The 144179-nt window shown below is 44.6% G+C and overlaps 1 protein-coding gene across 1 annotated transcript; it reads left to right on the top strand.

The window, feature by feature from the left end:
- Positions 1-62506: 62506 nt before the first annotated feature.
- On the top strand, positions 62507-63947 carry LOC126471303 (uncharacterized). The gene is made up of 2 exons (XM_050099424.1): positions 62507-62839; positions 62940-63947. Exons 1-2 carry the CDS (start codon positions 62507-62509, stop codon positions 63945-63947), a joined length of 1341 nt encoding a protein of 446 aa, XP_049955381.1.
- The last annotated feature ends 80232 nt before the right edge of the window (positions 63948-144179 follow it).

Below are 144179 nucleotides of genomic sequence, written 5' to 3' on the forward strand. Positions count from 1 at the left end.
TTCTTAGGTTTTTACTACATAAGATCACTTTTCACATTCTTTCATGTAACGTGGCTGCCACACCTCGTTTCATGCCACATCTTAGGGTCCTCGGTCAAGTCCAAGGCACCAAAGCCGACTAATAAGTCAATAAACGATTACTAAAACTTGAATCGTACTGCAACTTACTGGCCGTTTACGTCAAATTAGAAGCTTCTTCTGTGTTTTAGTGTGTTGCTTTTAGTGTCTCCGCATACCGCACCACGCGAGATACGTTTGAGGACGATAAATGTAAGCATTTCAGAGAGAAAAGCGGCCAATGCGAAGATCTGGAATTACGTCGATGCGATAGCAAATGGAGAAAACGGGCCGATTTTGTAGGTTTTTACTACATATGAACACTTTTCACATTCTCACGTATAATGTAGCTGCCACTCTTCGTCTCATGCCAAATCTTAAGGTCCTCGTTCATGTCCAAGGCACCAACGCGGGGTAACAATTCAATACTCGATAACTAAAACTTGAATAGAACTGCCTCTTACTGTCCGATTACATCAAGTTAGAAGCTTCTTCTGTGTTCTAGTTTGTTGTTTTTAGTGTCTCCGCAAAACGCGCAACGCGACATAAGTTTGCAAACGAGAAATGTGATCGTTTAAGGGAGAAAAGCTGCCAATCTGACAATCTGACACTACTTCGATGCGATAGCAAATGGAGAAAACGGGCCGGATTTTTAGGTTTTTACTACATATGAACACTTTTCGCATTCTCTCGTGTAACGTGGCTGGCACACCTCGTTTAGTGCCAAATGTTAAGGTCCTCGGTCATGTCCAAGTCACCATAGCCGGCTAATAAGTCAATAATCGATAACTAAAACATGATATGTACTGCTTCTTACTGGCCAGTTACATCAACTTAGAAGCTTCGTCTGTGTTCTAGTGTGTTGCTTTTAGTGTCTCCGCATACCACACCGCGCGACATAAGTTTGCAGACGATGAATGTAAGCGTTTCACAGAGAAAAGCGGCCAATGTGACGATCTGGCATTACGTCGATGCGATAGCAGATGGAGCAAACGAGCCGATTTCTCAGGTATTTACTACATACGAACACTTTTCACATTCTCTCGTGTAACGTGGCTTTCAGACCTCGTTTCATGCCAAATCTTAAGGTCCTCGGTCATGTCCAAGTCACCAAAGCCGGTTAATCAGTCAATAATCGATAACTAAAACTTGAATTGTACTGCCTCTTACTGGCCGACTACATCAAGTTAGAAGCTTCTTCTGTGTGCTAGTGTGTTGCTTTTAGTGTCTTCGCATACCGCACTACTTGACATAAGTTTGCAGACGATAAATGTAAGCGTTTGAGACAGAGAAGCGGCCAATGTGGCGATCTGGCATTACTTCGATGCGATAGCAAATGTGGAAAACGGGCCGATTTCTTAGGTTTATAAAACATATGAACTCTTTTCACATTCTCTGGTGTAACGTGACTGCCACACCTCGTTCATGCCAAATCTTAAGGTCCTCGGTCATTTCCAAGGCACCAAAGCCGGCTAATAAGTCAATAATCGATAACTAAAACTTGAATTGTACTGCTTCTTACTGGCCGATTACATCAACATAGAAGCTTCTTCTGTGTTCTAGTGTAATGCGTTTAGTGTCTCCGCAAACCACCACGCGACATAAGTTTGCAGACGAAGAATGTAAGCGTTTCACAGAGAAAAGCGGCCAATGTGACGATCTGGCATTACGTCGATGCCATAGCAAATGGAGCATACGGGCCGATTTCTTAGGTTCTTACTACATATGAACACTTTTCAAATTCTCTCGTGTAACGTGGCTGGCAGACCTCGTTTCATGCCAAATCTTAAGGTCCTCGGTCGTGTCTAAGGCACCAAAACCGGCTAATAAGTCAATATTCGAATACTTAAACTTGAATTGAACTGCCTCTTACTGGCCGATTACATCAAGTTGGAAGCATCCTCTGTGTTCTAGTTTGTTGCTTTCAGTGTCTCCCCAAAACGCACAACGCGACATAAGTTTGCAAACGATAAATGTAATCGTTTAAGGGAGAAAACCTTCCAATGTGACAATCTGACACTACTTCGATGCGATAGCAAATGGAGAAAACGGGCCGAATTTTTAGGTTTTTACTACATATGAACACTTTTCGCATTCTCTCGTGTAACGTGGCTGGCACACCTCGTTTAGTGCCAAATGTTGTGGCCCTCGGGTATGTCCAAGTCACCAAAGCCGGCTAATAAGTCAAAAATCGATAACTAAAACATGATATGTACTGCTTCTTACCGGCCGATTGCATCAACTTAGAAGCATCGTCTGTGTTCTAGTGTGTTGCTTCTAGTGTCTCCGCATACCGTAACACACGAGATAAGTTTGCAGACAAAGAATGTAAGCGTTTCACAGAGAAAAGCGGCCGTTGTGACGATCTGGCATTACTTCGATGCGATAGTAAATGGAGAAAACGGGCCGATTTATTAAGTTTTTAGAACATATGAACACTTTTCACATAATCTGGTGTAACGTGGCTGCGACACCTCGATTCATGCCATATCTTAAGGACCTCGGTCATGTCCAAGGCACCAAAGCCGGCTTAGAAATCACTAATCCATAACTAAAACTTGGATTGTACAGCCTCTTACTGGCCGATTACTTCAGCTTAGATGCGTCTTCGGTGTTCTAGTGTGTTGCTTTTAGTGTCTCCGCATACCGCACCACGCGACATAAGTTTGCAGACGATAAAAATAAGCGTTTCAGACAGAAAAGCGGCCAATGTGACGATATGGCATTTCTTCGATGCGATAGCAAATGGAGAAAAAGGCCCGATTTCTTAGGTTTTTACTACATATGAACACTTTTCGCCTTCTCTCGTGTAACGTGGCTGCCACCCCTCGTTTTATGCCAAATCTTAAGGTCCTCGGTCATGTCCAAGGCACCAAAGCCGGCTAACAAGTCAATAATAGATAACTAAAACTTGAATTGTACTGCTTATTACTGGCCGATTACATCAACTTAGAAGCTTCTTCCGTGTTCTAGTTCGTTGCTTTCAGTGTCTCTGCATACAGCACCACGTGACATAAGTTTGCCGAAGATGAATGTTGAAAGGGTCCTGTAGCCACCCTTGATTGCCAACTCTCGTAGCGGTCAAGTCTTCAAAGAGGTTTCCGCTACTTGTGAGAAATCCACCTGCGTTAGGTTGGTGGCGGAAATGGCAACCTGGTGTTTTCCGGTCCGCGCGGAGCGTGGAAGAGGCTGGAGAAGCGGGAGGCAGTCTGCCGCCGGTACGGGAAGCGTACACAGCTGTGCTCCAGTTGAAGAAGGGTGAGTTGGACTGACCGCGTGGCGCGTTGTCACATAGAGAGGGGAGCTTTTAGCTTTTGGTCTCGAATTTTTTCTTATAAAGATTTACTTGCTGGGTTGCAGCAGGGAATGCAAGGCTTTTGTAGACTTTCAGTTTGATTCCCAATGCAGTCTTGACTTTGATCCGTGAGAGGAACGCAGCACAAAGGAGTTGCATATGTTGAAGTGCCCTCGGTTCAGTATGAATGTTTATGTGCCTACAACTGTGTGTGTATGCTTCTAATCTTTTCCGGATCTTGGTAATTTTTGTGTATTTGTGAATTTTCTTTGTCTCATGTGATTAAAATTTGGCCACGGTCCATAGAAGTTGTCTCCGCGGACCGAGTGGGCACGCGAGTCTGTTATGAAACGTATAGTATTTCACAAGCAATTGTACATAGTTAGCATGCAACAGCAGTCTATAGATGCACTACATCAATGTTTTAAGGAATAAATAATTTTGCCTTCAATCTTATCTTGTGTACCGATGTTACGTCGCCGTTACCTTCGCCATTTACCTTGTAGTTTTCCTTGTTGGCCCACCTATAGCGTTTCCATGTGCACACGTGTAGTGATTAGTGTCCCTTTTTTTTATCTGAAACAAATGCTCTGGAATAGATCGTATTTTCACGAATCTTGCTGCAGGCTGCACTTACGCATGGTGTTCACGACCTATTTACTTTACTCAATATTTGATTCACGGGAAGAATGCCTGGATCATAGTAACAACTACATCCCACTCTTTATCAATGACTTTACAATGAATGTTCTTTTGTGAGTTTTTCTTATTAATAAGTAATTTTCCGACTCAGTGCTACTTCATCTTTGTCGTGTGGCTAGAGTTGGTGGCGACCCTATCTTTCATATTGATTTCAGTGTCAAGTAGCATTTTCTTATTCAAAGTGCGCGTGGCTCTTTTAGCTATCAGGATACATTCAAAGGGCGCTTCATGCTTCTTGCACATAGCGTCCTTTTATTCACGCTACTTACACATGGCTTACCCTGCTCACGGATTTTGGTAAACCAGAGATCTTCTGATGCGCAGTGAGGATTAGTTATTTTCAGTTGGATGCGCTAATTGGTATATTGTCTTTCTGTGATACAGAATTTATTTGAATTTAGGATATAGGTGTGCATTTTCTTCCATGTTTTATTTTGTTTATGTATTACTGTATAGACATTGTGATTCGGTATTCCATTGTGTTACAAGTGTGGGTCGATTCTTGTCCTGTGTCGTGTATCGGTGTAATATAGTAAATCTTGGCTGCCTTGTGGGGACTGTGAGTCCATTAGGAGACTTTGGTACTATTCTTGTATTTTGGAGCACGGAGTAACTATCCTTATGATGGAGACGCGTAGCTGTTCAGGGAGCCGCGATCGGAAAAACCAGTCAGACAACAACTCTGAACAAGGACGAGATCAGAACGTCGAGTCCGACCAGGAACGAAACGCAGAAAACGCAAGCACAAGTGTTGTTCATCCTGAGCCCGCTGTAGTGTTTTCGAATCAGTCGATAGATGCAAATTCATTACAGACTATGCTACGGCAATTACTAGACAGTAATAAAAGGGATATCGAGGAAGCAAATAAAAGATTGAGTAGTGAAATAGTACAGGGTGTTGGGGAGAAACTGGCGATCATTGACCAACGCATCTCCACCTTAGAAGAGGGGCAGCAAGTCATTAGCAAGCAGATGATGGAGCAAGAAGAAAGGTTCGCTGGAAATATACATATACTAGCAGAACAATGCCAGAGTGAACAAGCGGCTCTTGAGTCCCGAGTAGGACAAAAGTCCGCCAGGGATCTCCGCGCGTTAGCAGAACAATGCCAGAGTGACCACGCGGCTCTTGTGTCCCGAGTAGAGGACACCGCGGCTAAGTGCCCGGTCCACCTTAGCGCGCATGTAGAAACCCTCAGCCAGGCGATAATAGCTCTCGAACGAGAGCAAGGGCTCACGCAAACAAAACAAGACACGGCCCACCGAGAGATGCGAGAAGAAATAGCCAGAATCTCAGACGCAGTGGCGCGTAAGTCTGACAATAATAGGGAAACGATTACCTCGTCATCAGCGGATGCAGACGAAATACGGTCGGTAACGAAATGTCGGCGTGGACAGTGTGAAATAAAAATACAACAAAAAGGGGTTATCGAGGGAATATGTGAGCCCATGGCCCGTTTAGAACTTCACCTAAAAGGGTTAAAGGCCCATGAAGTTGAAATAAATGAACGAAAGGGCCATTATTCCGACGATGATTCCGGGAACGATGGCGAATTTGATCATCGTCATGATCACGGATCTCGTACCAGGTGGGAATGGCACGGATCCCCTCAGGAACGTTCGCCAAGGGAAACTCACGAATTTGACTTTAAACATTTTCTGACCGTGAGGAAGTTTGAAGTCTTCCGTAACTCGGCTACGGGGATTCACCCGCGGGCCTGGTTACAGCAGTTCGAGTTCTCCCTCCCTCCTACGTGGCCCAGTGCGCACAAAATACAGTATATGTGCGGCTACCTCGAAGGTGAGCCAGCGGCGCGGATGAGGTCAATTGCACGCAATTGCTACACTGTTGGGGAGTTTCCTCAACACTTCCTGTCGATATATTGGTCAGTGGCAGCGCAAAGTCGTGTAAAACACGGACTCATTATGCTACCAGAGTTAAACAGGTCAAAATTCTCCAGCCCTGTGCAGATGTTCGAGCACATGCTGCAGGCGAATGAACATCTTGACGATCCTTATGGACCTGCAGAAATTTTTCGTATTTGCCTGGGAAAGTTTCCAATGCAGTTGCGGCACGTTATCCTTGCAGGACGATGTAAGGATGACGTAGAGGGGTTTCGCAATTTCCTTTTAGAGCTTGAGTGCGATGCGAATGGCACCACGCAGAATTACGGTCAGAGCGCCTACGAGCAGCGGCCGCGCAAGCGAAGCCGTAGCCGTAGATACAGGTGGCAATCCAGACGTAACGGGTCGCCTCAGAGTTACAGGGCGCGCGAGCGTTGGCAGCGTCGCGACTCCTCACGGAACGCGGGCGGAACGAACGATGCCAATCGTCATCATTCGCCGAGAGTAAATCAAAGACACCCCAGGGAGTTTAGAAGATATGGTAATGAGCAGAGATATTGGAGTAATTATAGCGGACATAGGAACGGTAGTCGTAACCGACCACAAAATAATTATCGAACAAGCGACAACAGGGGTGCTCTAAACAGTACGGGTGGTCCGCCAGTGGGTGTTGAAATTCGTCCCGCAAACCCGCGGCACAATCAGCCAAATACCTCTAATCAAAGGAATCAATGACTATTGGCTGGCTCGGTTGGCGTCAAACTAAATGAGGACCGGTGCTATTGATGATACTGATGTGCATTTGATAAAGGAAGACGTTATTATGGAAGATTTGTTGAGTGAGGGCCACAGTATTGGTGTGCCTGCGGTAAACCCAGTCGTGTCTGTTTAGTAAAATTACAGTGCATATTTTCCAATGTTTTGATTCACATCATTGGTGTGATTAAAATTAAAGTGTATATTTTCTGTGTATTGTAAAGGGTCCCCCAATATATGTGTAGTTATTTCTTCTTGTCAGCAGAAAGGAGTAGTGTTGTGCAGTTTCAAAACATCTGAATGTGACTGATTATGAGGCTCATATGAAGCGTTTCCTATTACAGTAAGATGGCTTTCGTTCTTTGATGACTAAAAAGGTATCGGGTGTGTTGGCGTGGCGAGTCAATGGTCGTAAGGTAATTCTTGATGATAAATTACAGTTTTAGTGTTCTTATTCCCCTTAGGTGAGCATGATTCAGTGAGATTTTTCAAATGTACTGCGATGTTAATGAAGCAACTTGGTGACTTGTAGGTGAAGGACTTGTGTATGAAGGGAGATTAATAGTGTTTGATTTTCAGAGTTGCCGTCTTATAAGATATTTGGAAAGTGTAACTTGCCGTCACATACTACTAGGTACAGTTGAGGACACCAGGGTGTGAAACCCCAGAAGATGTATATGGAAACAGCTTATAACCTCAAGCAGCTTGATATTTAATAGAGAATCAATGCGACTACCTCCAAGCTAAAATAACATGACGGTAGGTGAGGACCCCTGGGGACATGTGGTGAGTAAGTGTGTAATCATTATGAGTATCTTATGATAGCAGTAAGTTGGGTACTCATGGCCCTGGACAATGGATTTCTTTTGACAGTATTTTTTTATGTACGTATAGGACGAAGTGTTTATGTGTTTGCTAATAGGATAGGATGATTTTTATTTTCATTTTTATGCCCACTGACCTTTTGCATTAGTCTGATGAAAAAATGTTGAAACATTTACCATTCCAGATGTGACTTGAATGAACCTTCTGTGTCTCATTACACATAACTTTTATTATGCAATGTCCATAGAAAAGAAGTCTCGGAAATTTTTCACAGATCAGCAAACATGTTCTGCAAACCTTGGAGGAGCAGTCAATGAACAACGATATGGGTGTTGGTGTTGAAAGGAATATTTTGTTTATATGTGGGAATTGTAGTCGGGCTATATGGTGATGGTGACTAGTACGAGCTGTGTAGATTGTGTGTGAGAGCGTAGTTAGGAGCAGGTAGAGTTTTGTGTCTGTAGTGAGCAGCGGCGCCAAATCCTATCCAAATCCTGACCAAACCTTGTACAAGATCTACCCTAAATGATTGACAGCAGATGTAGTGCTGGAACTATATTTTATAAAAAGGATTTTTTGTTTGTTTGAATATTGGTTATTTAATTTTCTTCATTGTTTTTTTAGTAGTAATGTTAAGAAGGCCCTTTTTGTCAAGTTATTTTTGGGCACTATTCCATGTATTGATCAGGAGTGAGAAACTCCGAAGATTTTGTGGTAATCTGTACACATGATATTTTGTAACGATCCCTGTGAGCGCAGTTCTTAAGTGGGTGCAAGGCCGCCTAGGGAGCCTCCGCATCAGAAAGCACAGGGCTTGGTCCACCGGCAGGCGTTGCCGAACCCTGGTATCAACGGCGAAGCAGTGATGCGGCGAGCGGTCACAGCTGTTTCCCCGTCAGAGGGGAGGTGATGCTGGTCTTCCCCCAGGCGCAGGCTCACACCGGAGCCCGCAGGCGTGTCACCACGGCAGCGCCAGCTGATGGCCGGCGTTCCACCCCATGCGCTAGTCATGTGACAAGCGAAAGGGAAAGTATGACGCACACCAGGCGAGGCCGCCGATCCCTGAGCGCCGCTAATCCAGACGGCTGCTGCGGTGAGGTAACGCCCACTGCCCGGAGGGACGCGGGTCCCACAACTGACGCATCAGCTGAGACGGTGCAAAGAGGTGATAAGTGGGTCTCAAGCCCGACACCCGCACGAGTTTACGTCGACCTCGATGCGACGCAGAAGAGCGCGTGTCTCCCCATTGACACGACAGGAGACGGGGGCGTGTGTCGGTAAAACACATTCCTCCACAACACACGGACGACGACCGCCAAGCCGCCTTCTCGATGATGAGGCAGGGCCCACAAGTGGCGATGTCCTGCAAATCTGCAACGCCGAACCATCCCACAGTATGGACGCAGAGGGTGGAAACGGGCACGAGGCAACGTCGCGGGGTGCTGTCTAGGATGAACAACCTGGGTTACAACGGACGTTACAATCAACGCCGCTGCGAACTCCCCAGTTCAGTGTTGTGGTCCCCTAGTAGCTTATACTCCAAGTCGCCTTTAGAAGAGACGCCCACCCCAGCACCTAAAGAGAATACCCAGTGAAACAACCATGTGGCGAAACTGAAAAATGACAGCGTGTCAACGAGTTGATTTCTGGATGTGTTTTTGTACTCATGTCTTATTTTCCATAGGTGATTATTTACCAGCTGTCATACCACTGGGTTCATTAATGATTTTGTATCACTGTATTTGTTGTGAATATTGTATTTTGCACTTTCACTTGCATGTTTTTATATATGTCAGCACCAGATGATACTGCTTCGGTTCGTGATAATGATTTTGCATCATTGTATTTGTTTATATATTTATATATATTATGTACCTGTTCACCTATGTCTCTATGCTAACTTTTGATAGTTTGAAAGGTCTCTGTTGGATTCCTTTCATGTTTAATTTCTTAAATCTGTTGTCATTTATGGAGTAAATTCCTCTTCTAAATTTACTGTGGCGTTTCTGACTATCTGGGAGGAGACTGAGTAGTGGAATGTGTTACTTTTACACGTAAACAAGAACGATCTGTCACACTACTACACTTTAAAACACAGTTTATATGTAATTCATGTCACACAGTCTCATACGGAACCTACATCCGCTTTCTTTTATATACTGTATATGATAAGATACTGTCATCCCCCTTCCCTTCTGTGTGAGAGTATGAATGAGCAAATGTATTTGTAGTTGCATGCTTGAGGGTAGCAGACAAGGCTGTCTGCTAGAGAACAGTAGGACCAACGTCGGAACAGGTAGCTACGCTTTCTTAAAGCAGAGAGGTTTCTATCCTTAGTATGGTTCTGTCCGTCCGTTGTCATGTTGGTATAGGAAGCTGCCCCTCTGGCCCCTTCCGTTTGTCTTTGTGAGCCACCCTCAGGAAACACGCTCGGCAGTAGGCAGTTGCAGTCTGGCAGTGGCGAGCGTCTGAAGTGGTAAGATCTCCGGCTAAGCGCGTGTCTGCTAAGTCCATAGGACAATGGATTTGTTAAGTTCAGCCTAACTGAAAATTTAATCATCTTTATCTCGGGTTTAGCTCTAAAATATCTAAGGTTATCTTAAATTGCAGCGTAGTGTAATTCTCGTGTGAAGTTCAGATTATTTTGGGGTAGTTGCTTTGTCATTACTTTGCGAGTAAAGTGGAACCACATGTTGATCAGTAACTCTAACTAAGTTCATCAGTCTTAAATGTGAATGCTTGTGTGATTATAACGTCTCGTCTTGACAATATTTTACAATATAGCAACTTTTCTTTATGCTTTTTTTTATGTTCAACCCACGTGGAGTGTACTTTGCGAGACCAGTACCACGTGCTTATATAACTGTTTGACCCATCAGGTCAATAGTAAGACGTTAGTAACCAGTTCAAGGTTTTTCTTTTGTCAATTGCTTTTCGATCGAATTTATGTTAATTATCAAAATTACTGTGGAGTTATACGCTTTCTGTAAACCAAGTTGACCACGTGGAGCATGTGGTGTAATCATCAAAGTAGCCCTCAGCTATTCTTTTTGCGAAGACTTCAGAAAGAGTTAATATGAATTTAGTATACCAGTGTGTGGTAATTACATGACGGACAGGATTGTGGTATGAACGTAATTTCTTTGGGTAAAAAAAAAACTGAATCTGTTCGTTGTGGTTAATTTCTTCTTGCTTATGTTTCAATGTTCTTCGTGAGTTGTTTTATGAATGCAGTGTCGTATGCAGTCTCCCAATCTTGGCTCCATATTTTATGTGTTCAGCAAGATTACAATCTCACATTTTTCAATCGTAAATAAGGCACCAGCTCAGTTATAACTCACGTATAATATGCTGAAATTTCAATGAACAATCATAAAATAAATTTCCAAATATAAACTGATTTCTTTCTTTTTATTTAAATTCTCTTTTTATATATATATATTACCGGTTTTGTATGACTATTAAAAGATTATCATTAATGTTAGTCTGCTTGGTAAACCTAGACTAAATATCTGATGAAACAGTTGCCCAGTAATCCACGGTTAACGTCCCCAGACAGATCACGGCTTTTAACCCGCTTTTATTCTACTATTAGCACCCGATTTCAGCATAGCAAAATTCTTGTAGCAATATTACACATGGCGACCCTGTTCTGTGATTCCGCTAGACTCTGGAATCTCTGAAACGTTAGATTGCGAGCGTGTTATAATCTTAATTTTTTTCCTACAGCGCTCAAACAACTTCTGTGTTGTTTCCGAGCAGACTTTCAAAAGATTCACGGCGTTGTTGATCGGCGTTGCGTTGTTTGTCTTGTTTTGTTTTTTATATTTGTGTGTGTTATATGTCTGTGTGTTTTTTATTCTCGCTTGTAAATTCCACTGTTTCGATCAAAGATAAAAATTTGTTTTGCTTGTGAAGAAGTGTGTACTAGGTTGGGTATCTTTCGTGTGACTGTCGTAATTTTTGGGGGACACATTTATTGTGATTAGTGTGTTGCGTACTGAGTATAAATTGCACTAATGCAAACACGTAACCAAGCTAAAAGTAAGTGGTCCAACAACTTAAGCAACATGGACCAAGGGGATAATTTGATTTCCAATATTAACGCGTCGGGCGGTTCCGAAAATGCAATGGGGAATACTTCAGACGAAATGCAAAACAGCACGAACGGGCTCACAGCAGAGCCAGAAATTAATTTGCCTCCAACTAACCAAATTGATTTAGCAGAACTCATGAAAGCCTTATTGCAACAAAATAAAGAAAACACAGAGAAATCGATCTGCGAGATAGGGGAACAAATGACGCAGAAATCAGAAAAATCGTTCGAACAAATGACGCAGAAATCAGAAAAATCGTTCCGAGAACAAAAAGAATCATCCGAAAAATCGATCCGAGAGCTAGCCGAACAAATAGACGAAAAACTAATCCAGCAGACAAATAAAGTCGACAAGTCGATGCAGAGAGTGTCCGATGATATCTCACAAAGAATAAACAATCTGGCAAGTGAGATAAAAAGTGATATTATGAAAGAATTAGGCCGTACATTTGAACAAATCGATGATCGTCTGCAAGCCTTAGAACAGAGCAAGCGGAGGGGCGATGCCGAATCTAAAGAAAGCGAAGAACGGCTACTTAGGAATTTCCAAGAGCTGAGGGAAGAATGCCAAAGGGAGCACCAGCAGGTACTCTCGAGGGTCCAAGAGGCAGAAACGCATTGTCCCACGTCCGTTAGCAACACAATAGCGGACAACAGTTTAGCGATCCACGCGCTGGAACAGCAAATAGAACAATTGAAGCAGACTGGGGCGGAGGGCAAGAGACAAATTGATGATAAGATTGCGGCATTAGCGGACATTGTAGGCACGATGAAGCTGACGGAAAGCAAGAACAATACTACACCGGTAGCGGCCGCAGAGACCGAAGAAGTGCGTTCGCTTCTGAGATTTCAGAAGGGACAGTTCGAAGTGAACAGGCAAAACAGAGCTGTAACAGGCGAATTAAAAGAACGCGTGGCGCATCTGGAAAACAGCATGGCGTGTGATTCCGAACTCGTCAATAGCATTAAAAATAGCCGTACGAACAGTGCAGAGAGGGACTCCGGCCACGAGGGAGATTTTGACGACAGGGAAGAATGTAATTTGAGGGGCAGACATGAGAATAATAGAAACATTCAAGGGCCTCGCCAGGAGGAAATGCGGGGATTTGATTTCAAACATTTCCTTACGGTGAGAAAGTTTGAGATATTCCGAAATTCGCAAAAAGGAATACATCCACGAGCATGGCTCGAGCAATATGAGTTCTGTCTTCCTCCCGACTGGGCAAGTTCACATAAGATAGAATATATGTGTGGCTATTTGGATGGCGAACCGGCGATTCGCATGAGGTCGGCAGCGCGTCACTGCAACTCCACTCGGGAGTTTCGACAAGCCTTTCTGTCCGCCTATTGGTCGGAAGCGGCACAAGATAGGGTCAAACATGGCATAATTATGCTGCCAAATTTGAACCAGTCTGGTTTCGGCAGCCCTGCACGCCTATTCGACCACATGCTGCAGGCAAATCAATTCCTATACGACCCATACGGGCCTGCGGAACTAATTAGGATATGCATCACCAAATTGCCGATGCACTTGCGGCACGTCATTCTTGCGGGACGATGCAAAGAGGACGTGGAAACGTTTAAGACGCTTCTCCAAGAGTTGGAATACAATACAGGAGAATGCCCGCCTAATCAGGCACAAAGTTATTACGGGACACAGCAGCGCGACCGCAGTCGTGGCCGTATTACTAATCAACGGCGTGACTGGTCGTCGCGACGCGAACGGAACAACAATCGGGACAGGCCGTATAGAAACTGGGGTAACAGTCGCGAACACAGGTGGAACAGCGGAAATGATCGAGGACGTGGACAAGATCGTGAACGCTACAGGTACGGCAACCAGAATCGATATCACGGTGAACACGGTGGGAATAGGACTGTAGGCGGAGCACCTCATGATGTGGAAATTCGGCCGGCTAACCCTAGACATAATCCAGCAAATAGAAATGAGCAAAACCGGCAATGACTAACGATCAGCGCAGAAGGCGCCCAATCGGAACAAATGAGCGACATGGCAAATGTGTAGAAAGGACAGTGGGGAGTAGAGAGGACGGTGGAGAGAATGAATTGATTAGTTTAAATTTGTGACATGCATTTTGAATAATATGTTGGTAAAAATTAATGATAAAGATGTTTTTATGTGATTGATTGAAGTGATGTTGTTAATTTGTTTTCTTTCCTTGTGCAATTAGGATTTAGTTTGATTCAAACGTAAAGATAAAAGATTTCCTTGTGAACGAGTGAAATGCTGTTTTTTTTGTGTGTGTGTAAATTGAAAAGAGCCGCTCCTGAGAGAAGCAAGATTTGTGTTGAATTAAAGCAAAACTCAGGGGAATATCCAATCTGTGGGTATTATGGGTCTGGCAAACCCAGGTCCCCAGCTGTTAGTAGCCTTGTTTCCGATTTTCTGATTTCAGTGCTACTATCTATCTATTACTATTCTATATCTGTCAGTATAAATGAGGATCTCTTACTATAGTATGCGTGCTGTATGAATATTTTAAGATAGGAGAACTCTGAGAAAGGAATGAGTAAGTTTGGAATCTTGAAAACAGGATGCGATAATACGATTGTTTAACCATTGGCTTCCCAATATGCGATGATATGTTAATATTGATGATATATGTATTTTTTGTTCTTTATAGCTGAGTACGTAAAGTGCTGTCTGTGGATTTCGTAAGTAGATTGATTCCCTTCAAGGTGAAAGAAGAATTGTGGTTTGTGTAATTTACGTCGCCCTGAAATATTATTGTGGCAGTCAAATACGAGCAGTTTTCCAGCAAATGGAGAATGGAACGGAAATGTGGATCCTTTTTGTAGTCTTCACTGATGTTGAGCCAGAGCCTAAAAAATTATTCTGCGTTAATACTTGTCCTAGAAAAGCGACGTTTATGTATTTTTGCTGATGCTGTGAGCATTACAGCTTACCGTTTTCGCTGGTGCGGGATGCACTGCAGCCTATATGATTTGTACTGAGGAAATTTCCCTCTTGAAGGTAGAGGATGATTAAATAATTTTGATTATGGGAACGAAGGAAAGCTTGGTTTAAGGTAATAAGGATGAAGCAAAACATTTGTCATTTAAACTGCAGGAGGATTCGGATCTTTTGTGTCTGTTGTAAGTTCAATATGTTAAGATGATACTATTTTACAGAATAGAGGTGACCACAATTTTGCCATTCATGAGAAATGAATCCAGAATAACCACCACAGGCGAAATGACTGATTTGGAAGCGAGAGGTAACTTAAAGAAGGAACGAAATCGCAGCAAAATGGGTAAGAAAATGTAGTATAACCGGTATAGTGCAGACATTTTTACCGTTCTCAGAGCCATCTGTGTGATTAATTCTTGTGATAACGTAATTTGAGATGAAATTTTCTTACTGTTTTATGTGTGAATTTATGAGTATGATAAATGTATAATTGCGAGTCTCTTTTCAGGTGTGCGAACTGGTATAAATGTTTTGGTGTGTAAATAACCATTGTTCTTTTTACTGTGTATGTTTAAGGAAAGTTTCTCCATATTTATCATGTGACAAGACGTATGCCGCGAGCGTCAAGAAGAGGACGAATTAGAACAATGTTGTAGTGGTATATACACGGTGTTGAAATAGCATTGAAGTAGCTTATTGGCTTAACTAGTAGTAGATAGAAGTAGAATATTGAGTAATGCATGTTTATGGGTAGTTAGTTTGTAGAATAGACAACAGGTGTGCATGTATGTGTGTGTAAATAACATGTGAACCCTATGCTGTCCTGACCTATACTTGCACAAGGCATAATCCTATTCTTTTTAGTGAATTACTAAGTAGCATTGGATTTATTAAAACGTAAGTGAACCACATTAGTGATGTGGATTTAAATATTATATTGTCAGTTCATTTAATTTTTCATTTTTTTTACATTGTAAAGTCATTTCACTTTTATTTTTTTTACATTGTCAAGTCATTTAAATTTTATTTTATATTGTCGATTCATCTAATTTAAAAAAAAAAAAATTAAGTCTCACGTTTGTTCTTAAAAATTGTGAGAGACAATACTAAGTGGTATTATGTATGACATTGTGTAATCACATAACTACGATAAAAAAAATTTCTGTGAATGCAGTTGAGAACGTGAAAGCGAACCGGCTAAACTCTTACGAGACAGCGGGAGCAGCCGGACTAGTTGTAAACTGGCGGGTTTCCCAGCGGGGGACGCTGTCAACCGGGCCACTTCGGGAGCGCGGTCGACAACAAAAGAAGGGCATGCGGCAAACACTTTCCCTTGCACCTGGAGCTAATGGGCGGCCGCCCCGTGCGACCCTTCCTCGAGGCGATGACCTGAGATGGGCGAGCGGTCCACCGCGCGGAAATCCATCTGCTGGCAACGCACCACACGCACGCGACCGTGACGAGACGGCCGCGGAGAAACAACACAAAGGGCGTAGAGCCTTTTGACACATACTGTCCAGAGAAACTGGCAGACTTCAACGACGCCTATCAACATCTCCTGACGGGTGCCCACTGTCAAGCGACAGTAAATCATGGTTCGATGTTCTCTGGTCGCTAAGGGTGGCACAAAAGAAGAGCCATTAAGTGTCATCCTTCCCCAGGAATATCAACGTGGCGTGTCAATCGAGGATACCGCACGAATTTGACAACACAAACATGGAACCAAATCGAGATGTACGTGACACAGACCACCAAGAGAAACTTCATGAGAGGGCAGAGACGGCGGGATTGCACGCAACAGATGGACAAAAATCCCTACTGACAGCTGCGGCGACGCACCCCTTTCCCCTCCCCTTATACTGTGCCTCGGAACAGTGGAACTAGTGAGTGTATCAGTGAACAGTGATTATACGGTTCTTAGTTCAATGCATATACGTGTGTTTCTGTCACAGAAACTTTGATTCGTGTGTTTTGCAGGGATTCGATTTATTGGTGTTTACTAGACTGGCTCTTGTATTTTGCAGGTGTTCTATTTATTAATTTTTTTTAGACTTTGACTCTCGTATTTTGCAGGTGTTCTATTTATTGTTTATTTTAGACTTTGACTCTTGTATTTTGCAGGTGTTTTATTTATTGGTGTTTTTTATTAGATATTGACTATTGTACTGTTTTATTGATCAATGTTTGTTCTTGTGTGATGTATTAGATTTGTGTTATTTTGTTTCGTAAATTCATTCATGTGGCATTGCTTCGTTTATCAGTCAGATTGCTATTCATTCTCATTGGACTGTGATCGATTAGCCTTTGCATGAGGCATATTTATAGTGAGGAACCCCTTAAGGGTAACAATCACATAATTAATTGTATTATCAGTATAATGACACAGTGCTCATTGTTTGCTAACTAACTGAAATATAGTAGAGTGATTAAATTAATGCCACATAGTTATGTTAATTCTACAAATTATTAGTTTTATAAGATATAGAATTTTTTTTGCGATAACGACTTTGTAAAACATGGTTTTTTTCTTATCAATTTTTGCTTTTGCGGATTGTGCATTGTAATGTTCTGCTTTATAATACTGATGTTATTTCATGTTCTTTTTTAATTGCTGTGGCACCTTTGCTATTTTCATAAATTTTGCTTGTTAATAAACAGTCATAAATTTGCCTGTGATCAGTTGGCTCTTGCAATGAGCAAATACTGGTGAACTCCATAAGGGTAACAACCAGAAATTGTTTTCATATTAATGACACAGGAACCATTGTTTTTTACTTGCTGACCGAATTAGGTCTACACTACCTTTTAAATAGGTGTCACAGATTGTGTTCTTTTTTTTCTGTTTGAAATTAGTAGATTTTAAAGATTTGTTGAAATTATTGTGTTTTAGCAAGTAGCTGGTGACCTTTTGCCTTTTCTTTACACTTTTGGTTTAAGTAGGGTGTGAGAAGCCTGCTTGGGAATGTCCTAGCATGGCCAGAAAATTCCCTGCACAGTCTTTTCCCGGAGCGTTGGGGTTATGAAAGGTCTCTGTTGGATTCCTTTCATGTTTAATTTCTTAAATCTGTTGTCATTTATGGAGTAAATTCCTCTTCTAAATTTACTGTGGCGTTTCTGACTATCTGGGAGGAGACTGAGTAGTGGAAGGTGTTACTTTTACACGTAAACAAGAACGATCTGTCACACTACTACACTTTAAAACACAGTTTATATGTAATTCATGTCACACAGTCTCATACGGAACCTACATCCGCTTTCTTTTATATACTGTATATGATAAGATACTGTCATCCGACTTCCCTTCTGTGTGAGAGTATGAATGAGCAAATGTATTTGTAGTTGCATGCTTGAGGGTAGCAGACAAGGCTGTCTGCTAGAGAACAGTAGGACCAACGTCGGAACAGGTAGCTACGCTTTCTTAAAGCAGAGAGGTTTCTATCCTTAGTATGGTTCTGTCCGTCCGTTGTCATGTTGGTATAGGAAGCTGCCCCTCTGGCCCCTTCCGTTTGTCTTTGTGAGCCACCCTCAGGAAACACGCTCGGCAGTAGGCAGTTGCAGTCTGGCGGTGGCGAGCGTCTGAAGTGGTAAGATCTCCGGCTAAGCGCGTGTCTGCTAAGTCCATAGGACAATGGATTTGTTAAGTTCAGCCTAACTGAAAATTTAATCATCTTTATCTCGGGTTTAGCTCTAAAATATCTAAGGTTATCTTAAATTGCAGCGTAGTGTAATTCTCGTGTGAAGTTCAGATTATTTTGGGGTAGTTGCTTTGTCATTACTTTGCGAGTAAAGTGGAACCACATGTTGATCAGTAACTCTAACTAAGTTAATCAGTCTTAAATGTGAATGCTTGTGTGATTATAACGTCTCGTCTTGACAATATTTTACAATATAGCAACTTTTCTTTATGCTTTTCTTTATGTTCAACCCACGTGGAGTGTACTTTGCGAGACCAGTACCACGTGCTTATATAACTGTTTGACCCATCAGGTCAATAGTAAGACGTTAGTAACCAGTTCAAGGTTTTTCTTTTGTCAATTGCTTTTCGATCGAATTTATGTTAATTATCAAAATTACTGTGGAGTTATACGCTTTCTGTAAACCAAGTTGACCACGTGGAGCATGTGGTGTAATCATCAAAGTAGCCCTCAGCTATTCTTTTTGCGAAGACTTCAGAAAGAGTTAATATGAATTTAGTATACCAGTGTGTGGTAATTACATGACGGACAGGATTGTGGTATGAACGTAATTTCTTTGGGTAAAAAAAAAACTGAATCTGTTGGTTGTGGTTAATTTCTTCTTGCTTATGTTTCAATGTTCTTCGTGAGTTATTTTATGAATGCAGTGTCGTGTGCAGTCTCCCAATCTTGGCTCCATATTTTATGTGTTCCGCAAGATTACAATCTCACATTTTTCAATCGTAAATAAGGCACCAGCTCAGTTATAACTCACGTATAATATGCTGAAATTTCAATGAACAATCATAAAACAAATTTCCAAATATAAACTGATTTCTTACTTTTTATTTAAATTCTCTTTTTATATATATATATTACCGGTTTTGTATGACTATTAAAAGATTATCATTAATGTTAGTCTGCTTGGTAAACCTAGACTAAATATCTGATGAAACAGTTGCCCAGTAATCCACGGTTAACGTCCCCAGACAGATCACGGCTTTTAACCCGCTTTTATTCTACTATTAGCACCCGATTTCAGCATAGCAAAATTCTTGTAGCAATATTACAAGTTGGTTAAAGCAATTTTAAAATAATATCTCATGGCTGTGGTCGTAGTAGGTCAGATGACATGATGTTAGCGTAGTATATCACGCTTAATTTAATTTGTTCTGTTTGCTTTGCGGACCGCATGAGGTCACAATTATTGACTAAGGTCAGATTAAGCTCACTTGGATATAAGAGATTAATCAACTCCTTTGTGCTGCTGTTTACTGTTGCAATTGTTACTCGTTAGGGTATGTTTGTTTCGAAGACTGTTGGCGAATCTCCTAGCATTGCGAGAAAATTCGCGGCACAGTCTTCTCCGGGACGTTTGGGGTGATGAAAGGGTCCAGTAGCCACCTTTCATTGCCAACTCTCGTAGCGGTCAAGTCGGCAAAGAGGTTTCCGCTACTTGTGAGAAATCCACCTGCGTTAGGTTGGTGGCGGAAATGGCAACCTGGTGTTTTCCGGTCCACGCGGAGCGTGGAAGAGGCTGGAGAAGCGGGAGGCAGTCTGCCGCCGGTACGGGAAGCGTACACAGCTGTGCTCCAGTTGAAGAAGGGTGAGTTGGACTGACCGCGTGGCGCGTTGTCACATAGAGAGGGGAGCTTTTAGCTTTTGGTCTCGAATTTCGTCTTATAAAGATTTACTTGCTGGGTTGCAGCAGGGAATGCAAGGCTTTTGTAGACTTTCAGTTTGATTCCCAATGCAGTCTTGACTTTGATCCGTGAGAGGAACGCAGCACAAAGGAGTTGCATATGTTGAAGTGCCCTCGGTTCAGTGTGAATGTTTATGTGCCTACAACTGTGTGTGTATGCTTCTAATCTTTTCCGGATCTTGGTAATTTTTGTGTATTTGTGAATTTTCTTTGTCTCATGTGATTAAAATTTGGCCACGGTCCATAGAAGTTGTCTCCGCGGACCGAGTGGGCACGCGAGTCTGTTATGAAACGTATAGTATTTCACAAGCAATTGTACATAGTTAGCATGCAACAGCAGTCTATAGATGCACTACATCAATGTTTTAAGGAATAAATAATTTTGCCTTCAATCTTATCTTGTGTACCGATGTTACGTCGCCGTTACCTTCGCCATTTACCTTGTAGTTTTCCTTGTTGGCCCACCTACAGCGTTTCCATGTGCACACGTGTAGTGATTAGTGTCCCTTTTTTTTATCTGAAACAAATGCTCTGGAATAGATCGTATTTTCACGAATCTTGCTGCAGGCTGCACTTACGCATGGTGTTCACGACCTATTTACTTTACTCAATATTTGATTCACGGGAAGAATGCCTGGATCATAGTAACAACTACATCCCACTCTTTATCAATGACTTTACAATGAATGTTCTTTCGTGAGTTTTTCTTATTAATAAGTAATTTTCCGACTCAGTGCTACTTCATCTTTGTCGTGTGGCTAGAGTTGGTGGCGACCCTATCTTTCATATTGATTTCAGTGTCAAGTAGCATTTTCTTATTCAAAGTGCGCGTGGCTCTTTTAGCTATCAGGATACATTCAAAGGGCGCTTCATGCTTCTTGCACATAGCGTCCTTTTATTCACGCTACTTACAATGTAATCGTTTCAGACAGAAAAGCGGCCAATGTGACGATCTGGCATTACATTGGTGCGATAGCAAATGGAGAAAACGGACCGATTTTTTAGGTTTTTACTACATATGAACACTTTTCGCATTCTCTCCTGTAACGTGGCTGGCACACCTCGTCTAGTGCCAAATGTTAAGGTCCTCGGTCATGTCCAAGGCACCAAAGCCGTCTAATAAGTCAATAATCGATAACTAAAACTTGAAATGTACTGCTTCTTACTGGCCGATTACATCAACTTATAAGCTTCCTCGGTGTTCTAGTGTGTTGCTTTTAGTGTCTGCGCATACCACACCACGTGACATATGTTTGCAGACGATCAATGTAAGCGTATCAGAGATAAAAGCGGCCAATGCGACGATCTGGTATTACTTCGATGCGATAGCAAATGGAGAAAACTGGCCGATTTCTTAGATTTTTACGACATATGAACACTTTTCACACACCCTCGTGTAGCGTGGCAGCCACAACTTGTATCATGCCAAATGTTAAGGTCCTCGGTCATGTCCAAGATACGAAAGCCTGCTAATAAGTCAATAATCGATAGCTAATACTTGAATTGTACTGATCCTTACTGGCCGATTACATCAACTTAGAAGCTTCTCCTGTGTTGTAGTGTGTTGCTTTTAGTGTCTCCGCTTACTGCACCACGCGACATAAGTTTGCAGACGATGAATGTAAGCGTTTCAGAGAAAAATGCTGCCAATGTGACGACCTGGCATTACTTCGATGCGATAGCAAATGGAGAAAATGGGCCGATTTCTTAAGATTTTAATACATATAAACGCCTTACACATTCTCTCGTGTAACGTGGCTGCCACACCTCGTTTCATGCCAAATCTTAAGGACCTCGGTCATGTCCAAGGCACCAAAGCCGGCTAACAAATCACTAATCCATAACAAAAACTTGGATTGTACAGCCTCTTACTGGCCGATTACATCAACTTAGAAGCGTCTTCGGTGTTCTAGTGTGTTGCTTTTAGTGTCTCCGCATACAGAACCACGCGACATAAGGTTGCAGACGATAAATGTAAGCGTTCGCGACAGAAAAGCGGCCAATGTGACGAATTGGCATTCCGTCGATGCGATAGCAAATGGAACAAACGGGGCGATTTCTTAGGCTAATACTGCATATGAACACTTTTCACATTCTGTCGAGTAACGTGGGTGTCAGACCCCATTTCATGCCAAATCTTGAGGTCCTCGGTCATGTCCAAGGCACCAAAGCCGGCTAATAAGCCGAAAATCGATAACTAAAACTTGAATTGTACTGCTTCTTAATGTCCGATTACATCACTTAGAAGCTTTTTCTGTGTTCTAGTGTGATGCTTTTAGTGCCTCCGCATACCGCAGCATGCGACATAAGTTTGGAAGTGATAAATGTAAGCGTTTCAGGCAGAAAAGCTGGCAATGTGACGATCTGGCATTACGTCGATGCGATAGCAAATGGAGGTAACAGGCCGATTTCTTAGATTTGTCTACGTATGAACACTTTTCACATTCTCTCGTTTAACGTGGCTGCCACACCTCGTTTCATGCCAAATCTTAAGGTCCTGTGTCATGTCCAACGCACCAAAGCCGGCTAATAAGTCAATAATCGATAACTAAAACTTGAATTGTACTGCTTCTTACTGGCCGATTACATCAACTTAAAAGCTTCCTCTGTGTTCTAGTGTGTTGCTTTTAGTGTCTCCGCATACTGCAACACGCGATATAAGTTTGCAGACGATAAATGTAAGCGTTTCACAGAGAAAAGCGGCCAATGTGACGATCTGACATTACGTCGATGTCATAGCAAATGGAGAAAACGGGCCGATTTCTTAGGATTTTACTATATATGATCAGTTTTCACATTCCCTCGTGTAACTTGGCTGCCACACCTCGTTTAATGCCAAATCTTAAGGTCCTCTGTCATGTCCAAGGCACCAAAGCCGTCTAATAAATCAATAATCGACTACTAAAACTCGAATTGTGCTGCTTCTTACTGGCCGTTTACATCAACTTAGAAGCTTCTTGTGTTTTCCACTGTGTTGCTTTTGCTGTCTACGCACACCGCACCACACGCCATACGTTTGCAGACGATAAATGTAATCGTTTCAGACAGAAAAGCGGCCAATGTGACGATCTGGCATTACGTCGATGAGATAGCAAACGGAGCAAACGAGCCGATTTTTTAGGTATTTACTACATATGAACAGTTTTCACATTCTCTCTTGTAACGTGGCTGCCAGACCTCGTTTCATGCCAAATCTTTAGGTCCTCGGTCATGTTGAAGGCACCAAAGCCGTCTAATAAGTCAATAATCGATAACTAACACTTGAGTTTTACTGCTTCTTACTGGCCGATTACATCGACTTAGAGGCTTCTTCTGTGTTCTAGTGTGTTGCCGTTAGTGTCTCCTCGAACTGCACCACGCGACATAAGTTTGCAGTCGATAAATGTAAGTGTTTCAGACAGAAAAGTGGCCAATGTGACGATCTGACCTTACGTCGATGCGATAGCAAATGGAGAAAACGGGCCGATTTCTCAGGTTTTAACTACAAATGACACTTTTGACATTCTCTCGTATAACGTGGACGCCACACCTCGTTTCATGCCAATTCTTGAGGTCCTCGGACATGTGCAAGGCACCAAAGCCGGCTAATAAGTCAATAATCGATAAGTATACCTTTTAATAGTACTGCTTCTTACTGTCCGATTACGTCAACTTAGAAGCTTCCTCTGTGTTCTAGTGTGTTCCTTTTAGTGTTTCCGTGTACCGCACCACACGGCATAAGTTTGCAGACGATGAATGTAAGGGTTTAAGAGAGAAAATCGATCTGGCATTATGTCGTTACGATAGCAAATGGATGTAACGGGCCGATTTCTTAGGTTTTGTCTACATATGAACACTTTTCACATTCTCTCGTGTAACGTAACTGCCGCTATTCGTTTCATGCCAAATCTTAAGGTCCTCGGTCACGTCCAAGGCACCAAAGCCGGCTAATAAGTCAATAATCGATCACTAAAACCTGAAATGTACTGCGTCTTACTGGACGATTACATCAACTTAGAAGCTTCTTCTGTGTTCTGGTGTGATGCTTTTAGTGTCTCCGCATACCGCAGCACGCGACATTAGTTTGCAGACGATAAATGTAAGCGTTTGAGACAGAAAAGCGGGCAATGTGACGATCTGGCAAAACGTCGATGCGATAGCAAATGGAGCACATGGGCTGATTTCTTAGGTTTTCAGTACATATGAACACAATTCACATTCTCTCGTGGAACATGGCTGCCACACCTCGTTTCATGCCAAATCCTAAGGTCCTCGGTCATGTCCAAGGTACCAGAGCTGACTAATTAGTCAATATTCGATAGCTAAAAGTTGAATTGTACTGCTTCTTACAGGCCGATTACATCAACTTAGAAATTTCTACTGTGTTCTAGTGTGTTGCTTTTACTGTCTCCGCATACCGCACCACGCGACATAAATTTGCAGACGATAAATGTAAGCGTTTCACAGAGAAAAGCGGCCAATGTGACGATCAGGCATTACGTCGATGCGATAGCAAATGGAGAAAACGGTCCGATTTCTTAGGTGTTTACGGCATATGAACACTTTTCACATTTTCTCGTGCATTCTCTCGTGTAACGTGGCTGCCACACCTCGTTTCATGCCTAATCTTAAGGTCCTGGGTCACGTCCAAGGCACCAAAGCCGGCTAATAAGTCAATAGTCGATAACAAAACTTGAATTGTACTGCTTCCTAGTGGACGAATTCATCAACTTAGTAGATCCTTCTGTGTTATAGTGTGTTGCTTTTAGTGTGTCCGCATACCGCACCACGCAACATAAGTTTGCAGACGATGAATGTAAGCGTTTCAAAGAGAAAAGCGTCCATTGTGACCATCTGGCATTACGTCGATGCGATAGCAAATGGAGAAAACGGGCCGACTTCTTAGGTTTTTACTACATATGAACACTTTTCACATTCTCTCGTGTAACGTGGCTGCCACGACTCGTTTCATGCCAAATCTTAAGGTCCTCGGTCATGTCCAAGGCACCAAAGCCGGCTAATAAGTCAACAATCGATAACTAAAACTTGAATTGTACTGCTTCTTAATGGCCGATTACATCAACTTAGAAGCTTCTTCAGTGTTCTTGTGTGTTGTTTTTAGTGTCTCCGCATACCGCAGCAGGTGACATAAGTTTGCAGACGATAAATATAAGCGTTTCACAGAGAAAAGCGGCCAATGTGACGATCTGGCTTTGCGTCGATGCTATAGCAAATAGAGAAACGGGCCGATTTCTTCGGATTTTGCTATATATGAACACTTTTCACATTCTCTCGTGTAACGTGGCTGGCAGAACTCGTATCATGTCAAATTTTAAGGTCCTCGGTCATGTCTGAGTCACCAAAGCCGGCTAATAAGTCAATAATCGATACATTAAACTTGAATTCTACTGCTCCTTACTGGCCGATAACATCACCTTAGAAGCTTCTTCTGTGTTCTAGTGTGTTGCTTTTAGTGTCTCCACATACCGCACCACGCGACATAAGTTTCCAGACGATAAATGTAAGCGTTTCACAGAGATAAGCGGCCAATGTCACAATCTGGCATTACGTCGATGCGATTGCAAATGGAGAAAGCGGGCCGATTTCTTAGCTTTCTACTACATATGAAAACTTTTCACATTCTCTGGTGTATCATGGCTGCCACATCTCGTTTCATGCCCAATCTTAAGGTCCTCGGTCATGTCCAAGGCACCGAAGCCGGCTAATAAGTCAATAATCGATAGCTAAAACTTGGATTGTACTGCTTTTTACTGTCCGATTACATCAACTTAGAAGCTTCTTCTGTGTTCTGGTGTGATGTTTTTAGTGTCTCCGCATACCGCACCACGCGACATAAGTTTGCAGACGATAAATGTAACCGGTGCAGACAGAAAAGCGGCCAATGTGACGATCTGGCATTACGTTGATGTGATAGCAAATGGAGTAAACGGGCCGATTTCTTAGGTTTTTACTACATATGAACACTCTTCACATTCTCTCGTGTAACGTGGCTGCCAGACCTCGTTTCATGGCTATACTTAAGTTCCTCGGTCATGTCCAAGGCACCAAAGCTATCTAACAAGTTACAGACAGAAAAGAAGCCAATGTGATGATCTGGCATTACGTCGATGCGATAGCAGATGGAGCAAACGGGCCGATTTCTTAGGTTTTTACTACATATGAAATTTTTCACATTCTCTCGTGTAACGTGGCACCCAGACCTCGTTTCATGCCAAAACTTATGGTCCTCGGTCATGTTCGAGGCACCAAAGCCAGCTAATAAGTCAATAATCGCTAGTAAAACTTGAATTGTCCTGCTTCTTACTGGCCGATTACATCAACTTAGAAGCCTCTTCTGTGTTCTAGTGTGATGCTTTTCGCGTCTCCGCATAACGCACCACGAGACATAAGTTTGCAGACGATAAATGTAAGCGTTTCAGACAGAAAAGCGGCCAATGTGACCTTGTAACATTCCGTCGATGCGATAGCATATGGAGCAAACGGACCGATATCTTAGGTTTTTATTACATATGAACACTTTTCACATTCTCTCGTGTAACGTGACTGCCGGACCTTGTTTCATGGCAAATCTTAAGGTCCACAATCATGTCCAAGCCACCAAAGCCGGCTAATAAGTCAATAATCGATAACAGAAACTTGAATTCTACTGCTTCTTACTGGCCTATTACATCAACTTAGAAGCTTCTTCTGTGTTCTAGTGTGATGCTTTTAGTGTCTCCGCACACCGCACCACGCGGCATAAGTTTGCAGACGATAAATGTAAGGGCTACAGACAGAAAAGTGGCCAATATGATGATCAGGCATTACGTCGATGCGATAGCAGATGGAGCAAACGGGCCGATTTCTTAGGTTTTTACTACATATGAAATTTTTCACATTCTCTCGTGTAACGTGGCTGCCAGACCTCGTTTCATGCCAAATCTTAACGTCCTCGGTCATGTCCAAGGCACCAAAGCCGGGTAATAAGTCAATGAACGATAAACAAAACTTGAATTGTACTGTATCTTATTGGCCGATTACAACTTAGAAGATTTCTCTGTGTTCTAGTGTGATGCTTTAAGTGTCTCCGCATACCGCACTACGCGACATAAGTTTGCAGACGATAAATGTAAGCGTTTCAGACAGAAAAGAAGCCAATGTGACGATCTGGCATTCCCTCGATGCGATAGCAAATGGAGCAAACGGACCGATATCTTAGGTTTTTATTACATATGAACACTTTTCACATTCTCTCGTGTAACGTGACTGCCAGACCTCGTTTCATGCCAAATCTTAAGGTCCACAATCATGTCCAAGCCACCAAAGCCGGCTAATAAGTCAATAATCGATAACAAAAACTTGAATTCTACTACTTCTTACTAGCCGATTACATCAACTTAGAACCCTGTTCTGTGTTCTAGTGTCATGCTTTTAGTATCTCCGCATACCGGACCACGCGACGTAAGTTTGCAGACGATAAATGGAAGCGTTACAGACAGAAAAGAGGCCAATGTGATGATCTGGCATTACGTCGATGCGATAGCAAATGGAAGAAACGGCCCGATTTCTTAGGTTTTTACTACATACGAACACTTTTCACATTCTCTTGTGTAACGTGGCTGCCAGACCTCGTTTCATGCCAAATCTTAATGTCCTCGGTCATGTCCTAGACACAAAAGCCGGCTAATAAGTCAATAATCGATAACCAGAACTTCTATTGTACTGCTTCTTATTGGCCGATTACATCAACTTAGAAGCTTCTTCTGTGTTCCAGTGTGATGCTTTTAGTGTCTCCGCATACCGCACCACGCGACATATGTTTGCAGACAATAAATGTAAGCGTTTCAGACAGAAAAGCGGCGAATGTGACGATCTGGCATTACGTCGATGCGATAGCAAATGGAGCAAACGGGCCGATTTCTTAGGTTTTTACTACATATGAACACTTTTCACATTCTCTCGTGTAACGTGGCTGCCAGACCTCGTTTCATGGCAATACTTAAGTTCCTCGGTCATGTCCAAGGCACCAAAGCTATCTAACAAGTCAATAATCGATAACTAATAATTCAATTGTACTCCTTGTTACTGGCCGATTACATCAACTTAGAAGCTTATTCTGTGTTCTAGTGTGATGCTTTTAGCATATCCGCATACCGCACCACGCGACATAAGATTGCAGCCGATAAATGTAAGCGTTACAGACAGAAAAGTGGCCAATATAATAATCTGGCCTTACGTCGATGCGATAGCAGATGGAGCAAACGGGCCGATTTCTTAGGTTTTTACTACATATGAAATTTTTCACATTCTCTCGTGTAACGTGGCTGCCAGACCTCGTTTCATGCCAAATCTTAACGTCCTCGGTCACGTCCAAGGCACCAAAGCCGGGTAATAAGTCAATGAACGATAAACAAAACTTGAATTGTACTGTATCTTATTGGCCGATTACAACTTAGAAGATTTCTCTGTGTTCTAGTGTGATGCTTTAAGTGTCTCCGCATACCGCACTACGCGACATAAGTTTGCAGACGATAAATGTAAGCGTTTCAGACAGAAAAGAAGCCAATGTGACGATCTGGCATTCCCTCGATGCGATAGCAAATGGAGCAAACGGACCGATATCTTAGGTTTTTATTACATATGAACACTTTTCACATTCTTTCGTGTAACGTGACTGCCAGACCTCGTTTCATGCCAAATCTTAAGGTCCACAATCATGTCCAAGCCACCAAAGCCGGCTAATAAGTCAATAATCGATAACAAAAACTTGAATTCTACTACTTCTTACTAGCCGATTACATCAACTTAGAACCCTGTTCTGTGTTCTAGTGTCATGCTTTTAGTATCTCCGCATACCGGACCACGCGACATAAGTTTGCAGACGATAAATGGAAGCGTTACAGACAGAAAAGAGGCCAATGTGATGATCTGGCATTACGTCGATGCGATAGCAAATGGAAGAAACGGCCCGATTTCTTAGGTTTTTACTACATACGAACACTTTTCACATTCTCTTGTGTAACGTGGCTGCCAGACCTCGTTTCATGCCAAATCTTAATGTCCTCGGTCATGTCCTAGACACAAAAGCCGGCTAATAAGTCAATAATCGATAACCAGAACTTCTATTGTACTGCTTCTTATTGGCCGATTACATCAACTTAGAAGCTTCTTCTGTGTTCCAGTGTGATGCTTTTAGTGTCTCCGCATACCGCACCACGCGACATATGTTTGCAGACAATAAATGTAAGCGTTTCAGACAGAAAAGCGGCGAATGTGACGATCTGGCATTACGTCGATGCGATAGCAAATGGAGCAAACGGGCCGATTTCTTAGGTTTTTACTACATATGAACACTCTTCACATTCTCTCGTGTAACGTGGCTGCCAGACCTCGTTTCATGGCAATACTTAAGTTCCTCGGTCATGTCCAAGGCACCAAAGCTATCTAACAAGTCAATAATCGATAACTAAAACTTCAATTGTACTGCTTGTAACTGGCCGATAACAACAACTTAGAAGCTTATTCTGTGTTCTAGTGTGATGCTTTTAGTGTCTCCGCATACCACACCACGCGACATATGTTTTCTGTCGATAAATGTAAGCGTTTCAGACACAAAAGCGGCCAATGTGACCTTCTGGCATTACGTCGATGCGATAGCAAATGGAGCAAGCGAACCGATATGTTAGGTTTTTATTACATATGAACACTTTTCACATTCTCTCGTGTAACGTGACTGCCAGACCTCGTTTCATGCCAAATCTTAAAGTCCACGGTCATGTCCAAGCCACCAAAGCCGGCTAATAAGTCAATAATCGATAACTAAAACTTGAATTGTACTGCTTCTTACTGGCCGATTACATCAACTTAGAAGCTTCTTCTGTGTTCTAGTGTGATGCTTTTCGCGTCTCCGCATAACGCACCACGCGACATAAGTTTGCAAACGATATATGTGAGCGTTTCATACAGATAAGCGGCCAATGTGACGATCTGACATTACGTCGATGTGATAGCAAATGGAGCAAACGGGCCGATTTCTTAGCTCTTTACTACATACGAACACTTTTCACATTCTCTCGTGTAACGTTGCTGCCAGACCTCGTTTCATGGCAATACTTAAGTTCCTCGGTCATGTCCAAGGCACCAAAGCTATCTAACAAGTCAATAATCGATAACTAATAATTCAATTGTACTCCTGGTTACTGGCCGATTACATCAACTTAGAAGCTTATTCTGTGTTCTAGTGTGATGCTTTTAGCATATCCGCATACCGCACCACGCGACATAAGATTGCAGACGATAAATGTAAGCGTTACAGACAGAAAAGTGGCCAATATAATAATCTGGCCTTACGTCGATGCGATAGCAGATGGAGCAAACGGGCCGATTTCTTAGGTTTTTACTACATATGAAATTTTTCACATTCTCTCGTGTAACGTGGCTGCCAGACCTCGTTTCATGCCAAATCTTAACGTCCTCGGTCACGTCCAAGGCACCAAAGCCGGGTAATAAGTCAATGAACGATAAACAAAACTTGAATTGTACTGTTTCATACTGGCCGATTACAACTTAGAAGATTCCTCTGTGTTCTAGTGTGATGCTGTAAGTGTCTCCGCATACCGCACTACGCGACATAAGTTTGCAGACGATAAATGTAAGCGTTTCAGACAGAAAAGCGGCCAATGTGACCTTCTGGCATTCCGTCGATGCGATAGCAAATGGAGCAAACGAACCGATATCTTAGGTTTTTATTACATATGAACACTTTTCACATTCTCTCGTGTAACGTGACTGCCAGACCTCGTTTCATGCCAAATCTTAAGGTCCACAATCATGTCCAAGCCACCAAAGCCGGCTAATAAGTCAATAATCGATAACAAAAACTTGAATTCTACTACTTCTTACTAGCCGATTACATCAACTTAGAAGCCTGTTCTGTGTTCTAGTGTGATGCTTTTAGTATCTCCGCATACCGGACCACGCGACATAAGTTTGCAGACGATAAATGTAAGCGTTACAGACAGAAAAGAGGCCAATGTGATGATCTGGCATTACGTCGATGCGATAGCAAATGGAAGAAACGGGCCGATTTCTTAGGTTTTTACTACATATGAACATTTTTCACATTCTCTCGTGTAACGTGGCTCCCAGACCTCATTTCATGCCAAATCTTAACGTCCTCGGTCACGTCCAAGGCATCAAAGCCGGGTAATAAGTCGATAATCGATAAACCAAACTTGAATTGTACTGCTTCTTACTGGCCGATTACAACTTAGAAGATTCCTCTGTGTTCTAGTATGATGCTTTTAGTGTCTCCGCATACCGCACAACGCGACATAAGTTTGCAGACGATAAATGTTGTCGTTTCACACAGAAGAAGCGGCCAATGTGACGATCTGGCATTACGTCGATGCGATAGCAAATGCAGCGAACGGGCTGATTTCTTAGGTTTTTACTACATATGAACACTTTTCACATTCTCTCATGTAACGTGGCTGCCAGACCTCATTTCATGCCAAATCATAAGGTCCTCGGTCATGACCAAGGCACCAAAGCTATCTAACAAGTCAATAATCGATAACTAAAACTTCGACTGTACTGCTTGTAACTGGCCGATTACATCAACTTAGAAGCTTATTATGTGTTCTAGTGTGATGCTTTTAGTGTCTCCGCATACCACACCACGCGACATATGTTTTCAGTAGATAAATGTAATCGTTTCAGACAGAAAAGCGCCCAATGTGACCTTCTGGCATTACGTCGATGCGATAGCAAATGGAGCAAACGGACCGATATCTTGGGTTTTTATTACATATGAACACTTTTCACATTCTCTCGTGTAACGTGACTGCCAGACCTCGTTTCATGCCAAATCTTATGGTCCACGGTCATGTCCAAGCCACCAACGCCGGTTAATAAGTCAATAATCGATAACTAAAACTTGAATTGTACTGCTTCTTACTGGCCGATTACATCAACTTAGAAGCTTCTTCTGTGTTCTAGTGTGATGCTTTTCGCGTCTCCGCATAACGCACCACGCGACATAAGTTTGCAAACGATATATGTGAGCGTTTCATACAGATAAGCGGCCAATGTGACGATCTGGCATTACGTCGATCTGATAGCAAATGGAGCAAACGGGCCGATTTCTTAGCTTTTTACTACATACGAACACTTTTCACATTCTCTCGTGTAACGTGGCTGCCAGACCTCGTTTCATGGCAATACTTAAGTTCCTCGGTCATGTCCAAGGCACCAAAGCTATCTAACAAGTCTATAATCGATAACTAAAAATTCAATTGTACTCCTTGTTACTGGCCGATTACATCAACTTAGAAGCTTATTCTGTGTTCTAGTGTGATGCTTTTAGCATATCCGCATACCGCACCACGCGACATAAGTTTGCAGACGATAAATGTAAGCGTTTCACAGAGAAAAGCGGCCAATATGACGATCTGGCATTACGTCGATGCGATAGCAAATGGAGCAAACGGGCCGATTTCTTAGGTTTTTACTACATATGAACACCTATCACGAACACCTATTACATTCTCTCGTGCAACGTGGCTACCGGACCTCGTTTCATGCCAAATCTTTAGATCCTCGGACATGTCCCAGGCAGCAAAGCCGGCTAATAAGTAAATAATCGATAAGTAAAACTTGAATAGTACTGCTATCTTACTGGCTGATTACATCAACTTACCAGCTTCTCCTGTGTTCTAGTTTGTTGCTTACAGTGTCTCGGCACACCGCACCACGCGACATAAGTTTGTAGACGATAAATGTAAGCGTTTCAGACAGAAAAGCGGCCAATGTGACGATCTGGCATTAAGTCGATGCGATAGCAAATGGAGCATACGGACCGATTTCTTAGTTTTTTACTACATATGAACACTTTTCGCATTATCTCGTGTAACGTGGCTGCCAGACCTCGTTTCATGCCAAATCTTAAGGACCTCGGTCATGTCCAAGGCACCAAAGATGACTAATAAGTCAATAATCGATAACTAAAACATGAATTGTACTGCTTCTTACTGGCCGATTACATCAATTAAGAAGGTTCTTCTGTGTTCTAGTGTGTTGCTTTTAGTGTCTCCGCATACCGCACTAATCGACCTAAGTTTTAAGACGATAAATGTAAGCGTTTCACAGAGAAAAGCGACAATGTGACGATCTGGCATTACGTCGACGCGATAATTAATTAAGCAAACGGGCCGATTTCTTAGGTTTTTACTACATAAGAACACTTTTCACATTCCCTCGTGTAACGTGGCCGGCAGACCTCGTTTCATGCCAAATCTTAAGGTCCTCGGTCATGTCCAAAGTACCAAAACCATCTTATAAGTCAATAATCGATAACCAGAACTTGAATTGTATTGCTTCATACTGGCTGATTACATTAACTTACAAGCTTCTTCGGTGTTCTAGTGTGATGCTTTTTGTGTCTTATAACAACTTGTAACAACTGAGTACAAGAAAGCCTCATGGTGGACAAGATTTTTGTGGGAGAATAGTCCACATAATGTCCTGTGGAGATACAATGCTCGGCTACTGCTAACTTGCCGGGCTGCCAAAGGCGATTGGTGGGGATCATGCTCATGTACCTTTAATGACTTGTATGGGCGTTCTGACCAGTCATCTTTTGCAGTGCCCAGAGGAGCAAATTTCTTTGTAAGTGTCCAGAACATTACTCTAACATAACGTTAGTCAGGATTCTGCGTGATTCAGATGAAACGTTGTCCACATGTGGGAGGAATGTGCTGAATTTGAACAACTCCTTCTGTCTGTTCTCTTGCGGATGGTCATGCTTAATCTGTCAGTGCTGTCCTAATTTGATGTGAAGAATATCCTTTGTCTGTAAACACGGACACTAGGTGCTTTGGCTCTGTCTCAGACGCAACATGTGCCCAATGCACCAGTGTGTGAAGGACGCCCATAGCTTGCGAAAGATTGTGACAAGTGTACGCCTGCAGATACAGGCCCGCACGTGTGGGCTTAACTAAACAGAATTCCTTAATGATCCAGTCACTTTACAACTGACTAAAACACCTAGAAATGGAAGACAACCACATTTCTTCACTTCCATCGTAAACTGGACAGTGTCATAGATAGAATGCAGATGTTGAAAAAGTCGGGACAGCTCTTTATTTCCAAGAGGCAACAATACGAAAGAATCTGCAAGATAGGTGGACAACGTCAGTCCCGTGGAGTATGTAAATTTTGTTATGTATGTTCTGTTTTAACAATTCGTGTGGTGTGTTTCTGGGGCGGATATAGGGATCCATCCTAGCAATTACGTGAACTTTTGTGGCAACTGCCGATCAGGTTGGTTGGAATATCAGACCAATAATCTCTCATCTGGCGCGCGGATCATTCCGCATCTGAATATCCTCACTGATTCGTAAGCTACTGCGCTACACGTTAATGACGATATCTGTAGAACCATCGTTCAGTTCTGCAAACGAAGATCTTGTGAAACGCATCTCTATCTTCGTCCATGAGAGCCACAGGCCCACCCAGGTCGATATCGCAGTCCTTTCCTTCCAGAAGGTATTCGATACGGTTACGTATTGTTGCTTGGCAAACAAAACACGTATTTACGGAATATAGGATCATCTTTGTCACTAGATTCGTACTCCTCAGCGAACAAACACCAACACCTCGTTCTTAACGGTGCATAATCGTTAGATAGAGGGTGACACTGACCAAAGTAGACTGCCTCCGCTTCGAATACAAATGCACTATTTCGACATCTGAAATAGAGTAAACAGTTAAGACAATGGAGAGTTTTATGCAATAATCGATTGTTAGCGTTCTGTTAGCATTTCAGTTTATTTCATCATTGTAGTTACACGTTTACCCTTGCAGTCTGCAAAATGACATTCTCGATAGAAGAAAGAATCAAAATTGTCGAAGCATATGTGGAAAGTTTCCATTAAGAAAACTCACCCTTTTTTCGGATTCTGGTATCGGAATAGAGGACTATAAGCAAAGAGAGCAATACAGTGTCTGTATAAAAATTGGCGCACATACAGATCTGTGCAAAATGTAAAAGGACAAGAGATTCCTTTAGTTCATACTCCAGAAGTTATTGCAGACATTTGCCGAAGAATTATTCGAAGCCCAAAGAAGTCAGCATGAAAGCTTGTGAGCGTGTGGGTGCTATTCTGTCATTGTGCGCAATGGATTAATCTGATATGTACCCTTTACCCTGTGGCTCCTGCAAGATGCAATTTCCACCCCCACACTACTACAGAAGTCAGACAGACGCTCCCAACGTTCTAAAGAGAAATGCCTGAAAAACTTTCAGCAATAAATATCGTCTGGAGTCGTCCGCTGTAAGGAAATGATACAAAAATTCACAAAGTTTCTTACGTAACTAGTGGGATACTTGGGTACTGGAGTAGTGCTAGTTAGTGTAAGAAAAACATGAAACTAACGAAAATTATTATTTATTTTGCAAAAATTCTGAGAAATTACAATTGCACTTTTAGTTATGAACTGAACACGATTTCCTGGTTCTTTTCGGAATGTGAAGTTACCTCTCAAGGATAGGATTCGCTAATGAAATTTCTATACAAAGTTTAAGATTGTTATTGACTTGGCAGAATGGCTGAGAGCCGCGCCTACTCAACTTGAATAATTATCCGTTAGAACGTTGCTAGGTACGGTCGAGGGTGTCGCGCATGAAATGCAGTGAAGTGTACTGTTGTGGAGGAAATATGGGGCTCGCAAGAGCTGTAGCGCACAGTACCGTAAGCTGCGATGACTGCTGTCTGTGCCGCTCGCTGCTGACAAATAAGATAACTCTCGTTCTATCTGGATTGACCTTCGCCAATCAAACTCTCCCTACGCCCTGATGAAGTCGACTCCTATTCGCCCCTAGTCTAACTATTGGCGTGGTACACCGGTCAGATAACCAGTCCACCGTGATGCCACTAAAAATTCGCTCGCAGGCGTTTAACTGTAACTCTGTCCGTTCACACCGCACAATAAGTGTGGCGCCAACACAGTGAACAACGCTTAATCGCAAGGACTCAATATAGAGTCGCACTTTGATTCGCTCTCGACAGAGGTGCTCTTCCAGTGAAGTACTGACGAGAGACTTGTTCCTCGCTCTTTGAATACACGTACGAGCTCGCACGCTCTCGTTGCGTGTTCTCGCTCCAAGAGCGACAACGAAACGGCCCCTCTCCACGCCAGACGTGAAGGCGTATATTTTTCGGTCTCTTTCATTACTCCTTCAGCTCAAGGCGTCAGCAATATCGTCTGCCAATTAGCATTGCTCTTCTAAAACGAGAGCATGACGTTTCGTTTAAGGCGACCAATCCGGAAATCTGTAGTATCGGCGTTTGGCGTTTGCTGTCTCCCTCTGAAAATCTCTGAAACTGCATGCTATGTGTAAAGAATGCGTAGGCTGGCCGCTCCCACACAATGTAGCGGAATTTGCTTTTAAGCCGAACACGGGGTTGTCTTTTCACTCGGGCAAACACTGTCTGCTCTACGGGCGGTCACCGGCCGACGTAGATAGGTTGGGACCGGCCTCATGGCATGCGGTTGCCTCTCTCGAACTAAAAGCATCTGTGACCGTCGTGTCTGGAATGTTTGTGTGTACGCCAGTCTCGAGTATTTCAACCACGGTGCGCGCTTGCGATTTATTAGTTATTCGTATATCGTTTACATGAATTCATACAACATTGACTTTACCTTACCGAGTTTGGGTTCGAATGAAGCGTCTTGATGTGCGGAATATGATTGTGAGGGCGGAATATGTAAGCAATGAAGGTCAGGAAACCACGACGTCTTACAAACTGACCAAAAAAGCGCATGTACGTGGGAAGAGTTCCTGGCGGACACTGAAAAGTGTTAATTTGAAGCCTTATCATGTGATGGTTGTGCAACAATTAGAGGAGGATGACGGTCTGAAACGTGTAGATTACTGCATGTGGTTTTTGAATAACGTTAACGATGGTTTGTTAGTCGCTTTCGATTACACTATGATTCATGAAGCATGGTTTCATCTTTCCGGTCAAATGGCTCTGAGCACTATGGGACTTAACATCTGAGGTCATCAGTCCCCTAGAACTTAGAACTACTTAAACCTAACTATCTTAAGGACATAACACACATCCATGCCCGAGGTAGGATTCGAACCTGCGACCATAGGGGTCTCGCGGTTCCAGAATGAAGCGCCTAGAACCGCTCGGCCACACAGGCTGGCCTTTTCGGTCATGTGAATTCACAGATCAAAACGTACTCGGCAACGAAGAACCCTAGCATTGTGTGCCAGCAACCACTCCATAATGAAAAAAGCAGTGTTTTGTGCAGTGTAACAGGAACACACATCGTTGGGTTGATATTTTTGACACTACTGTCAACACAGTTAAATAAATTGGAAATCTTTTATACATTATGTGCTTAACTCACTGAATTTGGAAGACAAATCTACTTCTTCTAGCAAGATGGGGCAACATGTCACACCTCTAAGGTATCCCTGGAACGAGTGCATGATATCTTAGATCAGGAACGAAGTGTCAGCAAACATTTATGGCCACCACGTTCAATGGATGTAACAACATGTGATTTTCTCCTGTGAATACATTTGAAGAGGACGGCCTATAAAGTAAATCCACACACAATACATAAACTGAAAGACATCATCCAGCCGTGAAGTTGCCGCCATCGGTATCGAAACTTAAGGCCATGTGTATCTGAATACACTTGGACGTGCACAGCAGTTTATTGTTGTGGCAGGGGGACACATACTACAATGTCATCTATAAATTTCGTTTTCACTGTATTTTCCATTGTAAGTAAAGTGTGAGTTCATTCCAGCTCCACGTTTCTGTAATTTAACTGCATTTCCTTTATACTTACAAGGGCACTTTTATCTGCGCCACCTTATCTAACGTAACTTCGGGGTTACCCCAAGAGAATGTTATAGACCCGTTCCTGTTCACGAAACATATAAATGATAAGGTGGTTAGCGTCGGGAGCTCCGAGAAACTATTTGCGAGTGAGACTATTGTGTTTAGGAAAGCTGTAACGTTATAAATCTTCAACTAAAAGCACAAATAACTGCAAAGTAGTGACCCCTCTTGAGGAGTGAAAGTTGATCTTCAGGTTAAATAGTTTTAATGTATTGCATATAAATAGAGGGGCAGGCCCGTTTACTGTTTGATTACATTACTGGAAACCATAACAACATTAAAATCCCTAATAGTGTGAGCTGTTATTGAACTAAAAGGGAATGACCACAAAGAACTAGATGTAAGAAAAGCGGACGTGAAGCTAAGACTCGTCGGATGGGTCCTAACGAAATGCACAGTCTCCGTCCTAACAGTTAAGAGACTAATTTTATTCTTATATTAAGAATGAAGAAATTCCTCTATCTGTACTTTAAGGTGTCGATTTCAATAAATGAAAAGCACCGATTTGCTTTTGTTCTACAATATTACTTTTATTGTTAACTGGTTTTCGGCTTACAAGGCCATCTTCAGACATTTACTGAGGATTATCACCAAAGTAGTTAAATGTTAGCAGACAACATTGGAAGAGAAGTAACACATCTAGACTGAAGTAGAAACATACAGTAACATCTTTGCAATGAAAAAGTAAAAACTGAACAGTACATAAATAACAATGGAGTAGACAGGAAAACATTTAGCACAAAATAGCAACAGCATGCCTACATAACAGTTTTCTATTAATAAACAAAACTAATAAAATTTCCTGGCAGATTAAAACTGTGTGCCCGACCGAGACTCGAACTCGGGACCTTTGCCTTTCGCGGGCAAGTGCTCTACCATCTGATCTACCGAAGCACGACTCACGCCTGGTCCTCAAAGCTTTACTTCTGCCAGTATCTCGTCTCCTACCTTCCAAACTTAAAGCTGTGTGGACCGGGCGTGAGTCGTGCTTCGGTAGCTCAGATGGCCAGGCGGCTCTCAGCCGTGGCAGCGTGCGGACGGCCCCGCGCGCCGGCCAGTGCTCCGCTGCAGGCGTTGTTTACTTCCGCGTCGTAGCTTTAAGGCTTGTGTCCGTCCAGCGTGAACAACATGTCGAGCGCTTACCGCCGTGCGACCCGTAAAGTTTCCTTCCCAGCTGAACATGCGCGACCTCGTGCACATGAAGTTGAAACGTTCATACGTGAAGAAGTTCGTTTAGATCCTAACCACGTTATCGGAATCCATTTTTCGATCACGAGTAGTGTCGTTTATATTAAAATGACAAACACCGAGGTGTGTGAAGATGTTATTCGTCGCCATGCCAATGGACTTAAGTTCAAATACTCTGATGGTCACGTCGGAGCTGTAACACTTGAACTCGCAGAGTACGGTCAACGCACGCGCACGATTATGGTGTTTGAACTACCTTTTGAAGTGCCGAAGGACGAAGTTGTCTCTGCGTTACAACCATACGGTAACGTCATCGGTTACGTAGAGGAAAAATGGCAAACCTTCACGACCTACCATGTCCTTAATGGGGTGCGTCAGGTCAAAATTGAACTGAAAAAAACATATACCATCATACCTGACAATTGGCGGGGTGCGAGCCATTGTCATGTACGACGGCCAACCCCGAACATGTGCGGGATGTGGACAAGAAGGCCACGTCAGATCCGCCTGCATGCGACGCCGCCTGACCCACACGCCGGTCGGCGAGGGAGCGTCCCCAGCGGTGATCACTCAGATCCCTGTCACATATGCCAAGGTTGCCCAGGAAGGTAGCACCTCTACACAGGGACTTCCTGCTCCGTTGACGTCGTCTGATCAGGTAGATGCAACCGCTCCTGAAATTCCTTCTGAGGTGCCACAGACACCAGATCCTGACCTGCCGAATCATCACAGCACTGTGACTGAAAATGCTACGGAGATGGACGTTGATCCGGGAGTGATACCTACTTCTGCTTTCCTTCAGACTGGTCCGGAGTCAGACGAAAGCCACCCGCAATCGGACACTGAACGAAAACAAGGGTCGACACGAAAGAGAAAGAAACGTAGCCGTACACCCCCTGATGAATCCATTCTACAGATGGATACCAGGGATGCAGACCCGAAGATGGACGACAAACCGCTCTTTGGTGACCAAAAGTCTGATGCGAAAGACCCGCCACAGGCGACCACTGGCAACGAACACCCCTCCTTACTGGCGCCGTCGCCCCAACGCCCCAACAGGTCTACGTTGAAGAGAGCCTATCCGATGAGACGAAAACTACGTCTCCTCTCCACGTGGATGATGTGCACAGCCGATGCCCTATCGCAGTATCAGTCTCCTGGGCAGGCGACGTGGAGATCGAAGGGACTGGGGTGGACGCTGCTGATGATGGGGCACCCCCATCGGTTGCGCCCGCGCCTGCGGCCGCAAACTCTCCACAATAGCAGCCTCTTCGGCGGACCGGCAAGATCGACGACCTCTCGCTCCTGAAGAAGGAGCCCCACCTGTGCCTGTGGGATTCCAACACCAGCATTATCGTGTCGCAATGATTAACCTCGCGACCATTCGTGCGCCCCACAAACTAGCGCTGCTCCGCGATATGATTTATGATGCGGACATAGATATTGCGCTTTTTCAGGAAGTGCATGTCGCCGATTTTTCACCGCCACATGGCTTCACGGCGCATCTTTCTCCCGCTTCGGACACCGGTAGTGGTGTTGCCATCATCTTACGCGAAGGTCTTCCTGCCGAAGATGTCCTATACCTCCCCAACGGCAGAGGTATGGCCCTTACTCTCTTTGGTGTACACATCGTCAACATTTATGCGCCGTCGGGCTCCGGCTACCGTCGTGAACGCAATGCCTTCTTCGCGAATGAAGTTACATCCATTTTTATGGGACCACAAGATGACTGGGTCATGGGTGGAGACTTCAACTGCACCCAGCGACCTCAGGATCAATTGCCGGGTCACTCACCATGCGCAGTTCTGGAAACAGTAGTCACGCGGCTACAATTTGTTGACACGTGGAGACATGTTCACGGTGATCTTTTGGGCTTAACGTACTACACTGCGCACTCCTCTAGCCGACTGGATCGCATCTACATCTCGCGATCCCTAATTCAACACACTCGACGGGCTGAAATCTGGCCTGTTGCTTTCTCAGATCATGAGGCTTACTTCTGTGATGTTGTTCTCACAAGACAGGCAGTATGGCACGGACGTGGTTTATGGAAACTGAACACAGCACTTCTGAATTCACCTGACTGTCGACTTCTAATAGAAGACACTTGGATCACTTGTAATAGACGCCGACCCACGTATCCGTCTACCATATCCTGGTGGATCCAGTGTGCAAAACCTGCTCTTCGAAAAACTTTAATCCGGTATGGCAAAGATGTTGTCGCCTGGAGGAAGAGCACTATGGACTTTTACTACAGGATCCTACGAGAATGCTCCACGATACCAGCCTCCCCTGAGCGCCATACAAGGATGAACCATGCTAAGGCCCAAATCTCCAATCTCATGCGAAGGCATTTGGAAGGAGCGATAGTACGATCTCGTACTGCTGATCGCATGCCTCATGAACATCCGTCGATGGATCATATCATCCAAGAACGCCAAAATCGACGCCGAAAATTGGTTCACGTCCTAACAGATCAAGAAGGGCGTCGCTACGTAACCCAATCTGCAATAGGGAATGTGCTTCACGCCCACTACCAGCAGCTATACGCCGCAATTCCACATTCCCCAGAGTTGATCGAGGAAGTCACACAGCTCAACTTCGGTGGTATCCCAGGAGATGCAGCGATTGACTTGATGTCAGAGGTGACTGATGAGGAAGTCTGTGATGCGATCCGGGCAGGAACCATCAATCGCTCCCCAGGACCCGACGGTCTTCCACTCGAATTTCATCGCACCTTCCGTGATTTGTTAGAGTCCACCTTCACCTCCATCTGTCGGAAACTGATGTCTCTGGAAGTACCTGTGCCGGACGCTTTCATGGAAGGAATTATTATTCCTGTACATAAACTGCATGATGGCAACAATATCAGTGATTATCGGCCCCTCACCCTCCTTAACAGTGATATGAAAATCTTCACTCGCCTTTTGGCAGCACGACTTAAAAACGTTGCCAGATATGTTGTGTCGCCAGACCAAGCATCTTTGGGAGGGGATAATAATATTCGCACGGCTTTATGCCGCTACAGGGATATGATCGCCGTTACCCAGGCACAACGCCTCTCTGGGGCACTTGCGTCTTTGGACTTTAGTCAAGCTTTTGATAGGGTCGACCATTCGTTCCTTACGGCCGTTCTCCACCATATGGGTTTCCCAGTCGCCGTTATCACGGTAGTGATACGCCTTCTGCGGGGTGCCTCATCCAGGATAATGTACAATGGCAGACTCACTCCATCGATCATAATAGGTCGATCCGTACGTCAAGGTTGCCCTCTGTCAGCAATTTTGTACTCCTTTTCCTTGGAATCCTTGCTATGTGGACTAAGACAACGTTTGGTAGGGTTGTCCATAGATCGCTACCGATTCTGTTGCACGGCCTATGCTGACAATGTAGTCATCTGTTTACGTAATGCCGACGGGGTTCGAGCTGTTTTGACGTGGGTAGCGACTTATGGTGAGGCGTTGGGTAGCTCTTTAAACGCACGTAACTCACAAGTTATGTTCATTGGCATGGGACTTCCCGTCGAGTGCGTTACACCTCACACCACCGTTGATACCATTCGTTGTTTGGGAATAGATTTTTCCATCTGATCTCCGGCGTTCAGCCACCATCAACTGCCGACGCCTCCTTTTAATGATCAGAGCAGGTCTTATGGACCATCGCCTTCGATCCCTAGATATTCTCCAACGAGCTCAATATGTCAATATATGTATCGCATCCCGAGTTCCCCATGTAGCACAAGTTCTAACTTTCCCACTTACTGTGGCACGTCGCATGTTGGCAGCGATGGCATCTTTCGTCAGCTCTGGGGTGTTGTTCAAAGTTAACAATGCAACCCTTACTCTTCCCCGTGAACGAGGTGGGATAGGTCTGTTTCACGTGCCGGATAGAGCTCGCGCCCTATTTGTCAGCTCCCAGATGACGGTATGGACACGTTGCCCAACGAGCCTCACTGGTCGCCTCCTGTCGGCATATTCGCCGGTCTCACTGTCAGCCCCAGTGATGATCTCGGATGTTCCGGCCCAGTTCCATTATATACGATACTTCTTTCTGGAACTCAGTTATCTACGCCTCACCTTACCAAGACACTTTTTACTCAAGACAAAGGCAGTATACAATGTCCTCCAATTAGGTCGTCCACCTAACCCGATTGAACAAAAGTTCCCCCAGGATTATTGGCGTCATGTATGGCGCGCGGTGTTCGCCTGTTACTTTGATACGAATGTTCTATCTGTCGCCTTCTCGTATCCACCTCGCCCAATCACCTCTATGTTCCACGTGTGGAGCGCCAGACAATGATGAACATAGGTTTGTTTGCGGACCGGCGGCGGAGGTTTGGCACTTGGTTCGACGTATTGTGGCTTTTCTAACGCGGGACATTCCGGATCGGATTACTCCCCTTTCATTATTATGTCCGGAACGCGACTATTTTCCTCTGACAAAGACCAATGCTGTGAATTGGATTCGTGGACATGCCATTTACTACTTATTTGGACAAACTGTAAACTCTGTACTCGATTTTTGGACTTACCTCAATGACCGTCATTATGTCGTTGTCCGTCACCCAAAATACAGACAATTTTTCTCGAACTTCCTTGGGAGTGCTTTCCACGAGCCGCCTCGCAGCTGGAATGTGTTAAGCCAAGAGAGAAGGTGGTTTCCTGTTTGAACCAATGATCATTTCTGAACAGTTGAACGGAACACATCAATTTCGAGAAGACGTGACTCAACATATTACCAGCGGGGCGCAGAAGGCCTCTGATCAATTACACAACAAAACTAAACAAGAAAAGTAAAAAATTAAATAAAATAAACATAAAAACAATAAAAATAAAATTCAGAAAAAGGAAGATTTTGTTTTGTTTGTAAGGATAGCCCTAACCTTGATTTCCCATATTTCCCCTGGTATATGGGCAGCTCTCTGGGGTAGGTTTAGTCAGGAGTCAACGCCTGAAGTGGACCAGATTTTTTTGTTGTAGGATGAAAAGTGGCGGTGGCACTTGTTATTTTTTTTTTTTTTTTGTATTTCCATTTTATTAAAGGATTTTCAAAAAGAAAAAAAAGAAAAGAAAAAAAGAAAAAAAAGATGGTAGAGCACTTGCCCACGAAAGGCAAAGGTCCCGAGTTCGAGTCTCGGTCGGGCACACAGTTTTAATCTGCCAGGAAGTTTCATATCAGCACACACTCCGCCGCAGAGTGAAAAATCTCATTCTAAAAACTAATAAAATAAAATAAAATTAGTACTAGACAAGGCTGCATCAGGAAGTATTGAAACATGGTGAGTGATACACAACCAATTAAAAGAAGAGACAGTTATCAATGTAAATACAGAATACATAAGGAACTTGAGCAATATCAATAAGATACACAGAAATAAATAAATGCAGGAAAATGGAGGTGTTTGAGGGAACCTACAGTTTGAGAGTGTGGTGGTACTGCATTTTAACATTAACATTATAATCAAAGCAGTGGCTGTGTAACAGTTTTCATTAAATAAATGAGCAAAATAAAATATGAACAGTATTTGATGAGACAACTACAAGGGGTGTTAAACATGGACAGTAATACAAGTACCAGTTAAAAGAAAGCCTTAACTATTGAAACTACAGTCTATGTGGAATACAAAGACAACTTCAACAAAACAAAACAACTTAATGAATACAGGAAAATGGGAATATGTAGGAAGAGAGAGTGTGGGAATTAATGAACAACAAAGATGATTATATGAAGTTTAGCAGAGGGGAAGTGTTGAGCTGTGTCTGGTCATTAAGGATGAGATCTGGACTGTGAGCAAGATATTTGTTAATTTCCATGGCTTCCAGCAGGTTGAATTTATGGCCTTTGTTTGCTAAGTGAAGTACATGGGACACTGGCTGGTAGTTGTGACCATCACTCAGTACATGCTCAGCAAATGCAGAGTCTGAATTCTGCAACCTCCAGCTGCGTTCATGTTCTGCCAGCCTAGTTGGTATGTCTCTGCCTGACTGACCAATGTAAAATTTGTCATAATCAGAACAGGTGATTTTGTATACCCCACTGTTGGCTAATAACTGGATCTTGTCTCTGCTATTAAAAACACACTGGACTGTCGTGTTCCTGACATAGTAGGAAAGCCTATATTTAGCAGGATTTCAGTGCTTTGACTACAGTCTGTGATACCTGACCTAGAAATGGTAGTGTACACGATTTCTTGCAGACAGTGGATGGGGAAGCAGGTGGGGCATAGAGGGTGGGTATAATTTTCCGTTTTTGTTTCCTGTGCAAGATGTGGTCAATAAGAACTCGATTGTAGCCATTGGCTGTGGCAATAAATTTTATTGTATCTAACTCTGCTTTAAAATCATCTCTGGACATGGGGATAGATATGAGACGGTGTACCATTGAGTGAAAAGCTGCATGTTTGTGAGCTATGGGATGTTGAGAGCAAGAAGGTATTACTGTGTCTGTAGTAGTTGTTTTTCTGTAAATTTTGAAACAGTGTGTGTGTGTGTGTGTGTATGTGTGTGTGTGTGTGTGTGTGTGTGTGTGTGTGTGTGTGTGTACTGATGTCAATGGTGAGATCTAAGAAGTTTATGGATTTATTGCCAATCTCCATAGTGAACTGGATATTTTTAAGTTGACTGTTTAGGTTTTTCAAGAATGTGTTGAGTTGTCTTTTAGTACCAGTCCACACACACAGGACATCATCTACATATCTAAACCAGTATTTGATGTTTGCACTCAAAGGCTCTATTTTTAGAAAATTTTGTTCAAAATGGTCCATAAATATTTTAGCCAACAGTGGACTAAGAGGGGTACCCATAGCTAAGCCATCTAATTGTTTATAATGAGTCCCTTGGAACTGGAAATAGTTCTGTGCAAGGCATGTCTGTGTGGCCAGTGTTACCTTCCATACGGAGCACGTCCGTATCTCACCACTGACTTCTAGTATCAGCCGCATGAAGTTGACGTCAACAAGTGTATGGGCCAGAAGATGACGTTGTTACAACGTTGAAACTAGTTGTCAAAATAAAATCGACACCTTAAAATACAGCTGGAGGAATTTCTTCATTTTTGATATAAATTTATACCAGCTGACGTCCCACGGTCCTCCATTTCATCTATGGATGTACGAATTTCATTCTTGGCTTACAGTGTGGCGACAGAAGTCATGGGATACCTCGCCCCAACGTGTCGGACATCCTTTCGCCCGGCGTAGTGCTGCAGCTCGACGTGGCATGGACTCAACAATTCGATGACACATGCTGCCTCTATGATCGTACGTAATTGCGAAAGTTTCGCCGGTGCATTATTTTGTGCGCGAACTTGCCTCTCGATTATGTTCCATAATATTCGATGGGATTTAGGTCTGTCGATCTGTGTCGCCAAACAGTTCGCTCGAATTATCCAGAATGCTCTTCAGACAAACTGTGAACAATTTGTGGACCGCTGACATCCATAAAAATTACATCGTTGTTTGGCTGCAAATGGTTACCAAATGGCCGAACTTAATCATTTCCACTCAATGATGGGTTCACTTGGACCACAGGACCCAGTCCATTCCACGTATAGACAACCCACACCATCATGGGGCCACCAACTGCTTGCACAATGCCTTGTTGACAACTTGGGTTCTTGATTTTGTGTCTCCGCCACACTTGAACTCTACGATTAGCTCTCTCATCTGAAAGCGGGAATCCTTCGACAAGGACACCGTTTTCCAGTCGTCAAGGTTCAAATCAAATGGCTCTAAGCACTATGGGACTTAAACATCTGAGGTCATCAGTCCCCGAGACTTAGAACTACTTAAACCTAACTATCCTAAGGACATCACACACATCTATGCCCGAGGCAGGATTCGAACCAGCGACCGTAGCAGCAGCGCGGTTCCTGACTAAAGCGCCTAGAACCGCTCGGCCACATCGGCCGGCAGTCGTCAAGGGTCGAACCGATACGGTCACGAGCCCAGGAGGGGTGCTACAGTCGATGATGTGCTGTTAGCAAAGGCACTCGCGTCGGTCTTCTGCTGCCATAGCCCGTTAACGCCATATTTCGGCACGCTGTCCTAATGGGTACGTTCGTCGTACGTCCCACATTGATTTCTGCGGTTATTTCAAAATGTGTTGCTTGTCTGTTAGCACTGACAACTCTACGCAAATCCTGCTGCTCTCGGCCTTTAAGTGATCGCCTTTGGCCACTGCGTTGTCCGTCTACATCTATATCATACTCCGCAAGCCACCTAATGGTGTGTGGTGGGGGATACTTTGGGTACCACTATCCGATCCCTCCAACCCTGTTCCACCCGTGAATAGTGCCTGGGATGAATGATTGTCGGTAAGCTTCTGTATTGGCTCTAATTTCTCGAGTTTTCTCATCGTGGTCAATACGCGAGATGTGTGTGTGGGGGGGAAGTAATACGTTGTCCGACTTTTCCTGAAAAGTGCTGTCCCGAAATTTCACTTGTAATCTCCCACGATGCACAACGTCTCTTGTAACGTCTGCCAGTGGAGTTTGTTTAGCATCTCCGTAACTCTGTCTCGCCATCTAAACGATCCCGCCGCTCTTCGTTGGATCTTCTTTGTCTCTCTATCAGTCCTACCCGATAGGGATCACAGATCGATGAACAATACTCAAGAATCGGCGAACAAGCGCCTTATAAGCCACTTCTTTCGTGGATGAGTTACATTTCATTAAGATTCTTCCGAAGAATATGAGTTTTCTGTCGGCTTTTCCGACTGTGTGTTCTATGTGGTCGATCTGGATAGTTACACCTAGATGTTCTACGGCAGATCCTGTCTCCAGCCATTTGTCTTCAATAGTGTAGCTGTACAGTAGTGGATTTCTTTTACTATGTATGTACAATATGTTACATTTGTTTACGTTCAGGGTCAACTTCCAGAGCCTGGACCATTCATCAATTCTCTGCCAGGTCGTTCAGCAGATTCTTACTATGTTTTGGCGTTGATACTTTGGTACAGACAACAGTATCTGCCATTAGTCTTAAAGAGCATCCGACGCTTTCCGACTCTCCCTCGTGAGAAATAATGCCTGAAATTTGATGTTCTCGACACACACTTGGCACTGCGGATCTCGGAATACTGAATTCCCTAACGATTTACGAAATCCGATATACCATGCATATGATCTGTAGTAGTACATGTGCTTATCGCTATCCCATGACTCCTGTCACCTCAGTGTGTAGGCGACGTTAGGGCTGTGACTATGGTGGGAGCTGGATGAACAACTGTAAACAAGAGATGTGTTTTCGACCAGTAAGTTGTGAGCTGGCGGTGCTGTGCAGTGGATGTACGGTCGTGCTGTGTCAGCGTTGTCTTGTCATAAATCGCAATGAAGCAACGCGCACTGAACATCTCTAAACGAAACTTTTTCCAGAATGAGCATAGTCTTTTCTGGAAAAAAGGCATCATGGGTGAAGTGACTTGATATTATCAACATGAACCTACTACAAAGTGCAGAAATTCACATGAAGGGTCAAAGCTTTGATGGCATAACCGACAGTCAAGCCAGTGTGACGAACTGAACAACATCCCAAGGAAGAACATTGACAGATCCACATGGTTGTATGAATGTTCCGTGAATCGTAGTGAGGGGAGATTATGTGGAACACTTGAAGTATTGAAACCACCATCTTAACTTTTCTCTATTTTTTAATAAAGTCAGTCTCTAGACTTTTTGATTGATGGGGGTACTCCATCCACAAAAGAAGTGGCTTACAAATCACTCGTTCAGACGATTTTCTAGAATCGCTCGTCAGTGTGGGACTCTTACTAGTTAGCATCAGTAGATGAGATAAAGAAGATTCAAAGCAGAGCGCTGGACTGCATTAAGTGTTGGTTAGTAAGTGTCGTAGCGATGCGGAGATGCTCAACAAACCCTAGTGGAAGACGTTAAGAGATACACGTTGTACACGTCGGTGAGATTTATGGTCAAAATTTCGTGGGTGTATATTCCGAGAAGGGTCGGGCAACGTACTTCTTCGAAACTTCCTGGCAGATTAAAACTGTGTGCCGTACCGAGACTCGAACTCGGAACCTTTCCCTTTCACGGGCAAGTGCTCTACAATCTGAGCTAACCAAGCACGACTCACTGCCCGTCCTCACAGCTTTACTTCTGCCAGTATCTCGTCTACACCTTCCAAACTTTACAGAAACTCCCCTTCGAGATGAGATACTGGGAGAAGTAAAGCTGTGAGGACGGGCAGTGAGTCGTGCTTGGTTAGCTCAGATTGTAGAGCACTTGCCCGCGAAAGGCAAAAGTCCCGAGTTCGAGTCTCGGTCTGGCACACAGTTTTAATCCGCCAGGAAGTTTCATATCAGCGCATACACCGCTGCAGAGTGAAAATCTCACTCTGGGAACGTACTTCTTCAACGCACATACGAGGCATGTCCAGAAAGTAAGTGTACTGTTACCATAACGGACTGTGGTTTTTAGAATTTTTAAGGTTTGCAAGACTGAGTGGTAGAGGGAATCCCCTGACAACAGCGAGCATCGCAGGAGCACGGTAGTATGTAAACTGCCGTTTTAGTGTCCACTTGCTTGACAGATGCCGATAAAAATCTCGCCAAGTGCGAGCCACTTCGTGTGACCCACTTCCTACTCGCGTGAGGAATAACACCGCTGAAATGTTTACGCCGAAGGGGTTATGAACAGAGCAAGTGTATTATCGTGGTGCACGGTGTTTAGGCCGCGCCGAGTAGCCGTGTGGTCTCGGGCGCCTCGTCACGGTTCGCGCTGCTCCCCCTCGTCGGAGGTTAGAGTCCTCCATCGGACATGGGTGTGTGTTTTGTCCTTAGCGTAAGTTCGTTTAAGTTACATAAAGTAGTGTGTAAGCTTAGGGACCGATGACGTCAGCAGTTTGGTCCCATAAGACCTTACCACAAATTTCCAAAAATTTTGCACGGAGTTTAGAGGAGGTGGAACACACGTTCATGAGAAACAGAGGAGTGGAAGACCTTCCATTTCGACTGATGAGATGGTGCATAAAATCGAAATAACTCTTCATGGAGACTGCCGAGTCACAAATGGAAAAACTGGTAGAAGCCGACCTCGGGGAAGATCAGTTTGGATTCCGTAGAAATGTTGGAACACGTGAGGCAATACTGACCCTACGACTTATCTTAGAAAAGAGATTATGGAAAGGCAAACCTACGTTTCTAGCATTTGTAGAATTAGAGAAAACTTTTGACAGTGTTGACTGGAATACTCTCTTTCAAATTCTGGAGGTGGCAGAGGCAAAATACAGGGAGCGAAAGGCTATTTACAATTTGTACAGAAACCAGATGGCAGTTATGAGAGTCGAGGGGCATGAAAGGGAAGCAGCGGTTGGGAAGGGAGTGAGACAAGGTTGTAGCCTCTCCGCGATGTTATTCAATCTGTATATTGAGCAAGCAGTAAAGGAAGCACAAGAAAAATTCGGAGTAGGTATTACAATCCATGGAGAAGAAATAAAAACTTTGAGGTTCACCGATGACACTGTAATTTTGTCAGAGACAGCAAAGGACTTGGAAGAGCAGTTGAACGGAATGGACAGTGTCTTGAAAGGAGGGTATAAGATGAACATCAACAAAAAGCAAAACGAGGATAATGGAATGTAGTCGAATTAAGGGAATTAGATTAGGAAATGAGACACTTAAAGTAGTAAAGGAGTTTTGCTATTTGGGGAGCAAAATAACTGATGATGGTCGAAGTAGAGAAGATATAAAATGTAGACTGGCAATGGCAAGGAAAGCGTTTCTGAAGAAGAGAAATTTGTTTATGTCGAGCATAGATTTAAGTGTCAGGAAGTAGTTTTTGAAAGTATTTGTATGGAAGTGGAACATGGACGATAACTAGTTTGGACGAGAAGAGGATAGAAGCTTTCGAAATGTGGTGCTACAGAAGAATGCTGAAGATTAGATGGGTAGATCACATAACTAATGAGGTATTGAACAGAATTGGGGAGAAGAGGAGTTCGTGGCACAACTTGACAAGAAGAAGGGACCGGTTGGTAGGGCATGTTCTGAGGCATCAAGGGGTCACGAATTTAGCATTTGAGGGCAGCGTGGAGGGTAAAAATCGTAGAGGGAATCGAAGAGATGAATACACTAAGCAGATTCAGAAGGATGTAGGTTGCAATAGGTACTGGGAGATCAAGAAGCTTGTACAGGATAGAGTAGCATGGAGAGCTGCATCAAAATAGTCTCAGGGCTGAAGACCACAACAACAACATCGGAAACTGTGCGCAAGATATCTTTCAGAGCAGCATCGGAAGAAGTGGGTCAGTAGCGCCATCAGGTTTCTTGAGCGATGTAAACTGAAACGATAGGAATTACTGAGCGCTATTGTGACTGGAAATGAAACGTGGGTGGCTCATTACACGCCTGAAACAGTCTCATAGTGGCGCCACACTAATTCCTCATTTTCCAAAATATTCAAAACAACAATTTCGGGAAAAAATTATGGCCTCAATGTTTGGGAACCGAAAAGGTACCATTTGGGTCGAATTTCTGCCTCAGGGGGAGACCGTCAATGCACAACGATTTTGTGAGACCCTAAGAAAACTCAAAGGAGTATCCAAAACAAAAGGAGGGCAGTGCTAACGGGAGGAGTGTGCCTGTTACACGACAACGCCTGTCCTCGCACAGTCTTAGCCACCAAAGTGCCCATGGACTCATCTGGTTGGGATGTTTGAGCCCTCTTCCAGAGCCCCTGATTTCGCGCCTTCAGGTTATCTTTTCATCTCCTTGAAGCCACACGGCCTGCCGAGGTGGCCGAGCTGTTATAGGCGCTACAGTCTGGAACCGCGCGACCGCTACGGTCGCAGGTTCGAATCCTGCCTCGGGCATGGATGTGTGTGATATCTGTAGGTTAGTTGCGTTTAAGTAGTTCTAAGTTCTAGGGGGCTGATGACCTCAGCAGTAAGTCCCATTGTGCTCAGAGCCATTTTGAAACCACACGTGAATGGCATTAAATTTTTTAACCGACAAGCAGGTGCAGAAAGAGGTTCTGAAGTGAGAGTTCTTCGAGGATGCCACAAAGACGCTTGTGCCACGGCTCACTACTTGCATTGAACAGGACGGCGACTATGTGAAAAAGTAGTCAAGAAATTTATTAACGATGTCCTGTATTTTTTCAGAAAAAAATAAACATTTAGTACAATTACTTTCCGAAAATGCCTTGCATATTTAGCAAAATCACCATGGCGGTAAAATGACATTAAAACTCGTACAGAAGTTTACCAACAGTCGATCTTCCTACACACCACTCATGAATGCAAACATGGCAGACAGGAAAGATCGCCGGCCTCGGTGGTCTCGCGGTTCTAGGCGCACAGTCCGGAACCGTGCGACTGCTGCGGTCGCAGGTTCGAATCCTGCCTCGGGCATGGATGTGTGTGATGTCCTTAGGTTAGTTAGGTTTAAGTAGTTTTAAGTTCTAGGGGACTGATGACCACAGCAGTTGAGTCCCATAGTGCTCAGAGCCATTTGAACCATTTGAACAGGAAAGATCCACTGTTCTTGCCTCAGACCGGCCACAATGCCATCCTCAGCCTATGGTGCCATTTGGATGCGGTATTAAGGTGTGTGGGGTTTCAGCACACCACTCTTCCGCCCATTGTAGACTTTGCTGAGCTGGGGGCCGCTACTCCTCATTCCAGTAGCTCTTTAATTCCAGCCCTCTCACAAAGGGAAAATCCCTTGCGGCACCGGGAACATAAAGGCAGGTCGCCCTCTCAGCTGTAGAGGCTCATAGCGGGTAACAAGGAATATCCTATCCGTGCTCCAAATACCTTCTTCCACACACTGTACAGACGTAGATCCGGATGTAAATCCAGATTCAGTGTCACAGGTGCTAACCATCACCGATTGCCTGACACCACACCTTTCATGTACATGTGTTATTATACACTACTGGCCATTAAAATTGCTACATCACGAAGATGACGTGCTACAGATGCGAAATATAACCGACATGAAGAAGATGCTGTGATATGCAAGTGATTAGCTTTTCAGAGCATTCACACTAGGTTGGCGCCGGTGGCGACACCTACAACGTGCTGACATGCGGAAAGTTTCCAACCGATTTCTCATACACAAACAGCAGTTGACCGCCGTCGCCTGGTGAAACGTTGTTGTGATGCCTCATGTAAGGAGGAGAAATGCGTACCATCACGTTTCCGACTTTGATAAAGGTCGGATTGTAGCCTATCACGATTGCGGTTTATCGTATCGCGACATTGCCGCTCGCGTTGGTCGAGGTCCAATACCTGTTAGCGGAATATTGAATCGGTGGGTTCAGGAGGGTAATACGGAACGCCGTGTTGGATCCCAACGGCCTCGTACCACTAGCAGTCGAGATGACAGGCATCGTATCAGCATGGCTGTAACGGATCGTGCAGCCACGTCTCGATCCCTGAGTCAACAGATGGGGACGTTTGCAAGACAAAAACCATCTGCACGAACAGTTCGACGACGTTTGCAGCAGCATAGACTATCAGCTCGGAGACCATGGCTGCGGTTACCCTTGATTCAGCATCACAGACAGGAGTGCCTGCGATGGTGTACTCAACGACGAACCTGGGTGCACGAATGACAAAACGTCATGTATTCGGATGAATCCAGGTTCTATTTACAGCCATACTGGCGTAGCATCCGGCGTGATGGTATGGGGTGCCACCGGTTACACGTCTCGGTCACCTCTTGTTCGCATTGACGGCGCTTTGAACAGTGGACGTTACATTTCAGATTTGTTACGACCCGTGGCTGTACCCTTCATTCGATACCTGCGAAACCATACATTTCAGCAGGATAATGCACGACCGCATGTTGCAGGTCCTGTATGGGCATTTCTGGGTACAGAAAATGTTCGATTACTGCCTGGCCAGCACATTATCCAGATCTCTCACCAATTGAAAACGTCTGGTCACCGGTGGCCGAGCAACTGGCTCTTCACAATACGCCAGTCACTACTCCTGATGAACTGTGGTATCGTGTTGAAGCTGCATGGGCAGCTGTACCTGTACACGCCATCCAAGCTCTGTTTGACTCAATGCCCAGGCATATCAAGGTCGTTATTACGGCCAGAGGTGGTTGTTCTGGGTACTGATTTCTCAGGATCTATGCACCCAAATTGCGTGAAAATGTAATCACATGTCAGTTCTAGCATAATATATTTGTCCAATGAATACCCGTTTATCATCTGCATTTCTTCTTGGTGTAGCAATTTTAACGGCCAGTAGTGTATAAAACACCACCCAGTACAGCTACTGAGTGTGTTTTATGTCTGAAGAAAAGAAGGGTGGTGTAACATGTCATTCTGTCCTTTTCTATTGCCTCCACCGCATCGTACAATTTTTATGTTGGCTGTATACGTATCTGAGGTGCGAAATTTCTTCGTTGGATACAGAGACGGAAGTGATATCAATGAATTTGTTGATATTTTTCTTTATATTGCACAATAACGTACATCAATTGTCAATCTGATTTGTGAAACTATTTCATACATATTAACTTTCTGAAGCTGCGTTGCTATATATATTTCGACCGAATAGATAAACTGAAAGTCTGCACCATCTCGAACCATTTTGAATAGTTTATCACCAACCGTAATACATCCAAAGGCGATGAGGAAATATACAGAGTGCACTGTTTTATTGTAAACAGTTAAGGAATGGACAGCTCAATTCGAATGTAGCCACTCTTCAGCGTGATTCACTTGTAGCACGTTTCAAAACTGCAACAACACGTGAAAACAGCCGCGCTACATGAAGTGTGAGATGGAGGAATATGGGGAGGGAGGTGTTCTGTGGGCATCCATCACACAGAGCACCGATGGCTGAGTGCACCATTCTCCCCTAAGCTAATTAGACATTTATGCCCAAACCTGCCTTATCATAAATTTTATTTTACAAGCAGACATGGACAACAGTTCAGTGTTACATGACTGACACTCATCCTCACACTTCAGACTCAACGTTTAACTGAAAATATTTTTATTTTAAAGTTGAATAACGGATTATTCTTTAGTCTTTTATGTGTGATAATAAATGAAGATTCTAAAACATGTCTTTCTGTGTAAATCATAAAACAAAATAAAGACCCCTGTTATATTTTTGAAGACTAAAGCTGGATTAGCTTGTCTTCCTAGCATGAACATCAGCTGGGAATGCTATGGAAGTGCGCACATCTCTGCAACCGATAGGTTAGGGCTATCTCTGGATTAAAACATTGAAAAAGTGCCATATATGACCTCTACGATCAGCAGTTACAGCTCTGTGAAATACCTAATGCCATCAACACGTCAGATGAGTGCAGTACATTTTATATAAATAATTAACTAGTAGAAAGCTTTGCGTAAAATGATCGTGAAAAATGTTACTTCTTACTGAAGTTAAAACCGAAGTTTATTTCTCAGTATTTTTGGGACATTATAAAGAGAATTAAATGTTTTTGTATTTCAGTTTGTTTCTGTGAATAAGACAAGGATGCATCACAAATGAAGAACGGAAGAATTGTGTTTAACATTCTCTCAACACTGCAGTCATGAAAGGAGGAGCACAAGCCTGATTTCGAAAGGATATGGAAGGAAGTAGGTTGTTCCTTTTTCAAAGTAACAGTTCTGACATTTACTTGGAGAAGTACCCCTGAATTACTTAAAACGTAAATCTGAATGGCCAGACAGGTATTTGAGCCGTCATCCTCCAGAATACGAGTACAGTGTGCTAATCACTGCACCACGTCACATGCTGTCAGAAATGTAGACCAATCAAAATACAAAGTCGAGGCTGATGATTTTGCAGTGAAAGGATGAAATCGGTTTCAACTGTCAAAAAAGCCTGAATTGTGAGTGTTTACAGGTATGGTACACAAAATGGATTCTTTATATTGATTAACCTGCAAAGAGTAAAACGATAGTGCTTAATAGCATTTGGTAGTGCGAGAGTGAGAGATGATAAACATATTAAGATGAGGCGTGAATTACAAAAGAAAATAAAAACTCATCTTTCTTCAAGATAATTCACATCTTCACAAAGTTTCAGTGGCAATTAAAGTACTGATTTGAATCAGCTGATTGACAAAAATTAAATGACGTGAAAAAGAAACGGAAAATAAGTTGGGGAGATATTTACATTGAATCTGAAACTTCGTAGAGGTGAAAAACAAAATCGTAATTTTTAGAAATAATTTAGAAGTACCTCTTCCACTATCTGTTTGAAACAGTAACAATAAAAGGTAAAACGAAGCACAGTTAGCGCACGTTTAAAAACATGTAAAACTTTATGCCGAAACACTGATATTAAAAAAAAAGCACTTTCCTAGCATTAAGAACCGGGAAGACGTGCCCTAAGTTAAGGAGTCTGTTGTGGGGGAAAGGTCGGCCGTGAGGAAGGTACGAATGTGACGGTATAAGCATGGAGGACTGGTGCGTAATAGCGAGGGGGTAGGATTGCCTGTTGTGACTGAAGAAGGGGTGAGGTTGAACTGGGTGACCAGATGCCCTATATTTTATGTGATTATCATTTAGCTTAAGCGTCCCATTGTTTCGACAAAGAGAGTAATGGTCGTACACTGTCCCGTTTTTTGTTAAATGTCCCGTATATTTTGAAACAGCACGTTTTTAAGTAACGTGCAGCATAAAAAATGGAGAATAAATGTGGTCATACTGAATAAATAAAGTTCTGTGTTTGGTACTATGCAACGCTTTCATATAGCAAGGAGTTTGTCACTCGCACTTTTTTGTGCATTGTCTATTGCTTCAGGTCACAATGTTTACAAGTTTAGTGTTAGACTGTAAGAATCGCACGTTACGTCACTACATGTAATACACTGCAAAATTTTCACACAAATTCTAAAAAGATTATTGTATTTACAGACGAAATTAAAACAAAGTTTCAATGTTTGAAATTAAAACGCAAAACTAGAAATCATTTTCCTCATTTGTTTGGATGTAGCAACCACAAAAAATAAAATATTTGCTCTATTACTAATAGAAGAGTTCTTATTTGAGTGAGTGTCAACAGAATGGTACTGTGAGCTGCGTAGTTGTAGTGTAAACAAAGTATTTTAACACAAATCTAGTACATAAAGGTAGTGTTAACTAAAGTTTCCACAAAACATAGATTCATTTCAGTTTCTGATTTCGTACATCTGGTCTCCCTGTGGTAGAAATGGGAATTGGTGACGCTAACTGTTGTTGGAAAAATGTTGTGTACACGATATTACCGCCATTTGTATATGTGCATATCATTATCCCATAACTACAATGACCGCACTGTAATGCAAAAAGAAACGATATTTGTTGAATTCAATACAGCGCCGCAAATGTGGCGAGCGAGGGGAGTCAAGGTTCTACATTCCTGTTTCAGCCAACTGCCAGACCTACTTCTGATTTTGAGACACTAGTGTTTCATCAGTGGTAGGATGTATAGTGCACGCAGAATATCGTGACCTTCCGATGCGCAGTCGGCAAGACCTGTGTGCTGAGAACGATAGTGGTGGAGGTTGCGGGCAGGTGCAGTAAGGTAAATGCCGAGGGGAGGGGAGGAAACTCATTTCTTTTATTGTCATGCTAAAATTTGCTTCTTTTGCCATAGCACATTTGAGATAATATTTTGGCGCACATGCTACTTGTTGTGTAGACTACTACAAAATTCTGAAACAGTGGTTTATTAATTTTAAGTGACGAATGGTGGAAAAGTAAGGTCAATAGCTTATGAGAAAGCACATCCTCTGTAAGGTCTTCAGTAATGTTGATCCAAAATCCACAGTATTTCTCGTTTCATCAGCTATCGATGGCCCTTATAAATAATTACGTAGTTCCATCGAAAAGGTCTGTAGTGAGTGGAATAACATGCTAAATCTGAAATTTTGTATTACCATATGAAAAAATAGTCTCCTCTCAGCGTGCTATCTTTTGCAAAAAGATCATTTTGATACCTCAAACAGCTTATGAATTATGAGGAATGTTCTGGATATTTCGTTCTGGCTTTATCGCTGGCTTGCGTGATCGCAAATGGGTGTGTTATATCAGATCAATTTTGTCGAGGTTGGTAATGATCAAGACCTCTACCCAAGTCTATAGAAAGATTTAGTACGTTAGTTAAATTTCCGACGCAATAAAATATAATGTAATATGCACCAAAGGCAAAATCATAGAAACCCCTGATTTTCGTTGCAAACTTTTTTTGAAATTTACGCAGTGTATTACGTAAGCGCAAATATCACGATAACTATGACCATTGACGAATTTCTGGACACGGCATAGTGGATCTGACATGTAAAGGTATAAGTAACGCAAAAAGATTTTTTTTTTTTTACTGAATAATTTCTATAAAATCGTTTAAGAAAGATTGCATGGCGTGCGCACACCGGCCGAAATTTCCTCACTGCACATCGGCCACAGTACTCTTTGCGGGCTGTCCGTGCTGCCATCTCGTTTAGCAGTTAAGAAACACCACCTAAGTGTGACTCGTGTTGGCGGCTATCAACTCAACTCTGCGCACGTACACGTTTGCTACACTATTGAAATTCCACATAACGCATCACATTGAACACGCAATACTCAGTGAAACATGAATTTAATTGATTAAACTAAGATATGTTTCGTCCATGGAAATAAAAAGCCAAGTGATTTCATTGCAGTAGTTACACGCTCGTTTTGTATCGCTATTTTTGTAGTGTATGAATAGCCGTCTGAAGCGCGTGGAGCGGTATGAAAGCACAGCAAATCTTTAATGAAACATGGTAGTATCTGTAGTATTGAATTGTGTTATGGAAGTTTGCATGAGTTTTCACACAGTAAATCCAGTTCACCAATAAATCTTGTTGCAGCCGCAACGTCCTCTCCGCCGTCCATAACGATCTCCTAAGAAACTCCTAATTTTTCCAAGTGATTAATTTAGTAAATACAGTTTATTGAACTAAACAAACAACAACAATTAATAATACCCTATAGAAAATAAATTACAGGTGTCATTAAACAGTGTTACATTTCGAAATTGAAATCGTAAAACAGAATTGGTTTTATTCAGCCAATTTGTTAACGTCTACTTTCCGTAATTTTATTTCAGTACTAACTTTCATGATATTTTTTTAGTCTGTTTTCCACAAGACACCGTTTTCAATTGTCATTATGCCCGCCGTCTTTGCACCATTGAAGATCGATGACGAATTTACAGGAGTTTTGGTTCTGAATAAATTCACTACCTTCTAGCGTTCGTAACTGAGGTATAAATAAATTTTTAACACTTTCACAACATTTGGGAACTCCGATTTTTAATACACGTCTTGATATGACCACGAAGCTGGAATTTTTTTCTCCACTTTTAACAATTTCCCAGATGAAATACTTAAAATGTACCACTTCATCTTCAAAATTCACTTCAAAGTCCGCAGAACAGATTTCAAGGAATCTATTTGTTGCTATGGGCACCTACCTTAAATTCGGCAACAGACTTCACTCAGAACTCAGCGAAAAACCCATACAGGAAAGAGCTTTCTTTTAAGCGTTTATACAATGAGGAAATTCTCAGCGTAACTTGACTATTGGTACGTAAATATCAGTCATGATCATCTCTCTTCCACGAACCACAGTTTCCTCCGTGTTACCATCATCGTGTATTTCGCTGTCATTTTTCGACTTTGTGATGTTACGAAGTTTTGTAACGATTTCAGAAATTCCACAGCCATTTGAAGCTCAACTGCTCTATTTTGTAAGACACTGTTAACGCCATTCATCTGGTCTGGTACTGCGTTTCGTAAAGATGTGGTCTCGTGAACTGTTGGAGGCTTGTGATTCCCACCTTCAGCAACGTTCTCCAAAGGCTTCAGAAACTGGGTAGGGTTTTGAGATAGCATATTTGCTGCGTCAGCTCTTCAACACCGTCTAGTCTTATATGGCGTTTTTAAAACAAATGCAGCTCCTTGCCAACAGATGTTCAAGCACAGAATAACTCAAACCTTCGGTTCAAATTGGAGCAGATTATAGTGGGACCACAACCGATTATTTTGATGTATCGGACAAATTTTCGAATTGTATTTTTTGTGTGTAAGGGACACACGCAGCGTACATCGCGTAACAACGACGTAGCTCATACTAACTGTTCAAAGTGAAGATCACCAACAAACACAAATGTTTCGTAATTAAGGAGTTCATGTATGAATGTAAAAGATTGCTTATATGACCAAAACATGAAAGAAATGTATTTATTTTCGTGAAGTTTACACAAACGAAAATGGCAAATGTCACTGAGGACTATGGGACTTAACATCTGAGGTCATCAGTCACCTAGAACTTAGCACTACTTAAACCTAACTAACCTAAGGACATCACACACATCCATGCCCGAGGCAGGATTCGAACCTGCGACCGTAGCGGTCTCGCGGTTCCAGACTGTAGCGCCTAGAGCCGCTCGGTCACATCGGCCGGTCACAAACCAAAACAAAATTGTAAATCTCAGGGCCGCGTCTGGGCGGCCGGCGCGAGCTACACCTCGTGTATCTCGCTCCGGCGACAGGGCGTGGGCGACCGCTGGGCCATCTGTTGGCGGCGCGGCGAACACCAGCAGCGGTGCGCCCGACCCGAGCGCCAGGCCGGCGCAAGCTACACCGACCCCCGCTGCTACCGCTGCGCCACCTGTCACCGGCGCGGCGACTGAAAGCAGCACTGCGAGACCCACGCCAGATGGCAGCACGGCACCACCACCGACGCATACGACGGGGCGGCGCGACGTGAACGGAGGGACTGAAGCTGCATCTCCGAGACATGGCAGCCAGAAGAGGAGATGCCGACGCCCTAACAACCGTCCCACTCCCAACCTTCCGCCGCAAAACTCCTGTCCTCCACCAAACTTGACCAACCCTCCTGTACCCTCCGTACAGGGCGCAACCGAGGCAGCTCCGCCCTCCCCTGCCACAGCCGACGCTCGGCTAACGGAGAGGCAGCGGTGCTGGCTGGCGGCCCTGGAGAGCGTCCACGACCAGCCGTGGGACGCATTCGTCGCGGTCGTCGAGGACTTCATCTCCGAGATCGCCGAGACGAAGCCACAACGCCAGGCAGCCGGAGATCGACAGGATGGGCCACCAGCAGCAGCGCACCGCGGCCAGGGCCGCGCCGACGCTGCTGCCAATCCCCATCCCCCTGCCGCTACACGCGGCCGCGGTGGGCAGCGCGGTGGACGTGGCGCACGGCGCGCGGCGTCCGCCGAGCGTCGGTACGACGCGAATGCAGCGTCTGAGATTCAGAAGCTGTACCGCGCGGACCGGCGCAAGGCGATGCAGCGCGTCCTTGGAGAGACGTCGCCGTACTGCCAAATCGATGGCAACGTGCTCACGGAGCACTTCAAGAAAGTATATGCTAAATCTGACTTTTCTGTTTCAGATGCACCAGCTGCTGTCCCGGACTTTGCCGCCACCACGCCTCCTGATGTCAGCGAGGAGGTCCTGCCGCCGATCACCCCCTCAGAGGTGCAATAGCGGCTCCAGAAGGCGAGCAATACTGCTCCTGGGTCAGACGGAGTCACCTACTCGGACTTGCGACGTGAGGATCCTGGCTGCTACGTGCTAGCTAAGATCTTCTCGCGCTACTGGAATGAGCGGAAGACTCCGGTGCAGTGGAAAATATCCACTACCGTCCTCATCCACAAGAAAGGGGACGTCTCGGACGTGACAAACTGGCGGCCTTTAGCATTGAGCTCTACCATCTCTAAGCTCTTTGCTGCAATCGTTGCGGACCGCACTTCTCTCTGGGCAGAGCGTTTGAACCTGCTCTCCCCAGAACAGAAGGGCTTCCGCACGTTTGAAGGCTGCTACGAGCACAACTTCATTGTGCAGACGGCAATTGATGATGCAAGGCGCAGGGGTGGCCAAGCATGCTTTGCTTGGCTTGATCTGGCGAATGCCTTCGGTTCAGTGCCTCACGCTCACCTCCTTGGAGTACTGAGCAGGATGGGACTGCCAGAGCAATTGCATCAGCTAATTGCCGATATGTACAATGGTTGCTCCACCCGCGTCCGTACATCTGACGGACTAACGGAGGAGATAGAGATCCAGGCGGGGGTCAAGCAGGGCTGTCCACTGTCGCCCATCGTCTTTAACCTCGCGCTCGAGCCGGTACTTCGCGCCGCAACCTCGCTCAGAAATGAGGGTGGTATTCCGCTTAGCGGCGTCAGTGTGAGTGCACTGGCGTATGCGGACGATATCGTGCTTCTGGCGCGGGATTCAGAGGCGATGCAGACGCTCCTCAATGTTGTGGGTGAGGCGGCGACGTAGGCCGGGCTTACCTTCAAGCCGTCGAAGTGTGCCACGCTTCACATCCGCCGTCGGCAGACACTAGGCTCGGTATTCGCCCTGCAAGGGGGAGAACCAGCCGTGCTCGGTGCGGGTGACGCCTACCTCCATCTTGGCGTTCCCACCGGGTACAAAGTCTCGCAGACGCCAACGGATGCGATCGCGGCAATTCGACGTGACTTGCAGCACCTGGACGCTTCCCTGCTGGCTCCCTGGCAGAAGATTGACGCTGTGCGTGTCTTCCTCCTCCCTAGGCTTGACTTTGTCATGCGGGGCGGAGCGGTACGCAAGGGGCCGCTATCTGCACTCGACAAGGCAGTGAAAGCGGCTGTCAAATCATGGCTCTTCCTTCCACAGCGTGCGTCCACTGAACAGCTGTACCTCGCGCTGGGAGAGGGAGGATGCGGCCTGACGCCGCTCACGGACGCTGCGGTCATCTCGACGATCGTCCACGGCTTCCGCATGCTGCACTGCGACGACGCCACCGTCCGCGACATCGCCTGGGCCACTCTATCTACGGCCGCGCGCCGCCGACTGGGGAGGGAGCCGAGTCGACCCGACTTGGCCACCTACCTGAGCGGCAGCACTGAGGGTGACCTCGCACGTGACGGAGGCGGCATCCAGCCACTGTGGACGCGCCTAGCGCCTAGCGCCGCGTGGCGTCACCTGGCGCTGGAGTGAACTGCTCTCTGAGTTGCAGGTGGAGGTCAACGGCCGACCCGCCATCGCTGACGACGCGGAACACGGCGGCATCGGAGGGGTGACGCAGCCGGCCACGGAGGGGGCGGCGCCTGGGACTACACGACACCTCGAAGATGGCGGCGATGGACCGCAGCACGATGATGGCAGCGTGGGACGCACCGCCAACACTGGCGTCGAGCATGTCCGGGTGGGAGGGGGCGCCAAACGTCTTCTCTCGCGGACGCTCCGCGAGTGTCTGAGGCAGCGCCTGCCCAACCTCCTACTCAGAAAACCTGACCAGGGGAAGGTATTCGAGTGCACCAGGGAGTCCACAGCGTCCAACCACTTCATGGCGGGAGGCAAATACACTCGCTTCGCAGACTGGCGCTTCATTCACCGCGCCAGGCTCGGAGTCGTGCCTCTGAACGGTTGTCGCCGCTTCGATGGGCGGGCAAACAACAACAAAGCCTGCCGACGCTGTGGCCACAACAATGAGACGCTCCCACACGTGATCAACGCGTCTATGGTGCACTCAGCAGCCCTGCAGTATCGCCACAACGCGGTCCTCAACCGCCTCGCGGCAGCAGTCGCTGGACGGCCAAGAAGAGGAAACACTGCTGTTCCTGACATCAGGATCAACCAAGCTGTCATAGGGGACAGCAGTGGGCTGCGTCCGGACCTCGTAATAACTGACGAGGCCGCGAAGACTGTGACCATCGTCGATGTGACGATCCCCTTCGAGAATAGGCGGATTGCGCTCGACAACGCTCGGCAACTGAAGAAGATAAAGTACGCCGACGTTGCGCGCGGATTAGCCACTCGCGGCTATTCCGTCACTGTCGACGCCCTGGTTGTCGGCAGTCTGGGGGCGTGGGACCGCCAGAACGATGCAGTGCTCCGGCACCTAGGCATCGCTAGCCGCTACTGCCAACTGATGCGGCGGCTGATGGTTTCTGACACCATCAAGTGGTCCCGCGACATTAATATGGAACACATTATTGGCTACCGCCAGTATGTGTCCCCCTAGGCTGTGGCATGCTCTGACGTCAGGCTGCGAGACCCTCGAGACTGCAGTCGTCGGAGAACTTCGAGGTCGGTGCCTTCGTGACGTCGGTGTCGAGATTCTCCTCCACGACGCGGGACCTGCGGCGCTACACCATCTTCGCGCCGCACTGCAGCAGTGCCGAGTCAGTAGCGGTGCGTGCGGTGCTGCCTGGTGCCCCTCCCTCCGTGGTGTCCGCCGAATATGGCCCCCACCTCGGTTGGCGCGGTGCTAGGCGGCGCCAAACGTGTGCCTACTGCCCGGCAGTCTCCAGCCAGCGTGGGAAGCAACGCCCTCCTGCCACGACACCCCAGTGACGTCTGCCGCAAGGCGGACAGAGGGGAGAAGTCCGGCTGAGTGTGACCCGCCTGCGTGCGTGGCGCACCAGCCGCTGGCAGCCGTGCATGTGCAGTGTGCTGTCAGGGCACGGAGAAGAATGGAAAAATAAAATAGCCCCTAAATTAGGTCCAACTTACCGTGGTCTGACATAAGTAAGGCCGCGCCTATCGCGGTAATACTCTTAAGGATGACATACGTAAGTACCCGCGCCTAACGCGGTCTCTCAATATTTAAGTAGTGGGCTTAACCCACGAACTAGAATAGTAATACAATACTTAAGTACGGTTAGAACCGTTTCTCTAAATTTTATCTAAACTTACTAAATCTGTAAAACTCGCATTGTATAGAGTCATGAATATTCTTTTCCTAAATTTATACTTCGTAAAAATGTAACTAAGAATTATCTCGATAAATAAAAATCTGTTCTTATCAGCTTAATGCTGGCAAGGTCGGATAAAACACATACTTATATGCGATGTATTTTCTTTAGTCACTGGTCTTCCAGCACCCGAATATGGCGAAGCTGCAGCAGCAGGCTCCGGAACGTGGCCGGCCTTGCTGTGAGGGTAGCAACTGCCGGTGTTACTGCCGGACCTGCCCTGCATTGAATACTTCCTCCCTCTTTATCTCCCGATTATGACTGAGGGTTGCGAGATGCTCAGGCCCCATCTGGCCCTTCCTCGATCGAGGTTCAGCGATCCGCAGGGAGGCAGATGCAGACCGGTCTCCTGTGTGTCCAGCCTTTGCTGTCGACACCGGCGGCAGAGTTGGTAGCGACGTATGAGCCTTCCACTCTGCTCGTCTTCCTTTTTTTCCCCCGGCCAGCTACGTCTGGGTCTCCACTGGGGCTAAACACAAGATTATGACTCTCTCCATCTTGGCCAGAACCCAAGATCTTATATTTCCGAGATAATTCTTAGTTACGTCGGCCCGAAGTGTGATGCTCCGGTGTCCGGCAGCCGCCGTAGAGCTACACCTTCGCGGCTATTTTCTCCTTATCGACTGTGAACCTCTCCTACGTTCCTTCCCAAGTATTACCTCAATGACTAAAAAATATGTTCTTATAAACTTAATATGGGCTAAAATGGACCGATTTCTGCACCGAGAAGCGGTCGCGTTTATTTTTCTGTTTCAGGTCCGCGACTTGAACGATGGAGCTGGTGGTGACGCTGCCGACGGAGGTCTTCCGCTGCCGGATCTGCTTCGTCACCAAGGCTGCCGGCAGGCCAACCTTTGGCGAGTATAAGGACCACTCGGCCCTTCTCCTCCAATACAGAAGGCTGCACGACCCGGAAAAGACTCCCGTTTTCGAGTGCGAGTTTTGCGGCCGACGCGACCCGCGGCTGAAGATGAAAGCGGCCATCTGCGGATCTGCAACGCAGCATCCGCTACCCCTGGCGATGCCGGTCGGGGGAGAGTGAGTATGGGACACGATGCTGTGTCCGGCACTCTGGGGCACCCAGAGAGGTCGGCCGGCGGGAGGTCACAGGCGAGGGCCCCCGAAGCTAGGAGGACAGGCCCTTCGTCCTTAGTTAGTGCTGGGCGAAAGCCCCAGGCGACAGCGGCCCGGGAAGTTAGTACCACAGGCCGCCTAGCCTTAGATAATAGAGAGGGGCTATGGCCACAGAACAGTCCGGTCCCCGAAGCTAGTAGGACAGACCAGCTGGACTTAGGATTAACCTACGCGGCGGTCCTGACCCGCAGCAGCGTGGTGGGCTCACAGGCTGCCTTGCCCTCGCCTTGTGTGAGTGGGCAGGTGTCTGCGACATCCAGGACGGCGGTGGTTGCTGCCCCCGCGTCGTGCGAGCCGTGTGTGCGCACGCCGCGGTAGTCTGGCATCCCCCTGTCGATACGCTCTGCGACGTCAGCCGCGTCGCCACGAGTGCCGAGCGCAGTTCGGGAGATGAAGGCAGCACGCTGCCGACGCCTGCCGCCGAACGCGTCGCTCCGGCCAGAGGTGCAGAGTCTGGTAAAAGCCGCGGCTCGCCGTTGCTTGCGCCGGCCTCTGTACCCAGTGGCGTGCGCTGGCCACGTCGTTCGGCTGCTGCAGGCTAGAGAGCCTGTATGGGGAGAGAGTGGCCATAGGTGAAGTTGCCCGTGATTGGTTGATTAGCTTTGGTGCCATTTTCTGCCAAACGTCTCTCGCGCTTCCTATGTTAGCTTTTGAGTTGAACTGAAGTTCAGAGGACTTTTGGAAACGATTAATAGGTATTTGAATTATTGAGAGACATGTTATGCGTTGCGCATGCACGTTCGATTTAGTTTATCGTTTTAGAACGTAATTAGCGTCTGCGATCTCAAATACGAGTTGAAATAATGAAGCTATTTGTGATGAAGTCGGTAGGCCTACATGTTTGAAGTAAACACGTTAGTAATTGTACAGTATTGTTTTTGACATCTGTAATTCATTCTGCAGACGTTCGTAAACGATGCCAGGAAGGAATGAGTAACTCTTGTAATAAAGTCCAGGTACAACTTTCTTAATGGTATATATTAACCGAAATATTCAGTTACGCCTATAAAAAGTTTGGTTCTTCACTTTGGCCAGAAAACTCTGATTGTAAGATGTCAGTTTTTTTAAATATTTTCAGTCACGCAAAACAGGTAGGCCTATTACAATTTACTGCATTTTTAAGCTGTTATTTCTTTAACAGTTCGTGCATACTGGTAGCATCATAAGCTTTTCTGAAGCCAATATCTGACAGTCCTTGCTGGAAACGGAAAGTTCCTGTAATAATTGTGCCATGCTCACTCGACTTTATAGCGTGAAACTTTATTTCGTCCAGAATCAGAACACTAGGCATTATTTTGGTTTCAGTATTATTGCCTGACTGTTGACGCAGGCAAGATGTTAGCACGTTTTCCGCACTTGTCGTGGTTAGTGAAACATTATTCGTAGTAAATAAATGTAGGTACTCTTGAAGACAGAGCGAGGTGGCGCAGTGGTTAGACACTGGACTCGCATTCGGGAGGACGACGGTTCAATCCCGCGTCCGGCCATCCTGATTTAGGTTTTCCGTGATTTCCCTAAATCGCTCCAGGCAAATGCCGGGATGGTTCCTTACAAAGGGCACGGCCGACTTCCTTCCCCGTCCTTCCCTAATCCGATGAGATCGATGACCTCGCTGTCTGGTCTCCTTCCCCGAAACAACGAACCAACCAACTCTTGAAGATAGTTTTTAATAGGCCTACTTACTGTGGGGTAGAAGGGATACGGTAGTTTTCTTGTTATATTTGGTCGTTATTACAGTAGCCTACATTTAACATTACCCGATTTTTGTAATCTTTTTCGTTTGTTATCTACGAGAGGTATTCAGTAAAGTCGTAAGCAGTTGTTTATTTGGGACACGCAAATAGTTTGAAGACGTGACAAGAAGTACTAATACGCTCACACTTTTTGCATGTCACAAGAAAGCAACTGCTTACGACTTTCATTCATCTGACGTCATACAGGTACGTTAAATCTTTAGCGTTATGCACTTCCGATACAAAACATATGCTATACACTATATTTTTTCTATTTACGTTACTTTCATTGCAGTATGTCTAGTAAACGAGCTTTAAAGGAGATAAATGCAAGTAACGAATAATTTTTACAGCCACTGTATCAAATTTTCCTGTGCTGTATGTAGTAGGCTACTATGAGTATATTATAGCTGTAAAGAAAGGCATTTAACGAATGATTTCGCCATATTGTCTTGTGCTTTTGATTCGCTGAGTGTGTACTCCACTACTGGCCATCAAAAGTCCCGTCCGCAGTTTGGCAGAAAAATGGCCGCCGTATCGTCCGGTTGGCCACTCTCTCCCTATACAGGCTCTCTACAGCAGACGTACGCGCGCATTCCCTCTGCGCTGCCGACGGTTACGTCGAGTGACCCCAGTCAGTCACTCCGTTTCCGCTCAGGCAGGGAGTGCTACTAACAGAAAAGCCTCTGTTAACGATTATGATTGGCACACAGTCACCCCACGGAGAGAGAAACGCCGTGCTGCAGACGCAGACCACCGCCTCCGGACCGACGCCGCATCATACCATCCAGCCCGCGTAACAACGGTCCGGCGCGAGCCAACCCGTCCGGGCGGAGTGGAGTGTCGGATGGGATATCTGTATCACTCGTTTGTGATTCGAAGGACCGGGACTGCTCGAGCCCATACCTTCTGTCGGAAAATAAGGGTTTCGAAATGATGGGTTTAGGAGAATCGTGAATGGTGTTTCTTTGGATGTTGGTAGGATTGTGTTGGAAGGATAATTCTGGTATGATTTAGGGTGTGGATTGAACTGAGATTGGGATAGGTTCGGATATCGACTTCTTCTTGGCTTCTCTGGCCCCAACGCGCCGACTGCGTTGTGGCTCGGCGAACGAACTCCCCCCCTCTAGGAGGATGGCGAGATCGTCCCCGGCGTCTCGTGGTACGGTCTGGACGACTGTTGGCTGTCGTGAAACAGCCTTCTTCTGTTCTCTGACGGAGACCGGGGCTGCGTTTTCCTTGGTGGCTGCCTCAACCTTTTCGGAGGCGGCCAATGCAAGCAACTCTTCCAGGTCCTTGGAGATCCGCATCGCCATCTTCTTCTTGGGAGGTGGCGGTGCTGGATCTGGGTCCGTTTCCATTTCGTCCATTTCTTCTGTGGGCTCCCGCCCCGGTGGGGTTGGAGCAGGTGGGGTGAGCCGCAGGGCTTTGGCGGCAGAAGCCACTTCAGCCCGCAGCCGCTGGATTTCCCGATGAGCCGCGGCCAACTCGTCTCGTAGGGCGGTCCTCTCTGCCGCGAATGCGGCTTTGAGGTCCGCTACTGCGGCTTCTGTGGCCGCACGAAGCTTGTTGTGCGGCACAGCGTCATCATGGTGGCGTCTTTCGGGGGGCGGAGGGGCCCCCTGCTGCTGCTGGTCTGTCCCTGCCGCAGGCGCTGGCCCGCGGTCGGAACGGTTTCTACGTCGCTTCCTCTTTCTCTTCTTGTTGCCTCCGCGACCCCAGTTAGCAATGTAACTGCAGCCACGAAATCTCGCGACGTGCTTTCCTCCGCAGTTTTTTTTTTAATCTTTATTTACCATCAACAATAATATTTATACATCTCAACTCACCTCCTTATCTGATTAGTGGGTCTTACTTGCTACTGTTAGTTACAATTAGCAGCTAATTACAATATAATGAGTTGTGAGCTACAGCTACAATCTACTTTCAATGGGCAGCTATATTTATTTATTTTAACGCCTAAGATGTTTTAAGCTAATCCTACATTCTACTTCCTGCAGCGTCACAGATGTGTCAGCAATGTACAAACCTACTTTATTGCCTTGCCCATCGAGCTAATCCCGATGGGCGTGCCCCTGACACTGGGCAGGCCAGGATGTTAATCGCTGCAGGTTCCTAAATCTAGATTTCTGGTCTAATTCCTACTAACTAGTTCTAACCTACGTCATCTCCAGTGTATTGTCAAATCCAGGTTATTTTTAGTCCCCATTCCCCCTAATCCCGTACGTGGCGGATTCCAGATTGAAGGGTCGGCCTATCCACGCACAGGCGGTATGGGAAAAGGGCACGTGTTTGTCGTAATCTGTGCTTCTTAGTTTTGTTCCCTCAAATGTTCTCTCAACACTTTCTGTGATACCTCGTTAGCAAGTCTGTTCAGTGTTTGGAAGGTGTCTTCTTGTCTTATCAGATGGTAAGTGTCATGGTCTGGTAGTTGGTCACGTAATGTAGAAGCAACATCATTGAAGAGGGGGCACTCGTAAATCACATGATCGGGAGTGCCCTCCGGTTCACCACATTCACACGCGGGTGTAGCCCTTTTCCCGAACCGACATAAGTATGCCGGGTAAGGTCCATGTCCAGTAAGAAAATGGATTAGTCCTCTGGTGGGTTCAAAGTACTTCATTCTCAGCCGTTCCCTGATGCTTTGTATCAACTCATGTGTCCTGCGCCCTGTGTCATCTGCGTCCCACAGCTCTTGATTTTGCTCCCTGATTTTGATGTCCAAGGGGCAAAGCCCCATTATGACTAGTAGTGCTCCCCCTGGTGTTGTTCTGTAAGCCCCTACCGATCTAAGAATCATATTCCTCTGAACCCTTCTTACTGTCATGGCGGGCACCACCCTCGTGAGCCTGTGTGACCAGACTCCCGAGCCGGAACCCACTATCGATGTTAATATGCTGCTGTGATAAAGTTTTATAAGATGAGGTGGAAGATGAAATCTTTGATGTCCTATGGATATGAGGTTGTTCAGTGTTTGGAGGGCTTTATGGGTTACAGTTTCTGTGTGTTTCCCAAAATTCCACTTCTCATCAATGATGATGCCCAAGTATTGCGCGTCACGTCTCCGTAGAACCGGCGAGCGGTCGATTCATACAGTCGGGTTACGGATTAGTTGTCCCTTCAATAGCAAGTAGGTGGACTTACTTGGTGACACCGTCATTTTGGTATTTTGGCACCATAGTTGTAACTTGTTTAGGGCACTCTCTATTTTAGGTTCAATGTCTTCGCGGCTACGGCCACCGACCAACAGGAGGAGGTCATCTGCATAGGCTATCACCTCTAGCACTTCTTCACTTTGCTGTAGGGTGTCTAGTAAAGGCTCCATGTGGATGTCCCAAAACAGGGGCTCTAGCACGGAACCCTGAGGACAACCCTTTGTTACAGATTTTCCAATCCTCTTGCTAGAAGATGATAGCCAGACCTCCCGTTCCTCACAATAGCTCCTCAGACAACCATATAGCGGCCCTGGGCACTCCTTCTCCCGCAAGCAGGAGAAGAGCGAAGGCCACCACAGGTTATCGAAGGCTCCACTGATGTCAACCATGATGCCCACCACGTACTTATGTGGGGTAGAGCCACAGACCTCAGCGGCCAGGGCGATTGCATCAGATGTCGACCGCCCGGGCCTGAAGCCGAACTGCCTGTCGCTCACCCCACGCAGCACTCTGTGTGCAGCCAGTCTGTCGGCTAGTAGCTTTTCTAATATTTTTCCTAGTATGTTAATCAAACAGATTGGTCTGTAGGATTTTACATTTGTTGGATCTTTGTCTAACCCTTTCCGAATGATGACTACATTCGCAGACTTCCACATCCTTGGAATTTTCTGTTGCATCAGACATTCGTTGTATAGGTGGGTGAGTGGTGCAGTTAGCTGGTGAGCTAGGAATTGCACCACCTCAGCTACAATGCCGTCTGGCCCGGGAGCTTTACCCCTTTTAAGTGATTTTATGTGGGCAGCCACCTCTTCCTCCGAGAAAGGGTAGACTGCCGTGTTGTTGGTGTATTCATTGAGGTTTTCTTGTCTTATTTGTTGTTGCTGATCGGATTCCCTATCCGCGCTATCATCAGGCAGCAGGGACCGGAGGAGGACCTCAGCAGTTTCCTGCCAGGATTCCATCATCCTGTCCCCGTGCCTGACTATTGATAATTCCAGTGGAGAGCGGATCTTTTCTCGTACTAATTTATACGGTGTACCCCAGGGGTCCAATGTCAATTGGCTCTGGACGAAATTTTCCCAACTTTGTATTCTAACAGCCTGGAGTTCTTTCTGAAAACGAATTTTAGCCTCCCGATACTGCATCAGGCATCTTTGCCGTTCCGGCCAGACGACACTGCGCTGGTAATATCTTCTCAACCTTCCAACAGACCGGCGCATATCCTCAAGTTCGGGCGACCATGGTGATGGAGAGGCTGCCATGGCCTTCCTCCTGATCGGTACGGCAGCTTTCACCGCGCTAGTTATTGCATTGGTCAGTTCTTCTTCTCGGTCGTTTACGTCTATGTCAAAGTCTACGCCACCTTCTGGCAAGGCAGGAATGACGCACTCCCTTGCTAGTCGTTCCCAATCGGCCCTTCTGTAATTAAATTGCATCTCCCACCCCTTGGCCCAGCGGAACCCTCCTCTACCCACAATGAACGTGATTAGGTTGTGGTCACTTGTAGTGGCGTTTTCTTCTACTTTCCACTCTTGTATTGTGTTAATTGCATTGGGGGTGGCCATAGTTATATCAATGTTCGTGCCTGGTCCTCCTCCCCCTACATAGGTTGGAGGATTACCAGGCTTGTTAGCTATCACTAGTTGTGATGCCATGATAAAATCCTCTACTTTCTCTCCGTTGGTATCCCTTGTGCTGCTGTGCCACAGGGGGGATTTTGCATTGATATCAGCAGTGATTATCATCCTTCGTCCTTGCAATGCCGTAGTTACTGTAGTTAGATGGTCAAGATGTGTTTCAATGTTATCTCCGTACTGAAAGTACATATTAATTAATATTATTGTTTCACTGGGAGATAGCAGCTCCACGACATTGCAGTGACTACTAGTGAACTGTGATAGTGTAGTTACTTTCAGGGCCTTGTTCGTGATTATTATTGCCGCTTTCGGATTATCTCCTTGGCTGATGACCTGCCACGTCGTGGCTGCAAATGCAATTTTTCCAGCCAGGGAGTGCGGCTCTTGTAGACAGAGCACATCCAGCCTCCTCTCCTCCACTTCCTTTCGCAGCTCCTGCATTACAAGTCGACTGTTATGCGTATTGAGTTGGCCAATGGTAATTTTTGTCATCTACGGAAAGTATGTATGTATGTGGTCTTCTGGCCATGTCTTGTTCCAGTCATACGTAATACGTCCATTAGCCAAAACTGACTGTTCGTAAATGTCATTTAGGTCAAATTTTTCTCCTCTTCTCTCGAACACTTTCTTTAGTAAGTCTCGCAGGGCTCCGAAGTCGGTGGGGAGATTCACTGACTTAAGCTGTATTCTGTCTACAGCCTCCATTACCGAGAAGGTCCTACGCGGACCACATGTCTTAAGGCAGTGGTCAAGGTAGCCGGCTGCTCCAATCTCGCCAGCTGCATTGTAAATTCTAAATTTGGGTATATCCGTACCGGATCTACTGGTGGTAGTCTTACCACTGGGGTGTCTAGAGAGCTTGTTATTGTGCTCTCTTGCACAGGCTTTTGTTCTTTATGGTTACTTTCATTTGCTGGGACCTCAGGCACAGGATGCATTTGCCGTTGCTGGTGTTTTGTCGGCTTCACTTCCCTGCTGAGAGAGGAGGGAGTAGCCATAGGGGTAGTTTCCGTCTGGATACATTTATCGATTTTCGGTGGATCTGTTTGGATACTTTTGTCAACTGTCTCAGGTATCGGATCTCTCGAAAGACACTTTATGAATTCTTTAAACCTATTTGCCCTAATGGCATCCCTCCTCCTTTTGCTAGGGGATTTTCGCTTTGGGTCCTGTTCTGTTTGATGTACTCAGCCATAGTCCGTTCTAGATATTAGTCTCTGCTCGAGCATGCGGTATGTAGGGCAGTTTCGTCCTGGGGCTCCGCAGCTTTTCTTCCCACGTCTTTTGCAAGGAATGCATACACTTGCGGCTTTACATTCTTTTCGTGAGTGACCATCTTCGCCGCACCTGGAGCAAGCCGACCCCCTGGTGTAGTGCCTTAGAATGTGGTCCAAGTATCCACAATTATGGCAACGAGGTACCACAAGGTAATCCCTAATATTAATGGCATGGAAGCCAACATACAGTCTGCCCATTGTTATAATCTGCTTCCACATAGGTGCTGTGACCTCGGCGACGTGATGTATAACATCACGGTCCCGAGGTCCCGTTTTAAATCTCAATTTAAAAGAATTCTTAATTCATTTTCATTCATTTGGTCAAAGTTTTGGTCCTTTATGCTCAGGTACAGTTCCTCGTTTGTCATTGTTGCTGGTACATCGTATAGGATGACCAGCGGGTTCCTTTTTCTCGGCGGTTCACACTTGACCACCGAGTTCAGCTTGGGATTCTTTAACAATTTTTCTTTGTCTTCTTCTGTAGCCACCTCCACAATCACTGAGTTTCTACTAGGTTTAACCTTATTTATTCTAATTTTATCTTTTGCTGGATCAATACTTTTGGTTAGCAGTTCTTGTATTTTTTTAACGCTCGTGTCTTGGCCTGGTAGGGTTCTGAGGAAGACCGCCGTATCTGACCGTTTGGTCACCTTGGCGATCGTTTCTTTCGTGGTTTGTGGCTTTGGCGGTGCTTGCGCGACCACTCCAGCCCAAGTCTTTGTTGGTTGCCTTCGTAATCTTTCATTCTCCTTTTCTAGCTCCTCTACGCGGCCTTCAAGCTTGGCGTGGGCGATGGCCCATGCAGCCAGCTCGTTCTTAATAATAGACAATGCCGCCTGACTTATCTTCCCATTCTTAATGTTTTGCTCCAAGAGCAGCGTGACACGTGCATGTCTCTGTGTGACGGTTTCGTCTTCTGCCAGTCCCGTCTCGTCCTGTGGAGAGGGATCAAGCACCGCAGATGCTCGCTTGAGCGCACTCGATTCACTCGTCTCAGTTGTAGCCATATTGATTGACGAGTGAAAAAAAATGGGGTGGGAGCCCGTCTCTTACCCCGGACCGGCTCCTCTGGAATGGGGGGGGGGGGGGGGACTTCTGCAGCTCACCCACCAACCTCGCCCCTAGGTCAAGGACACTTCCGAGCTGCTGGGTTCAGCGCACCGTCACCAGTGCACTGGTCCCCCCCGGTGTCTCCGTCATCGACGATTTCACGCGATGCTCCTCGGCAACTGCACCCCGCACTCCAGAGAGGCGGATGCACCTCTCGCCCTTCGCCGCCTACTTGCCCGAGTTTCCACCTCTCGGCCAAGGACCCACTCCTACACAGGTGGCGGGCCGGTCCCCCAGACGTTCAGCGGCCTGGACCCATCTAAAGTGGCCCAGGCGATGTCACCACCTCCTGGGTTTGGCAGAACACGCCCCGGTTACCCAGGGGCGCGGCGAAGCACCCTTGCCGACTCGCGCCGCGATCCCACGCCGACAAACGAGATCGCCGGCATGCAGAGCACCTGCTGGACTGTGCCCTGCGAACAGAAAGGGACTGGTGTTCGGTCCCTCGACACAGCTCCCCCAGTGCCACGCACCCTTCGCTTTCGCATCGGGTTGTGTCGCAGCTCTCCCTTTTGTCGCAAGGCAGAATGCCGAGCTTAACGTCTGGCACCACGGGAAGGCGGAAAGAGCCACTTGGGAAGGAGAGGCTATAAGAGACGCATCACTTCCCCTGTGAGGACTGCCGCTGCACACCCGGCTGCAAAGCGATGAGCTTCCGTGCCTTACGGCGCGCCGGCAACGGGCGGGCCCGCGCCGAAACGCCAGACTTTCCTCCGCCGTTTGCGCACTTCGGCGCTACGTCGCGCGGCTTTGTGCAGTCGCGGGTGTCGTGCGGCTCCGCGCACATCATGCACGCAACTTGGTTGCGCCGGCAGTATTTAGCCACGTGGCCAATCTGCTGGCAGCGGAAGCACTGCACATCTCGACGTGGTTCAGTCGAGTTCGCGATGCCGACGAGCGAGGGCGATGCCCGCGCGGCTGGGGCAGACGCCTCGGACGAGCCGGAGTCGGCCGCTGGTCGGTCGGTTGGGCCTGGCCCGCCGGACGTTCCAGCGGCCGCTCCACACTGGACGGATCCCAGGTTGACGACCCAGGCTACGGCACCGGTTCATGACAGGATAGAACGACGATCGACAGGCGCTATTCGACCGCAGAAGACTACACACCACACGACGAAACCGTATTCGGACGTCGGTCATACGTCACATCACGACGGACGCAGCAATGAAGACGACCGCCAGGACTACGCCAGAAGACTCGATATATGTCGGGAGGAGGACAAAGAAACGCTGAAGGACATACAACGCCTTATCCGCTATTCACGGGACACGCAAGAGCAGGATAACGACACCTGTTTGGAATCTCCATCTGTGGACTCAGATGTCGAATCACAGCACTCCCACCAAACGGTCGACGACGCGGAGATGGCAGCGGCCTTTCCAGCAGAAAACGACAACGACTCCCCACACGCAGAGGGGGACTTTACGCTCGTATACAACAAACGGCGCAGAAGCAACGCATTAGCCAAGGACTTAGCCCACCCGGCTAAGAGACGAACGGAGACCATCCCCACAACGAACCGATTCGCGCCACTGGCACCTCAAGCTGCGCCTCCATCAACCACCAACAAACCGCAGGCACAGACTTCTAATGCCGCAGAAGCCGTGGACAGAGACAAGAATGTGCTTCGCAAAGTGCCCCCAGTCACAATTTATTACACAAAGGATTACGTTCACCTCAATGAAACGCTCAACGGACTTCTAGAGGGCAACCTTAAAGCTATATATCAAAAGGACCGCATCAAATACCACTTTGAGTCCTTCGAAGACCAAAGGCGTGCAATAAAATTCTTCACGAACCACAGCTTCTCCTATTTTATGCATCAAGCACCAGACGACAGGGAACTGAAAGTAGTTGTCAAACGCCTTCCGGCGGAAGTTACCGAAGAACAACTTTCCTTTGCCCTCAAGGAAAAAGGCTTCAAAGTGCTACAAATCTACCAATTTAAGGAACGCGACGAGAAGACGAAACAATTGATACCGCAACCTGTGTACCGAGTCACCCTCCCATCCGGAAAAGACAGTGACAAGATCTATGATGTCAAATACCTGCTCTACACACGAGTGATAATAGAAACCTATAATAGTAAAGAAGGACCAGTCCAGTGCCGACATTGTCAACGTTTCGAGCATACAGCGAACTACTGCAGCATGCCAGCACGCTGCGTCCGCTGCGGTGGATCCCATAAATCATCGAATTGTACCCATCCTAGGACGGCGCCCCCAAAGTGCGCCAATTGTGACCAAGAACATCCAGCGACCTTCCGTGGCTGCCCCCAATTTCAAGAACTCCTACGGAAATATACTAGAAGGACACCAAAGAAGTCGACCCCACAACGGCCTATAATTGCTAAGAACTCGGCCATGGCAGCGATTCCGGCCACCCAACAACAAGCGGCACCTCTCCCTTTGGAAACAATCGCCTCTCGACCACAACCGGCACCCAGAGTGACTACGACAGACAAGACAACAGCGCTCGTACTCCGAAGCAATACATGCCCATCCACCGACGCCAACACCAGTGGAGACATCATCTGCCTGGTCGACCACCTTTACACCAGCGTTAACAGATATTCTTCAACTACTCACCGCCCTCCAGCAGAAGCTGACGTCTATCCTCTCGCTTATCGAAAGCGTACTGACAGCTTTTCAAACACCCTAAATGGATAGACGGCATCACACGAGGAATTTTAACTTCTGCATTTGGAATGCCAACGGCCTGAAACTGAAGAAAATAGAATTCAAGGACTTCTTACATCGCCACAAGATAGACGTAGCATTTGTCTCCGAAACACATCTCCGCGAGTCAACCGACCTCCGCTTGAGGAACATGCACATCTACCGGACGGACAGACGGGACCAACGGGGTGGTGGGACCGCAGTTCTGATCAAAAAATGCATTCGTCACAACCAAGAACGTTTACCCCAACTCCAGACTTTAGAGGCCACGGCAGTAATAATCCACACGACACTCGGAAACATTACCTGTATTGCGGCTTACCTTAGCCCAAAGAAGCCTCTCCACCCCGAAGATCTTTACGCCGTTACAGAGGGTTACGACAAGATCCTCCTTGGAGGGGATCTTAATAGTAAACATGTTGCCTGGAATTCCCGTAAGACTAACCCAAAAGGACATATGTTGTTTGCACTGGCTGAGAATTTACATGTTTCCGTCCATGGACCACGGGAACCGACGAGGATACCTTACGTCCAGACACAAGACCCTGATGTTCTAGACATCGCCATAATCAAGAACATCAACCCGAATCTCCAACTGCGGACGCTGGATGATCTTTCGTCGGACCACAGACCGGTGTTAGGACTCATAGAGAGGGCTACTTTGCAACTCCCACTGCCGACGACAAGAACTTACGACTGGCAGCAGTTCCAAGCGTACCTCAACAACAATGTGCGACCAACCCAGGTTGTTACTACCAGAGAAGCGATTGATGTGGTAGTCGCAGTACTCACGAAGAAGATTAACAATGCGAAACAACGAGCACTCATGGAGCACCTGCAACCAGAAGTCAATTACGACGAGTTTCCACCACCACTGCAGGAACTTAAGACAAGGCTCAATCGATTTCGGAAACGATGGGTCCGTTACCGCCATCCGGATGATAGACGGGAGACTCACAGACTAACCCGAGAACTCCGGCGGAAGGTTAAGGACTGGAAGCAACACACGTGGGAACTCAAAATGGACAACTTTCTATTACGCACCAAAGATGAATGGCGAATAGTTAAAAGTCTCGGACAGCAACAGCCCCCCAAGAGGGCAATTCGAGGACCCCATGGCCTCTTGTACGACTCACTGGCGCAGGCGGAGCTGTATGCGGATACATACCAACAACAGATGACTACGCCCCCCACGGACGATGGAGATGATGCACTCCACCGTGCAGAGGAGGACACAGCGGCGGAATGGGAAGCTATTCGGGACGCCCCGATCAACACTATGCCCCGGCTGACAACGCCGGAGGAAATTCGGAGGATTATCAAGTATAGCAAACACACCTCACCTGGAGCAGATAGAATCAGCAATACGGAATTGAAACACCTCCCGAGAAAGCCTGTTGTGCTTCTCACCCGGATAGTGAACAGCTGCCTCAGGACTGGATACTTCCCAGAGGCATGGAAGATTGCCAGAATAGTGCCAATACCAAAACCGGGCAAGGATCTCTCACACCCTGACAGCTACAGACCCATAAGTTTACTGCCGACGCTGGGAAAGGTCCTGGAACGTGTCCTACTGGAACGCATGCTGGACATCCTTGTGGCACACAACATCATCCGACCGGAGCAGTTTGGCTTCCAGGCGAAGCTATCGGCTGAGTTACAACTACTGCACATCACGGAATCTATCCAAGACAATTTCAACAAGAAACGACATACTATTGCAGTATTTCTCGATATAGAGAAGGCTTACGATAAAGTATGGCGACGCAACTTGATCGTCAAGCTCCGACGTACCACTCCTCTACCAGACTGCTACTTAAAACTTCTCGATAATTTTCTTCAGGATCGCAGATTATATGTTCGCATTGACGACAAGAATTCAACAACACGGCCTGTCCTTGAAGGACTTCCACAAGGATCGGTCATATCTCCACTGCTGTTTAATTTATATATTAGCGACCTCCCGACGGTGCCACATGTTACTGCCAGTTTCTATGCCGACGACACAGCGCTCCTGACTGCAGGCACCAGAATGGACCACCTCGTCACACGGATGCAGCGCCAACTAGATTTAGTGGACCACTGGACCCACATGAACAAAATAACCGTCAATGCAGAGAAAACCAAAGTTATTGTCTTCACACGTCGGAGACCCATCGTCAATGCACGCCTACGGATATCAGACCAGCCACTCCCCTGGGCAACAACTGTAAAATACCTGGGAGTGCATCTGGACGCCAAACTGTTGTATAGTCATCACATTATGGAGAAGAAGACGTCTGGCCTCAAAATGCTGGGAGCTCTCCTCCCATTTCTGAAGAGCTCATACCTCAGCCAACGCACGAAACTCCAGTTGTACCATGCCACAGTCGAACCATCTATTTTGTATGGATCGACCTCTTGGGATACTACGTGTGCCACTAAGTACAAGAAGCTACAGGTTGTTCAAAGCAGATGCCTACGATGGATCACAGGAGCCCAATGGTGGATCCGAAATCATGACATTCATCGAGCCTTAAGCGAATCTTACCTCTCAGACAAGGTCAAGGAGAAGGCACGAACCTTATTTCGGAAGTTGGACATGATACGTGACAGTACACTACAACTCACCACAGTAGGTGTGATAGAACCATTACGCAACCACAAATATAAAGTACCGAAGGCGATAGTATTTGAGCCTCCGTAAATGATATCCCTACGTAATTCTCCATAATTTAAGGACATATCGTTCTTTAGCACTTCTGCATACATGTTTTCAAACACACACCAAAAGCAGCGAGTTAAAGGACCCTTCTGTGTGCCCAAACTAAAGCTGAAAGAAGGATAAATAAATAAAGAGAAAATTTTTACCCCTTCCATTCCCTACAGAAGTAAAAATCAACGAAGTTGATCCGACTTCAGCACCACAAAAAAAAAAAAAAAAACAAAAAAAAAAAAAACGTCGCGCAAGCGCAAAGCGTTGTCTCCTGTACGGCTGCAGAGGTGCAGGTGCAAACACAGGTGCGCGCGAATATTTGAAAGCTGTACATTCGGAAAGTCGCAGCCGCGCTGTCAGTATCACGTCCTAGAGCAAGTTACTAAAGCAACATGAAGTGCCTTCTTCGGAGTCCAGTTGGCTTTGTTAAAGTTTTATTTTCATAAGGTGTTATTAGGATAATTTTATCTATGCTTAATTTTAGAGCAATATTGATTTTATTATTCTAAACAGTATGCTGTCACCAAGATCGTCTGTGAATGAAACGACAGTTCACAGAAATACGTGGTTAGTTAATGTGATAAATTTGTTTCTGAAATGAAAGCGAGAAAGCAGTGGAATACGATTTGCACTTCATTATTTTTAATAATATTTGAATAACAACATTATGAGAGAAATTCGCACATCTAGTATGGGATATCCATGTACGTATTTACACTCCTAAACGCAAAAGCAACGGGAGAAATGTAATACCCAGTCAGCCTGAGCTGCAATTCGAAAGCGCGATTCGGAGGACAGAGTTGATAGATGCATGCAGAGTTCCTTCATATTTGCAAACTGAGCTGCACTTCTGTCATTGTGAATATTTCACTCGCGACAACGACCAACGTTGTCTAGCTTACAGACACTTCAGTGTCAGAGTATAGCTTCACTTCTCCATTGGACATGTGCCTAGAAGTAAAAGTTTAGTCTGTTACAGTTATACTCAATTTATGTAGTTGCTTCACGACTGTTCATTGGAAGACAGATTATACTTTAAGATGTGACATAGAGTTAACGCTTCACATTCCTCTAACGTAAACCACAGAACTATAAGTATTGCTTTCAGTAAACTATCTAAAACTAGAAATAGTGTTAATAAACATTTATCCTGTCGAATACAGCTTCCTGTCACATTCTCTTACCACTTCAAAACAATGAAACAAACGTTTCGAAAACAGACGGCAAGAAAAGAGCAAAGAAGAAAATATTTTGCGGTTTTTTCCCATAATAGTAACAAGTGAGATATTACTCAGATTTATGATGGAAGCTTTTTCTAAATGTTATTTCACGCTGCAGTTTTCCTTTTAATTTTATTTTTAACGCGATATCTAGCGATAATACTGAATCTTGTTCGATCGTCTTTGGGCTTTTTTTTAGCGGTTTTATGGAATCAAGAAAGAAATGCATCAGTTTTTTTTTTAATTTTAATACAGCGCTATTCAGGAATTATAACAAGCGTAAGATCAGCTTAAGCGCTATCAATTCCAAATTGATGTAGGAGCGAACAAAGAAAACTTCATGAAAATCCGAAAAACTGACTGGAGCACCTCTTTCATTTGACGTTAAATGACGAAAATCCATACATACGAGGGAAATCCCAAAAGTAAGGTCTCCTATTTTTTTAAAAGTACATAGACCTGTTTATTTCTACAGTCGTTTAAATCAGTTTACAGCTTGAACATTTAGCTATTTTTCTACATAATCACCATTTCTGTCGATGCATTTTTGTAGGTGCTGCGGCTGTTTTTGTATGCCCATGTCATACTAGCTCGCTGTCATGCTGTTCAGAAAGTTATGAACCTGTTCTTTCACCTCGTCGTCGGAGCTGAATCGCTTTCCGGCCAAATGTTCTTTTAACCTAGGGAACAGGTGATAGTCACTGGGCGCCAAGTCAGGACTATAGGGTGGGTGATTATGTTCCACTGAAACTGTTGCGGAAGAGTAACGGTTTGCCGAACGATGTGTGGGCGAGCGTTGTCATGGAGAATGTGTACGCCCTTGCTCAGCATTCCTCTTCTCTGTTTTTGAATTGCCCGTTTGAGTTTTTTCAGAGTCTCACAGTACCTGTCAGCGTTAATTGTGGTCCCAGTGGGCATGAAGTCGACGAACAATACCCCTTCCCAATCCCAAAAACACGGTTGTCATGACTTTACCGGCAGACTGTGTTTGTTTGCTTTGGTGGAGAAGGATGCCACCACTGGCGTGATTGTTGCTTGGTCTTAGGTGTAAAGTGGTATGCCCAGGTTTCGTCACCCGTGACAATTGAGTCCAGAAAGTTGTCCTGCTCGGCTGCAAGGCGGCGAAGAAATGCGCGGGAAGCATCAACTCGTTGCCGCATATGGTCCTCAGTCAGCATGCGTGGCACCCATCGTACGTACACCTTCCGGTAGTTCAACGTTTCCGTTAAAATTCTGTGGGCGGTGCTTCGGTAAACGTCAGGAACCAACGTGCAGAGATCATCCAGAGTGATCCGCCGATCTTCACGCATGCTTTGCTCAACCTTCAACACAGTCTCCTCAGAAATTGACGGCCTCCCGCTCCTTTGTTCCTCGTGAATTTCGGTCCGACCAGCTGCAAAACCTCTACACCAGTTAAGAACATGTCTGACATCCATGCACGTCTCACCACACACTTCCATCAACTGGCGATGGATTTCAATCGGTGCAGTGCCCTTTGCGTTCAAAAACCGAATAACTGCGCGCAATTTGCACTCCGGTAACATGCAAAGGGAGCTCCATTCTCAACGTCTTCCAAGCCAAGACTGAGCGCCTCCGCGCGGCATGCGCATGTTTACACACAGCGCGTGAAGCACTCTTCAAAACAGTGTGACCAACTGCCACACAAACAGAGTTCTGTACTTATAAAAAAAATAGGAGACCTTACTTTTGTGATCACTCCCGTATTATAGAAGTGTACGTGTGTGTGTGTGTGTGTGTGTGTGTGTGTGTGTGTGTGTGTGTATTCAACATCTCCTAACCATTCCATAGATTTCAACCAAACCTGATACATCTTTTACTGTCTGGAAAGAATCACTGATGGGGTGACAGCCACTCGGCCCTCAAAGAGGTGGGGGGTGGGGGTGAAAAAGAGGCGTTGCTCATGACGCGCAAATAGCCAGACTAGATTCGTCCAGCATATGAGAATCAGAGCAGTTAGTGATTTACAGCCAATTTTACACATAATTTCAAACATGTAGGAGACACTTTCTCGCTGACACCTCCCACTAAACGATGAAAGGAAATAAGTTTATCGCTTACATCATTTTCACTGTTTATGCAGTAAAACTGCCGTATCAGGAATGATATTTTAATTTCTTTCTTATTTACTACCAACTCCATTTGCATCAAATTTCGCAGACAGTATTCATATATATCACTGAATATACATGCAAACATATCATTGTTCAACACACAGTTCAGGAGATGTGACGTCATAAACACTGAGATGCGTGAAAAACTTCGACATCATAGATGACATTTTAATTTATTACTTCTTAGCTACTGACTATTCGCAACAAATACACTGACGGAAAAATATCGCACACCAAGAACGAGTTGAGCAACATAAATGAAAGTAGCTAGGCGTGTTCTACATTTGAAAGATGGTTACTGAAATTTCGCGCCAGTCGCATAAGAATGGCGCCAGTAGAGCCACTATGAGGATGAAAATTAGGTTTGCTTTGAATACACGCTGTAACGGTCGTGAGTGTTATTTACCTTTAAGGCGATAAAGACGCCATTATCAGAATCTCATTGAGTTTGAACGAGGTAGTATAATAGGACTACGAAAAGCTGGACGTTTCTTCTGATATACTGCAGAAGGATTTGGCAGGAATATATCCACTGTACACGATTGCTTGCAGCGGTGGTCACGAGAACGCCCGGTCGCGAGATGACCGGGCTCCGGAGGTCCACGTCGCATGGGAGAGAGGGAAGACCACCGTGTACGCTGTATGGCTCTGGCACGCTGTACTGCACCAGCAGCAGCAATCTGGGCAGCAGTTGGCACCATTGTGACAAAACGAACTGTTACAAATTGGTTACTTCAAGGACAGCTCCGAACCACCTGTAGAGTACATTCGACAGACCCCAAACCACGGCCATTTGCGACTTCAGTGGCGTCGAGCGAGAGCTCAGCGAAGGGCAGGGTGCAGGTCTGTTGCGTTTTCTGATGAAAGCCGGTTTTGCCTCGTTGCCAGTGATGGCCGTGTATTCGTGACGAGGAGACCAGTTGAGGGCTCGCAAGCAACCTGTCTGCGTGCTGGACTCACTGGGATTACACCTGGAGTCATGGCCTGGGGCGTGATTTAGTATGACAGCAAGAGCACTGTCGTGGTTATCCCAACAACCTGACTGCAAATTTGTACGTCAGTCTGGTGATCCGACCTGTTGCGCTGGTATTTATGTACCAGGGGGGTGTTTTCCAAGAGGATAACTCTCGCCCACATACCCCTGATGTAACGTAACATCCTGTACAGAGCGTCTACATGTTGCCTTTTCCTGCTTGATCACCAGATCGGTCTCCAATCGAGAACATATGGGACATCATCGGACGTCCACTCCACTGTCATCCACAACCAGCATTAACTGTCACTGTATCGAGCGACCAAGTTTAATAGGCATGAGCTCCCTACCACAGACTGACATCAGGCACCTGTTCATCACAACGCATGCATGTTTGCATACTTGCATTCAACATTCCGCCGGCTACACCGGTTTTTAATATACCAGTATTTCACATTTGCAATGCTTATCTCGCGCTTACATTAACCAACGGTCTTGCAATGTTAATCACTTAAATCTATTATTTAGACTAATGTATTCTGGAAGTTTCATTGCTCTACATTAATATTTTTACATCTTGCGATTTTCTTTCGTCGTTATATTGTCAGAACAGCTCGTTGAAAGAAATTCCAGTGTGCAGTACATGTCTGAGGCAATGTGAATCCTTTGTTTTCTAAGAGCTGTGTTTTCTCTGAGGTCTTGCTAAAGTGAATGGCATGCTACGAGACTAAATGATAAATTTAACTGCTTTGATATTTTTGGAAAATATAACATCACTATATTAAGTTTTTGAACATAACTGTGCAAAATATAGTTGACGGACATTTATGTTTAACAAAATTTTGGTCACCTCCACGTTTACACACCATCACTGAGGCTCCGTCATACATTATTTGTCAGTAACTCGCCGAACACCAAGTGCAGTGAGTACAATTTCTAATAAATGCTGAGCAGTTTTGTCACTAGGAACAGTATATAAATCAATAATTCTTTCTATGGGACACTCTTGCATACAAAATCTGAGAATAATACTCATTTGTGACTCACAAGAAACATACAACCTTTCATCTTCTTGGACTGCAACAAACTCAGATGATTGTAACTCTTCTTTAATGCGATCATTAATTACATTGGTAACCGATTCAATTAATCCGTTTCGATCTTTGCTTGATGTTCCCTTGAACCCAGAAGTGCTGTGCAGGTGATCCCGAATACCTGTTAACTGTTCCTATATAGCCGAAAGCTCGAGTATATCAAGACACTGCTATTGCCTTTGTTGTCGGAACTTTCAACTTCAAAGTGTCCTCTGAACGCAAGCTCTTGCTTCCCCAAGAAACAAACATCACGTGTAAGTCTCTCGATTACGAAATATTTTCGTGCACAGTAGCAGTATGTTTTACAGCTAGAATGTGGGCCCTTAGAAACTGAATATTCAGTTCGTTCATGACCCCAAAACTGAAAACACTCTTCATTCTGAAGGTGCCTTCTTGAAACCTGGAGCTTGTCGGATTTTATGTGAAACTTCGTTGTTACACATGCTCCGATGGAAGCTGAAGTCAATTCTTTTTCAATCCCAGATCCACCAAACAAAATACATACGTAGCAATACAATATATTTGTTACAGAGCAACTTGTAAGCCAAGGATACTTGTCGTAGCAAGACATCTTAAATTATCTGATTTGTTCCCCATCAACTATTTTAATGTCTGAAGTGTGGTATGAACCGCCTATCTTTATATGCACACTTTGTTCCTTGCGTCCAGCTTGTAAATCGTTTTGTCCTCTAATTCACTGAATGCACAAGTGTTCTCACTGCACAAGCCATGATGTAAATAATTAATACCCTGCTCTCACGAATTATACTATTAAAAACATGGCTGAACAGCGCGCGTGATTGTTTTCCGTCCTGCCGGCTGCAGCGTAGAAACAAGAGGGTATTTCTAGGAAGCTCCAGTGAACTTTATAACTGAACAGTGAGTTCTCAACTCACGGATGGATCGAAAGAAAGTGTAGTAACATACAAAACAAACTCACTTTTTTCAAAGCATTGTTATATTTTAACTTTAATTGTACGGTTTCTTCTAATTTTGGGGTAGGCTAAGACTCAAATGCCTCTGAAGAACTTCGAAATTGATAACTTCGAGCTTAAGTATTAACTTATAATTTAACTCTAAACCTGAATCGTCTAATTCTTTCTCCAGCCAGCAATTTGACAAGTAAAAACGAGTATCTATATGCCTCTTATCTCATTCTTATGTTCGCTACAACCGACATAGATTGATGAAATTTATTAATGAAACATTTGTTAATGGCGAGAATACACGGAAAGCTGATTTCTAGCTGTCCAAAGCAATGAAATATGCCTTGCTGCTGCACCTCTGATTATACAGGGCGTTACACAAAAGTACGGATAAACTTTCAGGAAACATTCCTCACGCACAAAGAAAGAAAATATGTTACGTGGACATGTGTCCGGAAACGCTTACTTTCCATGTTAGAGCTCATTTTATTACTTCTCTTCAAATCACATTAATCATGGAATGGAAACACACAGCAACAGAACGTACCAGAGTGACTTAAAACACTTTGTTACAGGAAATGTTCAAAATGTTCTCCATTAGCGAGGATATATGCATCCATCCTCCGTCGCATGGAATCCCTGATGGGCTGATGCAGACCTGGAGAATGGCGTATTGTATCACAGCCCTCTACAATACGAGCACGAAGAGTCTCTACATTTGGTACCGGGGTTGCGTAGACAAGAGCTTTCAAATGCACCATAAATGAAAGTCAAGGTCAGGAGAGCGTGGAGGCCATGGAATTGGTCCGCCTCTACCAATCCATCGGTCACCGATTCTGTTGAGAAGCGTACGAACACTTCGACTGAAATGTGCAGGAGCTCCATCGTGCATGAACCACATGTTGTAAAGGCACATGTTCTAGCAGCACAGGTAGAGTATCCCGTATGAAATCGTGATAACGTGCGCCATTGAGCGTAGGTGGAAGAACATGGGGCCCAATCAAGACATCACCAACAATGCCTGCCCAAACATTCACAGGAAATCTGTGTTGATGACGTGATTGCACAATTGCGTGCGGATTCTCGTCAGCCCACACATGTTGATTGTGAAAATTTACAATTTGATCACGTTGGAATGAAGCCTCATCTGTAAAGAGAACATTTGCACTAAAATGAGGATTGACACATTGTTGGATTAGCCATTCGCAGAAGTGTACCCGTGGAGGCCAATCAGCTGCTGATAGTGCCGGCACATGCTGTAACATGGTACGGAAACAACTGGTTCTCCCGTAGCACTCTCCATACAGTGACGTGGTCAACGTTACCTTGTACAGCAGCAACTTCTCTGACGCTGAAATTAGGGTTATCGTCAACTGCACGAAGAATTGCCTTGTCCATTGCAGGTGTCCTCCTCGTCGTTCTAGGTCAGGGCTTAACAACTGGTCGGTTTTGAGCGCGAGTACTCGCGTCTGCTCAGGCACGTGCTCGCGAGCAGCTGCAAGGTCGCGGAGTAGGGAGGGAGGGGAGGGAGGGGAAATGCGCGCGCACGTTTGAATAGGGCCGCAGCGTGCCTATTGAATTCGCGCCGACTGTGTAACGTTTAAAGTACTACGATCAGCTCTTAACAGTCACTTTGCTGGTTAAGAATCATGTGAAGTCGTCGTTGTGTAACCCCAACCATGCTTTCGCAGTTCAACCCCCATTGGGGGGAATTGTATCTGTTTACAGAAAAAGATGGTGTTGCAAAATGTTTAGTATGTCACAAAACGCTGAATTCTTTTACGAAATTTAATTTGCAGCGACATTATATGTCCTACCACACGAAAGACTATGGACGTGGAAGATATGATTGACCAGATCGTGCACAGGAAGTTATTAAACTTAAAAGGAAGCTATCCGAAGATCTGGACGACGAAGAAAAATCAACTGAGGCAGCTCTCAGAGTGGGTTACAAAATTGCTTTGCTTTTAGCAAAATCCCTGCCCCCCTTACCTGATGGCGATTTAATAAATGAATGTTTGGTAGTTGCAGCGGAACATTTGTGTCCATCTCAAGTTGAACAGTTTCGGATTGTGCCATTATCTAACATGACCATTATGCGTCGCATACAGGTCATGGCAGACGACGTCCAGAGCCAGCTTGCAAATATCGGTAAAGATTTTATGGCGTATTCTCTAGCTCTGGATGAAAGTGTTGATATCACTGGAACAGCGCAGCTTGCCATATTTATTAGAGGTGTTAATAGAGATCTTCAGGTGAGGGAGGAGCTCCTCGATGTAGTAGCCGTGAAGAACACTACAACCGGAGGTGATATTTTAAGTAGTGTTGAAGAAAGTGTTGAAAATATAGGATTGTCGTGGAATTCTTTAGTTTCAGTGTCTACAGATGGCAGAGGCATACACTAAGCTAATAAAATTATGTGGCACATGTACATTCTCCTTTATTTGTTTCATTTGTCGCAGTAATAATTCGTGAGTCATATCCCTGCAGGTGGCCGCGGATTTACATCGACTGGCGGCAGCTGTTGTGTGCCCCACGTGACTCTCCCCACTCTCCGCTCTGGTCCGGTAGTGGGGGTAGCGTGCTCGCGCTGCTCCGTGCTCGCGCCTTGCTGCTCACAGCTTGCTCAGCGAGCACGTATGTTGTGAAGCCCTGTTCTAGGTCTTCCCCAGTCGCGAGTCATAGGCTGGAATGTTCCGTGCTCCCTAAGACGCCGGTCAATTGCTTCGAACGTCTTCCTGTCGGGACACCTTCGTTCTGGAAATATGTCTCGATACAAACGTACCGCGCCACGGCTATTGCCCCGAGCTAATCCATACATCAAATAGGCATCTGCCAACTCCGCATTTGTAAACATTGCACTGACTGCAAAACCACGTTCGTGATGAACACTAACCTGTTGGTGCTACGTACTGATGTGCTTGATGCTAGTACTGTAGAGCAATGAGTCGCATGTCAACACAAGCACCGAAGTCAACATTACATTCCTTCAATTGGGCCAAGTTCTAACAACAATTTCATCCTACAAGTTGGTAACACACAATGCACAACTACTTTAAGCGTGTGGAACAATTACGTCTTTTTAGTTTTTCGTGTAGCGTAACATTCTCGGCGATTCTATCAAGGTTCGATCATTTTGCGACTCCTAACCGGTGTGCACTGATATCGCAACTGGAGGAAAGCAAACCATCCCTCTAGCAGCGTCTACCACAGGTGTCGCACCGATTAAACGGTCGCATGCGTTATATTTTCTATTAATCAAAACTGATAAGGTTCCCATGTTGGCGAGCAATATTCAAATAAATCGAACAAGTGTTTTCTTCGTGGATAAATAAATTACACTCCCGTGATTTTGTCATCCTGTCTTAGGTCTGTCTGGATGGTTATTCCTAGGTATTACGGTATATGGTTGTTACTGTTTCAACCAATAGTGTAAACAAACAGTAATTGACGTGTCCTCGGATTTACGTGCAGTAGTTACATTTACCTGCGACCAGGTCCCTGTAGCAGTCAATCATCTGCAGTTCATTACAACCTTCTGGATTTGCTGCTGTCCTATAGGCAGCCAAATCATCCACAACCCTGCACAGTAAAACGATTCATAATGAAAACCTGAACTTTCACTGAGGTAACAAAAGCCATGGGGTAGGGGTATGCACACATACAGATGGCGGTAGTATGGCGTACACATGGTGTAAGAGGGCAGTGTACTGGCGAGGCTGTCATTTGTACACAGATCAGGGCATCTATAAGAAAGTAAGGTCACAAGAAATGCAGCCTATTCTTCGGCCAATATCAAGAAATTCGAAATTAGTCAGCGGTATTTTCTGTATGTAAAATAACGCTGTACCAGTACATAGTTCAGGAGCCACATTAAAGAAAGTAGAAAAGCCGAGAATAGAAAAATTGTCACATAACACTTCTTGCAAAAAATATCACGTATTCACTTGAATCATAAATGAAATGGTTCAATTGGCTCTGAGCACTATGGGACTTAACATCCGAGGTCATCAGTCCCCTAGACTTAGAACTATTTGAACCTAACTAACCTAAGGACATCACACACATCCATGCCCGAGGTACGATTCGAACCTGCGACCGTAGCAGCAGCGCGGTTCCGGACTGAAGCGCCTAGAACCGCTCGGCCACAACGGCCGGCGAATCGTAAATGAACTGTCGGAACACCGCAAGTCTAAGCTTGGAACTAATTCTGTTCGCACTCAAGGTAAGAAAGGTATAGGCCCGCATCTATTTACACCCAAAACTATGCAGTTTGTTACTTGCAAATGACCGCTATCAGTCCATGAATGAATCCGAATGTAAAGAAGGTGATCCCTCTCTCCCACCCTCTTTCTGCTTTTACTTTTCCGCGATGCCGCGCGCTCAGGTAGAAAACACTGACGAGGCTGTTGGGGAAGGCGACTGCCTCATGGGGCAATGTGGGAAGTGGAGGAGATTGGGGTGGGAAGGAATTCAGGATCAGGTACAGAGGACACACCCCACTATTTCACAGGTGGGTGGTGCGGCTCCTAGAAATCAATGAAAAAGAAAACTGACGATACGTCTTTTACCATCGCATGTCCCGCTTGTACACTTGGACCGATCAGGTTCTAAACAGCAGCGGATTGTGGTGTACTTTCCCCATACTGGGCCGCAGAAGAATGGTAGGAATACATTACAGACTCAGGGATGTCTGGCAAGTCCATTGATATAGTACGGCGCTCCGGAACATGTCTATCCTCGCGTGATTCCGACGAGGGGCTCTCGGTCTAGGGAGTCAGGTCAGAGGGATTGTGGGACGCTTTCGAATCTTGAACAGTAACCGACATATCATCCGGTCTAAACTCAGGGAGATGAGAGGCTTCCTCGCTGGAATCTTTTCAGTAGAGCGGAGCAGCTAATAGGAATCATCTGACTCCTTACCACCTTCCGTCCGTCTATGCTTGTTTTGAAGTGGAGGAGGTGGCGGCGCGGAAGCTACAGTGGCAAAGTGCCTACGCGATGCGCTAGGACCATCACGAAATTACTCGTTTTGCCCCTCAGAAACTCTGTTAGGCAGAATGGATATCACTTGGGAATCCACGTCCGTTAAAGTTAGCTTTTTACGTTGTTCGTAATTGGATTTTAAGACCGTGACACGACGCGAGCAATTTGTACGGAAGTATCCACTCTCCTTATATATAAGACAAATATCTTCTTGTCCTGTGTAAATTATATGTAACCGCAAATTATAGGGAATATTCAGTTTGACACCCATGTCCACGGATCGAACTCCGCTATAAAATTGCAGACGATGTTGAGCGGACCAGCGTTCGCTCCATATTTTCCGTATATCCCCAAACGGAAGCAGAACGGTCTTGAGGAAACCATCGTCAGTCATCCGTGTATTCTACCTCCGCGTTCGCCAGAATAACCAAACTATTAGAGCCATCGAGATGAATGAAAGGGACTTCCTGTCCGTGCTGCAAAAGGAGCCTGTTAATCTGAAGCGTGTCTAGAATCTTGACTAAAAACTCATACGATTCAGAATTTAAGTAAGACGTGTGAACCTGGTCTGAAGTGACCTTGATCGAATCTACAAGACAATCATGAATTTCTAACAAACTGGGAGGCACATGATGCGTGGACTTGTCAGAACTAAAACTGCGTGGAACGTTCCTGGGCAACACGACCCAAGACAAGGCCGCGTCAAAATGGAATAACAAACACGATGTGACGCGGACAACGACTGCTCACGCAGAACTGAGGGCGAACAAGGAAACTCTCGCAGCGTTACGATAGAGGCGGTAACAGGCAGAACCTTAGCACCTGATGCAAACTTGGCCACGCTTTCTGCTAAAATGATAAATCAAGGCTCTGTTGCTCTCTCAAGTAACGGCCTCCGTCCGGTAGGTGGCATTAGCTTCGTTTTCATAACTTCATTTCAATTCATTGTCATTCCGACAATTTATACAAATTGTTTAAAATTATATGCAAAAATCTTACTCGCGGGTAAGTGTTTAAAATGAGTAACGTATATTTTAATCATTAATTAAATAACATTAGAAATAGTAGCCACTCTGGAAACTAGTAAGACCTGTGTTGCGCCATTTACTATCACACCTGCTAGTCAAAACCATTCCTTGTCTCAACCTATAATCTAAAAATTTTCCCCTAATTTCACAAAAATAGTAAACTGATAACAGAAATAACATAGTGCCACACTACAATTAAACAAGCCATTAAATCAATAGTAAAAACTAAATATCGAGGGTACAGGGTGCAGTCATCTTTAAGCTGAGGCTCATGTCGACATCAGTGATGCCTGTAGCATGGTTCTGATGGCATCCCCCGTTCATGGGTGAAGCTCGCGGAAGTGATGAAGACTGCTGGCTTCGCTCACGGGGTTCAAACATTCATAATTTACCTAGAATTGATCGGGTCCTTTACTATGTAGCCGACTGGAGCGTCTGAACCAGAGGCGCTGTCGATTCTGTGAAAATCTTGGCTGAAGATTTATGGACTTGCGTTATGGGGTGGAGAGTTGTAGGACTCGCCATGACAAGACAGTGTTGTACTTCACTATATAGAGCAAGCAGCTAGTCGGCTCGGATAGCAGAGTACGTGCGAAGCGTACGTTTCTTTTTTTCTTTAAGGAGAAAGGCTATGCGATAGTTTGAGGTCTTCTGTTGAATGCTCTTTCGCCGACCGCGTGGGGCTAAATCAGACCGCGTACAAAATACTGACACTTCGACTATCGGAGCATTCGTAACAAACTACCTAAATTTAGCGCTCTACAGGAAAGTTGTTGCGTTCAAATTACACTCGGAACCGGAAGCTGGATGAAACCCAAAATAGAAAGCAGTGAAATATTTGGCGTATGGAACGTATATCGAAAAGACTGGTTAGACACCAGAGGTGAGGGGCTGTTCACGGCAGTGGACGAAATATTGTGCCTATAGAGGTCTGACTGCGAAATTCATCTGGATGTGTGTAACCAGAGTAGGTGAACTCAAGATAATCGTATGTTTTTACCGGCCACGCGATTCCGCCGTTACAGTAGAAGAATCATTCTAACGAAGTCTGCATTCAACAGCGCGGATATGCGACTTTAACTTACAGAATATAGCCTGGGACCTCTGTAGGTTCATTGGAGGTGGTATGAACAGGCAGTTTTGTGAAGTGGTTCTGAGTACATTTTCCGAAAATTGTCTTGAGCAGCTAGTTCGACAACCCACACCCCCGGCCGGGGTGGCCAAGCGGTTCTAGGCGTTACAGTCTGGAACCGCACGACCGCTACGGTCGCAGGTTCGAATCCAGCCTCGGGCATGGATGTATGTGATGTCCTTAGGTTACTTAGGTTTAAGCAGTTTTAAGTTCTAGTTGACTGATGACCTCAGAAGTTAGGTCCCATAGTGCTCAGAGCCATATGGACCAAAGCACACCCAATGGAAATATTCTGTACCTTCTAGCTACAAAGAAGTCAGACCTTATCGCCAGTGTCAGTAGAGAGACAGGTATCAGTGATTATGATATCATAGCGACGATGATTTTCAAAGTTAACAGATCTATCAAGAATATTGGGAGAATTTTTATGCTAGAAAGAGCAGATTAGCGGTTGTTAGCATCCTACTAAGGCAGTGAATGGGCATCATTTAGTTTTGATATGACGGACGCAGAGGAATTGTGGCCTGATTTAACCTGACTGTAAATCGTGCTCTGGCGACGTATGTGCCGAAATGTAAATGACCCGCTGCGATTTAACAACAAAATCAGTAAAATGCCGAGGAAGCAGATATTGTTACATTCTCGGTCCAAAAAACAAAGAAGTAGCAACAGGCAACAGTTAATAGAAAATCTGGCGTGTATAAAAAGACTGTTGCGTGAAGCATACAACGTCCCCCGTCATACCTTACCGAAAGATCTTGGCGAGAATCCGAGAAAATTCTGTTCGAAGTTAAATTAGTATGTTGGTCGAAGGATTCTATCCAGTCACTCGTCGAAAAAGAAATGGGATCATACAGTCATACCATCGTTTAACCGTCGCAAAAGATACAGAAATAATCCCTGGTGTTGAGAAGCAACTGATACAATTGAAAACAGGAGAATCGCCATGTTCGGATGGATTCCCAATTCCAATTTATACAAATTACTCTTCGTAATTGGACCCTTCCTTAGCTTGCATTTATCGTCAAATGCAGCGCTAAGTTCCAAGCGACAGAAAAAGACCACAGGTGACTTTGGGATATAAGAATGGTAAACGAACGGACCAGCAAAATTACAGACCAATATCCCTAACATCTGTCCACTGCAGAAATCTTAGGCATGTTCTAAGTTCGAACATAATAAAGTTTGACACAATAGCTTCCGTCCTCAAATCAGGAACGGTTTAGAAAGCATAGGTCGAGCGAAACTCAGCTTTATACACTCCTGGAAATTGAAATAAGAACACCGTGAATACATTGTCCCAGGAAGGGGAAACTTTATTGACACATTCCTGGGGTCAGATACATCACATGATCACACTGACAGAACCACAGGCATATAGACACAGGCAACAGAGCATGCACAATGTCGGCACTAGTACAGTGTATATCCACCTTTCGCAGCAATGCAGGCTGCTATTCTCCCATGGAGACGATCGTAGAGATGCTGGATGTAGTCCTGTGGAACGGCTTGCCATGCCATTTCCACCTAGCGCCTCAGTTGGACCAGCGTTCGTGCTGGACGTGCAGACCGCGTGAGACGACGTATCATCCAGTCCCAAACGTGCTCAATGGGGGACAGATCCGGAGATCTTGCTGGCCAGGGTAGTTGACGTACACCTTCTAGAGCACGTTGGGTGGCACGTGATACATGCGGACGTGCATTGTCCTGTTGGAACAGCAAGTTCCCTTGCCGGTCTAGGAATGGTAGAACGATGGGTTCGATGACGGTTTGGATGTACCGTGCACTATTCAGTGTCCCCTCGACGATCACCAGTGGTGTACGGCCAATGTAGGAGATCGCTCCCCACACCATGATGCCGGGTGTTGGCCCTGTGTGCCTCGGTCGTATGCAGTCCTGATTGTGGCGCTCACCTGCACGGCGCCAAACACGCATACGACCATCATTGGCACCAAGGCAGAAGCGACTCTCATCGCTGAAGACGACACGTCTCCATTCGTCCCTCCATTCACGCCTGTCGCGACACCACTGGAGGCGGGCTGCACGATGTTGGGGCGTGAGCGGAAGACGGCCTAACGGTGTGCGGGACCGTAGCCCAGCTTCATGGAGACGGTTGCGAATGGTCCTCGCCGATACCCCAGGAGCAACAGTGTCCCTAATTTGCTGGGAAGTGGCGGTGCGGTCCCCTACGGCACTGCGTAGGATCCTACGGTCTTGGCGTGCATCCGTGCGTCGCTGCGGTCCGGTCCCAGGTCGACGGGCACGTGCACCTTCCGCCGACCACTGGCGACAACATCGATGTACTGTGGAGACCTCACGCCCCACGTGTTGAGCAGTTCGGCGGTACATCCACCCGGCCTCCCGCATGCCCACTATACGCCCTCGCTCAAAGTCCGTCAACTGCACATACGGTTCACGTCCACGCTGTCGCGGCATGCTACCAGTGTTAAAGACTGCGATGGAGCTCCGTATGCCACGGCAAACTGGCTGACACTGACGGCGGCGGTGCACAAATGCTGCGCAGCTAGCGCCATTCGACGGCCTACACCGCGGTTCCTGGTGTGTCCGCTGTGCCGTGCGTGTGATCATTGCTTGTACAGCCCTCTCGCAGTGTCCGGAGCAAGTATGGTGGGTCTGACACACCGGTGTCAATGTGTTCTTTTTTCCATTTCCAGGAGTGTACATAAACGACCTGACGGATACGGTGAGCAGCAATCTGCGACTGTTTGCTGATGATTCTGCCGTATACTTGTACGGGAAAGTACAGAGGAAAACATAATGGCAGACAACATCTATTTGGTGTGCGCTCTGAATGTAGAAAACTGGAAGTTGATGTGGATCATGTGGGAAAACAATGCTCTAATTATCAAATACAGTATTAGTGACTTTCTGCTTGAGACAGTAACATCGATTATATACAGGCGCAACGTTGCAAAGCGTAAGGTCTGTAGTAGGGCGAGCGAATGGTCGTCTTCGGATTATTGAGAGAATGTTTGTGATCCCCGCCACGTCGGATCAAAGGAAGACCTCGAAACAGTTCAGTGGCGTGTTATAGATCTGTTACTGGTTGGTTCGACCAACACGCGACCATTGCGGAGATGTTTCGTTAACTCAAATGGGTATCCCTGGATGGAAGACGACATTCTATTCGCGAAACAATATTGAGAAAATATTAGAGTTGCGGCATTTGTGGATGACTACAGTACAATTCTACTGCCACCTACGTGCATTTCCCGTAAGGACCACGAAGACAAGATAAAAGTAATTAGGGCTCGTACAGAGGCGTATAGACAGTAAATTTTCCCTCTCTCTCCATTAGTGAGTGGTACAGGAGAGGGAATAACAGTACTAGAAGGTACCTTCCGCCATGTTTACCGTACAATGGCCTGCGGAGTAAGTATGTAGATGTAGATGTTGTTGGCAAATTCAAATTCAATGAAAGTAGAGTAGCCAGGCACCATCTCGCGACACTTAAGCTGCAAATAAAGCTAAACTTAAAATAGATATTCTCGGGTCTTCTTTTTCCGTTTTCCGGTTCAGCAGTCTGGCGGTGGTCTAGAACAATAAAAGTTCAACACTCACTGCCACCATCTTCAGGCTGCGATGAGGGCGGAACAAAGCCGGATGGCGATGCGTGGGCGCCGTGTGACGGAGCAGGATCCGATTCCGCGACCCTCCGCTACGAGGAACGGGCAGGCAGGCAGGCAGGCAGCTGTCCAGATGGTCAGATATGCTCGTCCACAAGGCGCGCGCACCTGATGCTTCTCTGTACGCAGTGTCGCTCCCGGCCAATGTGAGCGGATAGCAACCCGTTACTCCGCCAGGCGGTGCTCAGCGATACGGAAACCAGAAACTGTTTACAGCCTGCCAACACTGACACCGTCGCGCATGATGTAGTGAACTCGGAGGACATATGACAGCACATATCGCCAGGACTGTCCAGCCAGCTCTTGAAAAGCAAGATAAAACAGAGCTTTCCCTCTACATTCATATTACGCAAACTACTATGAACTGTACTATGAAGTTGCTTACACTGATAATAAATTTAAATGTTAGGAAGTCTTTTCAGTCGGAATTTATCTTAAATGCAGGCTTGTACGCGAGTGAAACGTGGCGATAAGCCGTTCAGACAATAAAAAACAGAAGCGTATTGAATAAAATCCGCCGCAGCTGTTCTAAATCCTTTATTAAAGCCACGGACGGTTTCTTATTTTAAATTACATCATTAGGTGCAAATCTGAGTAAAAAACAAGAAAGAAACTGTGGGCAGTGTTACGCAAAGACCATATCACGGTGATAAAAAGTGGCCGCAAGACTTACGGTAGTGAAGCCTATTTTACATACCGAGCCCAACCCTTTCTTTAAAATTCGGGAAGTTGCACATAAACCGATAGCCATGGATTAAAAATTCAGCGTGAAACTCGAACCTATTAACAAATGGGACCAGAGAGTACGTTATAAAAAGAACCGAAAAGAAGATGGAGGAGGGGCAAAGACGAAGTATAGAGTAAACGGTACATCAGCCGAATCCGCGCCGGAACGGAAGGCTGCGACTGCCATACATGAAATAGCAGGATATGAAAACATAGCCCCGAGAGACGCGGCGCATGCGCGGAAGCGTAAATATCATCCGATGACCTTTAAGGAAACAATTGGGAATCGATCGTACAAAAATAAACATATTAATAACTCACAGACATAGGGATAAAAGCCTAGAAGTTGTTGTGGGCCATTTGCAAACATAACATTTCGAATTTAAATTCTTTAAATTTCTTACAGTTTAAAAAAACTAAAAAACAAATTTGAACGATTCTTAAAAATTTTCAATAATCGAGAATCGTTCTAGCAAAGGCACCAAGGAAGAGGAGGTAAGGGGTCAGTGAAAATGAACCACACTATTCATTTAAGAAATCAAAGCTAGCCAAAATGACTTTACGAATAATTCATTTTGAAAATTAAGTGGTTGGTTTGAAGATTATCTTAATGCACGGTATATGTCCTACTGGTCGAAGATATCACCCTTGCGTCCCGTATGCAAGATTGTAAAACCACATGTAATACCAGAAGCTGATTGAGACGTTCCGGATAAATGTGAACGCAAGGCAAAACTGGAATCCGAACAAGAAATGTGTTACTTAAACCTATCTTTCAACGACCTTCCAGTTTGCCCCATATATTTCGTCTGAAAATTATCACTTGTGATGTTGTAAACACCTGACGACTTCTGGGGTTCACGTCTCATCCTTTCCCTGTGTTTAAACTTCAGCGTGTTATTCATAGGAATGAAATTTACGGGGACAATATCTTTTGTAGCCAACTGTATACCCGCTCTATTTGAAACCGTTCCATAGTACTGAATATTACGATAAGAAAAGACCGTAGGGCCATTATCCTCCACGTTAAGTAATGAAGATGAAATATCCTGTTGATCCTGGGCCAGAGAAGTCCTACGGCTCCTTCCTCTTTTTTTTCTTTTTTTTTTGGAAGGCTCTTGTCATCGGGACAAAATATACATGGTATCAATCAGAACGTGCAATGAACTGGATGGCCCTATATTCGCATTCATGTGCTAGTTAACGTAATGAGGCGTTACGCAATCTATAAAGAGCATTGACCGGAAAGCTGCCTTTATGTACTTTAGAGGGTGATAGGAAGAGCTGTGAAGAACCAAATTAGTGGTTACTGGTCGCTATAAATGCCGTTCTCTAAAGAATTCCCTAACGTAGTGTCCAGAAATGGAATGTTACCATTTTTGGACATGTCACTCACTATGTCGGGGAATCGTTTTGAGAAACCAGCAACCACGGATTTGGCTATTCACAACTTTTCCTCCAACCCTCTGGAGTATAAAAAGGCAGGTTTCCGGTCAGTGCTTCATGGATTACGTAACGCCCCATTACATAAAGTAGCTTATGAACGCTAATATCGGGCCATCCAGTTCGTACCAGGTTCTAATGTGTACCACGCTGATTTTGCCCCGATTATTAAGAAGAGCCTTTTAAAACAGGAAAAGGGAAAGAACCATAGAACTGCTCCGGCTCAGGATCAACAGGATGTTTCATTTTCATGACTCCCCGTGGAGGAGAATGGCCCCTGGATTTTTTCTGATCATAGTATTCTGTGCTATGGAACTGTTTCAAACAGAATGGGTGTACAGTTGGCTGCAAAAGGTACTGACCCAGCATATTTCATTCCTAGTAAATATGGACTGAAGTTTAAACACAGATCGAGGACAAAACGCGAGCTTCACGAGTTGTCGGGTGTTTACAACATCAACAGTGATTGTCAGTCGAAATATGTGGGTCAAACTGGAAGGACCTAGGAAGTTAGGCTTAAGAAACGTATTTCTGGTTCGGATTCCAGTTCTGACTTGAGTTCACGTTTATCCGGAACAGGTTACTCAGATTTTGGTATTAGATGTGGTTTTACAATTTTGCTTACGGAGCGCAAAGGAAAAGTTTTTAACATCTTCAAACAACGGGAGATCAACCGTGCGTTAAGAAAGTTAAGGCATATAGCCATATTGGCTAGCTTTGATTTCTTAAATGAATAGCCCAGTTCATTCGCTCTGTCCCCTTACCTCCTCTTCCTTCGCGCCTTTGCTAGAATGATTCTCGATTATGAAAATTTTTTTAGTTTTTTAAAAGCTGTAAAAAATTTTAAGATCTTAGATTCAAAATATTTTATTTATAAAAGGCCCACAACATGTTGGGGACGTCAAAATATATGTACTACAGGATTCGACTGTTTACTGCTTTATGCTCATTGTCAATACCATCACCGCTGCTGCTGTAGTTATTTTCACCACCAAGTACTGTTTCTATAATGGTTTTATACTTATTTTTGCTCTAGCTCTTTGCGATCTTATGTACATCAGTCAAATGCAGTATTTCACGGTACTTTCCCCTGTCAGTAACTAAGTATTTTTTTTTTGTGGGTATTAGGAGAGTAAGATTCAATAAGCCTGGTGTTCTCTCAAACTGCGTATCACCAATCTGTATTGTGTCATCAGTTACATTTATAGGCTACATACCCAGCATGTACGGTCTTCCCCTGTTGACGAAGAATGTTCTTTCTATTTGGCTTGAGGCATGACGGATGGCAACACCATCGTTATCGTGTGGTTTTGTTTTTGCTGAGAGTTATCCGAGAGACTCAGTAACTAGCTGTCGATCCATATGCCCTAACCGTAGCAACCGTAATTTCTCTCAAACAGCATTCCAAGCCTGAATTACTTCCTGCTTTGTTGACATCTCGGTGTATGCTAATCATACTTATCTGCAGTGTGAGGCTTTATATGTCCGCTCTTCTTCGTCTTATTATGTGCCTGCTTTCCCTTCTCAATAACAAGGGCTTCTGCATCTATTTTGCCGGCAGTAACCTACACCTTTTGAGTTAAATCGGTTACTTTCCTACCGATTTCAGTAACTAACTCGTTTAACGCGTTGATCATTCTCAGAAGCGTCTTGTAATACGCCTGTAGCTCCTTGCGCACACCTCCAACTTTATGCACGATAGTCTGAATTTTTGCATCCATGTACAAGCGAATGATCTGTCTATGCACACTCGTTCTCTCAGGTTGAGAGCCAGATACGAGCACGAATTTGTCCATGGTGAACGTATACTGCTGCACTCACCTCTCTTACCAGTCTATATATACAGAAACTCTTGGAAGTTTCGCCTATGCCTGTCATCATTCAGTTTTCTTGTTTTATCAATGACGGGAAACCCTTACTGTGAATGATTCCAGCAGTCGGCTATTATATGTTTACAGAATCATTTGATGAGATGTCAGTTCCTACATGCGCTTCGTGAATGTGTTTTAAATTCGCATTGTCTTGTTTGAAGACTATAACGAGGTTTGCATTATCCCTGACTAACAGTTTTGGGATTATGGAATATGTTTGGCTTAGATGAAATACATCAGCACCCTTATGAAGACCAAAACATAAATATTTTCGAATGTGGTCTTTGTTTTCCACAGCAATATCGTCAAATATGAACGCAGCATTTGGCTTTACTTTCTCAGGTGCGTAACGCATTTTACACTACGCAGTATCTCCTTAAATAGCCGAAAATTGGGCTGAAACGGTGTCTTCGAAAATACACAAACATGTTCAAATCGGTCTCCATCTATGCGTTCTAGCAGCGTCATGAGAACATTAGTCTTGTCAGAATTGCATGGACGTACAATAATTACTCGTATATTGTCAGGAATGAGTATTCCATTCTTCTTCTTCTTCTTCAGGTTTTCTTTTGCGTCTTCACAGGACAAGTTACCATCAACAAAGACCTTGTGAAGAACATATCTCACCAACCCTGCCATGATACGGACTATGTGAGGTACTGACAAGCCAAATATATCCCCATGAAATGTAACATAATCATTCAGTTTCATTACGACTGGTGAGTTAAGTGTCTTAGGAAATTTTCTGCTGCTACATGATTACAGGCGCAGCATTGAAAGTAATGATATTAACAAGTGTAATACTTTGACTATAATGAGAGTGATATGAAATTAAACACAAGCAAGTTATTTATTTAAATATCGTACTTCTGATGTTGTATTTCAAAAACACCATCAGACTTTTTCTTTATCTTCTTTGCAACTGTACAATATTTCTCAAATAAATGTTTTCTGATATGCAATAAATTCCGCTCGTACCTCTTTCAAACCAATGGGCACCTCACATTACTCTGTTTTTTCACATGCACATTTAACCTGTTCTCTTTAGGCATATCACTAAATCAGTTATAGTACGAGGGGGTGGAGATTCTTCCGAACAGAACGTTACAAGGCATCCCAGATATGCTCAATCATGTTCATGTCTGGGGTGTTTGGTAGCCAGCGAAAGTGTTTAAATTCAGAAGAGTGTTCCTGAAGCCACTCTGTAGCAATCTGGACGTGTGGGATGCCGCATTGTCCTGTTGGAATTGCCCAAGTCCGTCGGAATACACAATGGACATGAATGGATGTGGGTGATCAGAGTCGATGCTTACGTACGTGTTACCTGTCAGAGTCGTATATATACGTATCAGGGGTCCCATAGCCCTCCAACTGCACACGCCCCACACCATTACTGAGTCTCCACCAGCCTGAACAGTCCCCTGCTGATATGCAGGGTCCATGCATTCGTGAAGCTGTGTCCTTACCCGTACACGTCCATCCACTCGATACAATTTGAAACGAGATTCGTCCGACCAGGTAACATGTTTCCAGTCGACAGGACCAGGCGAGGCGTAAAGCTTTGTGTCGTGCAGTCATCAATAGCACACGAAAGCCCATATCGATGATGTTTCGTTGAATGGGTCGCACGCTGAGACTTGTTGATGGTCCAGCATTGAAATCTGCAGCAGTTTGCGTAAGTGTTGCACTTCTGTCACGTTGAACGATTCTCTTCAGTCGTCGTTGATCCCATTCATGCAGGATCTTTTTCCAGCCGCAACGATGTCGGAAATTCGATGTTTCATGGGATTCCTGATATTCACGGTGCACATCATCGCTGCCTCGGACAGGCTGTGTCCCATCGCTCGTGCGCCGACTACAACACCACGTTCAGGCTCACTTAAATCATGATAACCTTCCAATGTAGCAGCAGTAGCCGATCTAACAACTGCGCCAGACACTTGTTTTATATAAGCGTTGCCGCCCGCCAGCTCCATACTCTGCCTGTTTACATATCTCTGTATTTAAATAATCATGCCTACACAAGTTTCTTTGGCGCTTCAGTGTATTAGCGCAATGGGCCACTTCTTGAAATTAGTTACAGAATATACGAAAAACCGAAGGTCGAGAGATCATTGCAGCTACTCAAGTTTTAGGGGTGTACTGGGACACAGCAATCGACAGTTTATACATTAACACGGATGATGTCACAGAAAATTTATCTGATAGACCTACTACAAAAAGCAAACTATAACAGACTACAACTAAATTTTACGACTATGGTTATTCTGTCAAGTATGAATCATGGCAAAATTATTATTCCAAGAAACATGGTGTAGGGGAACTGATGGGAATAATTGCTGTCCAACAATCTGGCAACACGATGGAATACTTGGGTGTCCATTGCACCTCTGTATCTCTCCGTATCCCGCAATGGATACTAACTACTAAAGATCACGCTGTTCTGATTCAAGTATTTTGTGAAGCTTCGGAACGACAGTACGGGGCAGCTCTGCTCATCCACAGTGTTCTACACTACAACACAATGATTCACTTAGACTGTAGCAAAAACAGACCTGTACCTGCCAAAAGGATAATATTGTCACGCCTGAAACTTCTAGGTGAACTTGTGGGAGCACTATTACTAAGTTATTTCTGTACAGCTGCAAAGTACGACATGCTCAGGCAACTTTGTGGACATTGGGATGGATACGCAGTTACGGGAATCGATGGAAGACTTTCATCTGCAATAAAGTGACAAATACTCATAAACACACGTCGCCTCGTCAGTGGAGACATTGTTCTGGACGTGACAACGCAGCGGATCACCTAACGCGGGGCCTTATTGGTAATCAAATCCAATCTTCACATGTTTGGTGGAAGGGACCACCATGGCTTACACGCCCAGAATAAGTTGGCCATCTGGTACTCCTAACATGAGTCATGATCTCCCGCAAGAAAGGAACAATGTAAAAAATCTCTTGGCATCATAGACGTTTCCTAATTCAGTTCCTGCTGAAGATTAAATCGCACGACAGGTTGGATCTTTCGCTTCACACATAACATTCGTCACAAATTAAAACTTGCTGAAGAGTTCACAACAATAGAGCTTACAAGTGAAAGCGCTTACTTGATTGCCGGCCGGTGTGACCGATCGGTTCTAGGCGCTTCAGTATGGCAACCGCGCGACCGCTACGGTCGCAAGTTCGAATCCTGCCTCGGGCATGGATGTGTGTGATGTCCTTAGGTTAGTTAGGTTTAAGTAGTTCTAAGTTCTAGGGGACTGATGACCTCAGACGTTAAGTCCCATAGTGGTTAGAGCCATTTGAATCATTTGAGCTTACTGGATTAAACCAGTCTAACACCAATGTTTCACACGGGAATTTCATGCAATCCAGAACGGTGAACCGACCCCGCAAGAATCTAAAATTGGACGCTTTCATCTATTCATTGAAGATGGACTCATCCACCTGGGAACAACGACATCCAATATTCATAGAGTGGTTACATCACTTTACGAGACACCTCACATTTAACAAACACGTTGATCTTCATCATCTTGGTGTCAGAATAGTGTTATCCGAACTTCAGAAAGAATTTTGGATACTTAAAGGTCCTCATACCATTGAATGGGTTCTGTATACATGTTTACCATGCAATATCATGAAGAATACAACAGGACAAAAAATTGAAGCACCTCGACATGCAGATCGAATGATACCATCTAAGCTCTTTACTGTCACTGGTACAGACTTTTCAGGGCCTCTCTACGCCAAGATCTGCATGCCCTTGGAAACGGCCTGTACAACTCTCTTCGCTAACGCAGGAACATGTGCAATACCTTTAGAACTTTGCTCTAATATGAACAACGACACATTTTTTATGGTTTCACAGAGATCTGCTAGTAGACATCCACTGCCGCACACTATCTACACCGACAACACAAAGACCTTTTACTCTACCAACAAAGAATTGTTGGATCTATAAAACTCACTGACCGCCTGGGAGACCAATCGCTTCTTCGCGAAGAACGGGATCACTTGGAAATACATTGCGTCATAAGCATGTTGGTGAAGAAGATGGTGGGAGAGGTTGAAGGGCGTTGTCAAGCGAAGCTTACAGAGGGTGTTGGGACGATCAAGATTAACTGCAGAAAAACTCTGACCACTCTGGCCATCACTGAAGCCGCAGCAAACTCGAGGCCAATCTCTCTGGGTGATGATACAGAACCCCTGTCGCTAGCACAATTTCTGGTTGGTGATGGCTTGTTAAAAGTGCCCACGTGTCCAGAACCTATTGTCACCCTCAATCTGACCAAAGGATGTAAACTACGGAAAAAAACTGGCAGACGACTTCTGGCAAAGATGGACCAGGAGCTTAGGTGATTCCACGAAGTTAGAGGCACATTGCGAGATCTGTTGCATTCCGTCCGGGTGATTTGGCGTTGGTTCAAGAGGACGGAAGCCCGAGATATATGTGGAGGAAAGGGAAAATAGAAAGCTGTGTATAGCGGAAAGGACAGAAGACAGTACGTCTGGTTCAGCTGGTCATCCCACCCTGAAGGTTGACGAGGGTGGGTGGGACGCTGGAAATTGAGGTGCTCAACACATTCATAACTCTAATTTGCAACGCTCACTTTTGCAAACATGACTTGTTGTAAACTCTTTTGTTGTAAATGTTCTGTGACTTGTAACTAAAGAGTGTGTTAGAATGAAACTCGCTGCTGACAACTGTCTTTTCACGACAAAGGTGAAGGGTGGACACACCCCATATTGTCCACTAATAATACTTTCGTCCTAGCACCTTCACTGCCCATCCTTTAGGCATTATCCACGACTCTCTTATTCCTCCCTTGTAGATTCTTCAACAGGAATCCATTTGACATTTTGATTGGACACTTAATTCTGAACATGATTCTAGATCCCTCCTTCCGCCTCTCACCCAGCTTCACCTTCCCCGCCCCCGTGCTCCTTCCCTCTCCACCTCTTCACACACACACACACACACACACACACACACACACACACACACAAACACACACACACACACACACACACACACAATGGTATTTTGATGAAATAGTTGTGTATCTTCTCCTAGTATTCTCATTAGTTTAACAAAATGGAATCAGTTTACCACTCTTTTGACGAAGACGTCAACGAAACTGATTTGACACGTAATTTTCGAGAGATTGTGGGTTCCAGCTTCCCTTCCTTCCGCTGTCCATTTAATTTTCAAATAACGTAGGCTGTTGGATTCTTCCGTCATACTGGCCCTGGTCACCATGTCTTTTTTATGTTTCTCTCTTATTCCAAGGCCAATTATAACGCATGACCCTAAGTTCTCTGCTTCTTCTATAAAAGTATCTTCAAACAAATAGCTTACAGGGTTTGAGAATTTAGAAATTATTCTTCTTGCATCCTGTTTGTTTATTTCGAAGTTCATCTTACACCTTATCAACTGTAATCAGTTATGTTATGTAGCCTAAACTCAGTCTTGCTTTTAGTGAGAACCTATTAGTAATTAGGAAAATTTTTAGCGCATCCTGTTTCACACAGCCATGGAATATAAATTTAGCTAACAGCATGTGAACGATTATGAGCAACAATAATTGTGTCTTGTATTCGGTATTCAACACCAACTGCGATTTTTAATTTAAGACAATTTTTTCATTATCGTTGTATTCAGCAGTGAGTCCCATAAGTAACAAACAATATGTTTTACTCTAATAGAGAATATTCATTAGATGAAGTGTATGCTGTTTGCATTTCTTGACGGAATGTGATGACAGAAATATTTTTACTTAAAACAAGCCGCGCGGGATTAGCCGAGCGGTCTCAGACGCTGTAGCCATGGACTGTGCTGCTGGGCCCGGCGGAGGTTCAGGTCCTCCCTCGGGCGTGGAAGTGTGTCTACATCTACATCTACATCTACATTTATACTCCGCAAGCCACCCAACGGTGTGTGGCGGTTGGCACTTTACGTGCCACTGTCATTACCTCATTTTCTGTTCCAGTTGAGTATGGTTCGCGGGAAAAACGACTGTCTGAAAGCCTCCGTGCGCGCTCGAATCTCTCTAATTTTACATTCGTGATCTCCTCGGGAGGTATAAGTAGGGGATAGCAATATATTCGATACCTCAATCCAGAAACGCACCCTCTCGAAACCTGGCGAGCAAGCTACACCGCGATGCAGAGCGCCTCTCTTGCAGAGTCCGCCACTTGAGTTTGCTAAACATCTCCGTAACGCTACCACGGTTACCAAATAACCCTGTGACGAAACGCGCCGCTCTTCTTTGGATCTTCTCTGTCTCCTCCGTCAACCCGATCTGGTACGGATCCCACACTGATGAGCAATACTCAAGTATAGGTCGAACGAGTGTTTTGTAAGCCACCTCCTTTGTTGATGGACTACATTTTCTAAGGACTCTCCCAATGAATCTCAACCTGGTACCCGCCTTACCAACAATTAATTTTATATGATCATTCCACTTCAAATCGTTCCGCACGCATACTCCCAGGCATTTTACAGAAGTAACTGCTACCAGTGTTTGTTCCGCTATCATATAATCATACAATAAAGGATCCTTCTTTCTATGTATTCGTAATACATTACATTTGTCTATGTTAAGGGTCAGTTGCCACTCCCTGCACCAAGTGCCTAGCCGCTGCAGATCTTCCTGCATTTCACTACAATTTCCTAATGCTGCAACTTCTCTGTTTACTACAGCATCATCCGCGAAAAGCCGCATGGAACTTCCGACACATTCTACTAGGTCATTTATATATATTGTGAAAAGCAGTGGTCCCATAACACTCCCCTGTGGCACGCCAGAGGTTACTTTAACGTCTGTAGACGTCTCTCCATTGATAACAACATGCTGTGTTCTGTTTGCTAAAAACTCTTCAATCCAGCCACACAGCTGGTCTGATATTCCGTAGGCTCTTACTTTGTTTATCAGGCGACAGTGCGGAACTGTTACGAACGCCTTCCGGAAGTCAAGGAAAATAGCATCTACCTGGGAGCCTGTATCTAATATTTTTTGGGTTTCATGAACAAAGAGTTGGGTCTCACACGATCGCTGTTTCCGGAATCCATGTTGATTCCTACAGAGTAGATTCTGGGTTTCTAAAAACGACATGATACTCGAGCAAAAAACATGTTCTAAAATTCTACAACAGATCGACGTCAGAGATATAGGTCTATAGTTTTGCGCATCTGCTCGACGACCCTTCTTGAAGACTGGAACTACCTGTGCTCTTTTCCAATCATTTGTAACCTTCCGTTCCTCTAGAGACTTGCGGTACACGGCTGTTAGAAGGGGGGCAAGTTCTTTCGCGTACTCTGTGTAGAATCGAATTGGTACCCCGTCAGGTCCAGTGGACTTTCCTCTGTTGAGTGATTCCAGTTGCTTTTCTATTCCTTGGACACTTATTTCGATGTCAGCCATTTTTTCGTTTGTGCCAGGATTTAGAGAAAGAACTGCAGTGCGATCTTCCTCTGTGAAACAGCTTTGGAAAAAGGTGTTTAGTATTTCAGCTTTACGCGTGTCATCCTCTGCTTCAATGCCACCATCATCCCGGAGTGTCTGGATATGCTGCTTCGAGCCACTTTCTGATTTAACCTAAGACCAGAACTTCCTAGGATTTTCTGTCAAGTCGGTACATAGAATTTTACTTTCGAATTCAGTGAACGCTTCACGCATAGCCCTCCTTACGCTAACTTTGACATCGTTTAGCTTCTGTTTGTCTGAGAGGTTTTGGCTGCGTTTAAACTTGCAGTGAAGCTCTCTTTCCTTTCGCAGTAGTTTCCTAACTTTGTTGTTGAACCACGGTGGGTTTTTCCCGTCCCTCACAGTTTTACACGACACGTACCTGTCTAAAACGCATTTTATGATTGCCTTGAACTTTTTCCATAAACACTCAACATTCTCAGTGTCAGAACAGAAATTTTCGTTTTGATCTGTTAAGTAGTCTGAAATCTGCCTTCTATTACTCTTGCTAAACAGATAAACGTTTCTCCCTTTTTTTATATTCCTATTAACTTCCATATTCAGGGATGCTGCAACGGCCTTATGATCACTGATTCCCTGTTCTGCACTTACAGAGTCGAAAAGTTCGGGTCTGTTTGTTATCAGTAGGTCCGAGATGTTATCTCCACGAGTCGGTTCTCTGTTTAATTGCTCGAGGTAATTTTTGGATAGTGTACTCAGTATAATGTCACTCGATGCTCTGTCCCTACAACCCGTCCTAAACATCTGAGTGCCGGCCGAAGTGGCCGTGCGGTTAAAGGCGCTGCTGTCTGGTACCGCAGGACCGCTACGGTCGCAGGTTCGAATCCTGCCTCGGGCATGGATGTTTGTGATGTCCTTAGGTTAGTTAGGTTTAACTAGTTCTAAGTTCTAGGGGACTAATGACCTCAGCAGTTGAGTCCCATAGTGCTCAGAGCCAAACATCTGAGTGTCCCAGTCTACATCTGGTAAATTGAAATCTCCACCTAAGACTATAACATGCTGAGAAAATTTATGTTTGTTCTTAGGATAATTTAGGTTAAATAGTGTGTAAGCTTAGGGACTGATGACCTTAGCAGTTAAGTCCCTGCCGCGTGGGATTAGCCGAGCGGTCTAAGGCGCTGCAGTCATGGACTGTGCGGCTGGTCCCGGCAGAGATTCGAGTCCTCCCTCGGGCATGGGTGTGTGTGCTTGTCCTTAGGATAATTTAGGTTAAGTAGTGTTTAAGCTTAGGGACTGATGACCTTAGCAGTAAGTCCCCTAAGATTTTACACACATTTTTGAACTTAAAACAAGAATTTATTGTATGAAACGTTTCCTGTTTGTACTGCTTCAAGAAGAGAGTTATATTTAAAAGGAAAGACGTTATTTTTCTTTATACTGTACTAGTGTTGCTGCTGAGAGCCAACAAAACTCCACGAGCTGTGTATCTGATGCGCAGCACGTTACCATACCAATGAAAACGATTACTTTTGCAATTTTACAGCTCATTTTGCATGGATTACTTCACAGAACAAACAAGAGGAAGAAGGCGAACATAATTTAGATCTGAAAGTTTTCGCACTGATTTTTTTTTCCAAAACGACATACTTCGAAATATAAATTTCATCATCAGCAAGTAATTATGTACCTGTATGTTGTCTGTTCAGAAAATTACCATAACGAGTCAAATGCCCTTGGCTTATCTTTCTTGTGTGCACGTAGTCTCTTCTAAAATCACTTATCTTACACTGTGTTTTCGCTATTCGGCCATTCGGACAGTACATCTTTTGATAAACTCATCATAAATTTATTCAGTATCTTATAATCTTGATTATTTACTTGCAAATATTGAATGCTGTGGTTGTTGACAGCGGGGTAGGTCTTCTGATACAATCTCGCTGCTCGCCCCCCATTGCCATTTGCCTGTCCGCAAGTAAATACTATCTCGGCAAGTTCTCGATTCGAATACGGAACCATTGTATACTACGCTGTATCACATCCATTACAAGGTAAGTCAGCAAGAGAAGTAAATCGGACACAACATTATCAATTACCATACTAGGAAAGAGCGCTAGGGCATGGCGTACACTATGTGAAAATAAGTATCCGGACACCTAACATCCGTTTTTCATATTAGGTACGTTGTACTGCCATCTACTTGCAGGTACTCCGTATCAGAGACCTCAGTAGTCAGTAGACATCGTGGGAGACTAGATTGGGGTACTCCGCGGAACTCAGATTTCGAACGTGGACAGGTGATTGGGTGTCACTTGCGTCATATGTCTGTACGCGAGATTTTCCCACTCCTATACAGCCCTAGCTCCACTGTTTCCGATGTGATAGTGAAGTGGAAACGTGAAGGGTCACGTACAGCACAAAAGCGTACAGGCCGACCTCGTCTGTTGACTGACAGAGACCGTTGACAGCTGAAGAGGGCCGTAATGTGTAATATGCAGACATCTATCCAGACTTTCACAAAGGAATTCCAAACCACATCAGGATCCACTGCAAGCACTATAACAATTAGGCAGGAGGTGAGAAAATTTGGATATCATGGTCGAGCAGCTGCTCATAAGCCACACATCACGCCAGTAAATGCCAAACGACGCCTCGCTTGGTGTAAGAAGCGTAAACATTGGACGACTGAACGGTGGAAGAACGTTGTGTATGGTGACGAATCACGGTACATAATGTGGCGATCCGATGACAGTGTGTGGGTATGGCGAATTCCCGGTGAAAGTTATCTGCTAGTGTGTGTAGTGCCAACAGTAAAATTCGGAGTCGGTGGTGTTACGGTGTGGTAGTGTTTTTCATGGAGGAGGCATGAACCACTTGTTTTTTTGGGTGTCACTATCACAGCACAGGCTTACATAGATGTTTTAAGCACCTTCTTGCTTGCCACTGTTGAAGAGCAATTCGCGGATGGCGACTGCATCTTTCAACATGATCAAGCACCTGTTCATAATGTACGGCCTGTGGCGGAGTGGTTATACGACAGTAACATCTCTGTGATGGACAGGCCTGCATCGAGTCCTGATCTAAATCCTATAGAACACCTTTGGGATATTTTGGAACGCCGACTTCGTGGCAGGCCTCACCGACCGTCATAGATACCTCTCGTCAGTGCAGCACTCCGTGAAGAATGGGGTGCCATTCCGCACGAAACCTTCCAGCACCTGATTGAACGTATGCCTGCGAGAGTGGAAGCTGTCATCGAGGCTAAGAGTAAGTAGGCCATCACCATATTGAATTGCAGCATTACTGATGGAGAGCTCCACGAATTTGTAAGTCATTTTCAGTCAGGTGTCCGGATACTTTTGATTACATAGATTATGAGGAACAGTGCCACCCTCCAGGAGGGAACCATGCATAATGTAACAGTAACTGCATGGTACAGCGCGTATTAGACTTCAGTCCCTTTAACAATGTATGATGGAACAAAGGTCTTTAGCACGGAAACCATACATTTCCGGACATAAGTCATTAGACCTTTTTTGTTCCATATTCTCTCGTAGATCTATTCCTAGATTTTGTATACTGTGGAAAAAATCACCGTGTATATAGCACTTCAGAGCAGGGTAGGCGCATGGGCACGCAACCCTTTCTCTTATGCACTAAACCAGTGCCAGCCAGACATTTCTTCAATTCTACTGTGATGTCCTTCTTGGCTTCCGCCGTCCTTTAGTGGCTTCCGCCCGGTGGTGGTGCCGGGGATACCGCGGCCAGGCCTCAGATGTTGGCCCCCGACTCTTCTGCCTCCACGCCCCATCTGCCAAGCAGGCGGATACCTGCAAGTCTTGCCACGGTACCCCCTCCGCTCTTTCCTCTTCGTTAACGGCGTCACACCTCTTAGTTTACTTTCAGTTTTTTTCCTCGTTTGCGGATGCTCATATGTTTATTGCTGCAACGCCTTCTTAATAAAGACATCTACAGGCCTTTTTTGTATTTTTTTTGAAGAATGTTTAGAAAGATCTATGGATGTCTTTCTGAACCTAATGAATAGACTTTATTATTTTTATTCAGTTAATAGTTTTAAATGTCATTTTTAATTTCTGATACTTTGCTGCGTCATTTTCATCGTCGTATTGACTTTCTCAGTTAGTCTTATTTTTTTTCCTGTCATTCCTTTCTCGTTTAGAATCCCTTCTCTGCAGTACTCGACAGGCAAGGGGAGAAGAGGTGGTGGCGTGAAGTTCCCGATCACCAGTCCTCAATTAGACTCCAAAGCTCTTTCCAGCATCTCATGAAGTGAGGACATATGACATTGTTGATGGTGATCGTCCGCTGGAAGGGGACGTAAAGCTTTCTGGCCGCCTTGGGGGTTATTTGAGAGCAAAAGGCTATTTGCAAGGACGGGGTTCAGCCTCTGCTTCTCACATCATCACTCGTCTCCATCCTACAATTACACGTACAGCACAACGGTCACGTATCCTCAAGGAAAGGGGCCAATGCAGAAGGGGGAAGTGTTCTGGTGTAATCACAAGCGCCGGAACGAGGATGAGGAATGCAACAGCAGAGAAAGCAGTGAGGAAACGTCGGCCAACGGTGAGCGGAATTGAATCGCGCAGCGCCAAGAGCGACATCTGGAAGAAGATAATATAAACGCCGCTACTTCTAGCCTCGGCCGCTCAGATCGGCACCGGATCGCGGACGTTAGTTATCAGTGACGTGTGTCAACTTGCCTGAACAGTCCTCATATTAAGGACTCTAAACTATATTGCCTGTCGCCCATCGTTTGGGACTACTGCTTGTAAATCTCCAAAATTAAGTATTGTCAATTGCTTTATAGAATTAAAACTACTAATGTTATTTGTTTGAATTGTTGTATAGCATTCCGAGAACGCTGCATCCCATAGGCGCCCTATTAGCGACGAGTGGGCAAGACCCCACAAGAAGGACACCTTCTCCGCCAGGCAGCTAAACCCACCCCGTAGGATATCCAAGCCGACAATGTCACACGACATTATACTTTCGCATAAGGAAATACAGTGAGTTAAACACCTCCGGACCAGCTAAAGCTTTCATATAGACACTAGCTGCTGAGTAGTCCCACATCTGATTTGACGGTCGGCAACTAAGGAAATATTAATGTGAGTGCGTCAGCGCTGTTTCCTAGAGAAACATGTGAAGCATTTGGATTCTGTAGTTGACAAGATCTTAGTATCATGGACAAGATAACACAGATGTGAATGTAATTCGGGGACAAAATTCGCTTTCCTCACGTGTTATCTTGGAAAACAGTTGTCAGACAGAGCTAAGGCCACAAAGTATCAGAGCAAACGAGCAGAGGTAACTTAAACCTCAGTTAAGGTTCTAGGCGGTTTAAATGGTTAAATATCAATAGAAGTGAAAAATATTAATTACTGTTAGTCTAGATGAGTGTAGTTTCGAATGGTGTGTAGTTCGATACAGTGGTGATAGTCATGTGACAAATGTCTGCACATTATACCAGAAAAATTATCACGCTACAGATTAGCCAATCGAAGAACTGTGTACTACCTAATGGCACTTAATAACATATTGTTCTCATAATGTTCTAGTCTCACTTTTCTGTTTCTGAGTCTTAGTAAGATATAATATGTTTTGTGATCAACACGCTTGTGCCTAGTCAGATAGTATAGTGTAACAGCGCTTTCGTTGGAAACAAAAGATGAGTGACAGAACGCGATTGCCGGTTTAATTGTATTTGTCTACTCATTATTTTATGCTGTTTATGTGGGTGTTGATCTCGATTCTCTTTTCCAAGCTCACATAAGCAGTATGAAACATCCCAGGATCTAGAAAATTATATTGGGTTACAGGGGTTGTAGAGGGGACTTGTAAATAAAATTTTGTCAGGGAACCCATATCCGGGAATTTACCATTGGGATATACACTATCTGACAAAAAAGTGATCCCACCCAGAAGACGATGTCGGATGTCATTGTAACTATCTCAACGTATACACCGTTAGTAGGTATAGGAGGTCTCTTCAAAAAATTTCGGAACGTTCTTAATTTACTGGCAATGGTGAGTTGGAGCAAAATGCGGTTGGCATCCTTGCACACGCCTGTGTTTAATCTGTAACTGCTGGAAGTTTCATTGTTGTATGACTCTTTCTTATTGTTCAGTGTTGTATTAGGAAGACCGTTGTGTCGCACAGTTTGCGAATTTCGAGATGACGGACTTAGAGGAGCAACGCGTCTGCATTAAATTTTACGTGAAACTCAAGAAAACCTTTACAGAGACACACCTAATGATGCAGGATACCTACGGTGATGATTGCTTAAGCCGTACTCGTTGTTACGAATGGATCGCACGGTTTAAAAATGGCCGAAGGGAAGTTAAAGATGACCCTCATTCAGGATGTCCTTCGACGCTCATGTAAAGAATTTCAACGAAATTGTGCGTGCCAGTCGAAGAATGGCTGTCCGAGAGACTGCATAAGAATATAAAATTTCAGTTGGATCATGTCTTGAAATCCTGACACAGCATCTTGGAATGCATCGTGTCGCCGCCAAGTTCGACCCACGACTCACGAGTAAAGGCCGGAAAGACTTTCGCCTCGCAGCCTGTGAAGAGCTTTTCGATCGCACAAATGAGAGACCTGTCCCCTTCGGACAGTGTTTCATTTCCAAATTTGAAATACTCTATGAATTGACGAAGGTTTATAACGACGGACGAGATAAAAAAAAAAAAAAAACTGCAGAAGGGCTTCGCGCGAGCCAGCAAAAGGCGTACCAAGACTGCCTGCGGAAGTGGAACGGCGTTGGGAGCGGAGTATCAATTGTGGAGAAGAGTATTTCGAAGGATACCGTACACAATAAATTAAAGGTAAGCGTAGAAAAATTTTGTGGGCAACATTCCGCAATTTTTTGAACAGACCTAGTATAATTAAATGGAGTCGCTATTTCCTGTGACAGAACGGCCACCACAGTGCATCATTATTCTTCTTCATGTACCAGGGTTGGTAGGATATACAGAGTGATTCACGAAGATATGCAAATATTTTAATATGTTTTTCTAAAAGTAAAACTAAAGAAAAAAGTTCATATAAACATAGGTCCGCAAATGCTTAGTTACGAGTTACGGCTAATAACAGATCTTGCCTGAAATTTAGCAACTTCGTTAGTATGAAGTCAGCGCAAAACTGTACGAGGTTGAAGTGTAAGTAGACTGTTTAGGTTTTTATGTTGGTAACGTCACCTAGCGCCCTATATGAAAATCACTGACTGTGCTGTGTGCAGTCTGTGGCTGGTTCGCATTGTTGGAATTTGCTATTGTAGTGTTGGGCTGTTGGCTGTTAACAGCACGTAGCGTTGCATAGTTGGAGGTGAGCCGCCAGCAGTGGTCGATGTGGGGAGAGAGATGGCGCAATTTTGAGAGTGGATGATCTGGACGTGTGTCCATCAGAGAGAGTAAATTTGTAAGACTGGATGTTATGAACTAATTTATATATATATATATATATATATATATATATATATATATATATATATATATATATATATATATATATATATATATAACGACTTTTGAACACTGTTGAGGTAAATACATTGTTTGTTCCCTATCAAAATCTTTAATTTGCTAAGTATGGCTATCAGTAGTTAGTGCCTTCAGTAGTTTGGATCTTTTATTTAGCTTTCAGTATTGGCGCTCGCTGTATTGCAGTAGTTCGAGTAACGAAGATTTTTGTGAAGTGAGTGGTTCATGAAAGGTATAGGTTATTGTTAGTCAGGGCCATTCTTTTGTAGGGATTTTTGAAAGTCAGATTGCGTTGCGCTAAAAATATTGTGTGTCAGTTTAAGCACAGTCATTTATACATTTTCTAAGGGGACGTTTCGTATGTCGACCCTTAGCCGAGGATACCTCACTGGAATCGTCTGATTTTTTTCCTGTAGTTTGTGTAATTAGTGTAGCTATTGTTTATAGCTGGCGCGTAATTGTAGAGAGAATCTCCTTTGTAATTGTAGTTTTTCATTGTTGTACAGTAAAACAGTTGTGGCATGCATGTAAATATGCATGAAGTATTTCGCAGCTGCGCTTTCAATTAACTAGATATTATTTTCAGTGCTATGATAATGTGTTTTCTTTTTTTGCTCTTCAAATTGTGCTTTTCTTTTTATCGTGTGGAATGCATGATAATTATGACGTGTGAAAAACTTAACACTAGGCTCCAAAGTAAATTGAGAAATGACAGTCACGACGAGCAGATCTTACCAGCACCAACGTGTAATGAATTAACAGACATTCAAAGTAGTAATTTGGTAATTGTGCATAGATAAATGGAGCGGGCGCCAAATAATGGTGTAGACAGTGAACAATTATTGAACACGGAAGCATTATCGATCACTCGGCCGGCAACAGCTCGCATCAGGAACCCGAAATGACAGGACACAATCTTGCAAATACTGTAGATTAAGGTCCTGCATCCTCACCGTTTCCTCAAATAAGACAAGACACATTATCTGCTTTTCAAAACGCGAATATTGCCAGTTCAAATGCACAGCCGAATAGCACTGAGGAATATGTTTCAGAGACCAGTGCATTGTTATTACAATTACGTTTCATGCCAAATCTTAAGGTCCTCGGTCATGTCCAAGGCACCAAAGCCGGCTAATAAGTCAATAATCGGTAACTTAATCTTCAATTGTACTGCTTCTTACTGGCCGATTACATCAACTTCGAAGCTTCTTCTGTGTTCTAGTGTGTTGCTTTTAGTGTCTCCGCATACCGCACCACGCGACATAAGTTTGTAGATGGTAAATGTAAGCGTTTCACAGAGGAAAGCGGCCAATGTGACGATCTGGCAATACGTCGATGCGATAGCAAATGCAGAAAACGGGGCGATTTCTGAGGTTTTTATTACATATGAACACTTTTCACATTATCTCGTGTAACGTAGCTGCCACACATCGTTTCATGCCAAATCTTGAGGTCCTCGGTCATGTCCAAGTTACCAAACCGGCTCATAAGTCAATAATCGATAACTAAAATTTGAATTTTACTGCTTCTTACCGGGTGATTACATCAACTTAAAAGGTTCTTCTGTGTTTTAGTGTGTTGCTTTTAGTGTCTCCGCATACCGCACCACGCGACGTAAGTTTGCAGACGATAAATGTAAGCGTTTCAGAGAGAAAAGCGGCCAATGTGGCGATCTGGCATTACTTCGATGCGATAGCAAATGGAGCAAATGGGCCGATTTCTTAGGTTTTTACTACATATGAGCACTTTTCACATTCTCTCGTGTAACGTGGCTGCCACACCTCGTTTCATGCCAAATCTTAAGGTCCTCGGTCATGTCCAAGGCACCAAAGCCGGATAAGAAGTCAATAATCGATAGCTAAAACTTGAATTGTACTGCTTCTTACGGGTCGATTACATCAACTTAGAAGCTTCTTCTGTGTACTAGTGTGTTGCTTTTAGTGTCTCCGCATACCGCACAGCGCGACATCAGTTTGCAGACGATAAATGGAAGCGTTTCAGAGAGAAAAGCGGCCAATGTGATTATCTGGCATTACGTCGATGCGATAGCAAATGGAGAAAACAGGCCGATTTCTTAGGTTTTTACTACATATGAACAATTTTGACATTCTCTGGTGTAACGTGACTGCCACTCCTCGTTTCATGCCAAATCTTAAGGTACTCGGTCATGTTCAAGGCACCAAAGCCGGCTAAGAAGCCAATAATCGATAACTAATACTTGAATTGTACTGCTTCTTACTGGCCGATTGCATCTACATAGAATCTTCTTCGGTGTTCTAGTGGTTTGCTTTTAGTGTCTCCGCATACCGCACCACGTGACATAAGTTCGCAGACGATAAATGTAGGCGTTTCAGAGAGAAAAGCGGCCAATGTTACAATCCTGAATTACTTCGATGCGATAGCAAATGGTGAAAACAAGCCGATATCTAAGGTTTTTACTACATATGAACACTTTTCACATTCTCTCGTGTAACGTGGCTGTCAGAACTCGTTTCATGCCAAATTTTAAGGTCCATGGTCATGTCCAAGGCACCAAAGCCGGCTAATAAGACAACAATCGATAACTAAAACTTGATTTGAACTGCCTCTTACTGGCCGATTACATCAACTTAGGAGCTTCTTCTGTATTCTAGTGTTATTCTTTTAGCGTCTCCGCATGCCGCACCACGCGACATAACTTTGCAGACGATAAATGTAAGCGTTTCAGAGAGAAAAGCGGCCAATGTGACGATCTGGCGTTACGTCGATGCCATAGCAAATGGAGCAAATGGGCCGATTTCTTAGGTTTTTACTACATATGAGCACTTTTCACATTCTCTCGTGTAACGTGGTTGCCACACCTCGTTTCGTGAGAAGTCTTAAGGTCCTCGGTTATGTCCAAGGCACCAAAGCCGGCTAATAAGTCAACAATCGATAATTAAAACTTGAATTGTACTGCGTCTTACTGGCCGATTACATCTACTTAGAAGCTTGTTCTGTGTTCTAGTGTGATGCTTTTACTGTCTCCGCATACCGCAGCACTCGACATAAGTTTGCAGACGATAAATGTAAGCGTTTGAGACAGAAAAGCGGGCAATGTGACCATCTGGCAATACGTCGATGCGATAGCAAATGGAGCACATTGGCCGATTTCTTAGGTTTTTACTACACATGAACACTTTTCACATTCCCTCGTTTAACGTTGATGCACGACCTCGTTTCAAGCCAAATCTTAAAGTCCTCGGTCATGTCGAAGGCACCAAAGCTGGCTAATAAGTCAATAATCGATAACTAAAACCCTTGACTGTACTTCATCTTACTGGCCAATTATATCAACTTAGAAGCTTCTTCTGTGTTCTAGTGTGATACTTTTGGTGTCTCTGCATACCGCAACACGCGGCGTAAGTTTGCAGACGATAAATGTAAGCGTTTGAGACAGAGAAGCGGACAATGGGACGATCTGGCATTACTTCGATGCAACAGCAAGTGGAAAAAACGGGCCGATTTCTTTGGTCTTTACTACTTATGAACACTTTTCACATTCTCTCGTGTAACGTGGCTGCCACACCTCGTCTCATGCCAAATCTTACGGTCCTCGGTCATGTCCAAGGCACCAAAGCCATCTAAGAAGTCAATCATCGATAGCTAAAACTTGAATTGTACTGCTTCTTACTGGCCGATTACATCAACTTAGAAGCCTATTCTGTGTTCTAGTGTTATGTTTTTACTGTCTCCGCATACTGCAGCACGCGACATTAGTTTGCAGACGATAAATGTAAGCGTTTGAGAGAGAAAAGCGGGCTATGTGACGATCTGGCATTACGTCGATGCGATAGCAAATGGAAAAACGGACTGATTTCTTAGGCTTTTACCACATATGAACACTTTTCATATTCTCTCGTGTAACGTGGCTGCCACACCTCGTTTTATGCCAAATCTTAATGTCCTCGGTCATGTCCAAGGCACCAAAGCCGGCTAATAAGTCAATAATCGATAGCTAAATCTTGAATTGTACTGCTTCTTACTGGCCGATTGTATCAACTTATAAGCTTCTTCTGTGTTCCAGTGTGATACTCTTAGTGTCTCCGCCTACCTCACCATGCGTACTGCTTCTTACTGGCCGATTGTATCAACTTATAAGCTTCTTCTGTGTTCCAGTGTGATACTCTTAGTGTCTCCGCCTACCTCACCATGCGACTTAAGTTTGCAGAAGTTAAATGTAAACGTTTCAGACAGAAAAGCGGCCAATGTGACGATCTGGCATTACGTCGAAGCGATAACAAATGGAGCAAACTGGCCGATTTCTTAGGTTTTTACTACATATGAACACTTTTCACATTCTCTCGTGTAACGTGGCTGACAGACCGCGTTTCATGCCAAATATTAAGGTCCATGGTCATGTCCAAGGCACCAAAGCCGGCTAATCAGTCTAAAATCGATAACTGAAACTGGATTTGTACTGCTTCTTACTGGCTGATTACATCAACTTAGAAGCTTCTTCTGTGTTCTAGCGTATTGCTTTCAGCGTCTCCGTGTACCGCACCACACGACATAAGTTTGCAGACGATGAATGTAATCGTTTCAGACAGAAATGCGGCCAATGTGACGATCTGGCATTACTTTGGTGCGATGGAAAATGGAGAAAACGGGCCGATTTCTTAGGTTTTTACTAAATATGAACACCTTTCCCAGTCTCTCGGGTAACGTGGCTGGCACACCTCGTTTAATGCCAAATGTTAAGGTCCTCGGTCATTTCCAAGGCACGAAAGCCGGCTAATAAGTCAATAATCGACAACTAAATCTTGAATTGTACTGCTTCTTACTGGCCGATTACATCAACTGAGAAGCTTCTTCTGTGTTCTAGTGTGATACTTTTGGTGTCTCTGCATACCGCAACACGCGGCGTAAGTTTGCAGACGATAAATGTAAGCGTTTGAGACAGAGAAGCGGACAATGAGACGATCTGGCATTACTTCGATGCAACAGCAAGTGGAAAAAACGGGCCGATTTCTTTGGTTTTTACTACTTATGAACACTTTTCACATTCTCTCGTGTAACGTGGCTGCCACACCTCGTCTCATGCCAAATCTTACGGTCCTCGGTCATGTCCAAGGCACCAAAGCCATCTAAGAAGTCAATCATCGATAGCTAAAACTTGAATTGTACTGATTCTTACTGGCCGATTACATCAACTTAGAAGCCTATTCTGTGTTCTAGTGTTATGTTTTTAGTGTCTCCGCATACTGCAGCACGCGACATTAGTTTGCAGACGATAAAGGTAAGCGTTTGAGAGAGAAAAGCGGGCTATGTGACGATCTGGCATTACGTCGATGCGATAGCAAATGGAGAAAACGGACTGATTTCTTAGGCTTTTACCACATATGAACACTTTTCATATTCTCTCGTGTAACGTGGCTGCCACACCTCGTTTTATGCCAAATCTTAATGTCCTCGGTCATGTCCAAGGCACCAAAGCCGGCTAATAAGTCAATAATCGATAGCTAAATCTTGAATTGTACTGCTTCTTACTGGCCGATTGCATCAACTTAGAAGCTTCTTCTGTGTTCTAGTGTGTTGTTTTTATTGTCTCCGCATACCACACCACGCGACATAAGTTTGCAGTCGATGAATGTAAGCGTTTTAAACTGAAGATCGGCCAATGTGACGATCTGGCATTACTTCGATGCAATAGCATATAGAGAAAACGGGCCGATTTCTTAGGTTTAACTTCATATGAACACTTTTCGCATTCTCTCGTGAAACGTGGCTGCCACACCTCGTTTCATGCCAAATCTAAAGGTCCTCGTACATGTCCAAGGCACCAAATCCGACTAACAAGTCAATCATCGATAACTATATCACGAATTGTACTGCCTCTTACTAGCCGATTACATCAACTTAGATGCTTCTTCTGTGTTCTAGTGTGTTGGTTTTAGTGTCTCCGCATACCGCACCACGTGACATAAGTTTGCAGACGAGGAATGTAAGCGTTTCACAGAGAAAAGCGGCCTTTGTGACGATCTGGCATTACTTCGATGTGATAGCAAATCGAGAAAACGGGCCGATTTTTTAGGTTTTTTACAACATATGAACACTTTTCACATTCTCTGGTGTAACGTGGCTGCCACACCTCGTTTCATGCCAAATCTTAAGGATCTCCGTCACGTACAAGGCACCAAAGCCGGCTAACAAGTCATTAATCCATAACTAAAACTTGGATTGTACTGCCTCTTACTGGCCGATTACATCAACTTAGAAGCCTCTTCGGTGTTCTAGTGTGTTTGCTTTTAGTGTCTCTGTGTACCGCACCACGCGACATAAGTTTGCAGACGATAAAAATAAGCGTTTCAGACAGAAAAGCGGCCAATGTGACGATCTGGCATTTCTTCGATGCGACAGCAAATGGTGAAAAAGGCCAGATTTCTTAGGTTTTTGCGGCATATGAACACATTTCGCATTCTCTCGTGTAACATGGCTGCCACACCTCGTTTAATGCCAAATCTTAATGTCCTCGGTCATGTCCAAGGCACCAAAGCCGGCTAGCAAGTCAATAATAGATAACTAAAACTTGAATTGTACTGTCTATTACTGGCCGATTACATCAATTTAGAAGCTTCTTCTGTGTTCTAGTGTGATGCTTTTAGTGTCTCCGCTTACCACAGCACGCGACATAAGTTTGCAGACGATAAACGAAGGCGTTTCTGACAGAAAAGCGGCCAAAGTGACTATCTGGCATTACGTCGATGCGGTAGCAAATGGAGCATACGGGCCGATTTCTTAGGATTTTACTACATATCAACACTTTTCTCACTGTCTCGTGTAACGTGGCTGCCAGTCTTCGTTTCATGCTAAATCTTAAGGTCTTCGGTCATGCCCAAGGCACCACAGCCGGCTAATACGTCGAAAATCGATAACTAAAACTTGAATTGTACTACTTCTTACTGGCCGATTACATCAACTTACAAGTTTCTTCTGTGTTCTAGTGTGATGCGTTTAGTGTCTCCGCATACCGCACCACGCATCATAAGTTTGCAGAAGATAAATGTAAGCGTTCCAGACAGAAAAGCGGCCAATGTGACGAATTGGCATTTCGTCGATGAGACAGCAAAAGGAGCAAACAAGCCGATTTCTTAGGTTTTTACTACATATGAACACTTTTCACATTCTCTCGTGTAACGTGGCTGCGACACCTCGTTTCATGCCAAATCTTAAGGTCCTCGGTCATGTCCAAGGCACCAAAGCCGTCTAATAAGTCAATAATCGATAACTAAAACTTGATTTGTACTGCTTCTTACTGGCTGATTACATCAACTTAGAAGCTTCTTCTGTGTTCTAGTGTATTGCTTTCAGTGTCTCCGTGTACCGCACCACACGACGTAAGTTTGCAGACGATAAATGTATGCGTTTCAGACAGAAAAGCGGCCAATGTGACGATCTGGCATTTCTTCGATGCGAAAGCAAATGGAAAAAATGGGCCGATTTCGTAGGTTTTTCAACATATGAACACTTTTCACATTCTCTGGTGTAACGTGGCTGCCACACCTCGTTTCATGATAATCTTAAGGTCCTCGGTCATGTCCAAGTCACCAAAGCCGGCTAATAAGTCAATAATCGATACCAAAAACTTGAATTGTTCTGATGCTTACTGGCCGATTAGATCAACATAGCAGCTTCTTCTGTGTTCTAGTGTGTTGCTTTTAGTATCTCCGCATACCGCACCACGCGACATAAGTTTGCAGACGATGAATGTAATCGTTTCAGACAGAAATGCGGCCAATGTGACGATCTGGCATTACTTTGGTGCGATGGAAAATGGAGCAAACGGGCCAATTTCTTAGGTTTTTACTAAATATGAACACCTTTCCCATTCTCTCGTGTAACGTGGCTGGCACACCTCGTTTAATGCCAAATGTTAAGGTCCTCGGTCATTTCCAAGGCACGAAAGCCGGCTAATAAGTCAATAATCGATACCTAAACCTTGAGTTGTACTGCTTCTTACTGGCCGATTACATCAACTTAAAAGCTTACTCTGTGTTCTACTGTGTTGCTTGTAGTGTCTCCGCATAATGCACCACGCGACATATGTTTGCAGACGATAAATGTAAGCGTTTCTCAGAGAAAAGCGGCCAATGTGACGATCTGGCATTACGTCGATGCGATAGCAAATGGAGAAAACGGGCCGATTTCTTAGGTTTTTACTAAATATGAACAGTCTTCACATTCCCTCGTGTAACTTGGCTGCCACACCTCGTTTCATGCCAAATCTTAAGGTCCTCGGTCATGTCCAAGGCACCAAAGCCGGCTAATAAGTCAATAATCGATAACTAAAACTTGAATTGTAGTGCTACTTACTGGCCGATTACATCAACTTAGAAGCTTTTCTGTGTTCTAGTGTGTTGCTTTTAGTGTCTCCACCACGCGACATAAGTTTGCAAACGATTCATGTAAGCGTTTCAACAGAAAAGCGGCCAATGTGACGATCTGGCATTACGTCGACGCGATAGCAAATGGAGAAAACGGGCCGATTTCCCAGGGTATACTACAAATGACACTTTTGACATTATCTCGTGTAACGTGGACGCCACACCTCGTTTCATGCCAAATCTTAAGATCCTCTGTCATGTCCAACGCACCAAAGCCGGTTAATAAGTCAATAATCGATACCTAAAACTTGAGTTGTACTGCTTCTTACTGGCCGATTACATCAACTTAAAAGCTTACTCTGTATTCTACTGTGTTGCCTTTACTGTCTCCACATAATGCACCACGCGACATATGTTTGCATACGATAAATGTAAGCGTTTCACAGAGAAAAGCGTCCAATGTGACCATCTGGCATTACGTCGATGGGATAGGAAATGAAGAAAACTGGCAGATTTCTTAGGTTTTTACAACATATGAACACTTTTCACATTCTCTCGTGTAACATGGCGACCACACCTCGTTTCATGACAAATCCTAAGGTCCTTCGTCATGTCCAAGGCACCAAAGCTGGCTAATAAGTCAATAATCGATTATTAGAACTAGAATTGTACTGCTTCTTACTGCCGATTACCTCGACTTAGAAGCTTCTTCTGTGTTCTAGTGTGTTGCTTTTAGTCTTTCCGCCTATCTCACCATGCGACATAAGTTTGCAGACGATAAATGTAACCGTTTCACAGAGAAAAGCGGTCAATGTGACGATCTGGCATTACGTCGATGCGATAGCAAATTGTGAAAACGGGAAGATTTATTAGGTTTTTACTGCATATGAACACATTCCAAATTCTCTCGGGTAACGTGGCGGTCACACCTAGGTTCATGCCAAATCTTAAGGTCCTCGGTCATGTCCAAGGCACCAAAGGCAGCTAATAATTCAATAATCGCTAATAAAACTTGTATTGTCCTGCTTCTTACTGGCCGATTACATCAACTTAGAAGCTTCTTCTGTGTTCTAGTGTGTTGCTTTTAGTGTCTCCGCGTATCGCACCACGCGACATAAGTTTGCAGACGATAAATGTAAACGTTTCATAGATGAAAGCGGCCAATGTGTCGATCTGGCATTACGTCGATGCGATTGCAAATGGAGAAAACGGGCCGAATTCTTAGGTTTTTACTGCATATGAACACATTCCAATTTCTCTCGGGTAACCTGGCGGCCACACCTCGGTTCATGCCAAATCTTAAGGTCCTCAGTCATGTCCCAGGCACGTAACCCGGCCAATAAGTCAATAATCGTTAACTAAAACTTGAAATGTACTGCTTCTTACTGGCCGATTACATCAACTTGTAAGCCTCTTCTGTGTTCTAGTGTGTTGCTTTTAGCCTCTCCGCATACCGACCCAAACGACATAAGTTTGCAGACGATAAATGTAAGCGTTTCACAGAGAAACTGCGCGTAATGGGGCCCCTTAGGGAAATGGCAGCAAGAGAGGGGAAGAAAACCAATGTGCACTCCGTGTGCATACCGGGGGGAGTCATTCCAGATGTGGAAAGGGTCCTTCCGGATGCCATGAAGGGTACAGGGTGCACCCATCTGCAGGTGGTCGCTCATGTCGGCACCAATGATGTGTGTCGCTATGGATCGGAGGAAATCCTCTCTGGCTTCCGGCGGCTATCTGATTTGGTGAAGACTGCCAGTCTCGCTAGCGGGATGAAAGCAGAGCTCACCATGTGCAGCATCGTCGACAGGACTGACTGCGGACCTTTGGTACAGAGCCGAGTGGAGGGTCTGAATCAGAGGCTGAGACGGTTCTGCGACCGTGTGGGCTGCAGATTCCTCGACTTGCGCCATAGGGTGGTGGGGTTTCGGGTTCCGCTGGATAGGTCAGGAGTCCACTACACGCAACAAGCGGCTACACGGGTAGCAGGGGTTGTGTGGCGTGGGCTGGGCGGTTTTTTAGGTTAGATGGCCTTGGGCAAGTACAGAAAAGGCAACAGCCTCAACGGGTGCGGGGCAAAGTCATGACATGCGGGGACCAAGCAGCAATCGGAATTGTAATTGTCAACTGTCGAAGCTGCGTTGGTAAAGTACCTGAACTTCAAGCGCTGATAGAAAGCACCGAAGCTGAAATCGTTATAGGTACAGAAAGCTGGCTTAAGCCAGAGATAAATTCTGCCGAAATTTTTACAAAGGTACAGACGGTGTTTAGAAAGGATAGATTGCATGCAACCGGTGGTGGAGTGTTCGTCGCTGTTAGTAGTAGTTTATCCTGTAGTGAAGTAGAAGTGGATAGTTCCTGTGAATTATTATGGGTGGAGGCTACACTCAACAACCGAGCTAGGTTAATAATTGGCTCCTTTTACCGACCTCCCGACTCAGCAGCATTAGTGGCAGAACAACTGAGAGAAAATTTGGAATACATTTCACATAAATTTTCTCAGCATGTTGTAGTCTTAGGTGGAGATTTCAATTTACCAGATATAGACTGGGACACTCAGATGTTTAGGACGGGTGGTAGGGACAGAGCATCGAGTGACATTATACTGAGTGCGCTATCCGAAAATTACCTCGAGCAATTAAACAGAGAACCGACTAGTGGAGATAACATCTTGGACCTACTGATAACAAGCAGACCCGAACTTTTCGACTCTTTAAGTGTAGAACAGGGAATCAGTGATCATAAGGCCGTTGCAGCATCCCTGAATATGGAAGTTAAAAGGAATATAAAAATAGGGAGGAAGGTTTATCTGTTTAGCAAGAGTAATGAAGGCAGATTTCAGACTACCTAACAGATCAAAACGAAAATTTCTGTTCCGACACTGAGAATGTTGAGTGTTTATGGAAAAAGTTCAAGGCAATCGTAAAATGCGTTTTAGACAGGTACGTGCCGAGTAAAACTGTGAGGGACGGGAAAAACCCACCGTGGTACAACAACAAAGTTAGGAAACTACTGCGAAAGCAAAGAGAGCTTCACTGCAAGTTTAAACGCAGCCAAAACCTCTCAGACAAACAGAAGCTAAACGATGTCAAAGTTAGCGTAAGGAGGGCTATGCGTGAAGCGTTCACTGAATTCGAAAGTAAAATTCTATGTACCGACCTGACAGAAAATCCTAGGAAGTTCTGGTCTTACGTTAAATCAGTAAGTGGCTCGAAACAGCATATCCAGACACTCCGGGATGATGATGGCATTGAAACAGAGGATGACACGCGTAAAGCTGAAATACTAAACACCTTTTTCCAAAGCTGTTTCACAGAGGAAGACCGCACTGCAATTCCTTCTCTAAATCCTCGCACAAACGAAAAAATGGCTGACATCGAAATAAGTGTCCAAGGAATAGAAAAGCAACTAGAATCACTCAATAGAGGAAAGTCCACTGGACCTGACGGGATACCAATTCGATTCTACACAGAGTACGCGAAAGAACTTGCCCCCCTTCTAACAGCCGTGTACCGCAAGTCTCTAGAGGAACGGAGGGTTCCAAATGATTGGAAAAGAGCACAGGTAGTCCCAGTCTTCAAGAAGGGTCGTCGAGCAGTTGCGCAAAACTATAGACCTATATCTCCGACGTCGATCTGTTGTAGAATTTTAGAACATGTTTTTTGCTCGAGTATCATGTCGTTTCTGGAAACCCAGAATATACTATGTAGGAATCAACATGGATTCCGGAAACAGCGATCGTGTGAGACCCAACTCGCTTTATTTGAATGAGACCCAGAAAATATTAGATACAGGCTCCCAGGTAGATGCTATTTTCCTTGACTTCCGGAAGGCGTTCGATACAGTTCCGCACTGTCGCCTGATAAACAAAGTAAGAGCCTACGGAATATCAGACCAGCTGTGTGGCTGGATTGAAGAGTTTTTAGCAAACAGAACACAGCATGTTGTTATCAATGGAGAGACGTCTACAGACGTTAAAGTAACCTCTGGCGTGCCACAGGGGAGTGTTATGGGACCGTTGCTTTTCACAATATATATAAATGACCTAGTAGAATGTGTCGGAAGTTCCATGCGGCTTTTCGCGGATGATGCTGTAGTAAACAGAGAAGTTGCAGCATTAGGAAATTGTAGTGAAATGCAGGAAGATCTGCAGCGGCTAGGCACTTGGTGCAGGGAGTGGCAACTGACCCTTAACATAGACAAATGTAATGTATTACGAATACATAGAAAGAAGAATCCTTTATTGTATGATTATATGATAGCGGAACAAACACTGGTAGCAGTTACTTCTGTAAAATAACTGGGAGTATGCGTGCGGAACGATTTGAAGTGGAATGATCATATAAAATTAATTGTTGGTAAGGCGGGTACCAGGTTGAAATTCATTGGAAGAGTGCTTAGAAAATGTAGTCCTTCAACAAAGGAGGTGGCTTACAAAACTCTCGTTCGACCTATACTCGAGTATTGCTCATCAGTGTCGGATCCGTACCAGATCGGTTTAACGGAGGAGATAGAGAAGATCCAAAGAAGAGCGTCGCGTTTCGTCACAGGGTTATTTGGTAACCGTGATAGCGTTACGGAGATGTTTAATAAACTCAAGTGGCAGACTCTGCAAGAGAGACGCTCTGCATCGCGGTGTAGATTGCTCGCCAGGTTTCGAGAGGGTGCGTTTCTGGATGAGGTATCGAAAATATTTCTTCCCCCTACTTATATCTCCCGAGGAGATCACGAATGTCAAATTAGAGAGATTAGAGCGCGCACGGAGGCTTTCAGACAGTCGTTCTTCCCGCGAACCATACGCGACTGGAACAGGAAAGGGAGGTAATGACAGTGGCACGTAAAATGCCCTCCGCCAAACACCTTTGGGCGGCTTGCGGAGTATAAATGTAGATGTAGATGTAGAAAAGCGGCAAATGTGACCATCTGGCATTACGTCGATGCGACAGCAAATCGTGAAAACGGGAAGGTTTCTTAGGTTTTTACTACATACGAAAACTTTTCACATTCTCTCTTGTAACATAGCTGCCACATCTCGTTTCATGCCTAATCTTAAGGTCCTCGGTCATGTCCAAGGCACCAAAGCCGGCTAATAAGTCAATAATCGATAGCTAAAACTTGAATTGTACTGCTCCTTCCTGGCCGATTACATCAACTTAGAAGCTTCTTCTGTGTTCTAGTGTGTTGCTTTTAGTCTCTCCGCATATCGCACCACGCGACATAAGTTTGCAGACGATAAATGTAAACGCTTCAAAGAGAAAAGCGGCCAATGTGACGATCTGGCATTACGTCGATGCGATAACAAATTGTGAAATCGGGAAGATTTCTTAGGTTTTTACTACATATGAACACTTTTCACATTCTCTCGTGTAACGTGGCTGCCACACCTCGTATCATGCCAAATCTTAAGATCCTCGTTCATGTCCAAGGCACCGAAACCGGCTAATAAGTCAATAATCGATAACTAAAACTTGATTTGCACTGCTTCTTACTGGCCGAATACATCAACTTAGAAGCTTCTTCTTTGTTCTAGTGTGTTGCTTTTAGTGTCTCCACATACCGCACCATGCGACATAAGTTTGCAGACGATAAATGTAAGCGATTCACTGAGAAACGCGGACAATGTGACGATCTAGCATTACGTCGATGCGATTGCGAATGTAGAAAACGGGCCGATTTCTTAGGTTTTCACCGCATATGAACTTTTCCAAATTCTCTCGGGTAACGTGGCGGTCACACCTCGGTTCATGCCAAATCTTAAGGTCCTCGGTCACGTCCAAGGCACCAAAGCCTGCTCATAAGTCAACAATCGATAACTAAAACATGTATTGTACTGCTTCTTACTGGCCGATTACATCAACTTAGAAGCTTCTTCTGTGTTCTAGTGTGTTGCTTTTACTGTCTCCGCATACCGCACCACGCGACATAAGTTTGCAGACGATAAATGTAAGCGTTTCACAGAGAAAAGCGGCCAATGTGACGATCTGGCATTACGTCGATGCGGTAGCAAATGGAGAAAGCGGGGAGTTTTTTAGGTTTTTACTACATACGAAAACTTTTCACATTCTCTGGTGTAACATGGCTGCCACATCTCGTTTCATGGCTAATCATAAGGTCCTCGGTCATGTCCAAGGCACCGAAGCCGGCTAATAAGTCAATAATCGATGACTATAACTTGAATTGTACTGCTTCTTACTGGCCGATTACATCAACTTAGAACCTTCTTCTCTGTTCTAGTGTGTTGCTTTTAGTCTTTCCGCATATCGCACCATGCGACATAAGTTTGCAGACGATAAATGTAAGCGTTTCACAGAGAAAAGCGGCCAATGTGACGATCTGGCATTACATTGATGCGATTACAAATGGAGAAAACGGGCCAATTTCTTAGGTTTTTACTGCATTTGAACCATTTCCAATTTCTCTCGGGTAACGTGGAGGCCACACCTTGGTTCATTCCAAACCTTAAGGTCCTCGGTAACGTCCAAGGCACCAAAGCCGGCAAATAGGTCAACAATCGATAACTAAAACTTGATTTGTACTGCCTCTTACTGGCCGATTACATCAACTTAGAAGCATCTTCTGTGTTCTAGGGTGTTGCTTTTAGTGTCTCTGCAAACCGCACCACGCGACATAAGTTTGCAGACGATAAATGTAAGCGTTTCACAGAGAAAAGCGGCCAATGTGACCATCGGGCATTACGTCGATGCGATAGCAAATTGAGAAAACGGGAAGGTTTCTCATGTTTTGCTACATATGAACACTTTTCACATTCTCTCATGTAACGTGGCTGCCACACCTCGGTTCATGCCAAATCCTAAGGTCGTCGGTCATGTCCAAGGCACCAAGGACGGCTAATAAGTCAATAATCGATAACTAATAATTGAACTTTACTGCTTCTTACCGGCTTCTTACATCAATTTAGAAGCTTCTTCTGTGTACTAGTGCTTTCCTTTTAGATTCTCCGCAAACCACACCACGCGACATAAGTTTGCAGACGATAAACGTAAGCGTTTCACAGAGAAAAGCGGCCAATGTGACAACCTGGCGTTACGTCGATGCGATAGCAAATGGAGAAAACGGGCCGATTTCTTAAGTTTTTACAAAATATGAACACTTTGCACATTATCTCGTATAACATGCCTGCCACTTCTCGTTTCATGCCAAATCTTAATGTCCTTGGTCATGTCCAAGGCACCAAAGCCGGCTAATAAGTCAACAATCGATAACTAAAACTTGGACTTGTTACTGGCCGATTTCATCAACTTAGAAGCATCTTCTGTGTTCTAGTGTGTTGTTTTAGTGTCTCTGCATACCGCACCACGCGACATAAGTTTGCAGACGATAAATGTAAGCGTTTCACATAGAAATGCGGCCAATGTGACGATCTGGCATTACGTCGATGCGATAGCATATGGAGAAAACGGTCCGATTTCTTAGGATTTTCCTGCATATGAACACTTTCCACATTCTCTCGTGTAACGTGGCGGCCACATCTCAGTTCATGCCAAATCTTAAGGTACTCGGTCACGTCTAAAGCACCTCAGCTGTCTAATAAGTCAACAATCGATAACTAAAACTTGAATTGTGCTGCTTCTTACTGTCCGATTACATCAACTTAGAAGCTTCTTCTGTGTTCTAGTGTGTTGCTTTTAGTGTCTCCGCATACCACTCCACGCGACATAAGTGTGCAGACGATAAATGTAAGCGTTTCACAGAGAAAAGCGGGCAATGTGACGATCTGGCATTACGTCGATGCGACAGCAAATTGAGAAAACGGGAAGATATCTCAGGTTTTTACTACATATGAACACTTTTCACATTCTCTCGTGTAACGTGGCTGCCACACTTCGTTGCATGCCAATTCGTAAGGTCCTCGGTTATGTTCAGTGTACCAAGGTAATAAGTCAATAATCGATAATTAAAATTTGAATGGTACTGCTTCTTACTGTCCGATTACATCAACTTAGAGCTTCTTATGTGCTCTAGTGTGATGATTTTAGTGTCTCCGCATACCGCAGCACGCGACATAAGTTTGGAGACGATAAATGTAAGCGTTTCAGACAGAAAAGCGGCCAATGTGACGATCTGGCATTATGTCGATGCGATAGCAAATGGAGCAATCGGGCCGATTTCTTAGGTTTTTAATACATATGAACACTGTTCACATTCTCTCGGATAACGTGGCTGCCAGACCTCGGTACATGCCAAATCTTAAGGTCCTAGGTCATGCCGAAGGCACCAAAGCCGGTAAATAAGTCAATAGTCGATAACTAAATATGAATTGTATTGCTCCTTACTGGCCGAATACGTCAACTAAAAAGCTTCTTCTGTCATCTAGTGTGATGCTTTTTAGTGTCTCCGCATACCGCACTACGCGACATAAGTATGCAGACGATAAATGTAAGCGTTTCAGACAGAAAAGCGGCCAATGTGACGATCTGGCATTAAGTCGATGCGATAGCGAATGGAGCAATCGGGCCGCTTTCTTAGGTTTTTAATACATATGAACACTTTCCACATTCTCTCATGTAACGTAGCTGCCAGACCTCGTTTCATGCCAAATCTTAAGGTCCTCGGTCATGTCCAAGGCACCAAAGCCAGCTAATAAGTCAATAACTGATTACAAAAACTTGAATTTAACTGCTCCTTACTGGCCGAATACGTCAACTTCAAAGCCTCTTCTGTGTTCTAGTGTGATGCTTTTAGTGTCTCCGTATACCGCATGACGCGACGTAAGTTTGCAAACGATAAATGTAATCGTTTCAGACAGAAGAAGCGGCCAATGTGACGATGTGGCATTACGTCGATGCGATAGCAAATGGAGCAAACGGGCCGATTTCTTAGGTTTTTACTACATATGAACACTGTTCACATTCTCTCGGCTAACGTGGCTGCCAGACCTCGGTACATGCCAAATCTTAAGGTCGTCGGTCATGCCGAAGGCACCAAAGCCGGCAAATGAGTCAATAATCGATAACTAATTATGAATTGTATTGCTCCTTACTGGCCGAAAACGTCAACTAAAAAGCTTCTTCTGTGTTCTAGTGTGATGCTTTTAGTGTCTCCGCATACGGCAGCACGTTACATAAGATTGCAAACGATAAATGTATGCCTTTCACACAGAAGAAGCGGCCAATGTGACGATCTGGCATTACGTCGATGCGATAGCAAATGGAGCGAACGGGCTGATTTCTTAGGTTTTTACTTCATATGAACACTTTTCACATTCTCTCATGTAACGTGGCTGCCAGGCCTCGTTTCATTCCAAATCTTAAGGACCTCGGTCATGGCGAAGGCACCAAACGCGGCAAATAAGTCAATAATCGAAAACTAAATATGAATCGTATTCCTTCTTACTGGCCGATTACAACTTAGAAGCTTCATCCGAGTTGTAGTCTGATGCTTTTAGTGTCTCCGCATACCGCATGATGCGACGTAAGTTTGCAAACGATAAATGTAAGCGTTTCAGACAGAAGAAGCGGCCAATGTGACGATCTGGCATTACGTCGATGCGATAGCAAATGGAGCAAACGGGCCGATTTCTTAAGTTTTAACTACATATGAACACTTCTCACATTTACTCATGTAACGTGGCACGCAGACCTCGTTTCATGCCAAATCTTAAGGTCCTCGGTCATGTCGAAGGCACCAAAGCCTGCTAATAAGTCAATAATAGATAACTAAAACCTTAATTCTACTGCTTCTTACTGGCCGATTACATCAACTTAGAAGCTTCTTCTGTGTTGTAGTGTTATGCTTTTAGTGTCTCCTCATACCGCAACACGCGACATAAGTTTCCCGACGTTAAATGTAAGCGTTTCAGACAGAAAAGCACCCAATGTGACGATCTGTCATTACGTCGATGCGATAGCAAATGGAGCAAACGGGCCGATTTCTTAGGTTTTTACTACATATGAACACTGTTCACATTCTCTCGGCTAACGTGGCTGCCAGACCTCGGTACATGCCAAATCTTAAGGTCGTCGGTCATGCCGAAGGCACCAAAGCCGGCAAATGAGTCAATAATCGATAACTAATTATGAATTGTATTGCTCCTTACTGGCCGAAAACGTCAACTAAAAAGCTTCTTCTGTGTTCTAGTGTGATGCTTTTAGTGTCTCCGCATACGGCAGCACGTTACATAAGATTGCAAACGATAAATGTATGCCTTTCACACAGAAGAAGCGGCCAATGTGACGATCTGGCATTACGTCGATGCGATAGCAAATGGAGCGAACGGGCTGATTTCTTAGGTTTTTACTTCATATGAACACTTTTCACATTCTCTCATGTAACGTGGCTGCCAGGCCTCGTTTCATTCCAAATCTTAAGGACCTCGGTCATGGCGAAGGCACCAAACGCGGCAAATAAGTCAATAATCGAAAACTAAATATGAATCGTATTCCTTCTTACTGGCCGATTACAACTTAGAAGCTTCATCCGAGTTGTAGTCTGATGCTTTTAGTGTCTCCGCATACCGCATGATGCGACGTAAGTTTGCAAACGATAAATGTAAGCGTTTCAGACAGAAGAAGCGGCCAATGTGACGATCTGGCATTACGTCGATGCGATAGCAAATGGAGCAAACGGGCCGATTTCTTAGGTTTTTACTACATACGAACACTTTTCACATTCTCTCGTGTAACATGGCTGCCACACCGAGTTTCTTGCCAAATCTTAAGGTCCTCGGTCATGTCCAAGGCACCAAGCCGGCTAATAAGTCAGTAATCGATAACTAAAACTTCAATTATACAGCTTCTTACTGGCCGATTTCATCAACTTAGAAGCTTCTTCTGTGTTCCAGTGTGTTGTTTTAGTGTCTCTGCATACCGCACCACGCGACATAAGTTTGCAGACGATAAATGTAAGCGTTTCACATAGAAATGCGGCCAATGTGACGATCTTGCATTTCGTCGATGCGATAGCAAATGGAGAAAACGGGACGATTTCTTATGTTTTTAATGCATATGAATACTTTCCACATTCTCTCGTGTAACGTGGCGGACACACCTCGGTCCATGCCAAATCTTAAGGTGTTCGGTCATGTCCAAGGCACCATACCAGCTAATAAGTCAATAATCGATAAGTAATACTTGAATTGTACTGCTCCTTACTGGCCGATTACATCAACTTAGAAGCTTCTTCTGTGTTCTAGTGTGTTGCTTTTAGTGTCTCCGCGTACCACTCCACGCGACATAAGTGTGCAGACGATAAATGTAAGCGTTTCACAGAGAAAAGCGGCCAATGTGACGATCTTGCATTACGTCGATGCGACAGCAAATTGAGAAAACGGGAAGATATCTCAGGTTTTTACTACATATGAACACTTTTCACATTCTCGTCGATGCGATAGCAAATGGAGCAAACGGGATGATTTCTTAGGTTTTTACTACATATGAACACTTTTCACATTCTCTCGTGTAACGTGGCTGCCAGACCTCGTTTCATGCAAAAATCGTAAGGTCCTCGGTCATGTCCAAGGCACCAAAGCCGGCAAATAACTCAATAAGCGTAAACTACAACTTGAATTGTAATACTTGTAACTGGTCTATTACATAAATTTAGAAGTTTTTTCTGTGTTCTAGTGTGATGCTTTTAGAATCTCCGCATACCGCACCATGAGACATAAGTTTGCACACGATAAATGTGATCGTTTCAAACCGAAGAGAGGCCATTGTGACTAACTTGCATTACGTCGAAGCTATAGCAAATTTAGAGAACGGACAGATTTCTTACGTTTTTACTACATATGAACACTTTTTACATTTTCTCGTGTAACGTGGCTGCAAATTCGTAAGGTCCTCGGTCACGTTCAAGGTACCAAGGTAATAAGTTAATAATCGATAATTAAAACTTGAATGGTACTGCTTCTTACTGTCCGATTATATCAACTTAGAGCTTCTTATGTGCTCTAGTGTGATGATTTTAGTGTCTCCGCATACCGCAGCACGCGACATAAGTTTGCAGACGATAAATAAAAGCGTTTCAGACAGAAAAGCGGCCAATGCGACCGTCTGGCATTACGTCGATGTGATAGAGTATGGAGCAAGTAAGCCGATTTCTTAATTTTATAATACATATGAACACTTTTCACATTGTCTGGTGTAACGTGGCTGCCAGACTTCGATTCATGCCAAACCTTAAGGTCCTCGGTCATGTCCAAGGCACCAAAGCCGGCTAATAATTCAATAATCGATAACAAAACTTGAATAGTACTGCTTCTTACTATCCGATTACAACAACTTAGAAGCTTCTTCTGTGTTCTAGTGTAATGCTTTTAGTGTCTTCGCATACCGAACTACGCGACATAAGTTTGCAGACGATAAATGTAAGCGTTTCAGGTAGAAAAGTGGCCAATGTGACGATCTGGCATTAAATCGATACGATAGCAAATGGAGCAAATGGGCCGACTTCTTAGGTTTTCACTACATATGAACACTTTTCACACTCTCTCATTTTACATGGCTGCCAGACCTCGTTCCATGCAAAATCTTAAGGTTGTCGGTCATGGCCCATGCACCAAAGCCGGCTAATAAGTCAATAATCCATAACTAAAACTTGAATTGTACTGTTTCTTACTGGTCGATTACATCAACTTAGAAGCTCCTTCAGTGTTCTAGTGTGATGCTTTTAGTGTGTCCGCATACCGCACCATGCGACATAAGTTTGCAGACGATAAATGTAAGCGTTTCAGACAGAAAAGCGGCCAATGTGACGATCTGGCATTACGTCGATGCGATAGCAAATGGAGCAAACGGGCCGATTTCTTAGGTTTTTACTACATATGAACACTTTTCACATTCTCTCATGTAACGTGTTTGCCAGACCTCGTTTCATGTCAAATCTTAAGGTCCTCGGTCATGGCCCATGCACCAAAGCCGGCAAATAAGTCAATAATCGATAGCTAAAACTTGATTTGTACTGTTTCTCACTGGCCGATTACATCAACTTCAAAGCTCCTCCTGTGTTCTAGTGTGATGCTTTTATTTACTCCGCAAACCGCAGCATACGACATAAGTTTGCAGACGATAAATAAAAGCGTTTCAGACAGAAAAGCGGCCAATGCGACCGTCTGGCATTACGTCGATGTGATAGAGTATGGAGCAAACAAGCCGATTTCTTAATTTTATAATACATATGAACAGTTTTCACATTGTCTCGTGTAACGTGGCTGCCAGACTTCGTTTCATGCCAAACCTTAAGGTCCTCGGTCATGTCCAAGGCACCAAAGCCGGCTAATAAGTCAATAATCGATAACAAAACTTGAATAGTACTGCTTCTTGCTATCCGATTACATCAACTTAGAAGCTTCTTCTGTGTTCTAGTGTAATGCTTTTAGTGTCTCCGCATACCGAACTACGCGACATAAGTTTGCAGACGATAAATGTAAGCGTTTCAGGTAGAAAAGTGGCCAATGTGACGATCTGGCATTACGTCGATGGGATAGCAAATGGAGCAAACGGGACGATTTCTTATGTTTTTACTACATATGAACACTTTTCACACTCTCTCGTATAGCGTGGCTTCCAGACCCCGTTCCATGCCAATTCTTGAGGTCCTCAGTCATGTCCAAGGCACCAAAGCCGGCTAATAAGTCAATAATCGATTACTAAGACTTGAATTTTACTGCTCCTCACTTGCCGGTTACATCAACTTAGAAGCTTCTTCTGTGTTCTAGTGTGATGCTTTTATTTTCTCCGCGTACCGCAGCACACGACATAAGTTTGCAGACGATAAATGTAAGCGTTTGAGAGAGAAAAGCGGTCAATGTGACGATCTGGCATTACGTCGATCTGATAGCCTATGGAGGAAACAAGCCGATTTCTTATTTTTGTTCTACATATGAACAGTTTTCACATTGTCTTGTGTAAAGTGGCTGCCAGACCTCGTTTCGTGCCAAATCTTAAGGTCCTCGGTCATGTACAAGGCACCAAAACCGGCTAATAAGTCATAAATCGAAAACTAAAACATGAATAGTACACCTTCTTACTGGCCTATTACATCAACTTAGAAGCTTTTTCTGTCTTCTAGTGTGATTCTTTGAGTGTTTCCGCATACCGCACCATGCGACATCAGTTTGCAGACGTTAAATGTAAGCGTTTCAGACAGAAAAGCGGCCAATGTGACGATCTGGTATTACGTCGATGCGATAGCAAATGGAGTAAACGGGCCGATTTCTTAGCTTTTTACTACATATGAACCCTTTTCACATTCTCTCGTGTAACGTGGGCGCCAGACCTCGTATCATGCCAAATCTAAAGGTCCTCGGTCATGTTCAAGGCACCAAAGCCGGTTAATAAGTCAAAATCGATAACTAAAACTTGAATTGTACTGCTCCTTACTGGCCGATTACATCAACTTAGAAGCTTCTTCTGTGTTCTAGTGTGATGCTTTCAGTGTCTCCGCATACCGCACCACGCGACATAAGTTTTCAGACGATAAATGTAAACGTTTCAGGCAGAAAAGCGGCCAATGTGACGATCTGGCATTACGTCGATACGATAGCAAATGGAGCAAATGGGCCGACTTCTTAGGTTTTTACTACAGATGAACACTTTTCACATTCTCTCATGTAACGTGGCTGCCAGACTTCGTTTCATGCCAAATCTTAAGGTCCTTGGTCATGGCTCATGCAACAAAGCCAGCTAATAAGTCAATAATCGATAACTAAAACTTGAATTCTACTGCTTGTAACTGGCCGATTACATCAACATAGAAGCTTCTTCTGTGTTCTAGTGTGTTGCTTTTCGTGTTTCCGCATTCCGCACCACGCAACATACGTTTGCAGACGATAAATGTAAGCGTTTCAGACAGAAAAGCGCCCAATGTGACGATCTGGCATTACGTCGATGCGATAGCAAATGGAGCAAACGGACCGATTTCTCAGCTTTTTTCTACATATGAACACTTTTCACATTATCTTGTGTCATGTGGCTGCCAGACCTCATTTCATGCCAAATCTTAAGGTCGACGTTCTTGTCCAATGCACCAAATCCGGCTAATAAGTCAATAATCAATAACTAAAACTTGAATTGTACTGCTTCTTACCGGCCGATTACATCAACTTAGACGCTTCTTCCGTGTTGTAGTGTGATGCTTTTAGTGTCTCCGCATACCGCACCATGCGACATAAGTTTGCAGACGACAAATGTAAACGATTCAGACAGAAAAGCGGCCAATATGGCGATCAGGCATTACGTCGATGCGATAGCAAATGGAGCAAACGGGCCGACTTCTTAATATTTTACTACATATGAACAGTTTTCACATTCTCTCGTGTAACGTGGCTGCCAGAAATCGTTTCATGCCAAATCTTAAGGTACTCGGTCATATCGAAGGCACCAAAGCCGGCTAATAAATCAATAATCGATAACTAAAACTTGAATTGTACTGCTTCCCACTGGTCGGTTTCATCAACTTAGAAGCTTCTTCTGTGTTCTAGTGTGATGCTTTTATTCTCTCCGCATACCGCAGTATACGACATAAGTTTGCAGACGATAAATGTAAGCGTTTCAGACAGAAAAGCGGCGAATGTGACAATCTCGCATTACGTCGATGCGTTAGGAAATGGAGCTAACGGGCCGATTTCTTAGGTTTTTACTACATATTAGTTATTGGGAGCTCCAACGTTAGGCGGGTGATGGAGCCCCTTAGGGAAATAGCGGGAAGGTCGGGGAAGAAGGCCAGTGTTCACTCTGTTTGCTTGCCGGGGGATCCGAGATGTGGAGGAGGCCCTACCGGCGGCGTTAGAGAGCACTGGGTGCACCCGACTGCAAATTGTTGCTCATGTCGGCACCAATGACTCCTGCCGTCTGGGTGCAGAGGTCATCCTCAGTTCGTACAGGCGGTTGGCGGAAATGGTGAAGACGGAAAGCCTCGCTCGCGGGGTGAAATCAGAGCTTACTATTTGTAGTATCGTTCCCAGAACCGATCGCGGTCCTCTGGTTTGGAACCGAGTGGAAGGCTTAAACCAGAGGCTCAGACGATTCTGCGGAGATCTGGGGTGCAAATTTCTCGACCTCCGCTATCGGGTGGAGAATTGTAGGGTCCCCCTGAATAGGTCAGGCGTGCACTACACACCGGAAGCGGCTACAAGGGTAGCGGAGTACGTGTGGAATGCACGTGGGTTTTTTTTAGGTTAGATACTTCCCTCCCTAGGACCGACAAGACGCATCCTGAGACGCGGCAAGGTAGGAGTAGGCAAAATGCAACAGGGAATAACAGTATTAATGTGCTAATAGTAAACTGCAGGAGCGTCTACAGAAAGGACCCAGAACTGCTCTCATTAATAAACGGTGACAACGCGCATATAGTACTAGGGACAGAAAGTTGGCTAAAACCAGACGTAAACGGTAATGAAATCTTAAACTCAGATTGGAATGTATACCGCAGAGACAGGCTGGACAGTGAAGGGGGAGGCGTGTTTATAGCGATAAGAAGTGCAATAGTATCGAAGGAAATTGACGGAGATCCGAAATGTGAAATGATTTTGGTGAAGGTCACGGTTAAAGCAGGCTCAGACATGGTAATTGGATGTCTCTATAGGCCCCCTGGCTCAGCAGCTGTTGTGGCTGAACACCTGAAGGATAATTTGGAAAATATTTCGAGTAGATTTCCCCACCATGTTATAGTTCTGGGTGGAGATTTTAATTTGCCGGATATAGACTGGGAGACTCAGACGTTCATAACGGGTGGCAGGGACAAAGAATCCAGTGAAATTTTTTTAAGTGCTTTATCTGAAAACTACCTTGAGCAGTTAAACAGAGAACCGACTCGTGGCGATAACATATTAGACCTTCTGGTGACAAACAGACCCGAACTATTTGAAAAAGTTAACGCAGAACAGGGAATCAGCGATCATAAAACGGTTACGGCATCGATGATTTCAGCCGTAAATAGGAATATTAAAAAGGGTAGGAAGATTTTTCTGTTTAGAAAAAGTGACAAAAAACAGATTTCAGAGTACCTGTTGGCTCAACACAAAAGTTTTGTCTCAAGTACAGATAGTGTTGAGGATCAGTGGACAAAGTTCAAAACCGTCGTACATAATGCGTTAGATAGTATGTGCCAAGCAAGATCGTAAGAGATGGAAAAGAGCCACCGTGGTACAACAAACGAGTTAGAAAACTGCTGCGGAAGCAAAGGGAACTTCACAGCAAACATAAACATAGCCAAAGCCTTGCAGACAAACAAAAATTACGCGAAGCGAAATGTAGTGTGAGGAGGGCTATGCGAGAGGCGTTCAATGAATTCGAAAGTAAAGTTCTGTGTACTGATTTGGCAGAAAATCCTAAGAAATTTTGGTCTTATGTCAAAGCGGTAGGTGGGTCAAAACATAATTTCCAGACACTCTGTGACCAAAATGGTACTGAAACAGAGGATGACAGACTAAAGGCCGAAATACTAAATGTCTTTTTCCAAAGTTGTTTCACAGAGGAAGATTGCACTGTAGTTCCTTCTCTAGATTGTCGCACAGATGACAAAATGGTAGATATCGAAATTGACGACAGAGGGATAGAGAAACAATTAAAATCGCTCAAAAGAGGAAAGGCCTCTGGACCTGATGGGATACCAGTTCAATTTCACACAGAGTACGCGAAGGAACTTGCCCCCCTTCTTGCAGCGGTGTACCGTAGGTCTCTAGAAGAGCGTAGCGTTCCAAAGGATTGGAAAAGGGCACAGGTCATCCCCGTTTTCAAGAAGGGACGTCGAGCAGATGTGCAGAACTATAGACCTATATCTCTAACGTCGATCAGTTGTAGAATTTTGGAACACGTATTGTGTTCGAGTATAATGACTTTTCTGGAGACAAGAAATCTACTCTGTAGGAATCAGCATGGGTTTCGAAAAAGACGGTCATGTGAAACCCAGCTCGCGCTATTCGTCCACGAGACTCAGAGGGCCATAGACACGGGTTCACAGGTAGATGCCGTGTTTCTTGACTTCCGCAAGGCGTTCGATACAGTTCCCCACAGTCGTTTAATGAACAAAGTAAGAGCATATGGACTATCAGACCAATTGTGTGATTGGATTGAGGAGTTCCTGGATAACAGGACGCAGCATGTCATTGTCAATGGAGAGAAGTCTTCCGAAGTAAGAGTGATTTCAGGTGTGCCGCAGGGGAGTGTCATAGGACCGTTGCTATTCACAATATACATAAATGACCTTGTGGATGACATCGGAAGTTCACTGAGGCTTTTTGCGGATGATGCTGTGGTGTATCGAGAGATTGTAACAATGGAAAATTGTACTGAAATGCAGGAGGATCTGCAGCGAATTGACGCATGGTGCAGGGAATGGCAATTGAATCTCAATGTAGACAAGTGTAATGTGCTGCGAATACACAGAAAGAAAGATCCCTTATCTTTTAGCTACAATATAGCAGGTCAGCAACTGGAAGCAGTTAATACCATAAATTATCTGGGAGTACGCATTAGGAGTGATTTAAAATGGAATGATCATATAATGTTGATCGTCGGTAAAGCAGATGCCAGACTGAGATTCATTGGAAGAATCCTAAGGAAATGCAATCCGAAAACAAAGGAAGTAGGTTACAGTACGCTTGTTGGCCCACTGCTTGAATACTGCTCAGCAGTGTGGGATCCGTACCAGATAGGGTTGATAGAAGATATAGAGAAGATCCAACGGAGAGCAGCGCGCTTCGTTACAGGATCATGTAGTAATCGCGAAAGCGTTACGGAGATGATAGATAAACTCCAGTGGAAGACTCTGCAGGAGAGACGCTCTGTAGCTCGGTACGGGCTTTTGTCAAAGTTTCGAGAACATACCTTCACCGAAGAGTCAAGCAGTATATTGCTCCCTCCTACGTATATCTCGCGAAGAGACCATGAGGATAAAATCAGAGAGATTAGAGCCCACACAGAGGCATACCGACAATCCTTCTTTCCTCGAACAATACGAGACTGGAATAGAAGGGAGAACCGATAGAGGTACTCAAGGTACCCTCCACCACACACCGTCAGGTGGCTTGCGGAGAAAGGATGTAGATGTAGATGTAGATATGAACACTTCTCAAATTCTCTCGTTTCATGCCAAATCTTAAGGTCCTCGGTCATGTACAAAGCGCCAAAGCCGGCTAATAAGTCAATAATCGATAACTAAAACTTGAATTGTACTGCTTTTTACTGGCTGATTACATCAACTTAGAAGCTTCTTCTGTGTTCTAGTATGATGCTTTTAGTGTCTCCGGATACCGCAGCACGCGACATAATTTTTGAGACGATAAATGTAAGCGTTTCAGACAGAAAAGCGGCCAATGTGACGATCGGGCATTATGTCGATGCGATAGCCAATGGAGCAAACTGGCCCATTTCTTGGGTTTCTACTACATATGAACACTTTTCACATTCTCTCGTGAAACGTGGCTGCCAGACCTCGTTTCCTGCCAAATCTTAAGGTCCTCGGTAATGTCCAAGGCACCAAAGCCGGCTAATAAGACAATAATCGATAATTAAGACTTGAATTGTACCGCATCTTACTGGCCGATTTCATCAACTTAGAAACTTCTTCTGTGTTCTAGTGTGTTGCTTTTAGTGTCTCAACATACCGCACCACACGACATAAGTTTGCAGATGATAAATGTAAGCGTTTCAGACAGAAAAGCGGCC

The sequence above is a fragment of the Schistocerca serialis genome, chromosome 3 (assembly GCF_023864345.2).
Source record: "Schistocerca serialis cubense isolate TAMUIC-IGC-003099 chromosome 3, iqSchSeri2.2, whole genome shotgun sequence".
NCBI lineage: Eukaryota > Metazoa > Arthropoda > Insecta > Orthoptera > Acrididae > Schistocerca > Schistocerca serialis.

Excerpts from the sequence above, each read along its gene's own strand:
- LOC126471303 (XM_050099424.1), top strand. The coding sequence starts at position 62,507 with ATGCGGGGCGGAGCGGTACGCAAGGGGCCGCTATCTGCACTCGACAAG. Across the intron at positions 62,840-62,939 it reads GCAGCACTGAGGGTGACCTC|GTGGAGGTCAACGGCCGACC; the intron begins GCACGTGACGGA and ends TCTGAGTTGCAG.